The sequence below is a fragment of the Aplidium turbinatum genome, chromosome 10 (assembly GCF_918807975.1).
Source record: "Aplidium turbinatum chromosome 10, kaAplTurb1.1, whole genome shotgun sequence".
Lineage (NCBI taxonomy): Eukaryota > Metazoa > Chordata > Ascidiacea > Aplousobranchia > Polyclinidae > Aplidium > Aplidium turbinatum.
The window spans coordinates 12,684,153-12,828,331 of NC_137481.1; the positions used below are offsets into that span (position 1 = coordinate 12,684,153).

The 144,179-nt window shown below is 37.2% G+C and overlaps 6 protein-coding genes across 10 annotated transcripts in view; 4 read left to right on the plus strand and 2 right to left on the minus strand.

Moving 5' to 3' along the window:
- Nucleotides 1-6,498, minus strand: part of LOC145778970 (uncharacterized) — a 9,339-nt gene extending 2,841 nt beyond the window's left edge. Inside the window, exons 1-5 of the mRNA XM_082590554.1 lie at nt 6,217-6,498; nt 3,206-3,286; nt 2,281-2,450; nt 771-953; nt 307-443 (exon numbers count right to left, since the gene is read on the minus strand). Coding sequence (XP_082446680.1) covers nt 307-443; nt 771-953; nt 2,281-2,450; nt 3,206-3,286; nt 6,217-6,498 — 853 coding nt within the window. The remainder of the gene's footprint in view (nt 1-306; nt 444-770; nt 954-2,280; nt 2,451-3,205; nt 3,287-6,216) is intronic.
- A 22,418-nt stretch (nt 6,499-28,916) lies between these two features.
- Nucleotides 28,917-36,934, plus strand: LOC145778008 (ornithine aminotransferase, mitochondrial-like). Its single transcript, XM_082589390.1, has 9 exons — nt 28,917-29,135; nt 29,753-29,923; nt 30,418-30,535; nt 31,879-32,102; nt 32,373-32,516; nt 33,241-33,319; nt 33,639-33,781; nt 34,850-34,994; nt 35,789-36,934. The coding sequence occupies exons 1-9, from the start codon at nt 29,013-29,015 to the stop codon at nt 35,950-35,952; spliced, it is 1,311 nt and encodes a 436-aa protein (XP_082445516.1). The 5' UTR covers nt 28,917-29,012; the 3' UTR covers nt 35,953-36,934.
- A 4,976-nt stretch (nt 36,935-41,910) lies between these two features.
- LOC145778972 (protein lin-9 homolog) lies at nt 41,911-45,698 on the plus strand. The gene has a single exon (XM_082590555.1). It carries the CDS (start codon nt 41,911-41,913, stop codon nt 43,594-43,596), a length of 1,686 nt encoding a protein of 561 aa, XP_082446681.1. The 3' UTR covers nt 43,597-45,698.
- LOC145778973 (uncharacterized) lies at nt 45,698-57,883 on the plus strand. The gene is made up of 20 exons (XM_082590556.1): nt 45,698-45,834; nt 46,591-46,827; nt 47,093-47,192; nt 47,567-47,739; nt 47,927-48,644; nt 48,779-48,914; nt 49,011-49,118; nt 49,330-49,455; nt 50,074-50,231; nt 50,481-50,616; nt 53,165-53,257; nt 53,399-53,780; nt 54,104-54,245; nt 54,379-54,487; nt 54,560-54,634; nt 55,098-55,202; nt 55,288-55,403; nt 55,669-55,807; nt 56,835-56,955; nt 57,091-57,883. Exons 1-20 carry the CDS (start codon nt 45,726-45,728, stop codon nt 57,180-57,182), a joined length of 3,375 nt encoding a protein of 1,124 aa, XP_082446682.1. The 5' UTR covers nt 45,698-45,725; the 3' UTR covers nt 57,183-57,883.
- Nucleotides 57,884-74,741: 16,858 nt separating this feature from the next.
- On the plus strand, nt 74,742-91,221 carry LOC145777910 (ras-related protein Rab-3-like). 3 transcript variants are annotated; one of them, XM_082589267.1, is made up of 6 exons: nt 74,742-74,825; nt 87,319-87,549; nt 87,643-87,761; nt 88,369-88,493; nt 89,222-89,282; nt 89,543-91,221. In XM_082589267.1, the coding sequence occupies exons 2-6, from the start codon at nt 87,319-87,321 to the stop codon at nt 89,670-89,672; spliced, it is 666 nt and encodes a 221-aa protein (XP_082445393.1). In that variant the 5' UTR covers nt 74,742-74,825; the 3' UTR covers nt 89,673-91,221. The 3 variants fall into 3 exon arrangements, with proteins under 3 accessions (XP_082445393.1, XP_082445392.1, XP_082445394.1); XM_082589266.1 differs by lacking the exon at nt 74,742-74,825 and adding an exon at nt 84,099-84,122; XM_082589268.1 differs by lacking the exon at nt 74,742-74,825 and adding an exon at nt 86,393-86,561.
- Nucleotides 91,222-97,169: 5,948 nt separating this feature from the next.
- Nucleotides 97,170-116,806, minus strand: LOC145778759 (transportin-2-like). Of its 3 annotated transcripts, XM_082590333.1 has the most exons (26): nt 116,676-116,806; nt 116,226-116,301; nt 110,530-110,627; nt 110,226-110,384; nt 109,865-109,998; nt 109,631-109,712; nt 109,069-109,191; nt 108,828-108,949; nt 108,088-108,148; nt 107,841-107,945; nt 107,057-107,173; nt 106,057-106,132; nt 105,710-105,862; nt 105,521-105,632; nt 105,002-105,127; nt 104,627-104,757; nt 104,001-104,128; nt 103,802-103,909; nt 103,541-103,699; nt 103,130-103,316; nt 102,856-102,951; nt 102,707-102,782; nt 102,517-102,616; nt 102,019-102,093; nt 101,714-101,862; nt 97,170-101,388 (listed from the first exon to the last, which is right to left on the minus strand). In XM_082590333.1, the coding sequence occupies exons 1-25, from the start codon at nt 116,772-116,774 to the stop codon at nt 101,755-101,757; spliced, it is 2,811 nt and encodes a 936-aa protein (XP_082446459.1). In that variant the 5' UTR covers nt 116,775-116,806; the 3' UTR covers nt 97,170-101,388; nt 101,714-101,754. The 3 variants fall into 3 exon arrangements, with proteins under 3 accessions (XP_082446459.1, XP_082446461.1, XP_082446462.1); XM_082590335.1 differs by lacking the exon at nt 107,057-107,173; XM_082590336.1 differs by lacking the exons at nt 116,226-116,301; nt 116,676-116,806 and adding an exon at nt 113,225-113,285.
- Between the last annotated feature and the right edge of the window lie 27,373 nt (nt 116,807-144,179).

Sequence of the window (144,179 nt, forward strand, 5' to 3'; positions counted from 1 at the left end):
GACAGTTGATGCTGTATAGTCTTCACAAGCTAAGCTTTTCAACATAAACAAAAATTGAATTATGCAGAATACTGCCCAACTAAGACCAGTTCAAAACTTTATACGCAACAACTTCTTGCATGCACGGGCGCTACGCATCAACGTCTAAAAAGCTTTCTATTGCCCTTTTAGTTTTAGCAAAACAAGTCGCTCATTGCACCTAATCAGCCTCTTTTTTTCAAAATGAAGTTCTAGTTACCGTTACGATAACTTTGGTGGTTGCAGCAAGTTACACCTAAGTAGTCTACCTACAGCAGTGACCAATACCTGCATTGAAAAGTATTTCTTCATCACCCACGGACATTGAGCTGCCATCATGAAACTGGTTAATGTGCGCTTGGAGCTCTCGCACAGAATAAAATGACGCGTTGCACTCAATACATAGCTGCTTACCGTCAGCTCTCCTGAGATACAAGACAGAACTCATCAAAATTAAAGCTGATAATTACGATTAAAATGATAAACAAACGGTGATGCCAGTTTCTGAGAAATTATTTAAAACTTTGATAAGTACTTAGTTAGCTTGTTACAATTTTTATAAAATGAAAAAAAATTCTTTTTTAGAAAATTGAGCACGGTAATTTGCTTTATAGCTGAAATATATACAAAATCATAAATTTTGCTAATCATGCTTCAACTTAATTTATAACTAAAATGCGACGTCAACAACAAAACTCGATTGGTTTATACTCCAGGAACAATGAACATGAACAAGTTTATATGTGGCTTACTTGTGAGCTTTCTTTGTGTGCCTTCTGAGAGCTTTTTCAGAGGAAACAGTTTTGTTGCACATTACGCATGAAAAGATTCTACTACTTTTATTAATTTCTCTTATGTACTCCATATCTTGCTTTTTGTGCGCTGCAGCGGCATGCTTTTCTAAGTCCAAAACATCGTCAAATTGAAGCCCACACCTAAAAGAACAAAACCAGAACAAACATTAGCATATTTTTCGTATTATGCATTTATCATGATATTTGTAAGGGAAGGGGCGATTTCATGCACCTAAAAAGGAAAGGAATAACGGTTATTAAGTTAATTTATTACGTTTGAACGATGCGATTGATATGTGATAGTGACATTAGTGTCACCGCCGGAGGCAACATTTTGGCCGGAAGCTAGATGTTCCGGCTAGAGAATTGCAACTCTGACGGGCAAAGTGACAACTATGACGATTTATTTCTTACAACCAATATTTCAACAAGCAGTTTTCGGCACACCACTCTCACCACGCAGTGACGCGGTAACCAAGTGCTGTTAAAAAAAGTACTGTAAAAGTAAAAAAAGTAAGCGGTATTTTGAAAACCGCAATTTTTTCTATACACCCGGTGTAATATTATTTTTATGATAGGCTACTAAAGATTTTTGATCACTTCCGTAATCTCATTTTCAATTTTACAATTACATGTATATACATTTAAGACCAGTGTTACAGGCAACATTTATTATGTGTATTCTTGTAGTTGTGTCAATAGGCTACTGCACAATACCAAATTGATAAAAAAGATTAGATTTACTCAAGGTCATGAACTTGACCATAGCTACACAAATACCACATACGTTGAAAAAAATAGGTGGAGTTTGGCCGGAGCCCGAAGTTGTTCCATCACTAGTTGTTATGCTTGAGCCTTGTGTTGTTATTACTTCAATTGTGTTGTAAAACACTAAATTATGAAGGTGCGAAATGCGACACTTCCCACCTAATTGAAACTAGGTTTGTACTAATTATTAGAATGCAGAACACGCTCCTGAATAATCCCAATAATTCTCTGAATAAACCGATTCTGCTGTGCGATTTTCGTCAATTTTTGTCTTCATAAAAACAATTGTATTATAATCATGAAATCTTGTTTCACAGCCATATAACGGAACTAGGTTTCAACTTAATGGGTCACTCTCTTGAATGATCTCTATTATGGGCCTAATTTCATTAAATAAACAGATGACACTGTGGGATTTTAGAGAACTTCCATCTCTAGAGCATAATCTTTATTCCGATTAATTTATATATCCTGCAGCAGGCTGTACTAGTGCTTATAAGCAATAATATAATTGTTTAACAATACAAACGGTTTTTGTTACTATAGCCTGTCACAAAACCACCTAAACTTAACTTATATTAATGTAAGCAATATTCACTGTGATTGTAGTTGCTTAAACCTAACATTAATAGTACAATATATGAGTAAATTATACTAATATAACAAATACATAAGTGATAAAATACAGTAACTCACTGACCAAGTACAAACACATGGTTTAACAGTGGTTCCATTGTGAGCAGTGTGGGTGTGCTTGATAAGGCAATCAACTGTGATAAACCCCTTTTGACACTCTCCACAATGGTATGGATTGTCATGATCATGAACAGAAAGAAGATGTCGCTTCAAATGATCCCCTCGTTTGAAAACCTGAAAGTTTTAATAGACACACGATGAGTATTTTAGACAGTGCACACTCAACCCAATAAGCTGTATCAAAACAGTGTCTCAAACACAACAGGGATGATGGCAATTTTTTCTTTGCAAAACGAAAAGCACAGCTCAAACTTTTTATTACAATTACTTTAGTATTTTATACTATTTTAATTTTAAAGTGTTTTTTTTATGAGTGGCAACTAAAATTATACTAGTCCCACTGTTAAATCAGAAAGTTTTTTGTTAAACATGATGTAAGCCATGCAATATAGATCGTCCAATAGCTTCATATGTCCTGAGATTCTGTTTGTTTTCAGTTTACAACAAAACAAACGTATTTAGATTTTGAGGTCAAAACGGAGAAAATCTAGAGAAACATACCACACCTTTCTGGGAATGTGCAAAACATGTAAGTAACACTTTGATGACAAAAATAACAGGTAGTTCTTAAAACCAGGTTTAAAGTGTCTGTCATTCCCAAACCAATGCACACCTTTCTATTACAAATAAACAAATAATTGTTACCAGCATTTGAGTGCACTTGAATAATAAGCGTGTATTCACACAAATTAGTAAACAAAATATTTGCTATTTGGTGAATAACTTCTAGTCTATTACAGTAGTAGAAGTATCAATAAAAAAATAGCTAGCCTAGTAGCCTATTGGTAATTTAAGCTAGAAGACAAATTTGCATCATCAAGTAAATAAAACTTCATCAACTTATAAAACATTGATTTAACTGTTCTTACTTTATTGCATTTGTGACAAGAAAAATTACGATCATCAGATGTTGTGATTGCACTTTGCAAACTTGAAGAATTTATGGGGGACTGCAAAGCATAAATAATTATGTTTTAAATTTCTAATGCATACATATACAATACAACTGCAGTCAAACATGCAATCTGAAAGTACAACTAAAGTTGGTAAAGGTCACCATGACTTGTGTGTGACAAAGCAGTTTGCATATTTGTGTTACTAAAAATTTAAACATGCTGACAAAGTTAAAAAGATAACTTTCACACCTGGTGTACAGAGCATATTTCAGGACAATCAAAGTAACTATAATTGTACTATAAAGAAAACACCTACCATATATTTAAAGTCACACAAACTTATCATGCAAAACTCAAATTCATCAGTATGTATAATTTTAGGAATGCATTATTTGATTTGTAGACAAAATATCTGTATACAGCCAGAGATGGGCAAGATCACCAGTATTGGTGATCTTGAAGATCAAGATCACAAAACTATGTGATCTTGAAGATCAAGATCGTGATCTTGAAGATCAAGATCACTTTTTGTGTAGCCTACTTGAAAAAAAAAATGAAGTTTTTGATCAGTGATGTTGCAAAAAATAATTACTATAAGCAACCTGGGTAAAGGTATATAGTTGGTATTGCTAATTTTTACTTTTAACTACTCGATCGCTGGCCTAAGAATTGTGATAAGTTAGTGACTGTTGCTATTAGGTCTATCAATTAGTTTGCGTAGAATCGCAACGTCACACCCAAGGCCGAGGTTAATTACAGTAGTCCTGAAAAAGTCGCAAAATTTGCAATTAGTTTTATACGTTTTATTTATACTGTAATAATACCACAGGGTTGAGCATTACAACAGTAAGTTATATATTTTTTACATATTTACAAAATAGTTTAACATTCAAACGTTTTCGGCTTAACCTAAGCCCTCATCAGAAATCTGAAAATATTGATAAAATGCAATAAATTTCAACTTCTTGAATGTCCATTCCGTTTGTGGGAAAAGATTCTAAAACGTTTGCTCGCAAAATCAGACAGTTTATGAAAAGTAAACTTGATGTGGACGTTTTTCCTGTTTATAAAACATTCAAAATCAGTTCGTATTTTCAACTAAAGTCCCAGACGCCTTCGCCTCTCTGTTCAAATGTTGTATACAGTTTTACATGTCCGTGTGATTCGGCATTGACATACATCGGTATGTCCACCAGACATTTGACCACGAGAGTACGGGAGCATTTGAACTTTAGAGACTTAAAGAAAAGTGCCATCAAAGACCATATTATGGAGTGTTCCATTTGCTCAAATCGAAAATTCTCTGCTGACTCATTTAAAATTTTACGCAAAGGCAAATCCCAATTTGACACAAAAATTCAGGAAGCGCTATTAATCAAACGCTACAACCCAAATTTAAACAAACAATTATTTGCTGGCGGCGCGTCCATTCTACTAAACATTTACTAAGTTAGATGGATCACGTTCCCTGTGGTGCTAATTCGTTTGTAGTCATGTGTGCCTTTTTCTAATGTAATTTTGTTTTCCGTCCGTCTGTTTGTTTTCCACACTATTGCTTTTAACCGCTGCGTATTTCTTGATGCTTACAATTAGTTAGCTAGTTACCTTCAAGAAGTTGAAATTTATTGCATTTTATCAATATTTTCAGATTCCTGATGAGGGCTTAGGTTAAGCCGAAAACGTTTGAATGTTAAACTATTTTGTAAATATGTAAAAAATATATATATACTGTTGTAATGCTCAACCCTGTGGTATTGTTGTGTCTTGCCTGTCTTTGGTATAAAAAAGCAAACTCTCTCCCGAAACTATATTATTTATAATAAATAAATAAAAATAACTTTGAACTGCATCATTTTTTACCAAATTTTTGTCTGGTTCATGTGGGAGTTTTTATTCGTGTTTCTAAGCAGTTTTAACTTTCACTGTATTATGTCAATGTTTATTGCACCATTTACCTATCTGGCAACCTTGATGCTGTTGTCTGCTATCAAAAAAGTTTAGAGGCCTGCAGTCAGACAAACCGCTCTATACTCAGACCCTAAACTGGCTAAACAAGTCTTGGTCTGGTTGATTTGCTGCAATAAACCACTTTACATGACCAAAGTCGGCGTCCTAGAGTCCAGATTTTTTAACGCCGCCATTCTAGAGTTTTGAAACATCTGAAATTGGGTCAAAGAAAGAAAACATTTTTTTTAAATTCACACATGGAAATTGTGAACAAAGTTAAATCATTTTTTATTATACGTCAACATAAAGTACACGGTAGTTGACTTCTTTATTACAATCAACACAGAAAACTTTTTCAATTTTGAAATGGCAACACTGACCAGATTAGACAGAGACTTTTAAATCGTCTTTTGTTGGACACATATCATATTAACAGTGGCTTAATGTTAGTAGTTGCCACTAACTGCTTTGTACAGTACGAGTTCTAAAAAAATGCCTCTATTTAGGAAGTAAAATTCAATTTTAAAGTGATCTTGATCTTATTGTTCTTCAAGATCAAGATCACACAAAAAAAAGTGATCTTAGATCAAGATCACCAAAAAAAAAGTGATCTTCAAGATCAAGATCTTGATCTTCAAGATCACTTGTGATCTTCAAGATCAAGATCACGCCCATCTCTGTATACAGCTAGTACACTAACAACAGCAGTAACACAGGCCAACAATGTGAAACCAACATTCTGGTGCATGAACAAAAAGATTGTCTTTACAGTAAATTTAGATCGCTAAATTTGAAAATGAGGTCCGTTTTGCCGTATCAAATCTGTTTTTTCACAGCAGCCATCACAGAAATGTGTAAAAAAAAGAATTGATACAGAAAAACGGACTTTATTTTCGGATTCCTCAACCTTGAAAACCCTTCTTATCTTCGTTGCACCAAAAATTGTGTAATTAGTAACAGTCTGCCAACAAAAGATACAACATAAATATTTCTGAAAATAGGGCATTCCACTAATAAAATTGAAAAAAACAACTCACAGAACAACTAGAAGCAATGTCAAAAGAACTGTTTTTTTGCAAATCTTCATGCATTTCATGTTTTGAGTTACTGATGTAACTTTTTGGACTAGCCACAAACTCAGCATGAGAAATTGAATGCTTTGAATAATCCAAATTGCCAGGTGAAAATTTCTTTGCTGACTCTGGTGCTGTTGAAAAGTGTTGCAAATCAGAAGGCTTGCCGTTGTTCCCCTGACTGGCAGTAACAGCATTCAGAAAACCTTGCTGTTGAAACTGGTTGACAAAAGGGCCATTCAGCATCTTCAACTAACTGATTTACACAACTAAGCCAGGCTTTAACTTAAATCACGCCTTAGCCGTGCCCCTACAATTCAAAACAAAGCATTATAAGCTGGTGTGCAGTGTAACAAATGAAATCATTTAATTGATGTATCCTATTAGCCAGACGTTGATGCGATTACCAACACAGGATATGCCTGCCTCATGGCTTTGCTTCTTTCACTTGATTTTGGAATCAAAGGACATTCTCCTTTAGCTTACTGGTAAATGTTTGCAATGTGACTCATTTCCTTGGTGTCAAACATTTTAAATGAATGAAATATGCAAGTGAGAATTAAATCCTGATACAAATGTCTGATTTATTCCTTTAAGAGATATATGATTAACCAAATGCTTTATTCATAAAACTAATGGCAGAAGCATTAGTTACCACATATTATAATTATAGATCCTGAGGTTATCAGGCCTCGAAACAACTTTTTTTTTCCGGCGGCCAAACGTGTCCGACTGAAGCAAGCTGTTCGGCGGCCAATCACAAGCACATGACGGCCATCGGAACTTCGACACGCATCAACATACAGTCTTCGAAATTAGCACATTTTCACTTCGGCAGAAGCGAAAAATATACTAGAGTAGTCTATCACGACCGCACTGTTTGATTTGTTGTGATGTAATAATGCCAAAAGTAGCGATAAAGCGAGCAACAAGATACGCACGTCGCACGCTGTTATAGTAATTCACGTTAAATAACTCACGGGGGGAAAGTAAGTTAATTTTGGGTTGATTCAACGTTCGAGTCAGCACAAATCGATTTAATTTTCCCGGCGGGTTATATTGCGTAACAACAATGCCCAATAAGAAAGTTACGTTTGTTTTGCATTAATTCGACATCTAGCAACGTTGAATTATCATAAAATAATGTCAATTGCTCAACCAGGTACCGGTAACAAATTAATAGCTCCCTGCGAGAAGTTTGCATCGATTTACGTATACACTAACATAATTTCGGCACAATTGGGATACTGCGAACAACACAAAGTCTGTTTGATAAAGAACTAGTTGTCAGAATCGGAATCATCAGATGCTGTATCGGAGCACGAGGTTGTCGCGTCATCACGCCTTTGCCGTTCGCAATGAAGCGTCCACGTTTTGCGGCTTTCGGGCTTTGATACCAATCCACACGCCTCTTTCTTTTTCATAGAGATTCATCAGGGTGTTGACTAAGGAACAAATCTATGGCTGTGCCATAACGACTGGGAGGAATGTCTAACCCTAACCTTACAAGCGCTCGTGTAGCCTCGGCATTTTTATTGCCGACGCTAATGCGCCATTTGCCGACGCTAATTTCGAAGACTGAATATATCGCATCAATGAAATGTATTGTGATGTCACTTGCATCCTGCGGAGGTCAGACATCAGCTGCTTGGTCACTCAATAATGTTAACAATTCAAGCATAGACAGGGTGTATTGTGATTTATCGGATACTTTGACTGCTTTCTAATCCTTTGTGATTATAAGTGGCAAAGTACTTTATTCACAAGGCCGCTTGCGTAAATTTTCTCGGAACTTCATGGCGGACAAATGCGGCCGACGGAAGGGCGAGACCCGGCGGACAAAATGTCGGTTTTTGTAGGTTAATCGCGGCCATGGCCGCGATGGCCGCCTTCAGTTTCGAGGCCTGGTTATGGTTACTGTATTTCACTGTTTGCCAGATGTTTCGTCCCTACACGACATCGCCTACTTTTGTGGACAGTGCAAGATTAAAAGTAGCAAAACACAGCAACTGAAACAAAGTTTTATTCGAAGTCAGGAAGGGCCGAAACATCTTGGGCAGTAATTCGCAATGGTTTTGTTTCTGCTTTGTGTGAAAGCTGTTGACAGGAAAAGTTCAAACGTAATCTACCTTATGAACAAACGAATGCAACCTAGTTCGTACCCTGAACAGTTCGTACCCTGAAAAGAACTAGAGAAAAAATTTAAAAAAGCCAAAGTTGCTGATCGCAGTTTCCACAAACATTTTAAAATTTTCCCTCTGAAAAGATCAAGAGAAAAAATAGCACAAAGCCGAAGTCGCTGATTGCAGTTTCAGCAAACAAACAAAAACTCTCAGGATCATTACCAGAAATTTTAAAATATTTGCAGAAATTCCGGTCTCAACCCTAACCCTTTTAAAATATTTGTGGAAACTGGATCAGCGACTTCGGCAAACTCTTAGGATTATTACTGGAAATTTTAAATGTTTGCAATGTTTGCAGAAAAACGGGAACTGCGATCAGCGACTTCAGCTTTGTTCTATCTTTTTCTCTCGATCTTTTCAGTTTGTTTATTGGCAGTGGCTATTTGACCGGCGCCGGTCTTTGAATCTGAAACACTATTTGACTAGTCATGACGTCACTATACAGTTACTTTTTTTCTTTTTCTCTTTTAAAGCAAAAGACGAGAAGCGCGTACATAAATTCTAAATACAACAAATTTATTCAACTCGATCCGTGGTGCGTGCGATACTTCGCTGGCTTCTATTCTAGAGGGAATGAGTTCGATACTACCCGGCAGTGTTCCTTTATCTTTTTTTTAAATTAAATTTTGACCCGAAGTGCATTTTTGTAGTCAATTTTTAATTTGAGTTGCCTACAGCCCAATTTTTTATGTCTTTTCAAATGTGAGTAATAAAGTTAGAGTTTTTTTAATTTGCTGGAATTTGAGAATTTCTCTGGGTAATTTTCTGTTTGTGGCCGTGCTAACTACTGATATATAGCCTACTACATAATTTTTCATTCAGGCATGTTTTAAACCTTTCAAGGTTTTGCCACCTTTTCCCGTTCATTAACGTGCTGGTACTGGTAGGTCTATATTGATTTTTGTAGTTAGTTAAATATTAAAAAATAAAGAACGCTTCCGCATAGCTTCGAACTCATTCCCTCTGGAATACCAGCCCGAGACGTATCCTACGCGCCACCGAATCAGTTGAATATAATTGTCGAATTTAGAACTTATATAGGCACTCTTCTCGTCTTTTGCTTTGAAAAAGACAAAAGAAAAAAGAGCATATATAGTGACGTCATGACCGGCCAAATAGTGTTTCAGATTCAAAGACCGGAGCTGGTCAAATAGCCACTGCCTAAACATAAAATATGATACTTTCTTTCAGTCATAATGTTCAGTAAAATAAAATGTTTTCAAGTGAGTTTTGAATTCAACTAATTTTTCAGAAAGATGTAGTATACAATTCTTTAAAAAAGATAACATATTGAAACTAAATAACGATTGAAAAAAGTCAAAGTCGAAACTTAATATCCAAAGTAATTAAGAAGTCAGTAAAAACCACAAAGAAAAACAAAGCACCAAGACAATGCGTATTGCGTTCACCATTCGCCCATGTAACAGTGTTGCCAAATACGAAAAAGTCTTTCATCATTTCTCAAAATCCTAACAGAAAAGTCTAGTCACTCTACTTTTTTGGATTGACTAGTTGCATTCAAAAATTGCATTTAATGTTAGGCTGATCCAGAAACTGTGCTGATATTAAAAAAAAACACCATTGAAGAATTTTGAGATAAAAAAAAAAAGAAGTTGTTTCGTTGACTCCGCTGCCTCTTCAATCCAGCATCAACAAGATCAAGCATCGCTAGTTCAACTTTCAAGGTGTGCTTTAAAAAACACTGTTTTAGGACGGCTCTTCTTTCAGCAGCAGATAGTAGATGAAATAGTTCACAGACAGTGGCGCCGCCAGACCTTCAACAATGGGGGGGCAAAATATTGACAGTGCAAGATAGTAGCGTAGTCAAAATTTTTGAAAGGGGGGGGGGTGTTGACAGCTGGCGGGCGAAGCCCGATGGCGTGTTTGCCGAAGGCGAAACTTAGCGGCGGGGAGTCTGGGGGGCCTCCCCCAGAAAATTTTGAAAAATTACTTTCAGTTTGGTGCATTCTGAGAGCATTTTCAGCAAAATTGTGGGTATGAATATTTCTGTAAAATGGTGCTGTCCGGTGGCATAGCAAAAGGATAAGATCATGTTTTCTTCGGCATTTTTCGGAAATAATGCTAAGTCTCTATGTTTTCTTGTTGCTAATTCCAGACTGAGATATTTGAATGCTTGGTATTGGAAAAACTCGCTCTTTTAATGCAGTTTCGTTTAAAATTAGGCAAACTTTGTTTTAGACAGATAGGTTGATTGCTTTTTTTGCGAGATTATTACAGTTTTATTATTTATCAAATTTCTCCTTGGTTGATTCAAAAAGCGATCTTATTCCTGTAAGTCACTAACTTTTATGCTCTAAAGTCAACCCAAAGTTTAGAAAATGTAACGTCATAGAGGTCATACATCTTGATGAGTGTCAAACAAAAAGCTTTGAGACAATGAAGTTACTTTAGGCTATTTCTGATATATTCAAGGTTTGTATAACGAATAGCTGTTTAGATGTTAATCTAGGTTCTAGATCGAACAAGCGATCTCAGCAGTTGCAGATGGCTTGCATCCTTGCACAGTTTGACGAGAAATTACATCATAGGCTAAAGCTTTTCTTGTAAACAATGTAATAACATCCGAAAATTCAATTTGAAGGTTGAAACCCCCGAACCCCCCTCCCTTGGCTACGCCACTGGTGCAAGATATGCAAGACAGTGGTATATTATTTAATTTCTCTTGTTTTCTACCAGGGCTGGAAAATATGTTTAGCTTCCCGGGAATCTGTTTTTTAGAGAAAAAATTTCCCGCGGCTTACAATCACGAGAATGAGAACCTTTTTACTGATCTCCGGAGCTGACGTAGGCTAAACCTTAAAAGTCATGTCGACATATTCTTGATGCCCCCCTTATCGAAAATTGTTCTTTGTAATACCGCTTTGAAGGAGGATTACGACTATGAACAAAAGAATAAATTTTAAACTTCATTTTGAAATGAAAAGACATGACGTAATGTCTTCCAACCTTAGTTATATATTTTTTCATTACGTAACGTCTTGTAGGAATAAATTGAAAATCAGTATGATCACTCAAAATGAAAGCAATGGGACTACGAATCCTCACTAAACCAATCAATCAATGGTCTTGTTGCACCGAAGATGACAACCTTATATTTTACTGATCTCCGGAGCTGACGTAAACCTTAAGGCATTGATCTGTTGACTCAATGTAAACCCTTTGAAGGTTGGGGGGGGAGGGGCTGTCAATTCAACTTTTTTGTATCAACACTTGTATCTCTAAAACAACTGAGGCTGCGACTACGAGATTTCTTGACTTTTCCTAACTTTTATTCACCTCTATTGAGCTGAAATTTTGAGTGAATAAAGGTTATAAATTGAAAGATATAAGGCATTTCTCAGCACATCCGCTGAAATATTTCATATTCTATTGTGAAACATTTTCCCACCAGCTGGATGAAAGTAATTAATTTGGCCCATGTCTCGTTAATCCTAACTGTTTCACAGCGTGAAGGGCATTGGCTGTATGTAAAATAATGTACACAAAAATTAATCACAACATTACAATGCACGTTCTTCATTACTCTACCAAAAAATAATGTGTAAACTCACGCTACAAATTACACTCATAAGTGACCTCAACGTTTCAACGTATATGAGCAGTTCTAAAATTCACATAGTTTTAATTTTCGAATATGCTCAGCGTGAATAATTTTACAAAGTGAATCCCAAATTTTGAAACCGTGTCAAAATAACAGAGATATCACTCCTAAAGCATAAGAAGAATCGACAGCCCCCCCCCCAAACTGAGCAAGACTCCAGGAGCCCAACCTTCTAAGGGTTAAGTCATGTCGACTTATTCTTGATGCCCCCCTTTGCCTATCGAAAATTGTTCTTTGTAGTACCGCTTTGAAGGTGGATTACGACTATGAACAAAAGAATAAATTTTAAACTTCAATTTGTATTGAAAAAACATGACGTAATGTCTTCCAACCTTATCACATTTTTTTCATTACGTAATATTTACCACCACCAAACCATTTTTGACGATCGAATTTGTTAATTTATTATTCGGTAAAATGTTTAGATGATGTCACGTCATTACGCCGATTTGAGATATAATTTCATTCATGACGTCGTATGGATGAAAAACTTTTACAAGTTTTATATTCTGCTGAGATTAAAGAAGAAACATAAATAATAAATATTGGAGAAATTGAGTCTCCTTTACAACTTAAGAATCGAACAACTCAAAACTGCTGAAACAAAACGTTTTGTTTAAGTGAAAGAATCACTGCAGGCAACCTATGCCAAAATGCGCGCGGAAGTAGTCATGGGAGTGTGAGGTATCAAAAATTTAACAGCTTCTTTTTTTTCTACATCAATGTGACGTTAGTTAAAACTTTAAAAAGTCTATATCTTTGCTTCTGTAGAAAATCTTTTTATCTACTGTACAATTTAGTCATCAAAGTTTTCCATACTTCTTTTAAAGAGAGAGCTTTTAAAGAGGGCAGCTGCCCCGCCTGCCCCCCCTGCCGACGCCACTGTTCACAGACAACACTTCAATAATCATTTCGTGCTGCCCATTCGTGCTAGCCGCTCACCTTCTTATCAACGAAGCTGATGTACAAGACATCTCTGCGGCTACTTGGACGGACCATAAATGGAGTTCTGAATGGAAGTCAAACGCCACCAGACTCTATTCGTCCATTTCCGACGTCGACACACGCCCCATCGGTCTAACACTACCAAGACAGGCATGGGTGCGCCTCAACCGTCTCCGTACGGGCGTCGGGCTTTTCCGCTCAACCATGCACCAATGGGAAATGGCCTCTTCCCCCTCCTGTGAATGTGGTGCCGAGGAACAGACCGCAGACCATATTATCAATGACTGTTCCATCTTCAAGCCACCTAACGGAGTGGAAGGTCTGCGCGTCATGGATGTTGAAACCAAAGACTGGCTGCTCTTTAGTAGCCTTCCAGTGTAGTCCGGGAACATCGTGAATCTGGGGTGGTAAAAGGATAGACCCTCGGCTCCAGAGGCTCACACGACGACGACGACGACTTTAATAATCGCAAATAAATGCAAACAATGTAAAATCTCATTTTGCTAAATGCTCACCCGATGTAAAAAAAACATTGTAGGGGAAGGTGGGGCAAGAAGTCACAAGATTTACTAATTAAACCATCTAGGCCTACACACCCTGGGTGGGAATTTCATAAACATTTACGAACTAATGTGTACTGTCATACTTCGAGTACTTGAAGTAGGCTACATATAATATTCCACATAACTATATTCTTTATTAAAATTTTTAAACATTTCGAATGAGCACTGAGGTGAGACAAACCTTGGAGTAAATTGTCACATGCAGTTTGTAACGCATAAAGTTTATTTAAGATACTGTACAATAGAATGAATAAGATGATACAGATAGGCTACATTAAAAAGCCAATTGTACATAGTATTCACTTTACAAGTACGGTATGGAATTTGTTGTTATTTAATTGGCTTTTGTGTGGAGTCCAAAACCACTGCACATTGTACTCGGATAATTGAGAGCAGTGAAAGCTAAACAAGTTTTCTCCTCGTTTTGTTTGTCCACAAACTGGAGTTGGCAGCTTGAAGACAACATCCTCTAGTGGTGAAGGTAAGTATCAGGATTTCTAGAAAAATGAAACTGCATGTTTTCAAATTTATCAAGTCTTTTTTTTTTCGCATGAAGTTTGATCTAATCTGATCTTTGATGACTTCTAAAACTCTCCCAACGTAATATTGTGAAGCTCGAGCACTTTCGAATTTCACAAGAATGTGGTCGTCAATATCTAGGCTATGTTATCAAGACTAAGTGGCGTCTGGACGCAACTTTCCTCATCTGAGTCTTCATCAGTGGTATCATTGCACAAGGCTGTTTCATCTAAGCTTTTATTGTCCTCACTTGATGATTCTGGTGCTGAAGTCTTGGTCTTCTTTTGAAACTATATCACTCTTTTAGCGGCTGTTTTCTTCCCTTTTCTTTCGCTGTTCTTTTCTTCTGCCATTCTTTTCATAACAGGTGAGTCTGTGTATATCTCAGATTTTCCCTTCTTCTATTTCCTGGACTCTGCTAAACTATCCTCCATATAGTTGTGGTCAGCATTTGGCGGTGAAAAGTACGTATAACCAAGCTGGACGTCCTTCAAGCTGTTGTTGTTAGCCTTATAGATTGGGATATAATGACTTAAGGTTTTGCAGTTAACATCATTGTTGCTAACAAATTTTCTGATGCTCAGGCCACCATTCACAACCGCTTCTGCAGCAGCCTCCATCGCGTCTTTCGAATACAGTTCACGTTCAATTTTCTTTTGGTGGTTACGCATATGCAAAGATATAAGCTACTGGTTTTATATGTTAACCGTATTAAGACTGGGCTCTCAAGGTATTCCTGGAGTTGGGGGGGTCATAAAGTGCCCGCGGTTTTTGAACGATTGTTACGCCTTTGATACGCATGCTGTCACTTAGATATTTTACAAAGTGAAAGAAAATTTATCTGACTATCAAACAAATTCAAACTTGTCTTCGAATCATGTGTATATCTATAGCTGTAATGGATTTATTGGACAGCAGTCAAATCGGCAAAGTTAGATGCAAATTATAATAAAGAAACAAGGCTTGCTCTGCTTGAGATAATCACGTCACTGTAATCTCGCGTCACACTTTGCGTTCTGTCTCTCACACTAACAACTGTAACGGCTCATCAACTGCCGAGAATCTATTTACTCTGTAATTATCCAGCCGGCAAAAGTGCGACATTATTATATCGACTCAACGTTTGACCACAATGCTTAGACGTGAAAATTGTTTATTTGACTTCAGTTTGTTTGGAAAGATGCGAAGATCGGAAACAACTGTTGCTTGAGATTTAGGCAGATTTCTGTCGATATTTGCTTCATTTCCCCAATTTCACATTAGAGGTACATCTAAAGACGAAAAACTGATATAGACAAAGCAACCAAACTTTGAAGTAGGTTATTCCAGGAAGAATATGTCCGCCGACAAAATTGGTTACATTTACGTAAATTCGGCAACTGAGGACGTTGAAATCTGGCAATGTTGAGCATTACCAGCCACCTAGAATCAAGTCCCATTGAACTTGAATAATAAATTGTATTTGCTTACAGCTTGACAATGCGCAATGCTTAGTTACTGATGATATCCGTCAGCCGATCTTCATGTTTTTGCACCTAATAGCTGTCGCTAATCGTTAAATCGACGAAATAACAGCGCAGTTTTGTCGGCTAGAAAATTACTGAATAAAAATGGCTGCCGAATTTTTTCCACAATTTATACAGCATCGGCAGTGCCGTATAACTTGTGTATTAATGTATAAATTGTGGAAAAAAACATCAAAAATCGACTTATACGATATCATCAATGTCGTTTATACGATACACATGTCGTGTATATACAATACACGAAATAGCGAAATTTGATCTCTCGAAAAGTCTCTAATATTCTTTCCGCATGCGTGGCAGCAAGCTGGAAATAATTCACATTTACATCGATTGGGCGTAAAATGGGCTAGCTGGAAAGCACCGGTGAATGTAAATAACCGTCAACAAACGTGGATTCAATGCAGTTAATTACATTATAAAGTATCGTCATGTGACTAAGTGTTTCTCCTTGCAATACGCGTATTGTACAGTAAATAGCGTTTCTGCTTCAATAATATTTTAGTGAGGACTCACATGTAAAAGTTATTTTGTTTGTATTTACTGGACTGTAAACAAGTATTAGCACGTTTGTTTATGCGTGATGATGGCTGAAATAGTAGGCTGTGCGTGTAGCCTACATCTTATATACAAGGCTAAAGTTATGGCGTAGTGTGCTTTATTTACTATTTTGTTGATTTGTAACGTTGAATGGGCACCTAAGTTTCGAAACTTGAAGTAATTTCATAGCAAGCATTTCTATCTTTGGTCTTTTACAACTACAAATATCATTCGTATAACTGAATGATGGGTTAATAAATTATGCCATCATTGTTAACTTCTTGCCTGATTATAACGTAAACAACAAGATGTAAGAACAAATAGGAAGAAGAGCTGTCGAAATACGTCAACCAACCTAGAGAGAAAAATTGACCATTTGTACGTCGACTCAACGTCTTTAGTCGTTGAATCGACGTAAAAATGGCCGATTTGCCAATGGAAAACAAGCACATGAAAACGATTTTATTTCTGTTTGTTTCAATCGCAGCAACGTTTTTACGTCGATTTTACGTCGTTTGACGTTGGATCTGCGTAACAATAGCGGGTTTTGAAAACTTGAAAACACGATCAAATGCAAATGAAAGCAGAAGACGGTGATTCTATTCAATACCGTATTACAGCGAGCGAGTTATATCGATTGAACATCTGCGTTACATCAAAATCATTGAACAAAAACCGTGGTTTGTTTTGTATGTTTTCTAGTGGCATGACACAAGCTAATAGAGTCGGTTTACAATGATGCGTAGCGGCCACCCGTGCTGTAAAATCTTTTATTTGGCATCACAACACCCGACTAAATTAATTTTGCTGGTTGTTCTCGCGCGCCAGTGTAAACCAGCTTATCCTTATGCGTGGTTTGTGCACCGTAACCGTTGCGGCTGAGGGTGAACTTCTTTGAGGCTTCAGAAAAAAAATGCGCCACTGTTACATTATTACAACGTTGCTTCAAATAAAAAGGCTCCATTAGCTATATACTGTATATGCGTTTCAGAGTGAAAAACAAAACAAATCACGCTGTTACTCAATCTACCCGCTGATACACAGCTCGTATAATCTGTATATTTGTGTTGATTCAACGTCTGGCAACGTAGAACAAATGCCAAACTTACCGAGTTTTCAAGCTGGGTATAAATTGCACCGGTTTGCCGATGTTTAGAAGAATCCAATTAACGAAATCAGGAATTGTTTATTTACCACGTTTATGCAGAAACAGATGCAAAACAAAAACGTAGTGCGAAAATATAAAGTTACAAACTTTTCGCAGTCTATACCGACGAGTTACGTCATTTTACATTGGTTCAACCATGATGATGATAAGTCAAAGCTAAAACAGCAATGTACTGTTCTAACAGTAGGCCTACTCATGTTTTGAAACATAACAATAAGCGATGTCTACTTGTGCAATCATTGGATGTAGCCAATTTTACAATAAATCAAACTCGTCTAACGTTGATTCGATGTAAGAATCTTACAGGCTATCGTGTCCTACAAGCATTCTCTCAACGCAGACTTGTCGATTATTAAATCGATTCAACAGCTGATGACATTGAATCGATGAAAGCATGGCACTTGCTGCCATCAGGCTTGTACGAGGATAGAGATATACTATATTACTATTGCCCAATTTGTAAAGTGATGCATTTGACCATGATTTGACTTGTATTAGACAACTTATCTAGTTCGAAATTCTTTCATATAGATATGCGAATTCATTTTCAAAATACATTCCATCAACATATTGTTGTTTTTTTTGTCGATATCTGCTTCATTTCGCCAATTTCACATTAGAGGGACATCTAAAGACGAAAAACTGATAGACAAAGCAACCAAACTTTGAAGTAGGTTATTCCAAGAAGAATATGTCCGTTGCGTAATATAAATGGTTTTGTTTCAGTCACAGACAGAAGTAACTGTATGCAATTTACGCCAGACGCAATCTGTAATTGTTATCATGCAGTGTTTTTACAATTAATCCAAATACACGCGCGATAAGGTCATTAGGCGACTCCGCTTGGCGGCTTGGTGCCTTTGAATAAACGATCGATGATCTGTCACTCTTTTTATAAAAGAAACCAACCAAGCGCAATCTGCTCTCACTCCAGGAGCAAATCAATGAAATATTTCAAGGTGCATGATAAAAACAGTAGAATATCTCCAAAACCGAATCAGGTACAGCCACGAAACGTTAAATACGTTCAGCCATGTAATATTTAGGAAAAGTCAAGACATTTCAGCTTATTAGCACGTATGTCCATTAAAATACAATCGTTTGAAATTGGCGCGGGCACATTATGCCAGCCCCAATCTTAATACGGTTAAAGAATAAAATAAGAATTATTGGTAATACCGTAGGTTTACCCTAATTATAACAGAATTTATCTGATTGAAACAAGATGATTAATGAAGTATTAGTATTGATCCTCGGGGTAAGTTGTCACAGCATGTGACAACTTACCTCAAGGCATCTTTAGTTTTAAAATTCCAAATTCTGGTCAACATGCTTCAGCATTTTAAACAATAAGTTCATCCATATATTACTGACATTTGTCACTACTAATAGAAACAAAAAGATTCCGTATATATTCAGAAACGTTTATGTTATATCAAAATACCTACCTTGGGCAATTCGTCTTCGCAAGAAGCAGAAAATCACTACAGGTTATTGTCTAGATTCTGTTCACTTCTGTTGCTTAAAACAACATGGCCGATCTCAACGTGTAACCAAGGAAGTAGTACTCGCTTTTTATGACGCCAGAAAGTAGTTTCCTACATTGGGTGCGCTAAAATCAGGATTGTGACAACTTACCCTTGTGACTTTTAGCCCCTCTCTCCCCTATTTCGCTCTTATTGTGTGTCGTTTTACGCATCCCAGTTGTGGAACAAATTTAGATTTTCCAGTGTAAAACGATTACGGGTTACTTACAATGGTTCTTTCAGAATATTGCACAATTAGCCTCGTTATGTCAGTTGCCGTGAATATCAAGTAATGAATAATTTTATTTATTTACAATCAGACCAGGGGCAGATTTACCGGGTAGGCCTGATTGGTACAGGCCCACCCAGATTGACAGTGGGCCCACCCAAAATCAGATTCATGAAAAAAAACATATTAATGTTTAACCATGGACTTCTAAATAGTATCAGGACTGGAAACTCAGTTGACAACAGTAGGCCAAACAGTTGGTACAACAGTTGGCCAACAGTGGACCAACAGGGTTAGTTACTTGGCTGTTGGCCCACTGTTGGCCAACTGTTGTACCAACTGTTTGGCCTACTGTTGTCAACTGAGTTTCCAGTCCTGATACTATTTAGAAGTCCATGGTTTAACACTAGAACAACTAAGTTGCACTGAATTGTCTGTGGCATCACTATTTCACAGCATTTATAAGCACAGTTAGTGAGAGTTGTGATGTCTATGTATGAGGATGCAAGAACAAAAGTGAGAGTTGGATCAAATTATTCAAACGAGTTTTTTGTAAAGGTTGGTGTACACCAAGGATCAGTTTTGTCACCTCTGATATTTGCTATTGTGGTTGACGTTGTAACTGAAGGAGTGAGAGAGGGCTTATTGAGTGAAATTTTGTATGCAGACGACCTGGTCTTGACAAGTAATACTATGGAGGGACTGGAGAGAAAGTTTGAGAAATGGAAAGAAGCATTTGAAACCAAGGGTATGAAGGTGAATCTTGAAAAAACAAAAGTGATGGTGAGTGGAGCAGAAGGAACAGTTGTTGAGAGCAAAGTAGATCCCTGTGGAATATGTGGCAAGAGAGTGATGAGAAATTCAATGCAATGCAAGGAAAGTGGGTACATGCAAGATGCGCTAATGTCAAGAGAGCCGCAACAAGATTGGCGAAGTGTTTTGTTTGTGGGAAATGCAGTAAAGGAAGGAATGAAGTGGAAGGCCATGATGATGAGTTCTGCCATGGCATCGAAACAGTGACAGACTTCTGTTATCTGGGTGATTGGATAGATGGAAGTGGTGGATGTGAAGCAGCGGTGACAACAAGGGCAAGATTGGGCTGGGCAAAGTTCAGGGAATGTGGGGAAATGTTGTATGGCAGAAAATTTTCACTAAGGATGAAAGGAAAAGTATATCGGAGCTGTGTGCGGCCTGCAATGCTATATGGTAGCGAGACATGGGTATTGAGAGAGAGTGAACTGGCAATCCTGAGAAGAACGGAAAGGTCAATGGTGAGAGCAATGTGTGGGGTGAAAACGAGAAAGGAAAAAAGGACTGAAGAATTGTTGGATATGCTAGAGATGAGAGAGACCATAGACCAAATGGCAAGGGCAAATGGAGTAAGATAGTATGGACATGTGATAAGGAGGGAGGAAGGAAGTTTTCTTAGAAAGGCACTAGATCTAAAGGTGGACGGGAAGAGGAAACGCGGTCGTCCAAGAAGAACGTGGAAACAACAAGTGAAGGATGAATTTAAAAAAGTCGGACTGAAGGAGGAAGATGCAAGGGACAGGGTGAAATGGAGAAAAGGGATAAAAACAATTGCTGCGCGGAAACAATCGGCCACCCCCACTAGTGGGGAACAAACCGACGATGGATTATGATGATGATGATTATAAGAGATATTTGGTACAACTAAGTTTTTGTATGCTGGCCGCCGTGGCAATATTGGTGAAGGCCCACCAAGATATTTCCTATTAATATAAATTACGTTCTGAATCCGCCACTGAATCAGACTCAAAGTCCATAAAATTCACATTTTTAACAGTCATCACTCAAAATATCAGACTAACACAACACCAAGCAGGCTACCGTACATCAAACAACGTACAAAATACTGTTGTAGTGAATATAAAATGTAGAATTAAAATAGTAATCAAAAGACATAACATTGCGCAAAAGTGGATTAACTGATCTTTTATAACAACGTTTGATGCTTTATTGAAGAAAAACATGTCTTCGTTTATCAATCGTTGCATACACTCCTCAAATCGCTTTATACATCAGACCTGATGTCATCTGATTGTTTTTATCGTTCTGAATACTTTCAACTTTTCCAACGCTCATTGTATGTAAATTTGTAAAAGTAGATATTTAGTGAACTCTTAAACAGACGACATCCAAAGTGGCTTTCTGTGACCTTTGTGCATTTGCAGTGTGTGTATTATTTCGTTCTTTTGTTTTGGATATGGACAGCTTTGTCTGACGCAAATAAATAATAAATCGGAAACTTTACTCTGTTAAACTCGATGACCGGGCCTGCGTCAGCGGTTCAAAGCCACAAAACTGCCGGGGTTAAGCTCTCAAAAAAACTCTTTTTATACGAAGAAAAAAACTCCCCCAATTAAATCAAGCAAAATGTATATTTCGTTCGTCTCAATGTCAAATTGTGGAAAAAAATGTTTTGTTAGTCAGGCAACACTGTTTCACAATGTGGTGTTGCCAAATGCCATCTGAAGCTAAATTTTCAGTCTGTGAACTCGTGTGATCAGTGTCCAAAAATTTGAAGTGTCGAAAAAATGACAAAAAGGATGACATCAGGGCCGTAGCAACAAACAACGTGGCCCGTTCGGGGCCCCTTCCAACGCAGAAACTGGAATGTGGTATTTGTTTTATACAACATACAGGGTTCATATTATGTACCGTATACACAGTTGGTCACAGCGGTAAACCATAATCTCTTCGTGGGAAAATTGTAACATAAGATTCTCGGATCCGTTTGTCTGTATGTAATGACCGAAAAAGAAACACTCTTCTGAAACGTCTATTCAAAAAGTGTATTTCTGTGAAATTAGCCCGCGGCTATCGAAATTGGGTGCAACGCGATACACCACTAAACTTGTCACTACAATGCAAATTACTTGGATAAAAGACGGAAATTTTGTCCAGCTGGCAGCACTAAGCAAAACAGTTAAATATGCAACTAACTTTCAAACAACAATTTTACGAATGACGAGAATAATTTGCAATATCTCAAACGCACGTAAGCAGCTATGTGACGTAATAATGATAGGCAATGATAAGTTATTCAACACCTGTTCCAGCCTGGCCCACATCTGCTCAAGTCTAGCTCACACCTGCTCAAGTTTTGGCTTACACTTGTTCAAGTAATTACAGATTTAACGATGATGTAATGTCATGCTGCAGCTGCAAATGTTTTACAGGTCTTACAAACGATTCTGCAATCTGCTCAATTTTAGCAATAGTCCATTACGTCAGACGCCAAGATTCAGTAGACCTGAACGGTTTTATATGACGTTTGATATGAAAATTGTCCGCAACAACAGTAGAGGGCACAGTTCCGTTAACCGCTAATTAACGAAGCTAACGCTTTGGTTAGCAAATTAGCGTTTTCGCTAGCAGGGGGTCTGGTGGTCCTCCCCCAGAAAAATTTGAGAAATTGTATTAAATTTGGAGCGTTCTGAGCATATTTTTAGCCCAAATTTTGAAAAAATGCATTCAAACTTTGTTGAAAAGTTGATGTATTTCTAAGCTATAATTTAAAAAAACTAGCAGATTGCTATGGAGACAAAGTTTTTTTAGTATTGAGCTTAGTCTTGACTAGCCTAGCCGTTACTTAGGCTACAAGGTTCAAGTGATGTTGAGATGCCCTATCCTGGACTAGCACTTCCTAGGCCTATACCCAGCTAGAAAGCTACGTATATTACACGTTGATTTTTGGTTGATTTTAGGTAGTATGGTATCTTAGGTAGAATTCAGGTGTTATTAAGGAGTTTGTGTACACCAACAAAAATTCACTTGTTTAAAAAACATTTTTTTAGAGACATATTTTAGCTATTATTTAGTATGACTAGTGTGTAAATATGATTCTAGAAGTTTTATCAGGGATTATTTTGTGAATATAACTCTTGCAAAAATAACACGTGTTTTCCACGTATATTACACGTGTTCAAAATCCTATGATTATTTGACTAATTTTTAAGGTATATAAGGTAAAATCACACCCAGAAGAGGGCATACAAAAGAGAAAAAATGTTTACCCGAGCAGAAGGATGTTTTACCGGAATTTTTTGTATGTTGATTATATGTTGTTTCCACGTGTATTGCACGTTTCCATCTGTTGAAAAGTAACACGTGTTTTCCACGTATATTAAACGTGTTGAAGTTCTTTCGTTCATTTGGGCAATTTTTAATCTGTGTTAGGTAAAACTACCTCCCAAGGACGGTATAAACAGAAAGAATTCTCCACTCAAGTGGATTGGTGTCAACCACGCTCCTCCGCATTTTTTAGGATATAAGTTAGATTATGTGTTTTTGTAGGTGTCTTTGCACGTTTTTATTACGTTATGTAAAAAGGAAACTTCATGACATTTTTTAGTCGCAAATTAATGTGATCTTTTAACGATAGTTCTTAGTGTAAATTTAAGTGGTCTCGCTTACTGATATTAAACAATTACTTACTAAGGTTTGGTACGGTAGCCACTTTAACAAGTCGAAATTCTGCCACTAAAAATGACTAGAATGAAACCGCCAACCAATCATAAGCTCCGGTTTAAGTGACGTAAAAATGGCGAAAAGAAGATGATAAAAAGCAAATTATGTGATGGATTTTTTGTCAGCTGGTTGGCTTAGGGGTTAAGGTTAGGGCTAGAAAGTAGTCATTTCATTGACGCGGGTTCGATTCCCACCACTGCTATTGCTCTTTTTCTTCTCTAATTCCAAATAAAGTTCAAAACAAGCATTAACTCTCCGAATGAGTGCTAGAAGGGTCACAATTGGACAGTAGCCTCTTATAACAATATGAGTTATACAAATGTGTTAAATAAATACAAATGTGTTAAATTGTTGATTTCAGATACCGTACGCGGAAATTAGGTAGAATGTGGGTGTAAAAACACGTAAAATCCACCACCAAATATACGTGTAATACACGTGAAATAGTGTCGACACTTATACGTGTATTATACGTGAAAATTAACCTATAATACACGACCCAAGGAACGTAGAATATACGTGTCAGATACGAGGAAATTAGGTGTAATGCGGGTGTAAAACACGTAAAATCCACCACCAAATATACGTGTAATACACGTGAAATAGTGTCGACACATATGCGTGTATTATACGTGAAAGTTAACGTATAATACACGACCCAAGGAACGTAGAATCTACATGTCAGATACGAGGAAATTAGGTGTAATGCGGGTGTAAAACAAGTAAAATCCACCACCAAATATACGTGTAATACACGTGAAATAGTGTCGACACATATGCGTGTATTATACGGGAAAATTAACGTATAATACACAACGCAAGGTACATAGAATCTACGCGTCAGATACGAGGAAATTAGGTGTAATGCGGGTGTAAAACACGTAAAATCCACCACCAAATATACGTGTAATACACGTGAAATAGTGTCGACACATATGCGTGTATTATACCTGAAAATTAACGTATAATACACGACCCAAGGAACGTAGAGTCTACGTGTCAGATACGAGGAAATTAGGTGTAATGCGGGTGTAAAACACGTAATATCCACCACCAAATATACGTGTAATATACGTGAAATAGTGTCGACACATATGCGTGTATTATACGTGAAAATTAACGTGTAATACACGACCCAAGGAACGTAGAATCTACGTGTCAGATACGAGGAAATTAGGTGTAATGCGGGTGTAAAACACGTAAAATCCACCACCAAATATACGTGTAATACACGTGAAATAGTGTCGACACATATGCGTGTATTATACGTGAAAATTAACGTATAATACACGACGCAAGGTACATAGAATCTACGTGTCAGATACGAGGAAATTAGGTGTAATGCGGGTGTAAAACACGTAAAATCCACCACCAAATATACGTGGAAAACACGTGTATTAGTGTTGTCAGATACGAGGAAATTAGGTGTAATGCGGGCGTAAAACACGTAAAATCCACCACCAAATATACGTGTAATACACGTGAAATAGTGTCGACACATATGCGTGTATTATACGTGAAAATTAACGTATAATATACGACCCAAGGTACGTAGAATCTACGTGTAATACACGTGAAATTTCCAGCTGGGTAACCTGTTGAATACCCTAACTCTACAGCTAACACTTCTACATTCATGGCTCATCGCTACTCTGCGAAATAAAAACTAACTTTAAAAAGTCTGTAAAGTTATTCGGTTAGGTGGGACTGTTTTCCATGCAGCCCCTGTTCCCGACAATTATTCACCAAATCAAACGTCATATAAAACCGTTATGGTCTACTTAACCTAGCTGGCATCTTACGTCATGGAAATTGCTAGAAAATGTCCAAATATTGCACCATCGGTCGTAAGACCTGATGAAATATTGCATTAGCCGCTTGAACACCTGTTTGAATGACTTCATAATTGTCTTTCATTATTGCGTCACAGTTACTGTGTACGTGCATTTGAGATATCGCAAATTATTCTAGTCATTCGTAAAATTCAGTTCAGTTCAGTTCAGTTGTTTTTATTTCTGACCATCATATCAAAACAATACACGTCAACATAGCAAAGGTCGAGAAAAAGGTAGAAGCGACAAAACGCGAACGTTAAAAACGTGCTTGTGACCGAAGTAAGTTATTGAGTTGAAAAAAAAATTTGGCACGGTCGCAACACCTTCAGAAAAATTTAAGATATAAGAAAATAAAAAAAAGAAAATGTTAATAAACAAAAAACACAAATAAATTTAGGCTATAGCTTTATTTATTTGTTTTTTTGTTTGTTGGAAGTCAGTCGCAAGTTTAACTGTTTGCTTGGTGCTTGCTAGCTGGACAAATTTTCCGTCTTTTATCCAAGTAATCTGTTCTGTAGTGACAGTTTTAGAGGCGTACGGTGTTGCGTCCCATTTTCGATAGCCGCGGGCTAATTTTACAGGAATACACTTTTTGAATAGACGTTTCGAGGAGTGTTTCTTTTTCGGTCATCACATGCAGACGAACGGATCCGGGAACTTTATGTTACAATTTTCCCACGAAGAGATTATGGTTTACCGCTGTGACCAGCCCCAACAGATTCAAAAATTGCTGTAAAATACCAAAAGAGGTGGAGCTTCAAGGATAATTTTTAGCCAATCAGAGCGCTTGAAACAGTTAAAGTAGCGTCAAAGTGTCAAAGTAGTAGCGTAATGAAGCGTCAAAGTAGATGCGTTTCTTGGCAATAATAAAGGTCTAGAACAGTTTTGCAACTCTAAATTCAAAACGGCTTTTTCAGCTGTTTGGTGTAGATGAAGCGGAAGCAATACTTTCGAAGGATCCTTTGCTGTAATCTAGGATTTTAACAAACTCAAACTAAAGATGAGGTCCAACTTCAGTTTCTTTTGCAAGCTGTTACTGAATACAGGAAACTGTTTTCCAAATTGCAACAAGAACAATATTGTCAATAATATCGCTTCTCGCAGTACAGACCAGAATTGCATTTTGAAATGAATATTGTCACCAGTGTTCCCTAAGGTTCCAATATTGAGAAAATGAACGAAATTCTGTAGACTGTTTCGTGGTCACAAAAAAGATTGTGAAATCAAGATTTGGACAGATTTCACGAGTCCTAATTTCTTAGAGGGAACACTGATCGTCACATATTTTTTATAGAGCTAATGCTATCATACCTTTAGTGTTAAAATGTGTTTTTTCTAAATATATATATAACTGCTTTTCTACTTAAGATATATGCATTTAGGCATAATGTTCAGAAAGCAGATAGGAAACTATGTTTTCTGCATCTTTTGACACAAAGCCGTAGCCTACAGTATCTCTAGCTCAAGTGGTTTTTGAGATACGCAGATTTGGTATTTTGAGGGAGAGCACAGTAGCCTACTTTAGGGGGGAAGGCCACCGCCACCCCTAAATCAACTTCAAATTTAAAAAAAGTTTGCAGAAGTTATTTTTTCTGACAATCTCACCATTTGAAAGGGTGTCCTAAGTAAAATTCCATTTTAAGAGCCACCTTAATGTACACGAAAAGTGAAATCGTGCAAGACTCAACTGATGACTTGTAATTTTTTTCAAATATGATTCAAGATTTCATGCCAGCACCTAATGTTTCCGCTTATATTTTTGGGTGCACCTTGCAAGGTGAAGAGTGTAATTGCCCCTCACGTCCTAAATTGTAAGTTTATTTTGAATGTGCAACAGTTTTCTAAAACAGGTTTCTAGGTCTTCAATCAATATTTCACACTCTTTTTAAGAGTGCAAGATTTCTTGCTGTTTAATTGAAGAATATTTTGAAGAGACTTTTCTTAGGCAAACATACTTTTGTTCTGGCTATGCTCTCTGCAGTGCACCCTATGAGGTAAAAAGTGCTTTGTACTGTTTATTTGTCCATTAGCACCAAGTATGTGATGATAACTTGTTTTTAGTACTTGATAGTCATGCTTTGTTTGGCTTTTTTTTGGCTCATTTCAAAAGATATTTGGCTTTTTTATTTTCATTTTGGCTGGAGTTTTAGTCAAGTTTGGCTTTTTTTTGCAATTTTGATCTGGCAACCCTTCTGTCATCTTCCTCGCTTAAGCGCAGTAGCAGGATATTCTTGAACAGTTTCATTCTATTGATGGTCCTTTCAGCACTGGCAACAGTAACTGGTGTGGTCGGTCAGAAGAATTCTGGTGCAAATGCAAAGATTTGGATATATCTCCTGAATGCTGTTCTTGTACGTTAAAAAAATGCTTGCTGTGACAAGTCCTCTCTCTTTCTCGGTGACATAAATAAAATGATTCAATTGCATTATTAGTTCGTTGACATCAATGTCTCCCATTTTTCTTTTAATTTTTTTGCAGTGATTGTCCAGTTCCATTGTTTGCCCCATTAGCTCAGTGGTTACGTGCCCGCTCTAAACCACGCATGTAAGTTCGACTTTCGGGGTGTGCGCTTGCTGTATTTCAGGACTGCTCTCCATAAAGCGGCACTTAATGAATGGAATAATTTCATGGCTACAACACTTCAATAATCGCAAAACTTCACTCTGCCAATCTCGGTAACCGGCCCAGCGTCAAGAGCCTCTTCAAGTATGCGAAACTACCAGGAATAACCAATCAAGGCTCTGTCAGTGCGAGGATAAAGATTCAAAACCAACCAACGCAACCATTTTCTCTGAGACACTTCTTCAGACTGCTAGCGTGGTAGGCCTACAGAAATTCAAACAACTTGTACCACTCCACGAGTTGGTCAAAGCGCAAAGAAACAGAAGACATGGCAGTGAGAACAAAAAAAATTGCGATTTGAATTTTTCTTTAGCAGAAAGACGACTCAAATCATCAGCACATTCGTAACCAAACATTCTCTTCCTACGTCGTACCATGTTTTTTGAAACACTTGCTCAATACCAATAAGCTCTGCTATTTCGCGTACGTTTGTGGCTACATGGTTAGTCTATATCCTGTATTTCGATAGTCTTTCAAAAGCTTTGGCGGGGGGGCCCTCATTCCTTGCGGGGCCCCCTTTGATCGGAGGGCGGTTGCTACGCCTCTGGATGACATATTTATTTGTAAAAAGTATAGCTAACAAGACCAGAAACCAAATGATTTGGCATGTTTATCTGCCATTGTAGCCTTTTTGACCGCTCATTTTCTTTTGACTTGAATGCTACAATGTTTGGTATATGATTTTTATTTTCATATTCTTTTTTATATTCAACTGTATTCATTCTTCCCAACCTCTTCAGTCTTCTTTCATTCCTATAACTTGCATATCCTTCCTAATAACTCTTTGTATGTTGTTTTTGCTATGATGGTCACAAATCAAATGCATTTTCAAAAATACGTTTTTTACCTGCCAAAAAAATTGATATTAGCAACTTCAACACATTTTTAGGTTGAAATGTCATACATATGAACTAGAATTAGTCTAGTTAGATGTGAGTATTTTTCTGTCATCAGAAATATTCGTATGGATTGAAGTTAGTTTTTCATCATTATGTTGACCATTTTTCGGCAATTTAAGTCTTTGAGAATTTGTCATCAATGGAAAAATTATTCATCAACAGCCAACTCTCATTCATTTCAAGAAAATGCTTCAAAATCACAGGCTGTTTTCAATGTGAGTGTATGTATTGTATAAAGATTGTGTATTGTATAAAGATTAATTTTTACTATCTTTTCAATAAAGATTCTGCAAATACAGTAGGCTACTTACAAATACTGTCAAAATAATAGAAGCAGCTGAGCTGATAACTATATGTCCTTGTGCTGCTTCTCGCTGTATTGTGTTTTTAATCACAGTTTACAAAATGTTGCTGATATACGTTAATCATAGATACTGGTACTGGACCGGTATGGTGTAAAAAAAAAAAAATTTTATGGTTAGTTTAATTGTTCACTGGATAATATCAAATAATCTGTTTTATTGAATATAAATCGTAACTTCTAAATGATAACTTATTGGTTGTTTAGAAATCTTTAGTTGATTGCTTGTTACTTTATTTTATAACATTTTTAAAAGGATAAAAACGAGATTTGATAAGCGAGCATTGAAAACCCTAATTTTGATTTTTTATAAATTTGTGAAGACATTGCAAATTGTGCAGTTGTGCACACATGTATATACAAGTTTTATATTTTTAAAATCTTGCTTTTATTGCAGTTTGCATTGAAACTGAAATATAATACATTGTTGTGTTTTGCTTATGTGATAACTTTTTTCTTACTTTTGTTCAGAAAGAAGAAAAATTTGGAGCTCATAACTACAGTCCTTTGCCAGTGGCAATCAGCCGTGGTAAAGGTATTTATGTATGGGATGTGAATGAACGTCGTTATTTTGACTATTTGAGTGCTTATAGCTCATTAAATCAAGGACATTGCCATCCAAAGATTTTACAAACATTGATAGTAAGAATTTCAATGTTGTACTGTTTGCAAATTTTGTAATATAGCAGGTATCTAGGCTGGGTCACTAATAATGTTTTTGTAAATTTGATTGGTTATAAGTTTTGATTGACACCCTAGTATTATATGCTTAATTTGTGTCATTTCTTTATTTTTATTGTTCTGGGACTGTTGCGTTTTAATCATAGCAACAGGAGTTATTTGTTTTTGACAAAATTATTATAACTTTTGCACCATGCTGGTTCAGATATTTAAAAGCATTGAAATGCTGGCCAAGTTGACAATGCAATTCACTGATTTTATCTGTTTTTTTTTTTTCGGAAATTGTTTATGTTTGGAAAATTGCAAGAAACAGAAACATTTGTGGTAAATTGCAGAAAAGCTCATTTTTCGAAACTGTGCAGGTTAACAGGTTAGATTATCATTCAAAACAGGTTAGATTAAATCAGTTATTAGAACGTCAGTAAGAAATGCTAATCATTTTGTCGCCTTCTCAGGATCAAGCCTCGCAGCTTTCGCTAACCTCTCGTGCATTTTATTCTGATGTGCTTGGTGAATATGAAGAATATGTAACTGGCCTTTTTGGTTATGACAAAGTCTTACCGATGAACACTGGTAGGCTTCATTCGTTATTACTATACGGTCACTTTTATTTGACTTTATTTTTAGCAAATTTTGACTTTATTTTGACCTAATGAAATTGCTTATTTGTAGAGGCCACAGTTCTTCCTTGAATTGATACCAGTTTCCCAAACATAATATTTTGTCGATTTCAGACCCAAACGTGTTCAATAAAAGGCGCTTGTTCAATAAAAGTTTGCCTTGATTGCGATGCTTGTTGTTGCTGAAATTCAGCTTGATGGCGTTTACTTTTCCTGTGGCTTTCAACAAAATACTTTTTATGGAACTTCACTATTAACTTGCAAAAAATGCACCTTAAATCACTCCCAGGAGTTGCATTAAATTCATCAGGAAAATCTCGATAAATCTGTCAAACTTTTGCTGAAGACGTTTTAGCTTGTTTAGGCATTTTTGTATTACAGAATATCAGTAGGTTATTCCTAAAATCCGAACTGTTGATCTTCGAAAAGACCACATTTGTGAAGAGGAAGTGTTTTATAAGAATAATTAAATTCGTAACAATGAATACATAAACAATGGACAATTTGCGATAAAAGTTACTGCTGATCCAAGTGGGCGTTATGACATATTTCCTGCTTGTATGGGTTAATATGGTTTAATTGTGCCGCAGTTCCTGATTTACAATGCTTTGTGAGGATTTTGACAAAATTACTCTCAAGAAACACAAAAAGTTTGTCAAAAGCCATAATTTGACAAATTTTGACATATAAACTTCTTAGAAACAGTCCCCTAGGTGCTGAAAACAACTTTATTCTTTGATTCGTGGATAAATGAGGTCCTCAAAGTTTTTTTAACTTTATTGACTTTTGCGGGCCCTAGTTATTACTTATACATTGTCTCCAGGAACATTGCATTTTTTTAGCCGGATTGTATGTCATATAATACGTTAAAATGTATTAGTACAATACTAGTATGCACAATGTTCTAGTTAGAAACAATAAAAACTATTAATACTACAAAAGTGCTCAATGCTAAGCAAAAAAGCAAATCAGAGCGAATTAAATCAAATATAGTTATTACTATCTGAATCCTTAACAGCCTGTTTCACCTTTAACGGATCATCAGAAGGGTCTTGTTCAAATAGAATCCATTTAAATAAGACTATTTGAATTTTCTATTTTTTTGAATATAAGAATATTCTATTTGAATAAGACCCTTCTGATGATCCGTTAAAGGTGAAACAGGCTGTTAAGGATTCAGATAGTAATAACTATATTTGATCTAGTTAGATATATATGTTTAAAAAACGCTTTTAGTCTTTTTTTCAACATTTATTTTATTTTTTTACTATTACTGTACATTTTTATAATTGCAAGGTGTGGAAGCTTGTGAAAGTGCATGTAAATTTGCTCGAAGATGGGGATATGATGTGAAAGGTATTCCTAAAAACGAAGCTCGCATTGTTTTTGCTGCTGGTAATTTTTGGGGAAGAAGTTTGGCAGCTATTTCATCTTCCACTGACCCTGAGAGTCATGGTGGTTTTGGTCCATTTATGCCTGGATTTGTAGTGATCCCTTACAATGATACTGCTGCACTGGAAGTAAGTGAATGTATAGCTTACGGTGTTGTGGTTTTGTTGGCATTGTTTATTTTTGTGCTGCGCAATCATGATGTACAAATAGTCAAATATGCTGACGTATTAAATGATCAACTTAAAGGATAAGGTTTCTCTGCTGAGATTAGTTTATGTTTTTGCAGAACAGTAGCCTAGTGTTTTTATGCAATAGAGGTGATACTTTGCTGTATCTTGAAGTGTCTTGCTGATTGTATCATTGTATTGAATATGATGTTGCACTTTTAATGCTTTTAGGCAGAGCTGCAAAATCCAAACACGGCAGCATTTATGGTGGAACCCATCCAAGGAGAAGCTGGTGTCGTTGTTCCAGATGACGGCTATTTAACGAAAGTTCGGGCTTTGTGCAGTAAATACAATGCCTTGTGGATTGCCGATGAAGTATGGGTTTATTGACACATGAATAAACAATGTCAAGCTTCTACTGAAATTAAAAGCATTTATCATGCATCGCATCAAAGTTGTGTTATTCGTTTAGTGGAAAAACCTTAAGTCTATTTTGTTGCCATCCCAGCTCGTCATTGTTTGCACATAATACCCTGAGAGCTACTAGAGATGGGCCAGCCTTTAGTTTCATAATGTGGTATTGAGCAAAATGAGTTTCCATCCACCTACGTTTACGTGTAAATCTTAATATGAAATCTTTATGGTAAGACAATCTACGCTTTATTGAAATTAATCCACTGTTTGCAAAACATTTAAGCTTAGACCGAAATTCATTGTTTGAAAGTTCAATTCTTCCATACAGTTCAATTCTGTAATGAGCCGCTTAAACAGGCCTGATCAAAGAAGTTGACAACTTGAAATGTTTACAGATTAATGTTATTGCCGATAACTATTCATTATTCAATCATCATTTCAACTTCACTAGTAAACTTATCTGACATATAAACCAAACTGGTAGAACCGAACTTCTTCAAGCTTACATTTTGGTTCCTTAGTATTTCGTTATCTGATACGAGTTTTCACTACTGTTTAAGGGTGGTGAAAGGCGGAACCTCTCGACCCATGTTGAAGAAAATGATTATCCAGTAAACAGGTCCACATTGTAGGCCTATTTGTTTTCCTGGAAAATTCTGTACTATGTTTTGATTTTTTTTTTCAGGTTCAAACGGGAATTGGGCGGACTGGAAAGATGCTCGCTTGTGATCATGAAAACGTTAAACCGGATTTGTTAGTTCTAGGTGAGTAGTCATGACTGACATGCAATGCGACATCCATTGAGGCGTACCCAGGCACAATACGGCTGCACATTGAAAACATGTGGCTAATGACACCATACACTAGGTCACCACTAGGTTCATCGGAATACCTTTTTGTTGTGAAAAGAAATGTCTAAAACGTATAAACAAATGGATTCAATAACACATTTTCCGAAATTGCTTGTAACCTGCATCTACTGAGTGTACATACAGCGCTACATAAGCGTACATTATTTGAAGCTACAAATTGTCATAAACTTGACTGTTGCCTCGTTATTGATCTTTGATGTACACTGTGCAGGTAAAGCGCTGTCAGGCGGGTTTTACCCGGTCTCTGCTGTACTCGGCAACGATGAAGTTATTTTAACCATCGGGCCTGGTCAGCACGGGTCCACTTACGGAGGCAATCCACTTGGCTGCAAAGTGGCAATGACTGCTTTGAAGGTTGGTTAGCCTAGTTCTTAAACAAACATAATCGTTTAATAGTAGTGACTTTTGAGTACATAAAGTTGAAGTACATAAAGTTGAAAATAGTAGTGACTTTTGAGTACATATAAGTCGGCTGCATAGCCGAGTGGTGAGAACACTGGAACGGCAATCGAAAGGGCGCCGGCTCGACACCGCTCAAGAGCATGCGGCTGTGTCTGTGGCAGGACACTTAAAGGCATGCCTGAAGGTGGACACGAAGATTGGCTTCCTTGCATTCCCGTCCACTTAATCTAAATCTTCAACCACCGGGTGTAAGTCTGGATACGACAAACAAAACAGTACATAAACACATACATATCAAATGTAGTTACTATTCTCTAGAACCTTTACACCCTGTTTCACCCTAAAAGGGTGATCACCAGAAGGTCCTTATTCAATAATAAATAATATACTATTTAATATCTAAATAGAATAATAGGACATTCTGATTTTAGGCTGAAACAGGCTGTAGAGGTTTTAGAGAATTAGTAAGTATAATATATTTGATGTAATTCGCTCTGCTTGGCTTTTTGCTCAGCATTGAGCACTTTTTGTAGTATTAGTGATATTTATTGTTAAATATAGAAATACTCTTTACATACATATACAATACATACATAAATATAGAAACTTCTTTCTCCATGTGGAAGCCAACATTGGCTTACAGGATATACTTGCATCAAGTTGAAGGTACTCTTTTTTGCGTACTTTGTGCGTCTAATGAGATGTTTTTTTGCCGTGATAACTAACAGGTTACCCCAGTAGTGTAGGGCTGTTGAAAATAAGTAAATGATTGCAAATAATTCTGCGCGTCTCTGGCACTATAGCAAATTTCCTGATACAACTATGTATGCACACGAAAGTTTTAGATGCGGTTGTAATCATGCACATGCGGCGATCATCTTTATCAGGTCATGCAGAAATCTGTTAGGTTGTGAAAATGTTCTTGCCATCAGATCGATTTAGACGTTTTTAGAGTGTGTAGTCTTCTTTATACCACGTTTTCGGTATGTTGATTTCTTTTTGTAATTATTGCTTGATTAGGTATTGCTTGAAGAAAACATGATTGAAAATTCTGCAAAGATGGGGATGAAAACCATTGAGGCGTTGAGGAAGCTTCCGAGCAGCGTTGTTACGACCGTCCGTGGACGAGGCTTGTTCAACGCTGTAGTCATTCGAAACACTGCTGGTAAGGGTTTTGTCGTAATATTGTTTTAAGAGATTAATGGTAAAGTTGAGTCCCATACTTGATCCAAGCATCGGAGGATGAGAAGATAAGGTTCTCATTATACTAAGCCTTCGGCACTAACGAGAGTAAGGTGGCCAGTTCCCTTCTCTCGTCCGCCTTTCCTTCTGCAACTACGCCCACCCAATTTATTACACCCTGGGTAGAGGTGAGCGGTGTTTTTCAACAACCAGCTTAAGCCGGGAGTCGAACCAAGATTACATGATTGGAAGCGAGCGCCTTACCCGCTGCGCCAGTAGTTATCTTTAATTCAGCGATTGGTAATTGAGCCAGCGACAACAAACTTGATTAGTAAAAGATGGTCTTCTAGCTAACAGGATAAAGGCTGGCGTAGCGAGGATTTTGCTTTGTGCGAGTAATACGGTATTGTTGACGTCAGTAAAATGGCTGACGTACTGGTGTCGATCCCTGTTATGACTTAGCTACCAAACACAAAGTTGGTTGCACCATTATCAGTAACAAGGAAGCTTAGATGACTCGAGCTGATTTGATATTTTCCGGTTTCCTGACTGGTAATTATGTTTGCGCTTAATGACTCGATACTAGTTTAACTTTACGGCTTTCCGAGATGGTTTTTTGATAAATAGAAGGTACCCAGTTCAGTTCTCTTGTTTGTTCGTTTAAACAGTGACAGATTAGACCTGAAAAAAGTCTTTAAGTTACACTTTAAACAGTTTAATGCCAAATCCGTGTAGTAGGCTATAATATGTTTTTATTTTTAACGTTTATGCTTGCAGAGTTTAATGCTGGGGATGTGTGTCTTCGCTTGAGAGATAACGGCCTTCTTGCAAAACCAACCCATGATGACATAATCCGTCTTGCTCCACCGCTTTGTATTACTGAAGATCAACTTGATGAAAGTCTTTCTATTATAACGAATGTGATATCATCTTATGCTTGAAGTTGGCTGAAAGTGAAATGGAATATTTGCTTTTTGTCTGTTTTGCTTCTGCCATTGTACATAACGGCGCCGTAGTGTTTTTTTGTTTTTAGATTATGTCCACACGGTGGTAGCATTGCCAACTTAGTATGCAATGAAAATAACTTTTAAAGGTTTTCTGTATGAACAGTTTTCAAGTAGTTTTACCGTCATTCGCATCCCACCAGATTTAAGTTTTCATATTTCGAAGATGTTTTTCATGCTTAATGGTTGTAGTTGGAGTATTTTGTTTAAGGTGTGGATATTTCACTTTCAAAAACATCATGTTAATGTCCTATTTAGTATTGTGTAAACCCAACCTCGCCTATGTAATTTTACTAGATGAACTTATAAATGTCTATTATCGCCTTTCTCAGTTTACGCAACATTTGTTTAGGCTACACACACAGCACACCACCAAAATAAAGAAGTGTTGTTACAGGTTTTCCTAGTAGTAAAAATATTAATCTGTGTTTCGATGTATGAGATGAGATCATAGTGTCGATTGCAACTTGGCTAAACGTGCTTTTAAAGTAGATAAAAATAGTGAACCTATTTATTAGGACTAGGTTAGGAGCCTACCTGAACTCAGAATCTCGCTCCTCGTGTTTGCAGCGATCTGTTTTATTTTTATGTTTGACGCTTCACCTTGACAATACCTTTGTGCATTCTTATGAAAGTGGCTTGTCGCTTAGTTTCGTTTTAGCAACATAATGTACCGTACACAAGTTTTATCTATTTGAATAAGGATCTTTTGATGATCCCCCTTTTAAGGTGGAACAGACTGTAGTGTAGAGGTTTTGGAGAGTAATAACTCGATTTGATGTAATGTAGCCTACACAGTAGGCCTAGTAAGTTACACAAGGTGTTTTCCTGTGGTTGCTTTTTTACACCCTGTACTGTCTGAACCGTGTTTCATCTCTTTTTTACGTGACGCTTGTGGATTAAAAGGTGATGCCAACAACTGTTGGTTAGTGCGTACTAGAAAGACAATATCTTATCGTGATGAGCCAAACTACACGTATCAAGAGTTGTGCTCCCTCATCGACCATTAACCATCTTGACAACCAGTAGCTTTGACAGGGGTCCTACTTTTGGATCCGGAATGATTTTAGTGGGCCGGAGACTTGAAAAAACCACGCATATTCTGATACAATGCGTTTTTCGTAGATGTGTTTTGATTTAGGGCACGAAGATCTCATTGGTACAGGGCCCGAATTATCCTCCCAACGGCCCTGTTGACAACGCACACGGCGGACCAACATAGCAATTCTCTCTCGTTTGGTAGCCAAATGTTTTTTATGTTGGCTTTTGAAAATGTTTGTTTATTTATTTAAACTTTTTACTTGCATGATCTTTTCTAAAATCTCAGTGTAGCTTTTTAGTCTTTTTGACACGTTTCATCGCTTTTACCTTTTATACACTAAATTAGCCTAGCCCTACCCCTATGGCTAGCGTAGCCTACTATTGTTGCTTTAATGGTTAGAAAAAAACTCAAATGGAATGTTGGCATTGCAAGTTGGCCATTTGGGTTTCTGTATGCTGAAGAAATTAAAAAAGGCATTAGGCTACTTTTAAAAAAGAAATCAAAATACCCTCGTTTTTGTAGTCTATTCACTCTATTGGATATATCACAAGAAAGAAAGCAGTTTTAGGCTAACGCAAGTTTTCACGGTAGCCACTTTAACAAGTCGAAATTCTGCCACTGAAATTGACTAGAATGAAACCGCCAACCAATCATAAGTTAAGGTTTAAGTGACGTAAATAATGGCGAAAAGAAGATCATAGAAAGCAAATTAAATGATTGTTTTTTTGTCAGCTGGTTGGCTTAGGGGTTAGGGCTAGAAAGTATTAGTCATTTCATTGACGCGTGTTCGATTCCCACCTCTGCTATTGCTCTTTTTCTTCTGTAATTACCAAATAATGCTCAAAACAAGCATAACTCTCTGGCTGAGTGCTAGAAAGGTCACAATTGGACGGTAGCCTCTCATAACACGTTCTGATTGGTTGGCGGTTGCATTGTAGTCAATTTCAGTGGCAGAATTTCGACTTGTTAAAGTGGCTACCAGTTTTCACCTTGCAAAGCAGTGGTTCTTAACTTTTTATCTTGTTGGCACGACCATGACATCACAAACCAGTTCTTGCACCCCCTCCTAAATTGGCTGAAAAGTAATAGTCGCATACAATTTAGAATGTTTGTTGAAGCTCGGTATACAAATATAACTTCTTTCATCACCTTATTGAATCAGCATCTCTGTGTCCTCCCAAGTGGGTCGTGCATTTTTGTTCTAAAAGCTTTTGTATTTCAGTCGTAAAACAAAATTCTGAAGTAGGCTAAACAGTAAACACGTTGCTTTTTCAACTCGCTAACAATTACCTGTTAATAGAATATGCCTTGTGTCAGCTACATTAAGGAAGTTGAGACACCTCGGACGGATTTTCTACAAACCTTCAACAAGTAGGCTATATTAGGTATGTCTTTGGTAAGCCTAACACGTTAGTTATGCGACAGCGATGTATTTTCGCCACTTTGGGAAGTTCTTCTAGTTTAGCACAAATAATATATTGTTGCTGCATCGATGAGAGCCGCGGTTGAGAATTATTGCTGTAGGCCTACTACCTGTAGACATTGAAATTTAATAATTTGGAAATAAGATAGGCAGTGAAAGTTCTCATGTTGAATTTCACGAATTATTGGAAGCAACATTTTCTGTAGCCTAATAGCCCTTGCTGTTTGATGTCAATTTGCATTGTGACATAATCTTGACACATTTAGGGAACGTTCAAATATTACGTAACGCTTTTTTTCCGAATTTTTGACCCCCCTCCCCCATGTAACGCTTTTTTCAATCCCCCCCTCCCCCATGTAACGCTTTTTCACTACGAATTCAGCACAAAAAACTTCCATTCCGTACTCGAAAGCGTTACGTAACGTTTTGCTTGAACCCCCTCCCCCCCCGATGTGACGCTAACGTAACGCTTTGCATAAACCCCCCCTCCCCCTCGAAGGCGTTACGTAATATTTGAACGTTCCCTTACTTTGCAACACACAATCTGGTCAATACTATTCTACATGAAGTTGTACTTGAATGCTTGAGACCTTTGAATTCCTGCAATGATTTTGAAGTGAATTTGCGTTTTGTCGCTTCTACAATTTTCTCGATCTTTGCTATGTTGACGTGTAGGCGTAGCCTATTGTTTTTGCTGTGATGGTCAGAAATAAAAAGGCAGTGGCTATAAAAGGGCAGTGGCCAAATAAAAACAACAACTGAATTAAGTGTTTTGTTGTTGTTCGAATATGTTAGCTTCAAAATATATGTGTAGGGACCCGTGATGAATATGTATATCCATTGTTTTCAACCTTGTGCAAAATGTTTTTCTTATATCATATTTGCGTTCCTTAAAAAACTCCCGTGTTGTGAAGAAAAATAATTGATAAATCGTTTTCCACCCAATAACGCAACCGCAGCTTTCACCAGAGATTCTGCTCAATAACGATTGATGGCTTTCAATTTTCTCCGTTTTAGCAAAACGTTACATTATGACGTCAAATCGGTGATTTCATCAACAATAACTTCTAAGAAATAAGCTAAAACCTCAATTGCTAAGGTAACAGGGATCAGTTGTCAGTAGATGTTACAGAAAATATATTTCGCACTTATTCAGTGCATCGTCAGTTCTCAAATGCACTGAATAAGTGCGAAATATATTTTCTGTAACATCTACTGACAACTGACCCCTGTTACCTTAGCAATTGAGGTTTTAGCTTTCTAGATATGGAACAGGGATCGTTTCAGAATAAGACTAGGTCAGAAAGCGAGGCAGACTCCGACGCAGCTCAGCATCAGCCAAGAGCAGTTAGCTTCTAAGAAATAACGTTTCAAGCTGCAGTGAAGTAACAAACATTCAATATACAATCGTAATTCGTAAGCATAGGGTTGGAATTTGCCAATTTTATATTACGTTACAATTTTATATTACGTATTCTTGCCTTTTCTTTTAATCTGAAAGTGCTTTATATACTTCCACACAAACAAATTTTGATATAGCGCATTATTATATTTTCAAATTCAAAATCGCAAACCATTTCAAAACAAAAAACAGAACCTCTACCTTGTATGCGAGTTGTTAATTACGGAAATTAGCATAAATTTCATGTTTAAAAAGTAAAGCTATATATTTCAAAACTAAAGTCATATTTTTTGATTTTTTTAAGACATAAAAGACTTGCCTTTGTTATCAATCAAATTCCTTTTCCTGATGTCCATTCCGGTATTTCGATTTTCAATATCCCGGTTTTCTTTTGAAGAGGTGTTGCCAGATTTATAAAATATTTTTTTCAGAGATTGATTTAATTGATCACAATAAAATTGGCAAAAAATACTTTCAAAATAGGTATTTTTGTGAAAAGCCTAATTTTTGATAAAGCGCACGTTTATCTTGATAGAAAAGTTGATGCTTGATGAAAAAGTGTTGGTTAAATTAAATTGCATTTAGAGAATTTGAGGCAGAGCTGTGTATAATTTTTTCCTGCGGCGTCTGGCAAGTGGCAACGCTAGATTGGAAGGCCTTGTTGCTAAAGTTGGCCAGTGTCCACTACTCCACTACAGTATCTTATTCCTATTTCAGAAAAGTTACTAAACTAAAATAGTGTGATATGTCTCCCTTTAATGTTTCAAACTTAGTATTGTTGTCATAATTTACATTGAATACCAGTACCATTGTACATAAAATTGATGACTAAATGAAAGTTTTAAAATCGAGAATTGTTGCGAAGTTTCAATTTTCAAAACATTACAAGAGAGAGATAAAACTTTTGTTTTGTCTGTTGCGAGATTAGTATGGTTGGTACAAATATGAATAAAATAGCACCATAATCTAGATTCCACAACAAGACTATATCAGTCTTCGAGTCATCTGCTTCCAGCTGCAAAACTACCTAGAAAATGAAAGCCGATAGTACAATAGGCTATAGGCCTACAACTTCATTGCTTGTAACAAGGGCGATTAAACTTTACTATACACAAGAGAATATTAAAAATGACGAGTTTTCAGAATTTTTTATATGGAGAGTCTTAAAAGGCAGTGATAAAATAAGTTGTGATGTCATAGAAGACTCAGCAAGGTGAAAAAATTACGGTGAAGAAGCTTGCTCAGGGTGACCATACGAATCCAGCAAAAAAAAGATATATAATTAAGTATAATAAAATATACACGTAGCCTACTACTTTTTTTTAGTTAAACTTTGACTAATTAGTTTTAGTTGAAACGTACAAAACTATCATCTTTTGACACCAAAGGTTTCAATGGGAATATTTCATGAATGTTAAGGCCAAGTCAGCACAGTGGAAGCCTAACTGCAGTTGAGGTTTCATCAGTATTTTGTTGAGGTTATTTTTTGATTGAAAAGTCTTCAACTTGTTTAAAAAGCTGCCATGTCGCTACTTCCAGTGGCCCACAAAGATTGACAGAATAAAAGCAGTATGAAACTTACATTCAAGATAATTTTTTAAAGTGGAGCAATGATACACCTTCATTGAAAAGTTTTTATAGTCACTTGTTGCCCAATACTTCGATTTTGTATGTTTGTACATTTTGTCTACCTATGGTACATTGAATAGGCTAGAGTATGATATTAGTTTCATAAAAACAGTTTTTATCACAGTGATATATGAATTCAGGTTTCATGTGTATGACAAATAACAGAAGCAAGTAAAGTACGGTAACTCACAGGTTGGCAATGTAGCAAAAGAAGCTTAATAAAGCTTTGGAAAATGATTACTTGTATTTACAAGCATGGATTACATATTGTAGAATAGGTTTTCAGTGAATGGTAACTGTACTTGATATATTTTTCAGATATATTTTTACCGTATGGTGTTGTATGTTTAATTGATATTTAAATATATTCTCCATAATTTAGCAAGCATTATTGCAAAAATGGAAAGCAATCTAGAAAATTCTTCTGCAGAAGCCCTTATGACTATGAAAATGTCTAATCGACCATTCAATTCATCTTCGCCATCTCGACCACAAAGGAAGCGGAAGAAAAATCGCTTAATATATAATGATAATGAAATTGTTTTAAATGATGGAAGTGGGTGGAATAAAAGAGTTCACAAAAGCCCCCAGAAGATTAGTGGAAATACTAGCACTCTTAAAGCAGAAGCCTTTGTTACTCCTAAAAAGTCGGCATCAAACACAGAAGAAACTTTTGCATCATCTTTGTGGTCTCCTCAACTTAATTCAGAAAAAGCCACCGCAAAACGTGTTGGTGCAAGATTAAGAAATTTACTTAAACTGCCTAAAGCTCACAAAATGTGCATGTTTGAGTGGTTTTATTCTCATTTAGACAAGCCTCTTTTCAATGGAGAAAATGATTTTTGCATGTGTTTGAAAGAATCATTTCCTGGTTTGTCAACAACGATGCTGACTCGAGCTCACTGGTCAAAAATAAGAAGATTGATGGGGAAGCCCAGAAGATGTTCTGAAGCTTTCTTCAAAGAAGAACGGGCTGCTCTGCAGCACAAAAGAAGTCGGATTAGACTTTTGCAGCAAAGAAAGATTGCATGTGACGATCCTGATGTTTGGGGTGATTTGCCTCAAGAGGTGCCAATGCCTCTTGTTGTAGGGACCAGTGTTACAGCTCGTGTAAGAGGTTTGCATGATGGATTATTTACTGGTCAAATTGATGCTGTTAATATTTCTAATGCTGCTTACAGAGTTACATTTGATCGTCACAATCTCGGTACTCACGTAGTTGCTGATTTTGAAGTTGCCAGCTGTCAGCCACAAGAGACCATCAACCTCCTATCACTGATGGAAAGAAAACCTCATGCATCCAGTAGAATTTTTCCAAGTTATTTGGAGCCACGCCATTCAGATCTCAATGCAAGTCTTCAAAGTCCTACGAATGAGCATGACCCAGTTTTGGGAAGATCACCACTGCGAAGTAAATTCATGATTTCTGACGATGAACATGGTGGAACACTTGGTGGATTTCCTGTGCAATTACTCAAACGAATTTCAAGATTATCAAGAATACTTTCTATTAAGCGTGACAAAATACAGAAACTTAGTGAAATGAACACACAAGCAGAAAAAGCTAATTCTTATGGAGAGACATTAACTTTGGAATTTCAAAGAAAATATGCTACTATTGTACTTGACTTAGAACGATTAAACAAAGACCTCAATCAACTTCTGGTTGGAGTTCAACGATTCTGTCTTGAATTATATCCAGAACAGACTCTTCCTAGCAATCAGTCTTGTCGGCGAAAGCAACAATGCTTGGCCGCTTCAGAAACACTTGTAGCTGACAAGAACGTTGGAGAAGAAAGTGAAACAGGACCAAAGCCAGCTGTAAAAAATGTTGCACTCACAAACCTTGTGACTCAGTTAACTGCCTTAATGATGCAAGTTAAATGTTTAAAAGAAAGCGGAGGAAGCTCGATTGAATTTAAATCACTGACTGATGCAATGAAAGATATTAAAAATAATTTAAGTACTGAAAATGCGGGATGTTTTCAAAACAATGTAGAAATTCATATTGCACACATTAGAAGTGGCATGGAACATAATGGATTGATTGCATCTGAACACTCAACTAATTTATTAGACATATAAATAGCAAATTGGTGGAGTTGTGACACTGTATTTTCAAAAAAGGTTTTGTTTGATCATTGCTAAACAGCAGTGGCACCAAGGCCTTCACTAGATAGATAATACTTTTTATGGTTGAAGGGATATTAGGCATTGTTTGTTGGAGATATTGGAGCTTTATATCTATTGCATACTTTATTGTTTGCATTAAAGTTTTTCGAAAATGAAACGGGTAATAATTTGGTTTATTGTATTATTTTTGGGTGTTGATTGTTGATGTGCTACCGTGGCAACTATTCAGCACAAATCAATCATTGCGTATCTTTATATTCAACGCTTTTTGCTCTGGTTTTTCTTGCATTACTTGTTACATAGTCATTCCTTTGTAAAGCTTTTAATAACTTTTACTGTTCACAACTTCACAAGTACTAATAATATTCACTTCTCATTTTCTGTGCTTCGGAATGTTTACTAAGTTGATTACCAATATGGAAAAAGCGCAAAACTCTGGTGGGCTAGTGGCCTAAGATACAACAATATATAACATTGTAGTCTAGTAGTTAGTTGATAGCTTTGTTCTCATGTTGTACAATAATTTTCAAGAAATTTCTTCAAGTTTTCACTTTGTAAATTGAAATTTGTTACCAAAAAATTCTGTTAATCTTGGTTTGAATTATCTATTTTTAGTACAAACATACTTTGGCAGCAAGTTTAAAGCTTACTTTATTTTGTTTAAGTAATGAAATATAGTTCGATATTAATGTTTTGGAAGACACTATTTTTAAATAATTGAGGACATGGCATAGCCTATTACATGTGGTTTATTGCAGCACAAACTTGTTGCATAACATGTAAGCTTTATATATTTGAGCATTTAGACTTTAATGTTCTGAAATGTATGTTTGTTATAAAAAAAATTAATAAAGATTTTCTGAAAAAATTTTTTGAAGTGTCCTACAGCATATCACTAACATGCATTTTGAATATGTAAACATTTGGAGTCTGCTACTATTCGGCGAGTGACCTATTCGGCGAGAGCCCTTTTCGGCGAGTTCCCTATTCGGCAATTTTTTGAAAGTTTTTAAAAAAATTATCGGGTACCGTAGCCTAATTATCATTGCCACTTTTACATCGTTTTAACGTCGCTAAACGTTGAAATAAGACTCTAACTCCTAATCCCAACCCTTAACCCCTAACCCTAAAACGACAATAATAATTAGGCTACGGTACCCAATAATTTAAAAAAAAAATCAAAAAGTTGCTGAATAGGGAACTCCCCGAATCAGACTAGCCGAATTGGACTCGCCAAATCGGGCCATTCTGAAACATTTGGATAGGTAAAATTTAATAGGTATATACATCATTTGTATTTGGTAAGCTTCAAATTCTCATATTTAACTTCTCTATGAAACTTTGTTTATAAAAGTTGTGGTGAAGCAGAAATTCTTTATTATATCACTGCTTTTTAATTGTGTGAATATGTTGAAGTTAACTTGGGCTGTCACCCAAGTTGTGAAAACCAATTACTGTAGCTCTTTTAACAAATACCAACATTTAAGCATACAGTGAAAATTTCTTCATAGAAAAATTTGATTGCAAATATTTGAGGCTAAAAAAAGTGGAAAAGTTTCCCTTACCTGTAATGCTGGTTATTTTTAACTTGCTGACATTGACAAAAATAGTATATATATATTCATTTGTTTTGTCAAGTATTCAACATTTGTAAGGGTATTCCAGAGATGTAATATCTTTTCCATAATATGCTGTGATTAAATTGCGCAACACCTGTACAATATTGGTTCACCCATAAACTGTTTGCTGTGTTTAAAGTGTTGTTTACTTAAAAAGGGTTTTGTGTCAGTTTTTCAAACTTCTGCTATATTAAAGCCACAGCATCAAATTTCACTCATTTAGCAAACCGTACCTTAGAAATAACTTCACACTTTAGTTTCTATTTTTCTGTTATAAATATTTTAAACCATGGAAGTAATTGTGAACTTTCGTTTATTGATTTGTAACATAAAAACGTCATTATATTTTTATTCAACTTTGTAAGCATGGCATTGTGTATGATATTTAACATGCTGAACTAAAACAAAATATGTTTTGTGGTTTGTTCATGGAAGTACTGGTATTTCAACTGAGTTTCCATCATGCTGCCAAAATTAGGGTATTTTCGTACTGTCAATTGCCCTGGACTATCTTTGGATGGAGATTGCACGAGGCCTTATTGTCATTTTCGACATTCCCATGCTGTTTTAAGTAAGTCCTTGAAGATTGCTGCACAGCACATAGTATATCAGTAGAAAAAAGGTTTACAATGCAAAAAGGTTTAAACAAACTTAAAGTGGTGCCCTATTCATTACCAATGGTTTTATTTATCATTATTCAATTATTGTTTTGTAATGAGCCTTTTTTAATCTACGATATTTCAAACGAAAAAATTACTTGTGCAAAATTATTGATTGGCAAAGCGTATTCTGCAACTAAATATACATAGTGAACTAAGTATGTCAATCTTCCACTCTCGTGATAGAAATGTGCTATCATCAAATCACACCCATTGGTGTTTCAATAAGTCTATTGCACTAAAAAAATGCCATCTTTTAATTTTTTTTATCAAGATTTAGGCAACCTCTTTATTGAATACCGGTTAACCTTTGAGCACATAATTTAGAGAAATCTACAGCTGTTCAAAGGTAAGCCGAGTAAGGTAGTTAACCCCAGTTTGAAGTGCATGTTTTGAGTTGACACTCTTCACAAAACAGTTGACTTTTTGTGATTTTGGAATAGATGGGAAGTCTATATTGTTTATCGGAGCAAGAGTTTTAGGTAACAGTGTCTTTAGACTGAAGATGCGTATAAGAGAATTGAGCTGATGTTTGATATGCGATAATAGGTTTGTATTGCACTGGGATTTACATCACATACCTGTAATTTTAAAGTAGATTCCACACGTTTTTTGGCATACAAATTAGATAACACTTCATTTATCATGATATTTTTAATTGCTCCTAGATTCCAGTACCCTGGAAATCGCAACCACTTCAGAGATACAAGAGATTAATCAAAAAATTGACAAGCTTAGATCACAAATCGACGAGGTGCCCAAAAACAAGAGAGTCGATGAGACTTACGACAACACCACTGGTCAGCCGAGCTACTCAGATGATGTATCTGATACTGCCAATGATGGCTGCTTGCCCTACACTCCATATCAGGGCTCAGCACTTCTCTACAAACCATTTAAACATGGTAGGTGAACCGTGTTTTAGCATTTCCTCTTTTGTTTGTAAGTTTCAATTTTAGTTACAGTATATTCTCATGTTTGGGCCGGACCCACTGTATAGTGTGTTGAGGGTAAAAGTCCTAGATTTTTTTTTCTGAAATGAATTAAAGGTTGCTGTTTTTATCAGGACATGATTGTCGACTATCTTTGTCAAAAGCTATATATAGCCTATGGTTGTTGTTATTCTTCGTTCTAAATTAGTATAATAATTTTACAAACTGTTGGTTTTAGACTCAGGAAATTTTCAAACTGTTGACCATAGTAAGCTTGCCAGTACAAAACCGACATCTGTTCTACATGCTGCAAGAGGTCCATCGTCATTACAATCTAGGTAAATTAAATATCATATTTTATGATCTGTTTTTGGTTTGTATATATCATGGACTTCTAAATAGTAGAATCTACTATTTACTATTTAGAAGTCCATGATTCTACTACTGTATTTAGAAGTCCATGGTAATATGTAGGCTACATTTTTCCATTAACACGTTCAGGATGAAACAAAGCACCAGCTACATTATGCTATATTCCTGCATTTTATATTATACTTTCAAGCCAATTTTTCAATTATTTCAAAAGGCTTTTGTCGACCACACGACACACAAGGCTATATATTTTTGCTTACTTTGGAATTAATGTTGACAAATACAGCAGCAATTTGGGTCAAAAATTAACGCAAATGTGCTACTTACTGTGTCTAAGCAGAAAACACATGAAAAAAAGGAAAATGAATTACAGTCTTTCTTCTGCTTCCAAACCTATGAACAATCTTGAATATGATCCCATGTGCAATTTCAATCTAAAAACAAAAGGCAAACGTGACTTAACCAATTCTTCAGAGGAGGAAGCTTTAGACGACAACGAAGTAAAATATGAAGGTACATTCATATTTTTATGCAATTCGAGCCAAAAGATATTTTTTTCACTGTAAAAATGATTAATTTGTTGGTTAAGAAAAGGTGTGTTTATCTCAATATTTCCAACAAGGTGTGATAAAGCGAAAGCGAATGACACGTGTATGAACAAAAACTGAGCGTCTCTTGACAAAAATTCTTGTGTGTGCAGTTCCAGAAGATATTCCTTCTACCGATCTCGTAATTGATGATGATGAAATTTTGGAGTCCACTGAGTTAAACTCTGAGGTGAACGTTTCTGTCAATGAATACCATTCCCATGAAAAAGATCACAAATCTTCCCCAGTCACAGTCACTAATGTGGAAACAATTATCATCGTGGATGACAACTTAGCTGCAAATGATGGAGAAGGTCCAATCGTGATCTCTGATTCGGAATCAGAAAAGGACACTGAAAATATTTCTTTAAGTCTTTTCAAAACGCCACCTGCTTCAAGTGAAAATGTTTCTGTCAGCTCAGAGAACCAAGTTTTAAAGAACGATACATTGCTTCCTAAGAAAAGTAATAAAATGTCAGTGTTTTTGTTTGGAAGCGACAGCGACAATGATAACTTGCCAAAATTCTCGGCCAGGAAAACTACGTCGGGTAAATTACGAAGTTTGAAATTGAAACGAAAATCCTCTGGATCTACACCAGAGGAGAAGTCTGATATCGCACAACATCCGCAAAACAAAAAATTGAAAGACGTTAATAAGAAACACAGGATTAAATCTGAGAAAGCGATCAATCGCAAACATAAGTCTTCTGCAAAGAGAAAAGATTCCAGTGCAAAGGCGGCCATCAAAACGAAACAGCGAAAACTCGACACCAAAGTTGTTGAATCAAATGTAGACGTCGCAAAATATGTTGATGAAAAAGAAATCGAAAGGTCAGTGTGCTTTTTGCTGTTAAACTTGAAGATTTTTATTTCTACCTATTTGCACTGAAATACTTGACAAGTTAATTACTTATCTAGATGTACTATTTATCTATCTATCTATTAGCATATTAATTATTTCTCAGACTTGACAAAGATTTAAACCACGAAGGAATATTTGAAGAGTGTTATCGAATCTACCAGGAGGGCTTGGACGAAACGACGTCTTCAAATAAACTGAAACGAACAAACGTGACCAAAACTGTTTCTACATTCAGCCAGGTTGGTTGGATGAAAGTGAAGTTAAATAGGATGCTGATAATCTGTACGATGTTGATTTTGTATTGCATAACCTACTTTTCAATCATTTTTACGCAGGTTGCCACAACTAGAAGCAACGAAGCGACAGAACCCGCTCCCAACACTTTGCGTCGTTCTCGAGTTGCTCATTCTGCTGCGTCCAATTCAGCCTCATCATTGAACAGAGTAAGTTGTGGGTCCTATATTCGTTAAACATAAGTTAATTTTTGTTGACATAATTAAAAAAATTCTGTGTTATTTAATTCTACAATTCTATCCTGTTTGTTTTCATGTGTGAAGGAACCTACATGGTAAAGACGTGGATAAGATGCGCAAAGTAGCTCTTTTTTGCATTGGTTCAACGCTTGCCGACCAATATTGATCAATTTATTGACAGACTGTGAAACAAGCTCGACGGACGTTAACTCCGGCTCAAAAAATGATGCAAAGGATGGAGACGATCCAACTTGAACAAGAAGAAAAATTGTTAAGCGCTGCGTTGAAACGTGCTTCCTCTGCCCAGGTTTGTGCGTGTCAAGAATATCTTTGTATTTATACGAGAAGCTTGTAGAGAGTAGATTAATACAAAAGGCACTGTCACGTCTACCAACGTGTCATTTTCATGCAAGTTGTGAAGAAACTTCAAGGAAAAATCAATAGTTTAATTGTAGAAGTAGGGGAATGATTTTTTTATCATGTCGTTTTTATCACAAGCCTATCTTAGCCACCAGGTCACCAAGTTCGAACTTAACCGACAAATTAAAAATTCCTAAAGTTGAAAACCTTCAAGCTTCTGAACCGGAAAGCTTAACATTTTGCGGAACAAAAACTTTAAATCGATGAAAAGTCGCTGAACTCGAATCTGAAAAGTTGAAATCAATTAACCGAACTTGCAACTTGGTTTGTGAGCTTGCACTCGAACAATAACCCAGACAGCAAATCAGTCGTTTTTTTTTTTACTTTGATTCAACGTCTGCAGACGTTGAATCAATGTAAAAAACGACTGATTTGTTGTCTGGGAAATCGGTTTATCACTAAAATCCATGATCGTTGTTATTATTTCTTCTCAGCTCGCAAACTAAAAATGACAAACACAAGAATTTATCCACTGGCTAACTTTAATAGGAATTTCTGTTAGCAGAAACTATCAGATGCTGGTAGAGTAGCACATCGCCCGTCGACAAGTTTAAGTACGAGTTCCTTGTCGCTGTCACGAAAGCACGTGCTAGCCTCCAGATCACTTTCGTCTGCTCAAAGCACTGCATTGACGAACAAACGTCCTTTTCAAGATTTACGGAGGTACGTTAATAGCAAAAAAAATTCCTAAAGTTTATGGAAACAAAGTCTAGGCTGCGTTGTGTGAGACTTGTATTCCGTGCCACTGCCCTGCAGTAGTTCGATCGTTTATGAGACTGAGAAAGTAATTGCTTAAATTAAGGTGAACTGTGTTCATGAAACGTCAAAATCGAATCAAGGCATAGCAGACTGGTCACCAGCGATGCTTCCTATGTTGAATACAAAATCTAAAAATACTGGTTACATTCATAGACCGCCATCATCTACTTCCACCACGCAAGGTACAATAGTTAAAGGATCTCAACGAGTTGCGCATGCGTCAACGAGCAATTCAAAAGATACTGACGTTCCGGAACGACCAAGAATCCTTCCTGACAGACACTCGAAGGTAATCTGCGACCTTTTCGTGTCGTGGAGCTATTTACTCTCTACACATTGCCTGCATATGGTATGGTTCATTAGTAAAAGCAGCCAATGACCTCTTCAAGGCAATTATTTTGCGCATTTTTAATGACAGAAAATTATATTTTAATTTCTACCTAAAGCTTTCTAGTAGGGTGGTTTGAAAAATATTTTTTTTGCAATTTCAACATGGGGGGGTTTGAAAACCTGGCAAACCTTTAAAAAATAATATTTACATAACCTTTTTTTGGTAGGCCCCAAAACCCAGCCACCTACCCCCCAATAAAGGTCACAAAAGGTCAAATTTAGTAAAAAATTCCCTAACTTGCTCACCACTCGTAGTAGAAAGTCAGTTTTGGTGTCAAAAGATGCAGAATACCTATGTTTCTATGTATCATAAAAGGAACTTTTTCTCTAAATGCATTAGTTTTTGCAATAATTGAAACAAATGCATTTTTTAGGGTATTTGGGTTATTCCATGCCAAACGTCCTGAAAATCAGAAAGTTCCCAGTTTGACCCACTTCGATTTTGCTCAAACTAGGTCAATATGTTATTTGGCATGATATAGCCATGCATTGCAAATTTTAGCTCAATATCTATTGTAGTTTTGGAAATATGATGCTTTAAAGTTTTAGGTACCCCCTAAACTTTTCCGCATTTGTTTTTTTGGACCATTTTCAATTAACCGTATCTTTTGCTCCAAAGGTTATATAAAGTTTATGTTTGGTAAAATGGTTCACTCTTAGCTATATTACATGATTGCATTGTCAAAATGCAATTAATTTGCAGTATAGTGGAATAATCAAGCCTCAAAGTAGGCCTTTTCTTCACCAAAGACAAATTTTGTGCCATATTTGGAAGTATGTAACTTTTATATGAAAAGCAGGATGGTTATTATATTTATCATGAATGTTCTTTCTCTACCAGATAACAACTTCACCAAGTTTGATAAGTAACACTACATTTATTGGAAAGTTACAATGCATCGAAATATGCACCCAAAGCAAAAAAGCCAAAATAACGCCATCTTGTGGTGTAAAAACACCCCCGTAAAAAAGTGTTGACAAAACAATCTTTTTTACCTGTTGAAGAACATTACCTAAGGATGAAGAATCAAGGAATATGAGTACACTGCAAGGATGTGTCAAATATTATTCAGTTCTTCATCACAAATATGTTTAATTGCAGGGGGTTCTTCCATTTCAGCCAAGTTCATGTTTACCATTTTATAGTAAACTTTTGCCTTGTGGTTGAGTTTTGGTCTATGAAAATGACGTATCCTTGCAGTGTACTCATATTCCCTGATTCTTCATCCTTAGGTAATGTTCTTCAACAGGTAAAAAAGATTGTTTTGTCAACACTTTTTTACGGAGGTGTTTTTATACCACAAGATGGCGTTATTTTGGCTTCTTTGCTTTGGGTGCATATTTTCATGCATTGTAACTTTGTTACTTATCAAACTTGGTAAAGTTGTTATCTGGTAGAGAAAGAATATTCATGATAAATATAATAACCATCCTGCTTTTCATATAAAAGTTACAGAATTCCAAATATGTCATAAAATTTGTTTTTGGTGAAGAAAAGACCTACTTTGAGGCTTGATTACTCCACCATACTGCAAATTAATTGCATTTTGACAATGCAATCATGTAATATAGTTAAAAGTGAACCATTTTACCAAACATAAACTTTATATAACCTTTGGAGCAAAAGATACGGTTAATCAAAAATGGTCCAAAAAAACAAATGCGGAAAAGTTTAGGGGGTACCTAAAACTTTAAAGCATCATATTTTCAAAACTATAATAGATATTGAGCTAAAATTTGGAATGCATGGCTATATCATGCCAAATAACATATTGACCTAGTTTGAGCAAAATCGAAGTGGATCAAAATGGGAACTTTCTGATTTTGAGGATGTTTGGCATGAAATGACCCAAATACCCTAAAAAATGCATTTTATTAAATTATCGCAAAAACTATTGCATTTAGAAAAAAAGTTCCTGTTATGACACATAGAAACATAGATATTCTGCATCTTTTGACACCAAAACTGACTTTCTACTATGAGTAGTTAGCAAGTTAGAGGATTTTTTACTAAATTTGACCTTTCGTGACCTTTATTGGGGGGTAGGTGGCTAGGTTTTGGGGCCTACCAAAAAAAAGTTGTGTAAATATTATTTTTTAAAGGTTTGCCAGGTTTTCAGAACCCCCCCCACATTGAAATTGCAAAAAAAATATTTTTCAAACCACCCTACTTTCTAAGTGTTGACTGAGGTAGCAATGCAAAAGGGGTAATTTTATTTCAGTCAGACAGAAGGTTAGAACATGCTGACGCTTTAGGAAAACCTTGATTGACAATTTGAAAGTAATTTTGTACACTTGGAACAAGACGTGTGATGAGTAGCTGGTATTTATTTCTTGCATCATTGTTACCATTTACTAATAGAAAACGATTTAAGACGTCCAGTCGTTTTCAATGCAAGCTGCACTGGAAGCTATGCTGACAACACATTAAAATTTCGTGTTTTCAGGTTCCAACAAATTTGCGACAACGCTACCTCACTGTGTTCATAGATGAATGTCTTAGAATATTTAACAATAACCATAGGAAAGCGTACGACATGGTAAGACGTGTTTTAAGAGGTCTTGTCAGTGAACAGTGGTCACTTTTTTTACTCAATCTTGTATATACCTGTAGTCGCTGTATAAGCTTTATTCGTATCCCAAATATTCGTGGCATCAGCTTATATGTTGTAAAATTTCAGGCAGAAATGGAAGAAACTCAATGTAGTAGTCGCAGTAAAACAAAAACCATCTACCTAAGTCTAGCAGCAAGCACAGTGAAGAAGTTACGCGAAATGCCAAAAGGTACATCACAATCTAATGGAAAACGTGAAGCGAAAAATAAACCCGGTTTACCAAACAACCAAACCAGTTCATCGTCTTCGGCCAAAGTAGTTTTCAAGTCAAATACGAGAAGGATCTCTCATGGTGCTTCTGCTTCTGAAGCAGTTCGACTGAAGGAAGCGAAGGTTAAGACTTCGGTTCAAAAATCGATGTCTCATAAAACTCTTCTCGACAAAAGTACTCGTCTGTGCAAAGGTGGATATTCGTTTACCACAAAGGTCGAAGAAAAAACGTTCTCAGGTTAGTTGTCTGCTTTAAGCTCTATCATCTTTGCATACACAGAATGTATGCGTTATTTTGATACATGCTTACGTTCCTAAGCGTTTTGTTGTTTTCTGTAGCGTGAAAAGAGTTATGGGGTTGTATATTGTGAATAATAAAGCAATGGTTGAAGCACCAAAGACAGTGCATGTGAGATGTGCAAATCAAACGACTCTACAATAATGGGAATTTCCATTTTCAAAATGGAGTGAAACCACTTTGAAACTTCATTTTTTTGTCTATGTTTTTGTTTTCATAACCCCATCTCACCATGATAAGCGTTACGTTTAAATCTGCCGCAGGTGAAGAGTTGTATGAAAGCATTTGTCGCTACATTATGACAGAAGACGAATTGGCAAGTAATGGTTTTCCCAGAGCTGACATTGTTCCAGGCAAATGCAAATTCATGACTGAGCAACCAAAGCTCAATAAAGATAAAACAAAGTAAGTTACCAATAATTGGGTAACATTGCCAATTATTGGCAGTGTTTGGTTATTTGTGCATTTCTGCCTGATTTTTTTACGGAAGTTTTGTTTATACGAAAAGTGAAAAATTACGATTACTGTTTCTCCACAGAAAGACTTGCGCAAGATGTGGAAAAGAATTTGTGTTGTATAAAAGTGGCCAGTTTGCACGCCGTGATGATGAATGTCTGCACCATTGGGGAAGGGCATACTCTACGAAGGTAACCAATCACAAACGGACATTACAAATCTTATTTCATAAATAATTGGTGAACAGTTGGCATTGTTTTTAGGTCGGTTCAAGCTGGGAGAAACGATATTCTTGCTGTCAGACTCCTATTGGTGCTGAAGGCTGCTCTGTCGGGGAGGTAACTTTTACTGTTATTATGTGGTCAAAAGTGTAATTGCATGCCCCGAACTAAGCAGTTGTGCGAAACAACATCTCACGTTTTTCTTGTGACTTGATTCCATACCAAGAGACAAACATTTTGGAGGTCCGAACAAAATTTGCTTTTTGCAAATATATCTTGAAAAACGCCGCAGTGTACAATTTTTTACAATTTTCCCAAAAAGCCGGACATTTTTACCCAAACTTGCGATATTTTTTGTAGCGAGGAAGCGAAAGCCCCCTTTCACCCCCATCTTCTGTGGTTATGCTTGCTTCTACGTATAAGGAAAAGGATGGTAGTGTTTATCACAATTGCATTTTTAAATTACACCTTATTGCTTGAATTTCTTTCCTTTCATGGTTTTAGATTTAGATTCACTAACTGAACAATGAACCTATTATTTCCACGTATTTTACTGGCACTGTATATCATTCAATTGCAGACTCACGTCCATAAAGACAACACATATGACTGTGGTAGTTATGTGAAAACACTTTGGAAGGCAGATACTGGGAATCCTGGAATCTTTGCCTTGGATTGTGAAATGGTAAAACTAATAGAAAATGTAAAGAAATGACTAAATTACTCGATATCATATCATGTAAAGTCTAATGGTTTTGTGTTTCATGAAGGCATTCACTGTTGGTGGCTTGGAACTGATCCGCGTGAGTGTTGTTGATTTTGATTGCAATCTTGTCTACGACGCATTGGTTAAACCAAGTGGAAAGATATTGGATTACAACACAAGGTTTCTAAACTATTGTAGTTGCGGTTATGTTGCCCAAAACGCTAATATCACTTTCAATGTCAATATTACACGGCATTAAGTATAATAATCATTTTACAGCAATAAGGAGTTAGGCCCTATAGCTCAAAGTTCTGATTTTCGCATACCGCACGCTTTTGTCCTTGTAAGCGCACTCATAACAACTTGCTTGATTTTGTAAGTTTTGACCAGCTGCTAGGATAAAAGTACACTTACCTTAAAGCTTTTGTTTTCTATTTAACTTTAGATGGAGTGGTTTGTCTGAAAATGATCTGGAAGGAGTAACCACCACCTTGAGAGATGTGCAGGCTGTTCTGTTGAGCAAATTTTCATCGGACACAATATTATTGGGACATAGTTTGGAAAGTGATTTAAAAGCCTTGCGGGTACGTAAGCTAAAAAAAATTAAAGCGATAAGTAAACAATAAAAACTATTAATACTACAAAAAGTGCTCAATGCCAAGCAAAAAGCTAAGCAGAGCGAATTAAATCAAATATAGTTATTATTCTCTAAATCCTTGACAGCCTGTTTTACCTAAAAGGAGGATCATCAGAAGGTCCTTATTCAAATCGATAAGTACATTCATATTTTATACTTTCCTTAACCGAATTTTTGTTTCTCGCCGGGCTGCTAATCAGCCTCAGATCTTTGACGAATCTGTCTCATACAAAAGAAGCCTCAGTTACAATGCACTATGTTGTCACGTGCAAACCATAGCGCTGCGATGCACAGACTGTTTCTGGAGAAAGTGTACGGGTCTGATTCAGCTATTGTTATTGTGCATTGTGTTACGTTATCAAAGTTTTGTATTTGTGGCGTTATATCAATGTAAACTTATGGCAGTGGACTGTAAACTAAGTTGCGTTTTTCTTTGTATTCGTCTTGTTGAACGGTTGTAATTTACTTGTTGGATGATAATGTTCATGTATTTCTTGAATTTTGTGCCAGTATATTGTTGGAAATCGTGGCAGTACACCAGTGTACACCAGTTTAAGATTTAGGCTTGCAGCTTTTGATTTTAATTTATGTAATCATCTATTCAAAATAGAATTTTTATACGTGTTGATAATATCGGAGTTTGTTTTATTTGTTCGTTTAACGTATTTTTGAAATTTTCTTTTTTACATGTGCTAGCTGAAGATGCTATTGCTGTAGCGAAATCAATTCTTAATAAATTACACACTAAGATGTTAGATTGTTGTGCAAATGCCAGCATTTGATGAATGCAAAATAGTAGTACCATTGTTACATAGTCCTTATCAAGTCTTCTATACTGTATATGTGTTTTTGCGTTTCATTTCTCACTATATTTCTCTTGCTTCATCCGGTTTGTTTGTAATAGGCTATCACACATACTGTATTGTTGTTTTGTGACAAACAATCTGTATCTGGTTTTTGAATTTTATTTGCAGATCATACACAGCTCGGTCGTTGATACATCGATTGTATTCCCACACAGACTAGGTCCTCCCTATAAACGTGCTCTCAGAAATTTAATGTCAGAACATTTAGGAATAATCATACAAAACAGTGGTAAGTTTCTGGTATAGCATTTTTCAAGCGTAAAACTTTATTTCCTGAAATGTAATATGATGTTGTCGATGGAATATGGGATTGATGTGAATGCAGTTGCTTTCTTTATAATGCTACAATGTTATTGTGTCACAGTTGATGAAGGACATGACAGCACAGAAGATGCCAGCGCGTGCGTGAAGCTCATGAAGTGGAAACTCAGTGAAGACGCAAAACTATCTCGATGATTTTTCTGTGTTGACTTGCTTTTTTGTTAGCTCAGCCTGAAACTCGGTGTAGACTCCACTAGGCTGCTGCCTTACTGCTCGAGTAAGTCAGAAACGTATAAGTTTGCGATCAATCTCACTTTATTAATCTAACATCATATAAATTTCGTAATCATCGTCATTGTAAAATATTTACGTTTTTTTTGTTTTGCGCTTTTGTGTTTGTGAATTTTGTTAACGTTGTTCTAAGTTGCCTTACTAAATTTTTTATATTTTTCTGCAATATGTGTTATGCGAAATTGTGTAGTGTTCAACGCAGTCTTTGCATTTTTTTTTTAGCTTACCGTTTAAATTCTGGGCCTCTACAGTCTTCTGTAGTGCATTTTGTCCGCCCATTAAATGATGTTAGGCCATTAGATTGAGCGGCTTTGTCGCTATGTTCTTTATGTAGCTTGCCGCAATGAAACAGCCAGCTTTTCTTTTAGAAATGTTTTGCTTTTGATACTCAGTAAGCTATGCTTCACTAAGTATACTTTATTTTCATTGTCGTTTGTCGCGTAATTACAAAAATATTATGTGCAAGTGACAGTGTGCCAACCGTCTGGGCAAATTTTCATGCATTGTAAGTTTGCGATTTGCGAGTATTTCAGACACTGTGTGAAATGCAAGTGCTTGGTATTTATGTGAAACAAAAATAATGCTTCATTATCCAGACAGTAAAATTCGTCGTTTTAACATTGATTCAACGTCTACAGACGTCTGTAGACGTAAAATTCGTCGTCTGACAGTAAAATCATCGTTTTAACATTGATTCAACGTCTACAGACGTCTGTAGACGTTGAATCAATGTTAAAACGACGAATTTTACTGTCTGGGTACAAATATAAAAGACCAATTTAGTGAAAATTGTTCCTAGTCTTTTTTGTATTTTCGTGGTTTAGTTCCAGTTCAGTTTAGCTCCACTTCAGTATATTCTACTTTGTTGACTCCACTCACAAAACTGTTGTTTCTTCGTTGTGATTTCATATCAACTACACAACATTTTTGCTTTCAGAATAAACCTGAAAAACGGTGGTTACTTTTTTGTATGGTAGCCTATATCCCGCGTGGCCATTTTATCGAAATTCAATTGAATTTGTGCGACCTTTTTAGAATATCTCTTCATTTTTATTCGGTATTTTGTTGTACGTAATCACAGTCATGGCTAAACTGTTAGTGCTATTAGGCCGTTGACTAACGTATGCATTTCTAAATATTAAGCATTGATCAACAATTTGCTGTCTCAAAAGAATTAAGTTTATCATGCATGGCCTACATAAATAGATTTAGCTGGTTTATATAAAAATTTTGTAGCAAGGAAATTTTGTGCGACGCCCTTGGAAATTGCAAACGAAACACCAGGGCGTCGCGACGCACAGTTTGTGAATCACTATTAAAACAGTAGAACTCGGTTAATGCGGATTCGATTTGACCGGCGATTCCATCCGGATTAGGCGAAGATCCGGATTAACCGATGACGGTTCTATCAAGACTTGTTCATTTGTACTTCCAGTTTTATCCGGATTAGGCAAAGATCCGGATTAACCGAATCCGGATTAACCGAGTTCTACTGTTATTAACAAACAAAACACAACCAATTTTTAAATGTTGAGAAGGTAAAAAATGATCTTGGCATGAGCGGCTACCTGGCTACTTATGATAGAACAGCGAGCATTGTGTTTTGCTAACCATACCAGTGTAGCCTCTACAGAGTCCACACTAGCCATTAAGATTTTTCCAAAAACATGTGTTTCTCTGCAGTCGAGTCATCCCTGAGTCGAGTGTAGAGAATTGACAGCGATAGGCACGTGTTGACACATGTTTTTGGAAATGTCTTGATGGCAAGTGTGGAGGCCACACCGGCATGGTTAGCGAAACACAAGGCTCGTTGTTCTATAGTTAAGGAGTCAGGTAGTGCTGACGCCAGGAAGATCGCTCCTTTTCAACAGTACATATCCTTGGCGACAGTTAGTTTAGTTGTTTTCTTTCCGCAAAGGTAAGGATTCAAGACGGACTATATAGTCCGTCTTGCAAGGATTCAATTGACAGACAAAAGTAGCGGTTGAGAACTATGTGGCATGAATTAGTGGTGCGATACTGATGAGCCTAGCCTCATTGACGAAACACGTGTCAATCGCTGTCAATTTTTGCTACACTCGACTGTCGAGAAACACAATTTTTAAATGCCTTTTTTTTCAATCAAGCTGCAATTTCGGAAATTTTCACTGACCCCTGGTTGAAAACTGTTGCTTTAAAACTTGACCCACTCAGTGTCACACTTGATAGAAGCGAGCTAATAGGCTAAAGGCCGTAAGCTACAATGATAGGCGACTTTGATATAGGTATTAGGTAATGAAAAATTCAAGTATTTATCTAGTTTATGAAGAAGAGCGTTTGAATGAATGATAAGGGTCCAGAAAATTTTACGCCCAAGTCAGAGATTCATAGAATCACGGGATGACCAACTTGGTAGGCAGTAGGCTGCTCTACTCTCCACTTGTCAAATAACGTAGCCCAGTTAGTCGTTCCTTAATTCTGTGAATCCCAAGCTCAGGAAATTTATCACTTTTTGACATTTTTCTGCGTGCGCATTGGGCTGTTGGAAACCTTCAGTTGTTACTGACAATTTTGTTGTTATTTGGCTTATGGAATCAGGCTCACAAAAGTACATCGTAATCGAAGGACCGTGAAGATTGATTTTTCTAGGCGGTCTGAGCAGCGGGTTGCCAACTCTTGGTATAAAGTATGACTAGCCAAATAAACTCAGGGGTAAGCAACTCTGATTGAACCATATTAGAATGTAGACTAGGCCACGGTGCTTTACATGATAGTTTTGAAATTTAAACAAAATTTTGAGAATATTTTTAAGCCAAAGTGATCACTACAAAACTCCGCTTCACTTAAGACAATGGCAATTTTTTCTTATCAATCTTGTTAGACGCTCTTCTAATTTCCAGCACAAACGTGGTCAAGTATTTGTTGGAAAAACATGTACGTATGAAACTCATAAGCCACAAGCTTCGCAAATCGGCTTCAAGTTAAATTTGAACATGTTGGCATAGCCTGTAGGTGTACGGAGTCAGGTTTTTTACTCTTGCTCCACCCCGTCTCCGAAGTCTGTGATTCGAAATATTTTTGGAATACTCTATTCACTTCAAATTCCAATTCGACTTCAAACGCAAATTATAAACCACAATCTTTGATTTTTTATAACACTTAGGCTATAGCCTATCCTCCCCCATTTTAATGCAAAGAAAAGAAAAGATTTTTTTAACCCTAGCCTACCTGTTACTGGCGTAGACCCTATGGTCTCGCCCTCTGATAATTCAGCAATTTCACATAGAAGCAGTGACGCTAGAAACCTGAGATTTCTTGACTTTTACTTTTTTTCTTGCCCCAACCTTTAATCCCGATTATGTTGGTATCGGATAATTGTGAAGTTCACAATAAAACTTTTGTCACAGCCAGTTATGAAATGCAAGAAATTTACTGATATTAAATAGCTTGATTGACAGTTTACTATTAGCGTGCGGTTTCATTTTGTGTTTGTCAGTCATAACGCAACCGCGCTAAAATTCTATTCTGTACCCAGGCAGCAAAATCCGTCATTTTTACATTGATTCAACGTCGATTTTGCTGTCTTGATACTGAGTCGGTCTCTGATATGAGTCATTCTTTGCTGGCAGATAATAATAGTAAGGTAATTTGTTATTTGCGCAAATTGCTTTGTAGTGCAAAAAGTGCACGGAATACTGTTTGCACAGAAACGGAAAAACAAAATTGATGAAATTCTGTCTTCAATGCAAGAAGACTTTCAAAATAAAATGTGAACTGAGAAATTTGACCAAGAAATGGCGAAAATAGGTCAAAAACCGAGGCTTTATCACCTTTTCTACCTAAAATACACAATCACAAATATGTTTTGCAAAATAAATTGATTGAAGCGATAAGTATTTCAGTTCAGATTTTGTTTAATTTCGACCATCACAACGAAAGACAATATACAGTAATAATAATAACATTATTTATAGGCCTATAGCGCCACTTCCACAGTCAAACTATGCTCCTGGGCGCTGTACATGACAATGGTGATAATTAATACGGTAGCCTACTTTCAGTCATAATGTTTGTTAATTTTATAATCGACTTGAATAACATGTCAAGTAGCAGCCACTCTATTCTTTGTTGTTTTAAGAAAACCTCTGAAACGTCAATCGCGTCTTCGTGCTGATAGAATTATTACGTTACTTTTACAGACATAAAGCTTGTGTTTACTTAAATCCATATATCTTTCTCCAAGGAATTAGTAGTCTATCGAATTGTACGAAAACAATTTACATTTTTAGCAATTCCTTATTCTTCCCGAAACACAAGCTTAAATAATTGCTGTCAGTTTCTAGACAAGAGACTGGGCTTGCAAGGGATTGTAACTCATGAAACGGCACCAGAATGTCTGTAGTGTGTTGTTTTAAAATGCTATTTTTAACTTCTATTGCTCTAAAAAACAATTTATGTCATCTTGTGGGCTGAAAATTAATCGTTGTTTTTCATCATCCATTTAAACGTTGGCATAGCACGGCCAATGGTAATTCAACGTCTAAATGCTGTGTGTCTGTATGTGACTATAAATACTGGCTAAGCGCGTTATTTCTTCGAAGCCTTTCGCCGCATCTTGAAAGATGTTTTATCAACGTTGGCGAACGATTGTTATCTGCTTGCTTGCTTCAACCAAGGCATATTACTGAAGCTATTTTTTCTTATCGTTGTCTTTATATAGCGCATCTTTTTTGTGTTTTGCAATATCAGCATAAAAGGCTTAGCAAAGCGAACGTTTGAGAGCATAGACCAGAAATTCCGTTGAGTTTTGTATTAGCTGCATTTGGTAAAACGAGATGTTTAAATCTTAACTCTTAAGCATAAATTGAGAAACTTTATGTGAAATATTGCTTGACCATTTACTAATTGTACATTTTGTATTCTATTTGAATACAAGATGGACTAGTAGAATCAATTGCTGTATGACTGTTACGACTATTATTATTTGGATTATTATTTCTACGGATTATCACTTCAAGCCCTGATTGCTGTCTCGGTGAGTCTGAACTATAATCACCAGCTCTATCTAGAATTGAAGTAGCCTATATCTGCCCACTAAGTTTGTTAAACGACCTTGTGGCTGGACCTTGCGACCTGCAACCTTGTGGTTGACCTTGCGACCTGCAACCTTGTGGCTGACCTTGCGACCTGCAACCTTGTGGCTGAACTTGCGACCTGTAACCCCGTGAACTTGAGATCTGCAACTTGTGATCCTGTGACTTTGTGACCTTCTGACTTTGTGATCTTGCAACCTTTCTGCCATAATAAAATAACAGAACTCAAGACCCTGTTCAGATTCAATCTACTTGGCTTGTTTTTCTGTCTGTTGTAGGCGCATAACCGTATTAACTGAGCGACGCATATAATAATCCAATCCACTGTTTGGCGCCAGTGAGAAAGATATTCTTTAACGTAGAATTCGCGTCAAAATTCTACAATGTTTATTGAAATAGAACGTTTTCAAGCGAGCTTTGAATTCATTTAAATTTTCAGCTTCTTTTACACAAATAGGCAAACAATTGCAACAACTGGGAAAGTGCGATTTCCATATTACCGTATGTCTTACTCTTACATCATTGGATGAAGAGTTGCACAGGAGCAATTGATGTTGAGAACGCAAAGTTCTGGCAGGTTTATAATGAACAAGCAAAGTGTCCAGATAGTTCGGAGCAAAACCATGAAAGACTTTATAAATTAATAGACATATTTTGAAGCGAATAAGATACAATACTGGAAGCCAATGCAGGGATTTTAGTAAAGGAGTGATATGCTCACGTTTACGTGTTAAAGTAATTAGCCGAGCGGCAGCATTCTGAACTCTTTGAAGACGCAAAATAGTACAATGTGGAATGTTATTTAACAATGAATTTGAATAATCAAGCCTGGATGTTACAAGTGCATGAATTAAAGTTTTACAAGCATCAACATTTATAAAGTGTCTGATGGAACCAATATTTCTAAGGTGAAAAAAGCAAGATTTAGCCTAGGCTACCAGTGGAAATAGTAGGCTACGGTAGACTATAACTTATGCCAAATATAGCAGAGGTCTAAAAAATGGTAGAAGTGTCATAATAAACTTCAAAGGTATCAATCAGCAAAAATTCAAACTCCATTTTTAATCCTGCCCCTGTTTTGCCAAGAATTTCAGATTCCCATTCTATCCAAAAAGCGAGACTCCGGCTCTTAATTATTCCGAAATTCCCGCTCATATAGGCTACGTCTCTGATATATGATCGTGTTCAAAACCAGTATTTCGGAAGATGATTCACTAAGGGGCAAGATATCGTTGTGTCTTTTCGGTCTCTATGTCCCATCGGTCCCGCACTTCTACTATTCACACAACAGACATAAAAGTTTTCTCTCTTAGCACAAAATATTTCGTTTTGACCCAAATAATTTTGCTGTCTGTATTTTTTTTTCTCTAATTAAAGTCCTTCTGAGCCCAACAGCCCAAGTTTTCCCTAAGCTCGAGTGCTTGAGCATGAAATGTTGTACATGGTTGTACAGTAGCCTACTGTAATTTGTGAAGAAAGTGTTTTCGTTACTGTAGTTTTTTGGCTTGGCAACGCTGAATCAATTTGTTTGCAAAAAAAAGTTTCACGTAGCGTTTTGCAGCCGCCAGCAACAAGGGCTGTCTTTAAATGTAGCAAACCTAGCAAACCTCGCAAACCTAGCAAACGTAGCAAACCTCGCAAACCTAGCAAACGTCGCAAACGTAGCAAACCTCGCAAATCACAAGGTTGCCAGATGGTTTTTTTTTAATTTTTTTTTTTTTAATTTCTTGGCGTTTTATTTATCGAGTGCATTTTTTTTAAAACCCTTTTGATTATGTTATTTGTTTAGTGTTGATGTCTTATTTTTATCAGTAAAAAGATATCAAAATCTCTGCTTTGTTGGTTATGGTTAGTTTTGATATAAATACGTTTAAAGCAATGCCTTTGCGATCAACATTTGTGAGATGTTGAAACTTGAAAGGTAATATTAACGCAATATTTGGTAGTCAGACATTCGAGAATCAGTACTTAATCCCTTAGACCATGGTTGGGTGAGTTCACTAATCATTGGTTCTCTAAAAACCGGGCTGCAGACGATAAATAAAACTTAACTTTTGCAGGTGACCGTAGTTCCTGGGCTACGCCGTGTGACACAAAAGGAAGAAGTTCCTAATGACAAGTTTTTGTGTGTGTTTAGAATGTAAGGAATATTTTGTAAACGAAACCGGTTTTTCCAAAAGTTTTGATCATTTGAAGTGTGTTTAAAATGCCTATATGCTTTGGCTCCTTTTTGGGCTACGGTACTTGCAAAAAAAATTGGTTTGAAATGTGTTTTTAGCTGGGTAATTTTGTGGAATCTGGCAACTTTACAAAGTTTGCTTCTTTAAATATAGCAAACCTAGCAAACCCGCAAATCTTGAGAAAGGTTTCTACAATTGATGGCCGATGAGGTTTTCAACTGTTCATAGTTTGCACCAAATAGATAGGCGTAGACTACAGACAACCTTATCATTACTTGCTGCTAGTCTAAATCTATCTTCTTTAGGGAGACTATGAAAACCTATTGCGGTAGGCTTTCAAATGCAGAAACCTTCTCAAGCCTTGCGAGGAATTCGGAGTTCGCGACATTTAAAGACGCCCGCTGAGAAAACCTCATAACACAAACAATATTTTCCCGTAATTGTACAAATGTACAAACCTTGTGAGGTTTGCTAGGTTTGCTACATTTAAAGAAGCAAACCTTGCAGAGTTGCCAGATTCCACAAAATTACCCAACCAAAACACGTTTTAAACCAATCCCAAAAACAAACCATTTTTTTGCAAGTAGCCAAAAAAAGAGCCAAAGCATATAGGTATTTTAAACACACTTCAAATGACCAAACCTTGGAAAAACCGGTTTCGTTCACAAAATATCCTTTACTTTCTAAACACACACAAAAACTTGTCATTAGACACTTATTCGTTTTGTGTCACACTGCGTAGCCCAGGAACTACGGTCACCTGCAAAAGTTAAGTTTTATTTATCGTCTGCAGCCCGGTTTTTAGAAAACCAGTAATTAGTGAACTCACCCAACCATGGTCTAACTAAGGGATGGAGTACTGATTCCCGAATGTCTGACTACCAAATATTGCGTTAATATTAACTTGCAATAGGCTATCTCACAAATGTTGATCGCAAAGGCATTGCTTTAAATGTATTTATATCAAAACTAACCATAACCAACAAAGCAGACATTTTGATATCTTTTTATAGATGAGAATAGAACTTCTGCAACATCAACACTAAACAAGTAACTTGTTCAAAAGGGTTTTAAAAAACATGCACCCGATAAATAAAAAGCCAAGAAATTTAAAAGAATACAATAAAAAATACCATCTGGCAACCTTGTGGTTTGCGAGGTTTGCTACGTTTGCTAGGTTTGCGACGTTTGTGAGGTTTGCTAGGTTTGCTACGTTTGCTAGGTTTGCGAGGTTTGCTAGGTTTGCTACATTTAAAGACAGCCGCAACAAGCAAGGATGCCAGAGCTTGGTTTTTCCACCTAGATCTGGGTTTTTTTGACTACATCTGAGTTTTAAGTTTTTTTATTTTCAATTTAGGTAAATCTAGGTTTTTTTGGTTTTTTAACTTTGTACAGAGCTTGCACGGTATTAAGGCACTGGGATCTTTGATAAATGGTCCACACTGCAACACAAAAATGATAAGGTACTGGTATAATGTTTTTTGGGAGCTGGTATACAATTCAATTTATTTTTTAAGTCCCCCCCCCCCCCCCTTGGTAACTCATGACAAAGACAGGACTCGACCAAACATATTGGGTGAAACTACTTTACCTTTGCTTTACGGTTCACACACTTCAATTCACATGTTTTGGTCAATTCCTCTTTGTCATGAGTTACCAAGGGGAGGGGGGACTTGTGTACCAGCTCCGTTTTTTGCATCAGCTACTGCAGTCAGTGAGGTACAGGATGCTGAAGAAGTGATCCAACTTTATGAAAATGTGGATGACTAAAAATTGGAGTAGTACAACTATTTGTGTTACTGAACATTTATTTATTGTGAATTTGAGTTATTCTTTTCAACATTACCGTATGTTCAAATGAAAAAGGCTAAAAAGTTTATTGCTAAGAACCAAGTTATCGTAGTTGTACACCAAACTGTAAGCAGGAAGCAGGCATCGTGATTCTCCTCAGCCGCAGTCTTCAACTCACACAGTAAAAAGTTTAGTTCAAAAGTCAAAACTAACCTTAATGGCTAGCTTATACACTCATACATCTAGTCAGTTTTAGAAATTTTGGTTAAACACACACTGAACCTTGCTAGCTAGACGCTTTACCATAAAGGTAATTTTGAATCAAAATCTTTGCTGTGAGCCCATATAGGCCTACCAAGCTCTTGTTTTTGTATATATATATAGTTAAATTACACACCGTATATATTAACTACCATACCAACATAAGCATGTATACTGTATAATTATATATATATACGTGTTACTATTTGTAGCTTTCTGAGGCTTCTGTGTAATGATTTAAAATGGTGCTGAAAGCACACGCAGGTTTTTTTAATCGCTTTACTACATATTTTCTGGACCTGGGTTTTTTTTGCCTCATCTGGGTTTTTTTTAGCACACAATCTAAGTTTATTGGAAATTTGTCGCTGGCATCCCTGGCAACAAGTGCTCTCACTTTTAGGAAATTTGTCTCTAGATTGGGAATTTTATACCTATTTAGGGAAATGAGCAATTTAGGGAATTTTTATGCCTTTGCTTACTTTCTGCACTGCTTGAATATAGCTTTTGCTAAAATCTGTTTAACTGCACTTGATTTTGCAATTCTTTCTGAACTGATTCATTCACATCAATCCTTACCCAACAATTAGACTGGCTAGGCTATACTGGAGTAACAGTTGACTAGAACTGGAGCCATTAAGTATTTAAAATCATGACTTCTTAAAAAAGCACTAACTTTGAATTTGAATAAAGTTTCTAAAAAAAACTCTTCCCAGCTGTATCCAACTGATACTGCAACTTTCAGTATCTCAATCAAGGACACAACCCCCAGGCCATGGGTTCCATCAAAAAAAACATATGAGTTTAGAGATATAATATTCACGCAATTTTTTTCATTTCTTTATTCTTTGTTTGAACTGTTTGACTTCTGATGAGGATGTGTAAAACATAAAAGGTAGGCTAGGGTGGCGACAATGTCGTTCCCTGCCGATGTCGTCCCCTCATACATGGGGACGCGCAATCATTTACGCCGCCAGAAAAAGCTTCATATGTGGCAGGGCTGTTGAAATTTAGGTCAAGCGTCAATGCTCATATCATCCCCGGTGAGTGATTATAAATAAAGTTGCCGAATAGACTTCATATGCGACAGGCTGTTGCATTTCAGCTCAAGCGTCAATGCGCGTGTCGTTCTCAATGAGTGATTGTAAGTAATGCTGCCGAAAAGACTTAATATTTCCGGGGAGTACGCTTTTTTGCTAAAGCGTAGGCTACGGTACAAAAGCAGAATTGCGAAAGTAGGCTATTACATTTTCTATATTTATTGTGGTATTTGTTACGTTATTCTTTCAACTTGTGGAATTAGTTCATGAACAAACAAAAAAACAATCAATTCGGTAGCCTACCTAGGCCTTGAAACTGAAGGCGGCCATCACTGGGATTAGCTTACAAAAACCGACATTTTGTCCGACGCCGGTTTAAGCAGCTTTAAAAGCATTGTCGGTTTAAGCAGCTTCACTCACGGAAGCCATGACATGTTTTTCTATTCAATATAACATTTTATGTGAAAAGCATTGCCGGATAAAGCAGCTTCACTCACAGAAGCCATCACTAATAACAAGAAAATACATGCGCATTAACAAAACAACATATTTTTCTGTTCTATATAACATTTTGTGTGAAAAGCATTGCCGGTTTCAGCGGATGCAACCTAGTTCGTACCCTGAAAAGATCGAGAAAAAAAATTAAAAATAGTCGAAGTCGCTGATTGCAGTTTCTGCAAACAAACAAAAATTCTTAGGATCATTACCGGAAATTTTAATATGTTTGCGGAAACTCCTATCAACCTAACCCTTTTAAAATGTTAACGGAAACTGTGATCAGCGACTTCGGCAAACTCTTAGGATCATTACTGGGAATTTTAAAATGTTTGCGAAAACTGTGGTAAAACAGTTCTATTTTTTTTTCTCGATCTTTTCAGTTTGTTTGTTGCGGAAACTCCGATCAGCGACTTCGGCTTTTTTTAGTGCCAGCTAAAAACTGGAGGCGAGTGTTTTAAAATCACATTTAACGTTTAATTGGTACAGACCAATCATTTTATCGTTTTGCAACCATTTTTACATTTCTGACTGTCAAACCTACTACTTCTACACAGAATAAATGTTGCTAGATATTGAAATAACATAAAATAACTGATTTTGCTATAGGTTGTGTAATGCTCAGAAAGCATGCAAAATTGCGATTTAACCAAATGTCAACAAAAGATTAAACTTAAAGTTTCAACTTGAAAATGTATGCATTACACTCAATTCAACAATATTCATAAACAAATATGCAGTTATGTGCTGTGAGCTTTGAATTTTCAATTGAGTTTTACATTGCCAATTAATAAATTGTAACTTCTGGCAATATACAAAAGCCACATGCTAGCACAGTGATTCTCAACCTTTTTTCTTTTGTAGCCTATTTTAACCAAGCAGAAATTTCTGTGACCCACTATTCTGTTCACACTGTTGTAGTAGCTTAAAATCAAGGTTCGTATATGGTGCAATATAAGGCATTGATTGCAACACGCCACCGAATCTATAATTAGAACAAAAATTGCCACTCTGTAGTAAAAAACAGCAGCATCATTCATCGTTACTACTATCAAAACTACTAAACTAACGCACAAGTTTAAAATTAACTACAGTGAATCTAGCATTTTTTAAATAGGTCTGCGGCCCATCTCAAAATGTTTTCCATGGCTCAAAATGTTTCCATGGACCGCTGAGATTGCAATATTAATTCTTCCTTAGTTTCTAGCAAAATTAACTTTTTTGCACAATCAATTCTATTTATTTTTCTTTGTCAGAATGCAAAAGAAATGATATTGTAAAAAAGAAATACAGTAACAAAACCAACAAAAGGAAAAGGTGGCAAAACCTTAATGGTTTAAGACGTGCATGAAAGGATCTAATATTGCGGTATATTCATCAATAAATATAGTTAAGCACGGCCACCAAACCTGATTAAGCAAGGCCACCAAACCTGATCACCAATCAAAAGTTTTAATGCAATGGCACAAGTTATCAAAGCTTTTACTGTTTTGTGCCTCTGCATACATGGCACACTAGTCTGGCTGGACATTTTGTGCCACATTTGATGCTTTGACAGTGCTTCTAGGCTTAAGTATAGAATTTCTTGTTGGAAGCAAACTTGGTTTGATATCACTAAACACAGATGGTGGCTCAGCTGGTCTATCCTTGCCATAGCTTTCGGTGAGAGCTTTCGGTATCCTTGCCATAATTTTCGGTGAGAGCCCTCGGTGAGTCTGATTCAGTGAGAGCCCTATTCGGTGATTTTTTTGAAAATTATTGGGTACCCTAGCCTAATTATCATTGCCGTTATAGGGTTAGGGGTTAGGGTCTTATTTACGTTAAAACGATGCAAAAATGGCAATGATAATTAGGCTAGGGTACCCAATAATTTTCAAAAAAATCACAGAATAGGGCTCTCACCGAAAAAGGCTCTCACCGAAAAGGCTCTCACCGAATCGGACTCACCGAGGGCTCTCACCGAAAATTATTCCAATCGAAAGATGACTACAACCATATGGCCACTCCATACCCTTGTGCAGGTTAAACTATGCCAACTTTGACAGAAATAATTTCCAATACTAAACTGCCTTAAGGCCAGGCTTCTTGGATCACAATCAAACTAGTTCACTCGTCAGTAGTCTGATTAAAACATCTCTCGGCTTTGATTTTTCAACTACTTATTCTTTCACGCATTGCTGGACAACATTGTACTTACTGTTCAAAGATGGCCAGTGCAGTATTACTCAATATCTCAGGTTAGCACTCACTGCCATGCAAGAATACTGTATGTGGATACTTCTCAAAAATTCACACCACATCCATACATTTTGCATCATTCTGACTTTGCAAAATGTGAGAACTGTTCTACTATAAAATGTATCATGCACCTTTTTTCAAGCTAAAGTAGCCGTCTGAGTGAAATCATTTCATTTGAATTCTTCAATAAAATACAAAACTTCTATACTAGACTTTTATCTATAAAGCTACACAGGCTGCAAGATCTGAACTAGCAAAACTAAGAATGGCTAGTGCTAGTGTAGGACAGGTGTACTGCATAACTAGTAGGCTACTGGTGTACTGTACTACTACAGCATACCCTAGTTGGAGTTACTGTTCTAGTAGTATTAATAGTTAATATGAAAGCACCAACAAATGTTTGTGCAAATACAGAAAAGAAATAAGCTTCCTCAAAAACAATATAAAAATATCCTAGGTTATAGCAATAACATGAGCTCTCTGCCTCTTACAACAAGATTGTAGCACTTTCAAACAGGCACAAATGTTTGGACCTAACATTCAGGGTTGCCATTCTCTATACATAAAAGAGAAGCTCGCCTCCAGTTTTTAGCTGGCACTGCGCGTCTGGAAGGCCTGTAATATAGTAAGCCATGTTCCTAACCCTAACCCCTTTTAAAATGTTTGCGGAAACTGCAATCAGCGACTTCGACAAACTCTTAGGATCATTACCGGAAATTTTAAAATGTTTGCGGAAACTGCAATCAGCGACTTCGGCTTTGTTCTATTTTTTTCTCTCAATCTTTTCAGGGGGAAAATTTTTAAATGTTTGCGGAAACTCCGATCAGCGACTTCAACTTTTTTAATTTTTTCTTCTTGATCTTTTCCTAACCCTAAACCCTAACCCTTTTAAAATGTTTGCTGAAACTGCAATCAGCAACTTTGGCAAACTCTTATGATCATTACTGGAAGTTTTAAAATGGGCAGTGGCTATTTGACCGGCGGCGGTCTTTGAATCTGAAACACTATTTGACCGGTCATGACGTCACTTTATGGGCATTTTTTTCTTTTTCTCTTTTAAAGCAAAAGACGAGAAGAGTGTCTATATAAGTTCTAAATTCGGCAGTTATGTTCAACTAATTCTGTGGCGCGTAGGATACGTATCGGGCTGGTGCTCCAGAGGGAATGAGTTCGATACTACGCGGAAGCGTTCTTTTATTTTTAACTAAATTTTGACCCGAATTGACTCAATCATTAAGCTGCTGCATTTTTGTGGTTAATTTTTAATTTGAGTAGCCTACAGCCCAATTTTTTATGTCTTTTCAACTATGAGTAATAAGTTTTTTAAAAAAAGGGGCGAATACTAAATGAGTAATAAAGTTAGAGTTTTTAATTTTCTGGAATTTGAGAATTTCTCTGGGTAATTTTCCGTTTGTCATAAGAGGATGTGACCGTGTTTGCCGATCAACGCATTACATTTTTGCGTCGTTTGAGCAGTGTTCCCTTTATACAAGTTTTTGTTGGCAAAACAGGTCGGTATGCAAACTCAATTTATCAAAAATTGTCAAAATATTATATTTTTAAAAAATTTAAAGACTTTTTGGTTGTAATACGAAAATATTTAGCTTAGTACTGTACTGCAAAATGTTGTTAATCAACAATTCTTGCCATGCTGATAAGCACCGCAAGTGACAGTTGTCTAATAATCAAAGAAAGACGTTTATAGAGATTCTCACAAAAAGGATAAAAAATCATTTCATTGCTTTTTTAGAAGGAGCGCTGTTCATAAGTTACGATAGAAACGTTTTTTTCGGTGATTTCCACAAGAGTTTGTTTCATGGTGCCTGGTTTCTTTGGGTCTGCTACTATTCGGTGAGTCCGATTCGGTGAGAGCCTTTTTCGGTGAGAGCCCTATTCGGTGATTTTTTTGAATTTTTTTTTGGCAGTGGCTATTTGACCGGCTCCGGTCTTTGAATCTGAAACACTATTTGACCGGTCATGACGTCATTACATAAGTACTTTTTTTTTTCTCTTTCAAAGCAAAAGACGTGAAGCGCCGATATAAAGTTCTAAATTCAACACGTCTTTTTCAACTCAGTCCGTGGCGCATACGTTGTGTCTCGGGTTGCCATTCTAGAGGGGATGAGTTCGATACTATCCGGAAGCATTGACTTTTTTTTCATTTTTTTTTATCTAAACTTTGAACCGAAGCGCATTTTTGTGGTCAATTTTTAATTTGAGTAGCCTACAGCCCATTTTTTTTATGTCTTTTCAAATGTGAGAAATAAAGTTAGAGTTTTTTTAATTTGCTGGAATTTGAGAATTTCTCTGGGTAATTTTCCGATCGTCATAAGTGACCGTGTTTGCTGAACGACCCTACATTTTTGCTCTCAAGTTAGTTATATTTTTTAAAGAAGTATTGTATAGGCTATAACTAACTTGAGAGCAAAAATGTAATTTTCTTTAAAAAAAAATGGACGATTGGAAAATTGGACCACTTATCACGATCGGAAAATTACCAAGAGAAATTCTCAAATTCCAGCAAATTAAAAAAAACTCTAACTTTATTTCTCACATTTGAAAAGACATAAAAAAATGGGCTGTAGGCTACTCAAATTAAAAATTGATCACAAAAATGCGCTTCGGTTCAAAGTTTAAATAAAAAAAAAAAAACGAAAAAAAAGTCAATGCTTCCGGATAGTATCGAACTCATCCCCTCTAGAATGGCAACCCGAGACGCAACGTATGCGCCAAAGAAAAAAGTACTTATGTAATGACGTCATGACCGGTCAAATAGTGTTTCAGATTCAAAGACCGGAGCCGGTCAAATAGCCACTGCCTTTTTTTTTTAAATTATCGGGTACCCTAGCCTAATTAAAACCCCTAACCCCAAAACCCCCTAACCCCAAAGCCAAAAACCCAAACCCCAAAAACCCAAACCCCCCAAAAAAACCCAAAACCCCCCAAAAACCCAAACCCCCCAAACCCTATAACGGCAATGATAATTAGGCTACGGCGCGCAATAATTTAAAAAACAAACTCACCGAATAGGGCTCTCACCGAAAAAGGTTCTCACCGAATAGGGAACTCACCGAATCGGGCCATTCCGGGTTTCTTTCTCCCTGTTATTGGAGCCTATTTTCACTGATATGTTTGCAGCAGGTCACTATTGTTGCCTGTAATGCGATGTGTCAAACATTTCCTTGTTTACTGAAACTGTTAATTGCAAGATGTCTGTTGTGAAGCAAAGTGACGAATATTCTGATGAAACCGCTCGCCTCGTTATAAGTGCGCAAAACAAGTGGCCTCGTTTATTAGGCATTGTTAAAGAAGTCAAAAGTGTTGTTAAAGGAGCTTGGCCTGGCAGTAGCTTTTTTCAACTAATTTTGTTGCTGCGGTATTCTAAGATAAATATTAACATGTAACGCTGGATACTGGGTACGAAATGCGTTCTTTTCTAGCATAAGAGTCAACCAACTTAAAATTTTATTAGTGCGGCCCGCCACAACTCTCCTTAGTGCTAAAGTGGTCCGCATGCAAAAAATGTTGGTGACCCCTGATATATACTAATTAATGCGCCTATGTGTAAACTGTAATGTGTATGTACACTCGACCAGACAAAATATAATGCAATGAGAATTAAGGTGCTGGAAGCACATGTTGACTACTAAGGGAACAAGGTCAGCAGAGCAGCAAGGCCACCAGGGCAGAAAGCGGAGAACAAGTGAATTGCAAGAAATATGCCGGGTTACATCAGGCTAACGAGGTGAAAAGACAATTAAGCGACAAGGCCAATAGGGCAGAAAGCGTTGGACAAGTGTAAGGAGCCCTGTTTCACCCATTGAAAGATTTTCCAGGTAAAGCAGGATGACTGTCTTGAGTAGCCACAAGTACTAAATATAATAGGTCTTGCAATGGATACAACTTATTTTGTCACCTGAACTCTTTGTACCCTGATTTTGGCCCCCGAAATTGGGGGACAAACTGTTCTGGGGACGAAATAGGTTAAATCCTTAAACATTTCTAACCCTGACGTCATTGCATAGCACCAACAATTATTGCAAGAATATAATTTTCCGTGCATTCTAGCGCGCATCTAGAAATTGTTAATACTGTAGCCTATTCCTAGTGAAAGGTTGCGCAGCAGAAGACAGTAACATTAGTGCAGAAGTTTTCCCACTCCTGCCAGAAATTTTGAAATGTTTGTGGCAACTCCAATCAGCGACTTCGGTTCTGTTGTATTTTTTTCTTGATCTTTTCAGGAAACAAAATCGAGGGACGAAGTGTTCAGGGGACAAAATAGGTTGCACCCTTGTCAATTTTCAATTTGGGGTTTAATTCGTAATGATTCACATTGAGGTTTATGCTGACTCCAATCATAAAAAACTTTAACTTTTTAACATTTGTTATAGTACATTATTAATTAGCCTATTACGTATCGATTGTAAATTGATTGTGAAGATTTGAGGAACGTTACCACATTGGATATCATAAGTAAGTGCTGGTGGGCTATTTTTTTTCTAGGTTACATAATATTATGTGTAGTTTAGACCTAACATTAATTTTGAATCTTCAGAAAATTGTTTCATAAATGCACTCTGCAGTTATGCAATTTTTATTAAATGGTGTTACTGTTTAGTTTTAATGTGCCAATCGCTGTAGACCATTCATCGTGACCTATATCTATATAGTTTTAAATTTAAATCATACTTAAATCATAAATTGTATACACATCAATAAATCGTTTTATTCAAATAGCTGTTACAACCGTACATTTAGATTTTTATTTTACCAGATAATAAATGGTAATTATCAGACAACTGCTCTTTCTAAATTTTCCGTAAATAGTGACTTATAAAATCATCTCAACATTTATTGTATTTGCAACCCATATCTTATGAAGTGCAATACATCAGTTGTTAAATTGTGTTAACCGAAGAAATGTTTTGTTGTCATAGAATTTGTATTTTCACATTTTTCCATTTCTTGATGACAGAAATTAGTCCCAAGATAGGCCTACAGGGTTTTCACTTATAAAATATTTGAATTCCGTTTCAATATCTCTAAACTTCAGTCAACTCAAAATGTACACTCGAGTTAACACTTATTGACTGAATTCCTTTACAGTCCTCATCTTCCAACACATGCATCAACAAAAATAAGGCTTTCAGTCGTTTTGTGAGTCACAAAAACTTACAATTGTCACAATCGCAGATAAGGATATCCAAATTTGTTAATGAGATTCCAAAACATATTCCAGAGCAACTTTACTTTTATGCTATCCGGATAACAAATAGCAAAAATTTTGCCAGTTAAATGCGGTTAACCTAATAAACCTATATCAGGATAGTTCCACCCCAGTTATACCTTGTTGAACAATTAAAGCTTCAATGTTAGCAAAGATATCGGATGATATGTAAACAGCAAACAGTGTGAAAAACACAAAAAGTGTGATTGTGTAAAACGTTTATGACAGTTTCGCTTTGTAAATGTAATGCTGTTTTGATTTCTAACGATGTATAACTACCTACTGAATTGAGACATGACGTTTGTCCAGATCTAACGAATATTGGAGGGCTTAGAATCGCCTTTTTATAAAATTAGAAATGTGGATATAAGTGGTTTTGGAAATAAACTGGAGAATAAAAATTGCCAGAATGAAAGAAACCAATTTTTGAAACCATTTTTCCAAGCTGACCACCACTAATTCATCATCACAATCCAAATCTATTTTAAACAAAGCAAAAAACACAGCTATAAAGCTCAAGTAGGCTACTAAGCACCGTTGGTAACTGCAACAGTAGGCTGCAAGCCTACAATACTGCTTATCAGTGTTGCCAGATGGTAGATGCTTCAAACTACCAAACACATTTCAAATTTTGCCAAACTGACCAGAGACTGATTGCCCACTCACCAAAAATGTTTGCCAAAATTCTGCCAACTCAAAATTTTACTGCCAAACAGCGTAAAATTCTGCCAAATTTCTCGAATTTGGTAGTGAAATTTGCCAAATGGTAACACTGCTGCTTATCACGAAACAATGACAAAAACGGTTTAACAATCAGCGATATGTCACGTGATACAATGGCTTAATATGATTGGTTAATTGTGGATACAAATGGTTTTGGAAAAAAGGTGTGATGTCGCATAAGTGGTTTTGTAAACAAACGCAATTTTTAGTGTCGAATTTGAAGCATATAGAAAAGATTTTGGAAGGAAAGAATTTGATAGTAGGTACCTATGGTAATACTCTACCTAATGACACTCTAAACTCAATTTTGGTAAAAGTGGCGCCTATGTGGTTTTGGAATTGGACTCTTCATATACAGACCCCAGAATAGATATGTGGACCTATCCGACCTAACAATGCTCGATGAACGCTTAATCCATTGGTTGCTCCCAAGAGATCCATGAGGAAAATGGATGTGAATGAAAAGACGATCAGAAAGATCGTTAAAACCGATCTGAAGTTGTCCCCCATCAAAACGCAAACTTGCCAACAGGGCTGCGATTTTTGCCTTTTTCGGTGACGAGGTCACTCGACACGCGCCATCACTATTCGACAAACGCCGTGCGTTACGGAAAAAAATAATAAAAAAAAAACGAAAAAAAAGGAACATAAAAAGGAAAAAAAACTGAAAGATGACTAAACGTCGTCAGGTCGAGGAACAATCGGGGGGCATCACGTGATGCAATCATAAGAGTGCTAAATTACGTAAACTTTCTTGCGCCAGGTAGCCTACTTCAAAGCAAGGTCTAAAAGCGACGCTTCACACGAGAAACTCCCAAGGCGTCAGCGCCGCCATTTTGAACACTGCGGGAGAATGCTTTGATCGAAGTTTCAACGCCTGGCATCAAACATTTCGCCACACACGTTTCGTGCTATTCGACACAACGGGTTTCTTTTATAGATGAAATAACCTAGGCTACGTTGAGTTGTGAACGTCTATGCCAGTTTGTATGTCGCCGTTTGAGCCAATTAACAATATTGCTCTGGTAAAATGACTGTTGGATACTTGCTATGAAAGTTTTTCACATGTAGAAAACAGCCTAGTTTCCGACCAGATCTTCAGAAATACAGATGAAAAAAGCCACTATTTTTATGGAAAGGAGTTCTCTTCCAGAACATTTTGAACACTGCGGGAAAATGCTTTGATCGAAGTTCTAACGTCTGTCATCAAACATTTCGCCACACACGTTTCGTGCTATTCGACACAACGGTTTTTATTTATAGATAAAATAACCGAAGTAGGCTACTTTTAGTTGTCAACGTGTTAGCAAGTTTGTATTTATGTCTGACTTATGCACTTGTTCCAAGATTGCAGAAATGTTTTGCAATGTGAATAAAGAATAGTAGACAGATAGACAGTAAACACGATTGCAACTCGACTTCCACCCACTAAAAGGGTTTCTGTGGTAACGTAATGGGCGATTTTGCACTTGCATTCATAAAACCACACAACCCAGCTAGCAAAACCCGTCGTTTTTACATTGATTCAACGTCTGCAGACGTTGAATCGAAAAAACGAGATGCAAAAAATATACTAGAGTAGTCTATCACGACCACACTGTTTGATTTATTGTGATGTAATAATACCAAAAATAGCGATACGCACGCTGTTACGTTAAATAACTCAGGGGGAAAAGTAAGTTAATTTAGGGTTGATTCAACGTTCGAGTCAGCACAAATCTATTTAATTTTCTTGGCGGGTTACATTGCTTACCCAGACAGCAAAAATCATCATTTTTACATTGATTCAACGTCTACAGACGTGAAGTCAATGCAAAAATAACGAATTTTGCTGCCTGCGTAACAATGCCCAAGAAGAAATTTACGTTTGTTTTACATTAATTCAACATCTAGCGACGTTGAATTATCATAAAATAACGTTAATTGTTCAACCAGGTACCGGTAACAAATTAATATCTCACTGCGAGATGATTGCCTCGATTTACGTTTACACTAACATAATTTCGGCACAATTGAAATACTGCGAGCAAACACGAGTCTGTTTGATAAAGAACTAGCTGTCAGAATCGGAATCATCAGATGCTGTATCGGAGGATGAGGTTGTCGCGTCGTCACTGGAATACTTGAAGACGCAAAACTGCCGTTCATGAACGCGCGATGAACATATGATCGGAAGCATTACTTTACTGCCAAAGAACCATTTATGATATAGAATTTCGTACTACTTTCATAACTGGACCCCGTAGCTTTTCTAATTCCGATTTGTTTCCGTCATAAAATTCTTTACAAATTCTGCAAAATACCACACTAACTTTTCCTTCTGTTTGCTAATAGCAGGTAAATTCCACTTTTTAACTGTATCTTCTTTCACCATGATTTCTATTCGCAACGACACCGGTAAACAATAAGCATTCGATGAAAGAATAACTTTTGCGTAACAATAAGCCGATATTTATAAGGTTGCAAACTTTTTACAGTTCACAAGAGCATTGTCAGCGCATAAAATAGCTTGCGTGATGCTCTGGGCTACCACTGTGTGACACGCGATGAAGAAGCGCATAAAATTTTGTTTGATTAAACATTAAAGCATACGGCAATTGTCGCCGCAACCAAGGTATGTTGATTATGTATGTATATAGGTATGGTATGTTGATTTGGCGACGGTAATGTTTTTGCCGTCGTAGATGGAAGCTAATTTCGAGGGCTGTCCTGTATACATGTCCGGTAGGTACATAACTTAGCGCTTGATACTCCTTTGCAATCACTCAACCAGCGTGCGATTAAAAACTTAAAGTAAGTGACTTTGATACCACACAACCTGTGTGGTACGGTAACTCGCGGCCAAACGCTTATAATATGACTCTTGTGACGTCATATTACTATTCGACAAACAAGCGTAAAAATTTTGGTCGTTCGACAAGAAAGAAAAAATCGCAGCCCTGCTTGCCAACACCTCACAGACCTCAAAAAGAAAAGAGACACGATCGAGCTAAAATTCATCTGAACAAAATGAAGTCGGGTACAGACAGTCGGACACAGGAGAGATCATTTTCTCAGATGAAAAATTGTTCAATGTCGAAACAGTGTGTAACCGACAAAATGATCGTATCCTTGCTAAGTCTTCTGCAGACATTCTTGACTCCATGAAAAAAGTTTTCAGGCGCCAGAAACCGTCTTCTGTCATGGTGTGGGCCACTGTCTCCAAAACATGGAGGTCTCCCCTCATTTTTGTTCCACAAGGCGCTAAAGTTAACACCAATTCGTACATTGAGACAAGTTTGACTCCTGCCCTTGCAGAGTCTAAGAAACACTTCAAAAGGAAGCCATTCACATTCCAACAAGACGGTGCGCCATTCCACACGTCCGAAATCCAGGAATGATGCCAGAACCATTTTCCTCATTTCTGGAGCAAGAAAGTTCGGCCGCCCTCATCACCAGACCTGAATGCAATGGACTATTGTGTTTGGGCCATTTTGGAGGCAGATGCCTGTGCTTCATCCTATAACTCAGTTGAGGCGTTGAAGTGCTCTCTCAAAAAAGCAGGGTCCGTGTCTTTTAGGCGCAGACATTTAGGCGCCGGTCAGATAGATGCGCACACTGTGGCGTCTGGATATTTAGGTGCTGAGCACTGTGGTGCCCATTCATTTAGGTGCTATTCCTAGTAAAGTCTGCAGATTGTATCAGCTTGGGCAATGTTTTCGCACAAAATGTTACAGTGAACAGAAAAATATGTCGTTTTTTTTAATGCGTGTGTGGAGATGGGGTGCGAGACAACGCTCTACTACTCTTGATATTAGCACATCTCAACAGGACATTTGCTATGCATCCTGAACACAGGTTGCAACCAGATGGAACCTTACTTAATCTGTTATCTTTCGCAATTACTTCTAGTCGGGATGGATTGGTCGTGTGGCGAGTTCGTATGAGACAACGCTCTACTACATGAATACATTTCTATAGGGCATATGAACCCTGACTACAACTTGCAAGCATAATGACGCGACTTTGCTCGTTATTAAACCTAGTCGGGGTTTTGACGGAAAACTAAGTTAGGCTACTCTTCACTCAAGCCTACCACCCGCTTGAATATAAGCTAAGCTATATTTTTTACTGATGTTTAGTGTAGTTATTATTTGACTCACTAAAAGTGAACTCAGTCATGTTCGGAAATGCCAAACACGCGCATTAAAATACAATTTATTTTTGTGTTCAATATAACATTTTGTGTGAAAAACATTCCCGGTTTAAGCAGCTTCACGCACGGAAGCCATAACATATTTTTCTGTTCAATACAATATTCTGTGTGAAAAGCATTGCCCTACCTGCCAGGCTGATACAATCTGCAGACTTTACTAGGAATAGCACCTAAATGGACGGGTGCCACAGTGCTCCGCACCTAAATATCCAGATGCCACAGTGTGCGCACCTATTTGACTGGCGCCTAACTGTCTGCGCCTAAAAGACTTGCTTCCAAAAAGCATGGGGCAAAATATCTCAAGAAACCCTATGTAAAGCGGTAGGGAGTATCAGAAGTAGACTTGAGCGTGTTATTCAGGCCAGAGGGGGACATATTGAATAAAACTTTGTACGATTGTTAATTACTGTTTTGGCAATACACCGTTAAAATATTTTGCGATTTTATTCACTATTTACAGAAATATTACACTTTAAAGCAGTCCAAGGACTTTGTCCGCACCCTGTAGATGTAATTTTGATATCCTAGCAAAAGCCAACAGCCGAATTTCATGTTACGGTATTTGAGTCTGGTAGCGTGTTCACCTGAATGCCGGCGTTATTACGATTTGATCCGTTTTTGTTAACTTTTGCTAAGTTTAACATGATTGCAGTTGACTGTTATGGTAACTTTTTGTTTGGTGTTGTCTCATCAAAATTTTCATTAAAGTCAATATTATTACAGAAATGCAAGCTATGTCTATTGGATGTGCTTGATGAAGCTAAACAATTAAACATGCAGAATAATAACTTACCCAGGAAATAAGTTTTATGGTATTTTTCTACTATAAATCCACCAGTGAGAGTTTGACTGAATTGAATTATTGCCAGTGGATAGCTATTGGTTTTAATTTACAGTTTGTTTGTAAATATAGTTGTAATGTTGTTACACTATAGCGATCTTTATACACAAGCCATGACAACATGCAGCTTAAAATTTGACTGAAAGCTTTTGGGTGTTAGTTAATAAATATATATAGTTTTTGTGTATATTTTGTGTGATTTTGAGTTATTTAGTGCTTTTGTTATCATTCAAATAACGTACTAGATTTTGGCACTTGCGCTAGAAATCAAAACAACGTCTGGCAACACTGGAAATTGGGAAAGGTTTGTCATTTTTTCAACGTGAAATTAAGAGTTTTGCAGTGATTTGAGATTCAGTGATCACACTTTGGCAATTTGCGTTATCAAAACTACCGTTTCAAATAGATATAAAGTAAATTTAGTTTAGAGTTTAAAATCGAAGTTACATCAGCCTACAGTCAGGCATCCAGTTCGCACATTGTCTAGGCCTGTGTATGTAGATCGCTATGTGTTACACTATACACATACAGTCATACACTATTCAAACAAAAGAAAAAATGCTGAAACTACGGTTAAAAAAGTCCACTCATGTGCATTATACAAAAACTGGTGTGGAAAGTACGATATAAAATTGTTTTACTCGCCAGTCGAGTGTTGCGATAATTGACAGCGATTGAGAAGTCGTGGTGGCTAGTGTGGAGGCTACACCGGTCCGGTATGGTTAGCGAAACACAATGCTCGCTGTTCTGTAGTGAGTAGTCAGGTAGTGCTGACGCGAGGAAGATCGTTCCTTCTCAACAATAACTGTTTTATTTAATAGGCCTACGGTATTTGTTTTTCTGTAATTTTGCTATCGGAGTACGAGTTCAACATCACACGTCATCGGATTGTGTTACGCTTTAGTGGTGCAGTCGTTTATTTCATGACTTATTAGACATCTAGATTTATGATTTGATATAACTGCGACAAAGCTTTATCTGTATTCATATCATTGAATCAACGTTGGATGATGTTTTACGGACGTGCATTGCTTGTCGTTGAAGGGAAGCATAGACACTCACACGATCGATAGAAATAGACGGATCAGTGGAAGTGATGTCCTTGGAGATCCAACGTAAAATTACGTTCGATTAATGTAAAGTGACGATTACAAATGACCTTGCTCAAAAAAAATCGCCTTACTGTAACATCACGCTACAATATGTTATTTTTCTACGCCTTGTAAACACTAAACATTGATTGGTAATTTCTGCTGTTTTTTTTTGTGACGTTTCAGTGAGATAGGATTCTATCCAGTCTTTTTATAGCGATGCGAATGTTTTTTTTTTTGCTTTTCATGTTTTTGCTTTTTTTGTAAAACATCTGCAGAGACCCCATAAAGTGAAATTCAGAAAAATTACCCGTCTTACGATACGCTTTGTTGCTTCGGTGAATTTAGGTAGTTTTCAATTTCGTTTTCTCATTACATCATTGGTTCTGCAGTCAGTTTGAGATGGAAGTTTTACCTTCTAGTAACTAGATCTAGTTGGTGAATAGTGCTTTTTCTATATTGGTTAATTTATTGTGGTAATCAAGCATTGGTACAGATGATACATTTTTAAAGCTCAAAATTGCTTCTAACATCTAGAGGTAAGCTGTGAAAAAGCTTTTTGCACATCTTACTTACTCTTCAGCAAATTTACATGATCTGTAAAGACCATACATAAAAAATGACAACAAACAGATCAGTATTGAAACATGAAGTGAGAACTAAAGTCTTCAATATGTGGCAAAACTCGGAAACCTTCTGGTAGCCATATGGCCAGCAGCATTTTATAGATCGCCCAGATATTCTGTCGCCGTCTTTAACGCACAAAGAGTAAAACGTTTTGTAACATCTTTGTCGTTTCGAAAAGCATAATATACTTGTATTAACTACTAAGTGAGTTTTGCTAACTTTGTGCGTTTCGTTTAAGCGTATCGTTTGCTTAAAATTAAAGGCATCCATTTATTATAAGTTACTTTCAGAAAAATTATAATAAGTGGACGTATTTCATATTAAGTAAACGATGCGCTTAAACGTACAAAGTCAGCAAAGATTACTTTGCAGTCTCTCCAATCATTCTTGGATAGATCGTCTATCGCAACGCACCGGATTTGACGTCATGCAATGAAGGTGATTATTTATTGATGAGAGTTTCTTAACTGCACCCTATACTTTGTACTGACGGAAGCGCTCTGACAATCGATAAGCCGCTACAATCCCGATAAATTATAGCAACCGAAGCGACTGCTTCATTTGTCGTTTAGAAAGGGAAGAATTGCCTCAATAAGCGTCTTAGAAACATGGAATTCATGCACGGCTGAGCATAAGCGTAATTCCGATTGTTCTGTTGTTAATCAATAAATCGATCGCTTTCGGCCGAATGCCTGATGTTGAGTTTGATTCAAACCTAACAGAAGAGTTTGCAACTGAGAAGATTATGGATCAAGTCCACAACATCTCTTAGGTTTCAATAGGGTAGGAGGCGATTATTATCGTTCTGAATGAGAAATTTGTGACAATATAAACGTAATTACGTTGCTTTGCTGCATGATATAGCTTCAAACTGCAAACGGTAAATTAATTTTTTTTGTCACAGAGTTTAGGTAAATACTTTACCTAGTTAAAGGTAGCATCGAAGGCTACGTTCAGATTCTTTATAGCAATATTGTCACAAACATTTACTGTTTTTTTTTTACTGTGTGTAAGATTCCACAGAACAAAGTAACATTGCAACATGCGGCAGGATGCGGGGATTGAGGTAGGTTTAAGTTTTATGAAACATAACGTACGGATCCGTAAAGAGTAAAACCTTATAAATGGAAGCACTTTGTTTTTGTTAATTTCCAGAATGTTAAATGCAGAAAGTGCAATGCAACTTAAAGTTTTGTAGTTAAAATCGTCCTGAAACAAAATTGAAACTTTTGCGTTACCTATGTCAGAGGTTGTATAATGTCAATGATTTGCCGTTTGTTTTTTCAAGCAAAAAATTTGGGTCGTTTGCGAGGTAATATGTGTTGCCCTTTTTCTAATTTTGACCTTGGTAAACTCGAAATACTATTGCTGAAGACGTTGTATAGCTGAATCGTTGTGTAGCCTTGTCAGCATGAAGGCAGATTCAGACAGTTTGTTCAGTGCAACATCTGTGTTTTGTATGAAATCTCAGCTTAAAGATTCAAACAGTTCAAGAAAGCACGAATAAGGAAACATGTTGGAAACCACAGAATGGCATTATTCAGAGTACCAGCAGTTTATGACAAAATTGAAAAAACGTCATTGATTGTACAAATAAAAGCAAGCCAACAATCTACCGCACAATTAAAAAGTTAAAAAAACACACAGTTTTGATGTGGTGCTGTGCACACTTCGTCCTGATTCCCTTTGGTCTAAACAAGTTCCAAGTTTTGCAACAATACTATTTTATGTCGTTGATGGCAAATTCGAAAAACTATGTCCCACAATCTCCATTTTTAAGTCTTTTCTTCAGACCAGTAGATGTATAAGTTTTGTAAGCTGTTGTGGAGTGATTGAAGGGACTGCCTTATGCTCGTAAAACATCGTTTTAATTTCCATACCGAGTTTTAAGATTAATTTTTGTGGTTTGTAAAAAGTCAGTTAGATCAGTGCTCTTCAACCTTTTTTCTCGTGGTATACCTTTGAAATGTTCAATTGCACTTAGAAGAAAGATCACTAAAATGAAAACTAGGGTTTCATGCAACCACTTAGGTTGACGAAATATGATTGAGAAAGCGAAAAAATAAATAAATAAAAACGACAAAAATTTACTTTGTTTCTTAGTTTTAGGGAATTAGGGATGCACATGACCAAGTGCTCCCCTGGATCCGCTACTGTATACGAATATATCGTACTTTAATAAGTTTTCATATGTATGAAAAAATATTATTAGAAGCCCTGCAGTAATCCGTATACCCTTTCTCAGTTGTATATATACCTCATTTGGTAATCTGGTATATACTAGTAAGGTATACAGTATACTCGGTTGAAGAGCACTGAGTTAATGTTGAGAAAATTCGTTCTGACTGAGGAGCAACAACTTCAATGAAAGTCTAGCTTTTTGTTTCGGTTCGATGTGAGTGGATTTCATCAATAATTTAGGTGAATAAATATGACTTGGTCGCTGCTATGCTTGTTGTATAAACACTCGGGTAATACTTCCGTCAAAGATGGACTACATGTGCGCCCTGGTACTAAGAAAATATTGTTTGTTTATTTACTTAAAACTGCATGGGGTCGGGTAAGTTGAAACAAAGGGTTCTTCATTCAACAAAAATATTTATTTTTTCGATTTCATCATAAAAAAAACTTATTATTTGTCATAATTTTCGTTTATAATCGAAACGTCTTCTATGCTTGTAACAATTTTGTTTTTACCAGTTCAAGCGCTTTTTCAGGTTACTATCAACAAGAACCTTCACTAAGTTTATTAAATGTGTAACCTTTTTCGTTACTCAGCTTGTGATGAAATGCCACGGGTGAAGCGGCATATCTCAAGCACATTTATACACTTTTTGAATAGCGTAGAAAAAAACGGCTGTAACGAAACAGACGCGTTGTGGTCGTCAAACGTCGATAGACGCTTTTTACACGTAAAGATTTTGCCCAGCTTGGGTAAGCCCTGTGCGTCTGATTGTATTATTAGCGAAAGGCGTTCCTTTAAACCGGCATTTTGTTTGGTTAGTAACTTTGTAATGTTCTGAAACACATCGTATATCTCTGGCTGGCGGAATCTTTACTATTCGTAGCTTTGATAAGGTTGTGTTTTCAAAGTGAAGAGTTCCATTTCACTTATTTTTTGGCAGTTTTTGGCCTTTTAGTCATATGGCTTTGTAAGCTTAGTTTGTGCAGTGACATTCCCGTACGGCAAACCTTCGACAAAACTTTTAGTTACTCATCAGTTTTGACTTCTGAGCTAACAAGAGTATTATATATGCATTTTCATGAAAGGCAATTGAGAAAGAGAGTCTTGTGCACTCACCCTCGGTTTCCTTAAAAACAGAAACAGAACTCCATGTTGGTTTTCATAAGTACAGAACTATAGAACAGCGTTTGGTTTTGTTGGCTTTTTTTTCAGATAACTTTTTACCATGAAAATAGTGTTGTGACGTAGGTCTTCGTGTCTTCTGCTGCGACACCTAAAAATATTTGTTTGTTTGAGTGCTTCAATCGCTTGCTACTAGGGGTAATTCACTTTCTTTTTAAAATTTTGCTTTTGTTACTTATGGGAATTTATTTTATGATCATTTGAGTAGAATTGTTGGTAGAGTAAACATTATCACTGGCTTTGACAACAACAGTGCCTTGTAAACTATTTTTACTGAAATTTACGCCATTCACATAATATCAATCACTCTTCCAATAGCAACTTCAGTTTTGTATTTCAAGCAGTTTAAAATATTTATGTGTCTGACTTTTACCGGTTTGGTTTGAGTTACTTGAATGTTGGTGCCATACTTGCACGACATTACTTGTTCAGCACTCACGGCAGCGGCACCGTGATAGTACGAATTAAAACGTCTATAAATTGGAAAGCTAATTTTCTGGGTTGCAGTTGTATTTGTCCTATACTGGAATGCTTCAGAATGAAATCACCTTGTTTACAGTTCCCCGTCAGCAAATCAACCGTTTTTTTTTGCGTTGCTTCAATGTCTGCAAACATGCTTCAATGTAAAAAACGGTTAATTTGCTGTCTGGGTTAATGTATGTGTGCGATAACAGCAAAGAATTTAAGAATGAAGACCTTTGAAGAAACAGAAACATTACTGCTTCCAAAAAGATCAAGAATAGTTATGTTTATTTTAGATGGAATTTATCAAAATCACAATAATTACCGTGCCCAAGAAGTTGCATACGCTTCTGTGGAAAACCTCAACAGCACAAAAAATGAACCCAATGGTGCCGCGTTAATGTTCAACTTAACATGTTTGTTTATTTTTCAGATGGCAAATTCAAACTCAGTACAACCGCAACCACCTAAGGATGCAGTTGACCAAACGTTCGACTACATGTTCAAAATATTGATCATTGGCAACAGCAGTGTTGGAAAAACATCTTTTTTATTTCGTTACGCTGACGACTCCTTCACCAGCGCGTTTGTATCAACTGTGGGAATCGATTTTAAAGTAAAAACGGTCGTGAGGAATGATTACCGATGCAAGCTTCAAATTTGGGTAAGGGAGTTTTTGAATATAAACAGTTTGAATGAAGATAACACCAGACGCTTAACTATTTTCTTTTTTTATGATTTAATTTGTTAATCTCAGGACACTGCCGGCCAAGAGAGATACAGAACTATCACCACCGCTTACTACAGAGGAGCCATGGGCTTTATATTAATGTACGATATTACCAGTGAAGAATCATTTAACAGTGTGCATGATTGGTAAGTCCATCGCTCTACCCATAGTTTTGTTTGTTACATATTCATTGTCCACCAATAATTCCAAGTTTTTCCATCGTCATGCTTGAAGTAATCCTTGCTTTTGTTTTTTTTCTGGTTATTTCCAGCTTTGGGACGGATATCGTGCGTAGTGTTACGGTAATAAAAGTCTATCCATTTAGGATGCAATAAAGATACCGCGGCAAATAAAAGCGTTTAGCGTTTTTTTTTATGATCGATGTCGCAAGACGTCTCTAAAACGTTTGACACGACCAATGTCACTTGCCTGTTTAACCGCGTGCTTCGTTTGTCATTTGCGCAATCTAGACAATAATCTTCTTTCCTCTTGCGTTAGAATACAACGCTTCCTGCTCATTTAGCAGGTCAACGCGCTGCGGTGATGGTGAACAAGATTTAATTGTTTGTTTGAGACAGTAGCAACTGAAGCACGTATCAATGTAACTTTTTCAAGATTTGTATTCAAAATACGAAATTTATTGGAAACAAAAACAAACCAATTGAAATCTGCATTCTTGCAAAATTCCTTTAAACTACTATATCTAATGTACTATAATTTCCAAAATATGAATGCATGGAAACCCTGTCACAGGTCCACACAGATTAAGACCTACTCTTGGGACAACGCCCAGGTAACTCTGGTTGGGAACAAATGCGACATGGAGGAAGATCGATGTGTCTCGACTGAGCGAGGAAAAGAACTGGCGAAACAACTAGGTAGAAAAATGCGTTTTTGAAATCTCACAAATTGTATTCAACATCGATCTCTAGCGCAGAATGGAGATTGAATGCAACCAAGATTCGCTCTTTATGTTTCATGCTTGTAATGCAGATACAAGTTGCACTTCAGTTGCAAACGTTTTTTACTTATCCCTATATCTTCCAATATATCAGATACCTCCTCTCTTCCGCATGCTTTCAGGTGTTTCACAAATGTTCTCACGTGGGGGCCTATCACAATTCGTTTACTCTGAGATGGTAAAAGCCGCCAACTCTTGCCTCCAGTGTAGAGCACGAGTCAAAACCGACTTGGGTATTGTTGCCTATAAAAATTTTCCAGCAGATGTGTCTTAAAATACACTGAGAATTGACTAGTCGCATCTTGTTTTGTCATTCGCCCACATAGCAAGCACTAAGTTGTCCACACATTGCGACCACATGCAACGCACTACGAATCGCATATATGCAACCTAGCAGGTAGCTAGAAGCAGCGACGGGACATGTACGGTAGTCATCTAGTCAGCTGCATGCTATAGCCTGTACTTGCTTGCAAGCTTGCAACGATCCCTGGACTTACTAGCTTGCAACGATCCCTGGACGAATTGTGTCAATACGTCATTAAGTATGTTTGTATGATTATCAAAAGAAGGCTGTGATCCATACTGTTATTTTAAGCTAACCGTATTTTTCCAATATTATTCTTGCTACTACTCTGTGTATCTTAGGGTGCGAATTTTTTGAGACGAGCGCCAAAGACAACATTAATGTGAAGCAGACGTTCGACAGGTGAGGATTGTGCTTTTTTTGTCAGGCTGAGAATCTCACAAAAGAATTCAAAGTATTTTGCCATTTCATGCAAAGCTGAATGAGATTGCGACGTGGAAGCTGATTCCAGGCAATCGCTTGAATAGTTACAGCAATGGTATATAGTCTTTTTTGAAAGTTTGCTTTCGGGTTTCATGTAAATTTGTTCCTGACACGACTCTGTGCCCACTCTGGTAAGATTATAGAAAGATTAAAACACATTACCCTCGCTTTCCATGCAGGCTGGTTGATACCATATGTGAAAAAATGGCGGAGAACAGCAATGCTGACCCATCACTGGGCAATGCCAACAAAGGAACCAGATTAACAGAAGGCTCTGCTAATGCAGGTTCCAGCAACTGTGGATGTTGATAAAACCTAAATGTAACGTTGCAGATTTATTTCGTGCGTTTCAATTGAGAAGAGCTCGTCGTTTTAACGTTGTTTTTTTTAAAAGTAGCATTCACAAATGGTGAATGCCTCTATCGTGATGGTACACCTAGCTAGCAAGAGTCATTTTTACATTGACGTTGAAACGACGTAAACACGACTTTTGCTCTCTGGGTTAATGTTTTATTTTTCGAACTTCTTCAATGCAATGTTAGATTGCTTATTTTCCTCCAGAGTTTTTATTTTATTCTGCTGCGTTGCGAGTTTCACAATAACCGTGCAATCGTGACTTGTTGCAAACATCTATATCTCAACATTGAACTCCCCGGTACGTCGTATTGTCAGAGTATTTATTTGTGTTTTACATTTCTACGTTAAAAATAGATCAAGTTTATTTCGATGATTCATGTAAATGGCTTTTTGATACGAAAATGAAATCAAGAGGACTCGGGCAAATAATAAATATGAATTAGCGTGCGTCCGAAAAATCCTTATCAGTAACTATTCCTCATTGCTAGGGACACACGACGTGCAATAGACCTAGACAGCCTATAATGACGTATATTTTGCATATTGTAACATAGATATTATAGCCTACATAATGTATGACTTGTGTGTCACGTCTTCTGAAATGACATGATTACATACTTTGTACATAACCATTAACCAACGTCTTGGCGCTCAATCAATCTCAATGTACGGTACGTAACATGAAAAGGAGATCGGTAGCTGCATTTCTAGTTTGTGATGGTTTAATTTTTGGATTATGTCACTCAACTATCCGCCTACAACACTCCGTATCTTCGAATTGTTTCCACTTTTTGACATCAACAAACATTATGGGAGCGCAGAACACCGCTTCGAAAGCTGCTTTTTCTTTATTGCATAATGTGGTGCTTTGCAACTGCGGTATTTTGACAAAAATATCTCATTATCATTTTAGCTGCATATAGGCGACAATATACAAACTATACATACCATTGATGTTATCCTCAATGATTTGGCACACACCGACCAGATCGCATGCAATCATAATTGTTAAAGGTTTATTCTCTACTCCAAGTTACGAAACTAAACCAAAGTAAGAGGTACAAAGCATTTTATTCCAACGTGAACATAATAACACTTCACCCTTAGAGCAGGCTAACCTCTCACCAGCAATTAAACAAAGATTGCTAACCTATGAGGATATAGGCTACTGAACATAACTAACTAGTTATTGCTTTTGTTTTGGATGGCGCTCTGAACGTCGTTCCAACGTCCCTCGATGTTTATTATGCGGTTTTAGGTAGTTGCCTACCAAATCTGCTTGTAGTTGTAGCATTTCGGAATGTGTCGGAGAATAGAATCGTTTGTGTTTAGTAGATGCTTACACTCGTAGTTTCAAACTAAATTTCATGAATGTTGTTTGTGTGAAGTTATTGCCGTAATTCATTGATGTCTTACTGCCATGCTTTGACCATTACATACATTATGGCATCCCAAGCACAACGTACCGTAGATTTAATGTGAACATGACATGAAATACAAGTTTTTGTCGTTTTGCATCATTATGCGTTGTTGGTTACAACAAAAATGGATCAACCGTTTGCTTGAGGATTACATTGCAACTTCAGTGCGGCAATTGAAAGCGTACGAATCACAAGTCCGCCCCGTTAGTCCAGTGGTTACGCGCCCAGCTCAAAATCACGCGACGCTGGTTCGACTCTCGGGGTGTGCGCTTGAGCAACGCATTCTAAGGACTGGTCTCCATTCAGCGGCACCTAGTGAATGGAATAATTCCCCGGCAACAACACTTCAACAATCGAAAGACTTCACTCTGTCAATCTCGGTAACCGGCCCTGCGTCAAGAGCCTCTACAAGTATGCAAAACTACCAGGAATAACCAATTTAGGCTTTGTCAGTCCGAGGATAAAGATTTAAAAACCAACCACGATCTACACAAAATCGTGCAGATCATGAACGTGCCATGTGTGTTAGTTGGTGATGAGTCGAGTGTGGTTGTCGACCAAAAGCATTCATGAAGAGACCTGCATGTGATCACAACACAAATGAAATCGTAGTTCATTATCGCGTCTCCTGCGATAAAATTTCAAGATGAGTAATTGACAATACCGGTATATATTTCAACCTTTTATAGTGATCAACTGATCATACGAAATTGGCTATGGCTATATATTAAAAACCTTACAAAGAAATTAACACCTAAACTAAGAACTATGCAGAGAGCACATGAACGAATCATGATGGGTTTAACATGGCGATACAAAAAGACTGCCGAATGGATCAGAAATCAAACGAAATTACGAGATATATTGAGCACAATCAAGAAACTAAAATGGTCCTGTAGTGTATTGAAATCTGATTATTATGTTATGCTTATGACCGGTTACCAGATTATCTTTTGGCAACCCTGGCAAGTATCCCGGAAGGACATTCTGTTGTCAGTAATTAATCAAAGTAGAAGTGCATGTTATTTCTGTATATAATACACCAGTAAACAGACAGAATATGACATTTGGCGACGAGGAAAATATTTAAATCTGTAGACTATTCGTTCAAGAGGTCCAAGCAGACAGTGAATTGTTCTTATCGTGTTGTCCAAACTACTAGTGAGCATCATGAATGGAGCTGCAGTTACCTGCGAGGTGTCAGCTGTATTACCCTTTGATGTCAATGGTGATGCACAAAACCAGGGACAACGTTGGAAGCGATGGAAACGGGCGTTTTCATTGTATATCACTGGAAAAGGTGTCACCAGTGATGAACAAAAACAGGCTCTGCTGCTGCACACTGCTGGTGTGGATGTGCAAGAAATTTATTTTTCTTTGGTTCCAGACAATGAAGGTAAAACTCTTCAAGAGACTTTAACATTGTTGGATGATCATTTTCTTCCTAAGGCTAATGTACCTTTTGAACGCCATGTTTTTAGGCAATTGATGCAAAAACATGATGAGCCGGTGAACAAATTTGTTTGCAGACTGCGACAACAGGCAGCTATGTGTGAATTTGGTGATTCATTGGATACCCAACTTCGTGATCAAGTAATTGATAAATGTCATTCCAATCATTTACGACGAAAGTTTTTGGAAAAAGGAGATGTGCAGTTAAATGATATATTAGCTATTGCTAGAGCACATGAAGCAGTTAATTCACAGGTTAAGATGATGGAAAGAAAATCATTAGAACCAAGCATGCAGCATGAAGTAAATTCAGTTCCTATACAAAGAAAGAGTAACATTAAGTCAAAACAGGGAAAAGACACACAAGAGTGTTTTGCATGTGGATTATTTGGTCATTTCAAATTTGACAGGCAGTGCCCTGCAAGAGGGAAGAAGTGCAACAAATGTGGAAATCTGGGACATTTTCAAAAGAAATGCAGATCAAAAGTAAGGAATACAACACAGTTTTATCAACAAAGAAATGCAAAATCTGGTAACCGGTCATAAGCATAACATAATAATCAGATTTCAATACACTACAGGTCCTGGGCAGGTCATATAGCAAGATATCAGGACAATAGATGGACTAAAAAATTAACAACATGGACACCACGAGAAACCAAAAGAAAGAAAGGAAAACCAAAAGTAAGATGGAGGGACGACATTGACAAACAATGCAATACAACCAATTGGTACCAACTAGCACATAATCATGTAAATTGGCATGAAAAGGGGAAGGCTTACGCTCTGCAGTGGGCTCTTACAGGCTGAAAATGATGATGATATATTAAGCCACTCATTAACAGAAGCTTTCACGTTGGCGAGAAAACCCTCAAGTTACTACAAATCAATTAAGTGTCATCACAGTGAAATTTTAAGTAGCCTGTATGGGCTAATAATGCTGTATTATGTCGAATGAAACAGACCGTCAACCATAGCCGTAAGAGAGTAAAACATTTTTGGGGGGGGGGACAAAAGTTGCCCAAATTTTGTCCTTGCAAAAACGTTTTCAGGCATGCAGCATCTCTCACATTTCTGAGGTAGTGTAGTGTAATAACTCCACAGGCATTAACTTGGCCCTGTACGAAAACACAGGCAACAAAACGTACAAAAAAACAACAACGAGGAATTCCGCATTCATAGATCTGTCTGTGTCCTAATTAAATAAACCATCAAATTAAAACTTTTTTGTTGCACAAAAAATATATATATTAGGCCTATCAAGATTCAACAATTTGAACCGAGATTTCAGCAATAACTTGGCAACAGTGGCTGAATAACCATGTCGCCAGATTAATTGAAAACCTCCAGCCCAATTAAATTAAAAGGCCTGACAAAAAGTAGCTCAATTTTTTTATTATAAGAATAGTCCGAAGAATCAATATTTTAAATTTGCATTGAAAAAAACTAAAATGACAGCCAAAAAACCTAAAATGAGTATAAACAAATACCGTATACAAAGTTACTCAACTGGTAGAATGTTGAAATAAATTCATGGTAAGAAATTGATTTTTTCAAATACCGAGACATTTTTGCCCAAATGGTTTTTACAAATAACTAGGATTAGTAGAATATTAAGAAAAAAGCCCTCATTAAATTACCAGCAGGCTTTTAAATCTTTCCCGTGAAGAAATGCAGCCTGTTAATAAATATCAGTAATAAGCTCTGTTGGTCAACTGTGCTCTTTTATACCTATTTTTTGTAGCTCTGGAATCGAAAGTTATCATTCTGCCCAAATTGCAATAAGCCTACCACATGCAATAGTTTCCAAAATCGATAATACATTTTACATTCATTGGAAAATATTAATTTACCTCACAGGAACAATTATGTAAAGTTTCTAAACTAGTAAGATGTCGAAACATTGTGGGAAGATTGATATTTCCAAAAAATGGACGTTTTTGTTGGCCACGTTTTTTAGTGGGGGAGCGACTGCCCCCGCCTCTCCTATGCCGTCAACAATCAAACGCTACTTGCAGCATGATTTAAAAATACACTTGTCAAACCTAAAATTATTACTTTGAGTCAGGTAAAAAAATTACTTGCTGCACACAAAAGACTATACTCAAATCGTTGCTATTGCTAATACACCAAAACACTGCCGTAAACAAGAAGCATAGTGGACAGATTGCTATTTGATGGTTAATAAAATTATTTTGTCTAATTTTATTAAATTGAAGTTCTTCTTCTTCGTCGTATGAGCTGTCTTCTTCCGGACTATATGTTTGGGCATGAGGTCATCAGCCACTCGACAGTCTCGTCATCCAGGGTCTTCAGTCCAAGCGTTTCATGTGGTGGATTGGGCAGTCATGGACGACATGGTCCACTGTCTGGTCTGTGGCACCACACTCGCATCCCGGTGAAGGAGCCAGGCCCCATCTGTACATGTCTGAGCGAAAGCGACCGACGCCGGTTCGTAGGTAGTTAAGCCGGACCCACGCAAGTTTTGCGAGGGACATTCCCGGAGGGTAGGGATCGACGTCGGGTAGGAAATCACGCAGTCGGAAAGTGTTGTTTTGCCACTCCGTGTTCCATGTGTAGTTCGTCCAGTGTGCCGCACTTACTCCAAGATCTTCAACGTTGTTCAGAAGCTGTCGTGCGGCGGGCACAAATGGGCGTCTTGATTTCAGTCGCTGCTGCTCTCCATGTAGGCGCTGGAATGTACTGTGGAGGGGTTGGTCGGGGTCCAGTGCACGACGAGCAAGAGAAATCATAGCTCCTTTACGGCGAAGCTCGGCAGCTTGGATGCCTGCAAGGATGGGAAGGCAGTCCATTGGAGTGGGACGCAGGCATCCAGTCACAGTGCGTCATTGATGGCGGTGTCAATGTGGCGGGTGTGAGAGCTGCAGCATTACACTGGTGCGCAGTACTCGGCGGTAGAATGGACGAGAGCCAAGGTAGCTGTGCGAAGGGTTTTCGCGTCAGCTCCCCAGCCGGAACCCGCCAGCCGTCTCAAAAGTGCAACACGCGCAGACAGTTTTTGCGCAGTGACTCCAGGTGTCGTCGGTACGTGAGTGATCTGTCCAGGGTTACGTCGAAGTAGTGGGTCTCCTGGAGGAGGATGATGAGGGCTTGGTGGCCAGGTGCTCGGTGGTGCTGAGCTTGCTGGCCGTGGTGCCCTCGGTGTTCAGCTGCAGTAGGGTGGGTCGTCGATACTTTTCGACAGTGCGAGCACTGTCGTGCCCTAAAAAGGGCATTCTCCTACCCACCCTGCGCTGAACAGTCTCGTTAGCTCTTGTTTGACAATTATCAGTCAGTTGGTTACTTGAAAAGGGATAACATGAGTACAGGGTTGATCTCTAAGTGGTCAAAACTGGGTTTTGACCACTAAGCGGTTTAAACCTGGTTTTAACCGGTCAAAACCCTGACCTGACTGGTCAAAACCCTGTAATGAGTTGCTTGATCATGTTCGCCAGAAAATCACTGAAAATGTGAGGGAGATGGTAGAAGGTGAGGGAGAAAGAAAAGATGAAATTTACTGGTGAATGAAGCATTTGAATATACTGGAGAGACTTGTTAATTCCAATTGTTCAATTGAGGTGTTCTACATAAAGTAGATAGGCATAAGGCATCACAACTTGTTCCTTTTCCGATAATCCTTTCTTGGCTTGACGTGTACTTTGCTTCAAAGAACGAATCATAAACTATCCTGTCTTTAATTTTTAAAGCATCTTAGAATATGCATTCGCATTGTTTTATTTTAACTGGATAAAATTTGATGGCAAATGTTTTTCATAAAAAAAAATTGTTGGAATAAATTCTTGTACTTCAGTTGGCTGTGCAAATTGTTTATCGTTCTACCAAGCATTTTTTGGTTCACCAGAAACTTATTTTTAGAATTTGAATTTTCTCAGTAATTGAAATAACCAACTGATTGAAATATCAAAAACAAACAGAAAAGTTGAATATTTTTTGTTCCAAATCCAGCATTTAAGTTATGTTGATCAAAACAAAATATAGTTGAACATCATTACTAATAACATGGAGGGTAATATTTTTAATTCAATTGAAAAGCAACTTGATTCATACACTAAAGGGGTTTTGACCAGTTTTGACCAGCAATAGGTGGTCAAAACTGCCCGGTTTAAAGCAGGTTTTAACCGGTTTTTACCGGGCGGTTTAAACCGCCCGGTTTAAACCGATCAACCCTACATGAGTATGGTCGAAAAGTTTATCTTCATGCTAATATGTTAAATGCCGTCTGGTTTCATTTGTCAAACAAAGAAGTAATACGTTCGGGATTCGAATTTCCGGAATTAAGTCATTTTTTTCGGTTTTGCAAAACCTATTGTTGCTAATTTCGTATCAATGCAGACAAAACGACAAACAAGTTTGAAGGAAGTAATGAGTTATAAACAAAAATCTAAAACCCAATTTACGCTAGTTCGTATTGAAGTTCCTGACGCTAAAAAAGCTGGCAGCAGTCAATTAAGCTTACAACAATGTAATTAGTAAAACATTGTCACAAGCCAGTGATTTCAGAATGTATGAAAAAGTTTGGCATGTCTTTCAGTAAAATGAACACAAAAGGCCACATCAAAATTTTATTTCTTTGTTTGCACAAATTTGCTGTATTTCGTAAAACATTGTTTGAAGTCATTTCACATCTAAAAGTAAGAAACAAGATTTCCAGAAAATTACGTTGCGTTGCAAATATTGTTTAAAATTACCGTAATTAAAAATACAAAACATACGTTCTTTAAAAATTGAAATCAAATTAACGTTTGAGAAAAGCTATTTTTTTTAAATATTCTGAATTCCTCATTAAGGAGCTGTTCAAATAAAGTATGACCCTTTTGGAGATGAAGAGGCTCACTGACGTTGTTTTCAAACCGCTCCGCGTGGAATGCCAGGGAAACTCTTTCTCAGAATTACGCCTAAACTGACAAGTAGTGTCGCCAAAGGATCGTGTTAGGGGACAAAATAGTTGAAACGTACCCACTGACCGCGTGTCTAATGCACATTGAGACACTAGACTTAAAATGCAAATATTGAACAGAAATACTGTTCAAACAAAACTCTTCATCAATTAAAACAATTCTATTACTAATTGACAATCTATGAATAAAATAGGCAAATAGGAGTAAAGCTTGTTAGAACGTGTCGTAAGCTCAAACGAAGCATCATAAAGAAACTTGAGGTTTTGTAACAGAAGACGGCTTCAGACTTGATACCTTTGCAAAAGAAAAGTAGCCTACGGTGCATTAGCCTACCAAGCACCCAGAAATTGCGGTGAAAGAAGAAAGATTTCTACGAAAAAAAAAACAGAAGCTTGATGAAACCAAAAAGCCATACGAATATTTTGACTTTATTGAGCCTCGGTGGTCATTTGTTTGTGTTTCATTGAACTAAAACTGCGGTATGTTTTAGACCTTGCTGGTCAAGTCTGGAGGCCAAACGCCAAAAACACTTTTACAGAAGATGATACACTTTTCTCCACTTCAACATCACTTGATACGTGACATTCACCTCTTTTTCGTCACTCATGTTAACTGTCACAAAAACCGTAGCCGGTCGTTTGGTCGACAGGACGTTTGGTCGACAGGACATTTGGGTTAGGGTTAGTTAACTAACCCTAACCCTAAAATGAATCGTTCTGTCGATCTAACGTCCTGTCGACCAAATGTCTTGTCGACCAAACGTCCTGTCGACCAAATGTCTGTCGACCAAATGACTGTCGACCAAATGACCGGGTACCCACAAAAACAGCACGATCAAAAGTAAATCTACAAAGAAGCATTTGAGCTTCAAACCGGTGCTTTTTAATGCAATCGTCTTTAATGAATTGGACTAAATGAGTGGTGGGTTTTATTAAACTAATTTTACTGTTCTGAAAAACAGACTGGTCCATTGTGTGGACTTCGAAAGATATTTCAGTTGAAATAAAAAAAATATAGATATAAACGCGTCACATGTGCAGTTGCAAAAATGAAAGAAAATGATGTTATATGATCCTTGAACAGCCCCGAAATGTACAAGGTGAACATAAAGTCCTTACTTTTTTCAGTTTATGATTAAACATATTAAATGTCACTTATATGCCTTTTATTATGCTAAATATCTTGTTAAAAGTTGCCAAATCCACCGTTTACCATGTTGTGAATAGATTGGAACTTGGTACATCTCAAGATTGTCCTAGGAGCGGAAGACCTCACACTGCTCAAACAAAAAAAGTGGTTACGGCTGTCTGAGAAGAGGAGAAAACCAAACAAATCCATCCGTCAAATGGCCAAAGACATGAATGTGAGAAACACTTCAATGAGAACCATTGTGAAAAAGGATCTTCAGTTGTCTCCTTCTAAGATGAGAAAACGGCAGTTCCTTGCACCTCTCCAAAAGCAAAAGAGACTTGAAAGAGCACAGATTCTTCTCAGAGAACTGAAAGCAGGCATGGCAAGAGATCATTTTTTCAGACGAAAAACTCTTCACATATTGAAGCTCAGTTCAATAATCAGAAAGACAGAATTTACGCAGTCTTTAGCACATATTAAAGATTCTGTGAGAACAGTTGATCGCCGTCAAAAACGGTCTTCTGTCATGGTGTGGGCCGCCATCTCCAAAACTCAAGGTCTCTTTGATTTTTGTGAAACAAGGGGTTAAAATCAATTCAGATCGCTACATCAACAATATTTTGGTTCCAGCCCTTGAAGAGATGAAGAAACACTGCAAAGATCAGCCCTTCGCATTTCAACAAGATGGTGCACAATCCCACACTTCAAGAAAGGCTCAGAACTTCATCGCCTGATTTAAATCCCATAGACTTTTGTGTGTGGTCGTTATTGGAGGCAAAGGCCTGTTCCGTTGCTCACCCAAGTGTTGATGCTCTGAAGCAATCACTCCTGCGGCAATGGGTCAAAATATCCCAGAATGAGCTACGGGCCTCGGTCGAAAACTTTCGACAAAGAATTGAGAGAGTAATCCAAGCGAAAAGCGGCCATGTTGAAAATAAATAAAGAAATTTATTCCTAGTATTGTAAGCTCTCATTGTGATACCTTATTGATAAAATTTTATTTATTTTCTATTAATAAATCGTGTATAAGTTGGCCCAAGGACTTTCTGTTCACCCTATAAATATTGAAAGTAGACTATGATTTTTAGAAGTGTAATTTGTTGAACAACAGTCCACACACATTTTAAACGTGACAAAAAACATTTTTTTGAACCTGGCAGTTGCAGTGTTGCAAGCATTCCAAGCTACACAACAAGTCGACCTACGATATGTAAGAGTGTAATGGCTTCATTTTTCATTCAATGCGCGATTGTCCCAGACATCAAATCAGTCATTTTTTAAAGTGACTGATTTGCTGTCTGGGATGTTATAGACAAATTAAGGTTTTTTTCGTGCAATTTCAGCTTAGCATCATGTTACAAACACTCAAGTAAATTACTAGAAAACATGTTGTCAATTAATTTATCTTTAGTTTGACCCACTAGAAGATGAACACAAAGTGTGCTAGTAATAAAATTGCAATCTATTTATATGATACCATCTTGTGCAACGAGTAAGAACGATGAAAGAAAACAACATGCGACTCGAAATAGTTTCATTCTTAAACCAATTTTCGAACACGTTGTCTTCAAATACAGTATTTGATCACACACTTCGATCGCTCTTCTCAATAACATAGGTTTGTATAACACACTGTCCTACCACAAAACGAACAAATCAAACTGCACAGAGTTAGGAAAATAAAATATCACGAGCAGCAGACTATGCTGCAGCAAAACGTCCTTTCAAGTCGTTGCAGAAAATTCAAGACTAAACATCTGTCATGTTAAGCATTGAGACTATTGCCTACGTATAGTTAGAGTCCAGTCCATAACATTTAAAAATTTATGCATGTAAAGACTAAGAACAGGATATACCACGTTCATTTCACATAAATCAGAATTCACCTGATGACAAAATGCTACTAGTAATAAACATAAAAACGACACAAACTTAGAGCTGTGACTTATCTTAGATCACCTTTTCGTGTTCAATTAACACATTAAAAGCTACAAAAAAGTGTGAAGCACCCAGCCGGCAAATCAGTCCTTTATTACATTAATTCACGTCAACGTGTAAAAAAGAACTGATTTGCTGGCGTGGCTAGGCAATAATGGGATGGTTTGCGTCATCCAAGGGGTAATCCAGCCAACAAATCCATTTTTTAGGTTGATTCAACGTCTACACACTTATACTAATTTAATCAATGTGAAAAAGGGTGGATTTGTTGGCTGGAAAAACTTTCTTCATAAGTTGACGAGGAATTTTTATTTACAGGTCGAGTAGAAACAATCTTGTTCAATAAACAGCGTCACCTCGTATTTTTCTTTCATTGTTTAAGTATAAACGGAGCAGACGACGCAAAAGACGAATGTAATGTGAATACAGTTCTGTTCTAGAAATAAGTTGAATGTCACAGAGCAAAAGGTACACAGATACATGCCAACAACTGGCACAGATGTTCGAGCAGTTTACAAAAATCAATTAGTCCTAAGCGTTCGAGTAGAAAAAAATATATACACAGAGAGTGATAAAAGATTATCGAAAAAAACCTATCTAAACACGATCTCAACTTTAATAACCAAACTAGTAAGCACGCGCATGCGCACTGCCCTAACCCTCCATAGAATAAAATAGTGACGCTCGTCACGTGTTGGTCTTGGTCCCTACCTAGAGTCCCTATCCTAACCTCCCTAGAATCTGTGCATCTGTCGACGGGGCTGGAGCACTGGCTGGTTCACCTTTAATCCTCCCCAAAGTTTTGGCCTAAACAATAAACATAGTTGCATTGATTTCTTAATTCAAGCAGACTGGACCACATTAAAGTCACAAGGTTAATAATTATGATAAATAGATGCACAAATTAAACGACAGTTAAAAAGCTATAGCAAGAATCTAAAAAAAGCTGTGCCGATCGATAAAACTGGGTATCCCAAGCCTCGGTAGCATAGCTTCTGCTGGTAAAAGCAAACATCAACGGTGGCTGTTGAAATAATCTCCAGACAACGTCTGTTAAGTGTCGACATGTGCTTAAAAGTCCAGATGCAAGCAAAAACTTATCTTAAAAAGGATGAAAGTCATGGTAACTTACCCAATTTGACCCTTAAAACCCCCAAGTTAGACGATGTGCTTTTACACCCCATAATTTGTACTCAGGCGTTCCTTCAAAAGAGGCGGAAACTGGTCAGAAAACCTCGCCCAAGTTTCATCACCAACTTGATCTTTGAAACCATGCAGGATCTAAACAAAAGATAACAATCCAATCCTACTTATTTTATTGCTGTTAAGTACTTGAGTGTGAAACGTCGGACGCTAGCATCAAGTAAATCCAATTTCTTTCAGTCATCATTTTTTTTACAAAATTGATACAGCAGCTAACTAGACAAGAAAGCTTACCTTATAGAACATCTCTTTCAAATCTGGTTTCGGTTGAACCCAAGAAGCAACGGCATCGCAAAAGAATATGAAATCCTGAAAAAAAATCTTTTCAGCTAAAACAAAGATTACCATCCAGAAAAGAGCGAGTAATGACTCAAAAGCCAGTCTTGCTTTTTGAGTCGTTTTCAGCGAACAAGTGACGGCCGATGGATGGACAAAGATTAAAGAAGCGAGTGGTTTAAACAGAGACGTGTGACAAGCTCAAAAAAGTATGCACAACATGCGTGGGTAATAAGACCACGTGGGACTAAAAAGCATGCCGAAATTACTAATAAAAACAAGACAGAACGAGATGGAAAAAGTGCATGAGGGAGGTCACAGCTGATCAACCTGTAAAGGAAGATGTGGTAAGCGACACTTAAACTGCAAAGACAATGGGATTCGAGAGAAGAAATAATACAATGGATGAAGGCATATCACAGAGAGAAGATGTCAATTAAAAGTCAAGAGATTTACCTGCACAATTCCACCTGGGTTGACTCCTATCATGGCGCAGATGCCTCGGAATGCGGAATCCTTTTCCTCGTTGTCGCGGATATTGCGAAGAGAAGTGCACCTGAAAGGCGAATAACGATTGTTGCAAAGGCAAGAACAACAGCAGAACACACATATCTCAGTGAATATAAACTGAAAAAGAACTACTCACCAAGGCCTGGTGAACTGCTGCATTAGAGGAGCGACTTCAGCAGGGCACACATAACCCAGACGGCCAATAGTGATGGCTGGAATCAAACAGAGAATAAAAGTTATACGAAGGCATGGGTGTGCTCAAAAAACGTCACACCAGTGGCTCACCTGTATTTTCCAATAACGTTTTTGGGGTTCCCTGTTGATTTATAATCGCAACCAGTGGCCCCACCATGGCAGCAACAAAGGGTTGCATCTCTGAACCTAAAGCATCAGGTAGGAAATAGTTGATTAGTTACTCCGTCAAAACCAAAGCTGAAGGTAGTTTAAACCAATGCAATTTTAAACGCTGAATGAATGAAAACATTTTTTGGCAATAAATAGAATGCACGCAATTACAACAACTGCAACATATTAACGAAACTAAACTTGTCCGACGTGCCTAACTGAACAGAAATTTCTCCAATGGCCCACGTGGCGTTGTTGCAAACGGATATTAGCTCAGGGTTAAGGTTCCTTGCTAAGACAGGCATAAACTCAGCAATGTGGGGCTTGACGTGTTGAAAACAAGCTTTTGTCAGGTCACCAAGCAGAGCGAACGAGCTCTGACGAACCTCCGGCATTTGGTCCTGCAACAATAAAAATCAACTTAACGTCAATTATCCGGCGTTGGCCTATACCCTATAGAGTAGACCCTATAGAGTCAGTTGTGACATGGTACTGTATCAATGGTGATGTACACCGCTGTAAACCAAATACCGTATCGTCGACAACCAAAAACTATTCACCTATCACAAACTAAGACATAGCAGAATCGTAAACAAAGTCAAAAATTTATAATTCAGATACCTACCTGCATGCATTGGTACATCAAAGCTAAAATGCTGCTTTTCTGTACAAGATCTTCAATGCCGGATCCTAAACCTTCGGCCAATCCACTGAGCAAGTCGAGAGCGACGATCATGAAATCCTTGTCCGGGGGTTCGAACTGGTCCTGGTTTTGCAAATAATTCTGAAAATATACGATTTAAAATTATAAGCATCAACAATGGCAATGCCCGTCACAGGTGTGTGTGATTCGCATGTTTAAGCTGAGTGAAAACGAAAGTGTTACCAGATTTTGAGTAAGTGTATTTTGAACAAGGTTGACACATCGATGGAAGACTGGCTCACAGTAAGGCAAGAACCCGGATTGTAAGGCGGTGGCAACGGACGATAAGCACTGAAACAAACGAACAAGGTCAGACAGAGAGATGAATGAGACAATTAGAACAGCATGATGAATGTCTTTGTGATTCTTATAGTGAACTCACTTCCAAGAGAGGAAACAAGTCTTTATCTTCATCTCTTAGACTGTTCCACTTCTCAATCAAGGGCGGCATCAGCATGTGGATGTACTCGGGCTTGTTCATATGGTTACCAACTGAGTCAGCCAACGTGCCTATCAAACGAAGGAAATTAACGCGTCAATTACCCACGCAGTAAAATGCGCATACACTGGATAAGTGGACAATGCTGATGAAAATTGTGACTAAACGTATATTTGACAAGTGTAGAGGCAACATGTGCCATTGTGCACCATAATTTTTACTTTTCAGACTTTGAACGATGGATACACAACATTGAAACTTAGTTTTGACCAGGCATCAACAATACTAGGACAACATTCGTTTAGAAGATATGGTTGAATAAGTTTCTAAACAAAAAGATTTTTAAGTCTGAAACCTTGTAAAATTGTTCTTCGGTTTGCCAGATAAATTTCAAAATACTTGAAATTTAACAGTTAAGGACACACATATTCAAATGTTGTGATTAATACTGTATTCAAATAGTCTATTTGTTTTATTGCAACGAAGTAAATTGTAACCGCATTTTCGTCTGCATGTATTACAGACTTAAAAAATTAAAATAACTTTGTGAAGTTACATAACTTCCAAACCTATAGCATCATATAGAATGAGCAGATTCTTGTGCTGGTACTTATTGAAAGCGTAGACTAAGGTTTGAAGAATGAAGTTGAGGTAAGGCACCAGCTCAGTGCAGGCTTCCTCCTCCAAAGTTGCGAAAGCGCTGATGAAACATGAATAAAGGAGTTATGAAAAACCAAAACCAGTACCTTGAGCTATGAACGAACATCATTTAGAAAACATTAAATTTCTAAGGAACTATTCTACAGTGAGTGAGGTTGGGAAGTTATAAAGGTTCCATTTTTGAGGGTGGAAAAGGTGATGTTTGAACAGAAGAAAACTTACAGATAGATTCAACAGAGGATATTTCTGTGTATTAATACAATGAAAAACTCTTTGTAACGAACCTGCACGCCGCCTCTTGGACTCTTTTATTTGAGTCAAGTATCCGCTTCAGCAATTCGTTCATAAGCGGCTTCAGGTACAAGTCATGACCATTCTGTTGGGACTGCGTGACAATCCAGTGAGCATACCTGAAGTAAATGCAATTAGGTATAGGACTAGGTATAGGAATATATTGCAAATCAAATGAAAAATCCCGGACACAACATCATTACGGCAAGGCTACAGCCAAGACATTTTGAACCGAAGCAAGCGGCCATGACGTTAAAGTAATCTCACCATCACCTCAGTTATCAGAAGATGATCAGACTTTACACATATTATTTCTATTCTTCTTGATCTTACACCTAGTGTAAGGGTGGTCGATGCAAGGTGGTGACCACCTTGCATCGACTCTAAGGAAAAGTCAGTTTAGTTTAATTTACAAACACGACAACACAGTTTATAAGGACACCTTTTCACAACTGTTTTTGTCATACACTCGATTATATTGCAAAAATGACAAAACTGAAGAAATTACCCACCTGGACAACGTCCAACAAGTTATAGAACGGACGAGAGCCTTCTTGTCATTGAGAGTTTCTGTTAGAAAGGGAACCAATTTGGGAAGGTGAGGTAACATCCCGTTCATGCAGCCTGAAATTATAAAAGATCAACAGCATAACAACCAACAACTGGAATTGCAACCGCCATATAACAAACTGCTAGCTCACCTTCAGCAATGGCTCCGAGAACCAGGATGCCGGATTCCCTCAAAACCCACTCTTGATGGAAAAGTAATTCATTGAGCTTTTCAAGCACAAATGGAAGTAACTCTTCGTGGAAAACATTAGCAAGAACATCCAAACCTGCAGCTGAGCATTTCCCTGATGAAAAGCAGAGTGTTAGACATAAGTTTTTTATCTGTCACTTGCAGAATGGTGAAGCAAAGTGATATTGAATCAAATTCCGGATTCTTGATTTTTCACAAGTCGTCGAATAATCACGTGATGTTACTAGATCCATAGCCATCATTCTAAGCACTAAAAGAACAATAGTATAAAGTTCGCAGAGTACTGACGTAAATTCCAGTCTGACAACGCATCTTCGTCATCGAACCCTCCATCATCGCCGTTATCTTCGCCATCATGTCCATCCTGCGATGCAGTGCAAAATTGTCATGTTGCTACTAACAATGTTCTAACATTATGACGTCGTATGACGTGTGTAGTAAATAATCTACATTCTACAGTGCCCGTCTGTCTTGCATAAACATCCTGATACAATGACTTCGCTTCAACTGAAAGCATTCACGAAAATGACTGTTTGACACTCGTTTGAAATTTCTCAATCTCGCAATAGTCGTTTGTTGCTGTAGCTCCGTTTACAATCGACTTTAGTATCTATTCTAACCCTTTCACTTTAGCATCTATTCTTAACTTTAACCCTCCACAACATTCCTATCCCATACTATTAAGATTTGTATACTTAGACAGGCACAATACTAAGCGAAAAATAGATTTGCATCAGACTAATACATGCTCACACCAAAACATGGCGCTTTACTTATATATAACACTGCACCATGAAACGGTAAAACCAGGGCTGTAGAGTCGAGCGAAAAATATACGACTCCGACTTTAGTGTTGCCAAATATTTTAATTTTTTTTAAATTTAATTTCACTTAAGTAGTGATTGAAATTGAAACAGCGAATTTCATAAAACTAACAAGAACAAACACTTTTATTTTCTGGTAAAGTTGTAAAGCTTAACACGGAGAATAAGAAACAATATATTGAAAACACTTGCAAACAAAAATCTTATTGTTCTTCGTTTTGTATCAAGCCGGAGTCGACTTTTTTTTAACGACTCCGGACACGCCAAAATTCTTCCGACTCCACAGCCCCGGATAAAACGAATCAATCATTTCAATAGTACCTTCTACACAAACATGCAGCATCAATATCTTAAAACTTTGATAACATTGGTCGCTGGATGTCTAAACGTTGCACTTGTGCCAAGTAATTACTGCATCACGTTATAATGCTGTCATAGAAAACCTGCCAGTGAAGAGGACTCACTCCAGCTCCCATGATCTCGCTGGGATCCTTGATTCTGACTGAACTGTTCAGAAGCTTCCTGTTCTCGTCGCCATAACTTCGATCAAAACCGTTTCTTTTCGGGCCATTAATCAGCATCTGTTGATTCACTTTCTTATGACTACAATCTACATGCCAGAAAACCGAAATCTTTTTTGAACATGCAAGCAACTTATGCTTCATTTTAGATTAATGTAACAACGGATCATTATTTTTACACAAACTGATTAAACAACAATATATAGATAATTATATTTTTACAAAGTTGTAAAGTTTTTTTTTTTCAAATAGAAGAAAATATACCATGCCTATTGCCTATTGCCCAAGCAATGCTTTAAGTCACTTCTCTTTCACAAAATCTTGGTGCATTATGAAATCGCTTTGGACTGTTATCCTGTCACGGTAGTCAAACTATCTAAATCCCAACTGTAATACTTTGATATCTTACGTTTTGCTATGTCAACTAAGAACCCAAATATTCTGATGATCTTTTTCACTGACTCACAATTCGTTTGTACTTTGCCTCTACTATTGAGATTTTTTTACACAATCACAAGTTAAACAACCTAACTTTTATTTTTTCCGTGTTATTGATGGTAATAACTCTTTATCCAGATATTACTAACAAAGTATTTTCGCTGCAACATTGATCTCTAAATAGCTATCAGTCGTTTTTACATTGATTCAACGTTTGCAGACGTCGAATCAATGTAAAAAACGACTGATTAGCTGACTGGGATCACACCAGTGAAGGCAAATAAATCACCTGTCCCTGTGATTCATTGTGCATGCCATGAACCTTTGACTTGTGGAAGCGTGGTTTGATATCTTCGTCTTTGTCTGGAATCATATCATCCTCTTCTATGTCTCCCTGAAACAAAGATGATGAGTGAATATCTTTGGATGACACCTATTTCTACTACAGTATATTGAACAATCTAGCAGTTCAACAAAAAAAGAAATCATGCACAGCATCATTGATAGAAATCATAAATTTTAAACTCATAGCATACCTTGAGCAATATCACATCAATTTCAGAGTACTTCATTCCATTTATTAACACTGGAACCAATCTAAAGAAACAAGAGGAATATTAAGTGTACAGAATAAACTTGTTCTTCCAGTGAACTGTAAAAGTTCAAACGAAAAGTTATTGCAAGACAAATAATCTCAAATTTTGGGCTTTGTGACGCTAACACAAATCGAAACTAAACATTTACGCTACCGGTGGCATTAATAAATGTTCAAAACGAAATTAGCGATTGCTGCAGTGCCCAACACCGATCCACGACATTATGACGCAATCTGTATGACACCATACCAGTAATGCCTTCTTACCTGAATACCGTGATGACTTTATCCGAAATGTCTTGCTAATTTCTATTATACTAGTATAGTTAAACCTCTGAATGACGCGAGTCCTGTTGGATACAATTTACCATTGTTCACGGTGATGAGCACTTCTTACAGCATTCTTATCTTTTAGTTTAGTCGTTTTTTTGTAATATTGGATGGCTCAATCTCCCTTGATAATTTTTCTTTTCTGGCGATATCTCAAACCCATCTCAACAACATACACAAGAAGTAACTTCGTCTATCGTGATTGAAATGACGTCACAACGCCACCAGATCATTCGGATAACGTCATCACGGTCTCGCAACATTCAGATTGAAGTCATTCGGACAGCGTTATGAAGACTTACTCCGACCTAATATCGGCTCAGTTACAACTCGTCAGACCTATTCTAATACCTCGCTAAAAACGGAGGAAGAAACTCCGCGCAATCGGACTGTTGTTCGGCAAGGGTGAGCCAGAACTCGCAAGCCTCCAAAGCCACAGTCTCATCCTCATCTTGGGTTCGCATCAACATGTACTAGAAATAACAAGGCACAAGATTTGCATTTAGGATCATAAACAGAGAGTAAAAAAAAATACAAGCCTGCGTTTTAATTAAACACATTGCAGGTGCAATAGTTGACACAATCCACTCACCTCAATTATATTAGCCATATGCGGTCGTAGTTTATCCATACGCACTTCCTGTAGCATCACTAGAGCTCGGCAAATATTCTTTCTCACTTCCACGTTGTCATCATTAGCAAGCGAAAATAGTCCCTGTTTCCAAGTTTAAAAATATCTTTTATATATCTGTCATGGAAGCTAACGTCAAATGGTTGTTAAAGACAATTCTTCATTCTTTGCCCACGACGCAGGCAGGCTGCAACTCTTTCTCCTACTTTTTCCGTTGTGCTCTGATAATAGAGATTGTGTTGGCGTGTTTGCTATGGAACACATGCTTCATAACAAGCATTTTAAAAATCATGCTACTATCGTCCACTTTATATTAAATGTGGCACGCCGTACTTCCCTCTCTTTAACATTAAATTGATGTGAAAAAGTGTATTAATCTGCTATAACAATAAACAAAATTGGTCTGTCTGCACTGTCTGTCCGCAGATCTCCTCCATCAGTTTACTACTAGAGAACTTCAAGAACAATAAACAAACTGCTAAAATTAAGAAGCAGAGACACGACAACAAAAAAGTCACATTACCTGTATGAAATCATCGATATTGTTCATTAATGCTTGGGCCCTGCTGATGATGAATTGATTCACACAAGAAATGGCATGTGATCTAAGAGAACAGTGGAAAATGAAGGAAAAAAATCAATTGAGAAACACTACACAAAACAGTATTTAAACCAGGGTTGTAAACCACTCCCCTTGTATATACATAAGCAATTGCAACATAAAACCTCAAAACATCACATTGCTGCATTCACGAACCTTATTTTTGGACTGGAGTGCTTGAAAAACTGCAAAAATTTTGGAATCATAATACCCAATGACTGTTGTAACTGTGGGGAATCAAGTTGTTCAGCACAATCTTCGCAAACTTTTTGCAAAGCACCAAAAGCACCCTTGAAAAATTCAAAATACTGTATAATCAAAATGAAAAATATAAAATTCATAACAAAAATGAGGGGTACGGATATGTTTGTTTTAAACGTTTTGTCAAAATTGTTGCTTTCTATTAATACTTTCAAATATTATTTTATTGCACAGGCCCAGAAAGCACTAACAGTATTATACAGGCATTTATGAAACTTTCAAAAAACATCCAAATAAAAAAAAAGATTTGACTTACTTCACATGTGTTGTAATCTTCAGAATCCAGCAACTGACAAAGAGCTGGAAGCAAATCTTGCCAGTTGATGAGCTCACCCTTTGCAGCAATTGTTGTAATCAAGATTCCAACAGTAGCACGAATAAGGGCAGATGGGTCACCCAGTGCTTTCAGACATTCCTGACAAAGAAAGTAGTTCAAAAAGTAATTACAAACTAATAAATAATGTTCTATGGCCATTGGCCATTTCCAATTAAAAATCAAACTTTCCAAAGGCTGGGCGTAGTTTTGACACAAATAATTTGCATCAATACTCAGTACTCACATGCTTAATGAATTCCGTAACATTCGGTGGGAAATTCACATAATGAGTCTTGACATTGTTTTTGAGAATAAGGCCAGCCAAAGATCGCGTTGGTTCACCTGTTAAAATGGCATGATTTATATTAACATGACTGATACAGAATGAAATACATCATTGAACTGTCCACGACATGATGCGGTCCAAATGATTTCTACCCAATCGACGTAATCTGCATGTCGCTATATCTGAATGACACAAAGCCATGATGACTGCTTATGGCAGTGCTGCACTTGTCGTGGACTCGTGGTGTTTAAGTTGAAACACAAGAAACTTTGCAATTTCTGGTGGGTGCAAAATAAATATAATTTTTTATTTCTTACCTTACTGGACATATGTCTGTGATAAAAGGATAATAATATTCAGAACAATCTAGTATTAATTCTGCAATGGTACCACACTTGTGATTGGTAACACAAGCCTTAAAGCAGCTGGCGGCCATCGCGGCCATGGCCGCTGTAGTGCTTGAATGACCGCCTGTGCTACCTCCTCCGTCGGCCAAGTTTGGCCGCCGGTTTCTTCTAGCCAATTATTTAATTTCGCAATAGAATGATCGTGGATTAAATGTCGAAAATATGTAGTATCAAAGAGTGACGTAGAATTAGATCAGCGCATCATACTCACTACTGTTGTATTGAATATATCCAGCTGCGATCACCAGCGCTGTAAGTCTTGTTTGCAATTCCCGATGTATATTTTAACGAAGTGTTAATCCGAAGTGCTAATTTACATCCGCTGGCAATATTGCCGTTTTTATATCGATTCAATGTTGTCGGACATTGAATCGTTGTTAAAAAGGAGAACTAGGTTAGTTGACATCCATGGGTAAAACACGTGTCTTCATAGTTGAGAACGCTGTGGGTTCTCAACTTCACACCCTCAATGATGACATCATAACGGAATAAATGGTCAGGTTTTATGAAAGGCGGTATGCAGTTGAAACAATTTACTGAGCTGCGAGCAGTTAAAACAATTTAGGGTCGTTAGATGGTCCCGCAATACCGCATTACAATCCCGATAAAGCATTTAATGCGTGGTACAACGATTCTATTGCAGGACGTCGCCCAGACTTTAACAACGCTAAGTGATCATTTTAACATTGTTGCAAGTTTAATGCTATTTACTTGTGCTATCGTTATTGTATTTTGGCCTCCAAGCACGCAGATTTGGCCGCCGAGAAGGAGTTCTCGGTAGGCCACGATGGCTGCCGAAAAAAAACACGAGTTTTAAGGCCTGGTAACAATAGAAATGTAGTTTTCTTCAAAAAATATGACAAAAAATTGCACAAGCGCATGTTGTGTTTCCATTTGATCAAATTCTGTTTTAAACTGTATGCAACCTATTATAACATTTTAACTGTTCATATATTTTGAGGAGTTTTGTATATATAATTTTGAAATGGAACTTTAGAAGTCAAAGTATCAAAAGTTAACCGTGTGTGCTTCTGCAGTTTTTTGTTTCATGGTGTTTTGTGGAACGCTTAATAAATAGTAGGGCTACCATTAAAAGATGTGAAATGTAACTCACTCAATATTGATTGATTGACATTTATTTTGTTGTGAACATAAATACACACATTCAGCAAAGTCAGATAAAATTAAAACAAACGATAACGTAGAATGTGTAGATAGTAGATACACTACTGCAAAGGTCACGGGTGGGTGCAAAGTGACCTGGAAGATCTTCTAGTCGAGCAGCCCCCCTCAACAAAAGAAAAGGTACGGTAACAAATTAAACATAAAAGAAGCAGTCAAAGAAGCGAGGCAAAAGAATTTAAATCATAAGTTTACGGTATAGTTGCATGAATGAACACAAAACGCATCATCTAATAAGAGATCTACATAGGCCTGAAGCCATCATCATTAGTAATACAATACTAGTAAATTTTTATACAGATTTTCAAATGAGTTAGGTGAGTTTTCTCTCATTTCCAATGGGATTTAATTCCAAATTTCCACACCTGTATACTTGAAACTACGTTGAAGTTTTGAAGATGAATATTGAGGAACATAAAAATTATCCTTGTCAATTGAATTTCTGGTAGATATTGTGAGAATGAATATTTTTTGCTTTTTTAAAAAGTTAGAAAAAGTACATGGTAGTAAATTGTTTTCATATTTATGCATTAATTTTGAAGTTTCAAGTTTGAACAAATCTTTTATTTTAAGAACACTTAGTTGTTTGAAATATGGAGTCATGTGATCCGACCATCTATCTCCCGCAAATATTTTTATTGCTTTGTTTTGGAATGCTTGAAGTTTGTCGACATATGTCTTAAAAGTGGAACCCCATATTGTTATTGCATATTGTATATGGAGATGCACAAGCGAGTGTTATTGAAGTCTGGTTTTCGGAAGAATGAAAGATTTCAATATACACAAGATGCCGACGGACCGAGCAAGTTTCAATTTTAGATCATCGATGTGGCGTTTAAACGAAAGTTGATTGTCAATAGTTACTCCAAGATATTTAGCGTGGTCAACTGTTTCTAATTTATCATCGTTGGTGTCAATACCGGGAGTCAGTTAAGTTTATTTCTTAACATCATTGCGAAAAACAAAACTTGTCATTACATACCACAAGTCAAAAAATGGTGTAAGCAACAAAACACGAACTGCACAGCTTAGTGAACAGTAATGCATGTAATTTAGTACGTTACCGGTAAGTGAAGTTTGATACACCAGCAATGTAACCAATATCTTCATACAGCACAACTTCAACAAAAGAGACAAGAAAAAACCAAGTATTGCCACATTTGGATTGAAGCCGTTATGCCATAGCCTACTGCAGCATTCAGTTAGAAAGTGATTGCGTCCCCACAACATAAAAATACATGTGTTACATACATTTTATTTATACAACATCTGAATATGGTGGCATGCAGATCATCATGCTGTTTGGACTGCATCATAAAGACTTGCTCCGTCAATAAAAGACACAGTTAGGAGTTGGTTAAGAAGCATGACACAACTCTTTATTCACATGTATATCAAAACAACCACATAAAAACCTCGGAATGGCCCGTTTGGGCCGTTTCGGTGAGTCCGATTCGGTGAGTCCGATTCGGTGAGTCCGATTCGGTTAGTCCGATTCGGTGAGTCCGATCCCTTAACGGGGGATTTTTTCATTTTTTTTTTTTAATTATTGGGTGCCGTAGCCTAATTATCATTGCCGTTTTAGGGTTAGGAGTTAGGGTTAGAGGTTAGAAGTTAGGAACTCACCGAATCGGACTCACCGAATCGGACTCACCGAATAGTAGCAGACCCTAAAAACCTATCCTTCTCTAGATTCACAAGCATCACAAAAATTTTTCATGAAATAATATAAAGAAAGTGTATCAAAAATGGGAAAACCAACTGAAAAAGGTGATCTGGTACTATGACACTTCCTCAAATGGGCGATCTACCTAATACAGAAAGCAATATCACCAAGAAAATAAATCGATAGCTTTTTTTCCTTGGTCTGAACCTTAAAACATTTGACCAGGCTAACACACACAATAGTATTTCAATAAGATTTAATTTATGTTATGGAACCGGTTTTCTTCCATTAGGAATCGTCAGCATAACTGAGTCGAAATAAAAATTAGCCTACATCAATAGATGTCAGCACAACTGAGTCGAAATAAGAATTAGCCTACAATATCAATAGATGTCAGCACAACTGGACCAAAAACAAACGAAAAATTACAAATTAATTAAATAAATAAAAATGTTCATGACCTCCAATCCTACATATTCATTTGTTTATTTCTGCCTTTTCTTCTCTTCATAGTTTTAGCAAAACACAACTATCGAATATTATAATTTCAATTTGACCTAGCTTGAGCAAGTATAATGGCAAATAAATAAAAGTACATTTTTATTTATTTATAGTCAAACTGGCAAATGCGCGGTCGGACAGTTTTTACGATAATGCGCCGTCCATCAATTTAGAGTATCAAAACAAGTATAAACCGGCGATTCAATTCGATAATATCAAACCTCCATTTTTACACTCTGACTACAAAAAAAAATTAAGCCTATATCACATCAAAGTTAGGAGTAATCAAGCCTTGATATCAACGACCTAATTTTCACGCAAAATCAACTTTACGACCGGATTTGCTATCTTTGATCTGCCGCCTTGCAAGGCAACGTGATAGAGTTATTTTCCGCTTTAGTCCAAGGTCGAGTGGTTTCACTTTTACCTGAATGAGAAAATTTCTACTTTCTGGCTTTCTTTCCCAATTAAAATCATTAATCAGTGCATTCGAAAAGGTTTTCGAGAATTTAGTTATTACGCGGTGACGCTCATTTTTGTGGTAAACAACTTTATCTTGCTTCCCACTCTTTTCCTCCGCAATTCTCTTTTAAATACCGGCGCGCGTATCTTGCTCCTCGCTCGATAAGTTGGAATTACGTAATTCATTATGACGCAACCAAAGGCTTTGATTTATCACATGGCTCAGTAGCCCATACAGCAAAATCCGTCATTTTTACATTGATTCAACGTCCGCAGACGTTGAATCAATGTAAAGTGACGGATTTTGCTGTCTGAAGTTAAATGATCAAAAATACTAAAAAGAAGTTGTGATTTTCTCTTTGAAAGGTCAGAACAAGCTTAAGAAAATACAGTGAGGTTGTGATTTTTTTTTTAAAAGGTCAGAACGAGCTTAAAAAATATAGTTTAACAATAACTATTAATTAGCCTAGCATGCGCTATATATTCTTATATAAATAACGTATTTTTTGAAAAATGTCGATGTCGATGCTTTAACGTTGATTTAACGTCTAACGACGTTGAATCAACGTTAAAACGACTTTTTGCAAACTGGGCGAGTGTGGCAATAATTGGCAGATTTATTTGCTGTTGTTCAAAGACGTAATTCACTAGTTAATCATGGACCGCGTATTAGCAAATGCACGAGCGCGTTAGGCCAACACGCGACGCGCATTCATCTTTATTGCGTGAATGCGCGAGTAATAGCGTTAATTACCGTGACGCGAAACCACAAGTCGTAAGTTTGTGATTTTTTGCACGATCATAGAGCAGTACTAGACTAACATAACTGAACAAAAATAAGACGAATTTTCCGCTTATTAAATGGTGTAAAATAAAGTTTTTAAAAAACCTCCGCGCATTTGCCTGTTTGGCTATAATTAATTTGTAATTTTTCGTTTGTTTTTGGTCCAGTTGTGCTGACATCTATTGATATTGTAGGCTAATTCTTATTTCGACTCAATTGTGCTGACATCTATTGATGTAGGCTAATTTTTATTTCGACTCAGTTATGCTGACGATTCCTAATGGAAGAAAACCGGTTCCATAACATAAATTAAATCTTATTGAAATACTATTGTGTGTGTTAGCCTGGTCAAATGTTTTAAGGTTCAGACCAGGAAAAAAAGCTATTGATTTATTTTCTTAAAGAAAGTTTACATGGAAATTGGAAAAAAGCAAACAAAAGGCAACATAGGACTTCATGTGAGAATTGTGGCTGACTTGAGAAATAAATTTTAGCATTATTGTCTTAGTAATAACGCACCTTCTTGAGTAGGCTACCTTCCAATATTAGGCCTACTTGTTATTTAAAAAAATAAAAACAAGAACGTCATTTTAAATAGATGGTTTTACATTGCCATGAATTAGAAACAAGAGAATATATCTACGACACTTACTTTCACTGGTGAGTTTAGTCAGCACATATATCAAATAATTGTTGAAGTCTGGGTAGCCATTTAATGTCTCCAATTTCTGCAAAAGATAATATAAAACAATAAAGCATTAATGCAAATTAATTAAAGGCAAAATATTTATTTGGAAAAAAGTACTCATTTCATGTTAAGTATGTATATTATATATCCGAAACAGATGAGAGAAACAAGTGAGCATAACTTAAAGCAGAAGGAAAATCAGTGGTGACCAAGCGATCCATATCAAGATAAGCATGGTACATTGGTACAATAAAAAGCACCAGATTCAAGCATGTTGATTAGCAACACCAACTGCCTTAGAAAAACTTAAATCTGAAGATTGTGAGGTCGCCAACATAGTGCCGGTGTTCTTTATCAAATGAAATCAGACAAATTAGATTTTGAATTATTAAACTCTAAAAATATAACACAGACCTGTTGAACTTGTCTTTGAGTTTCTGTATCTGGAGACTGAGACTCCTTTAACAATTGAATAATTTGTTCCAAGCCTGAAGCAACCGGTTCCCAGGCCATGGCAAAATGTAAACAGAAAGCTTAGATAACCTATGCATATAAATACTCAGTGATTCAGTTTTCTGTGATCCCAGTGAAAAACGAACGGCAAACGCAGTAATAAAGGATTTGTGACAAAGACAACATTATTTAAGAACTTAGTGCTGTGCCTTATATGCAACATCAAAACAATAGGGTAAACCGGGGTAAAATGGGACACAAATGACTATTTCCGTTGCTGGACTAAATAGCCTTACAGCTGGCATGAATATATTTTGCAAACAATCAAAGGGTTGCACAAGCCCATAAAAATTTCAAGGCTGCCGCCTCGGGAAGGTCAACTTTTTTTTAAAAAGAAAAAGTGTCCCATTTTTCCCGGGTGTGGGAAAAATGGGACACTTAAAGAAATTCCTTTTGCCTCGTTTTTTTATTCATTGCTTGTAGTGAAACAACTTTTAACAATAACAGTTTATTGACAGAATAAGCATTTTGCTAATTTAACACAACTAACAAAATGAAATGTTCATGTACAAATGAACACTATTTCGAGATAAGTAGCATGAATAAAAAACAAAATGAACAAAAACAGTGGGTGATGCAGTAGTAAAGTTAATGGGTTTGTATTTAAAATTTAAAAAGATAAACTACAGAATGATTTACTGCTGGAATAGACATTGCCACTCAACGCTGTGATATTGTATGATTCATTGCCGCTATTTTTTTCGAAAAAAAGCAGAAAAAGCACTGCTTTGTGATTTTAGTGTGCGCTTTGGCAATGGTCATTGCGCCTGTAAAAGTGTAAATCTAAAAGTTACAGATAAAATACTGTATTAAAGCAAAAGTAAACATCATGGAAAACAAATACACCACAATTGAGCACTTTTTGTAAACAGTCCCATTTTACCCAGAAGTATCCCATTTTTCCCTCGTCCCATTTTACCCCGGTTTACCCTACCATTTGATAGATTTTGGAATCACTTCTTCATGCAGTTTCTGAGTGCTTACAAAATCAAACTTTTATTATATATATAATATGCTGAACAACGATTTATAAAGGTTTTCGACAACGTTCCATAAATGCTTAGGTTAGTAATACCCTAAATAACATTACATATGAATTACGGTACGGTACATAAAAATAGGAAGCAGGAAAAGAGCAAACATAGGCCTCTCAGCTCCCAACGGCCTTAGACGCAGAGAAGTCGTTGGCCTCCAAAAGGATCGTGCAGGTAGGCTGTGTTTGGTTGCCAGCTTCCACAAGCCAACACTTTTCCATTGTGTTCCTATGTGAAAACTTTTGTACACTTTGCAAATTTTTTTTTCTGATTTGTTTGAGAAACTTTTTTCTTATTACATTTGCAAACTTTTTCTAAACAAGGCAAAGTCTTTCACACACCTATAATACGATACCTACCCACCAAAAATATTCCTGATAAAAGGGTTGCAAAAAGACTAAGCATTGACTACATAAGGTTGCATTGACTACAGAATAAAACCTTGAAGGTTAGCTCTACACATACTTGAGAAGCAGTACACTTAAATATAATAACTGCAAATATGTTTCAAGGCCTTATTTGCATTGTTACCGTACTTAAATGAACACGCAAAAGCACAATATTAATCAACAGATTTTTAAAACACAAACTCTAACTTGTTTTTTATTTTGGTTCCGAGCGCGAGAATTTGGCCGCCGAGTAGGAGCTCTGGTAGGCCATTTTAATCAGCTAGCACAGTGGTTCCCAACCGGGCGGGAATTCCCCACTAGGGGGGAATTTGGTTTTAGGATTGTAAACCTTTTTAAGCCTAGTAAGTTAGCCTACACTAGAGCGTTAAAGAGGAAATTATTATTAGATTAACCCCCGATTATTTAAGCAACTGTGCACTGACATGGATAGTTGGATACAGTCGATCACATAGGCCTACTTCTTTTTCATTCAAATGCTCGATGACTTTCAAAAGCAAACGTAACCAAGCGAGTGCTTGAGCTCAGAGACAAGCTTAACTTATTTTTTGACCTTTAAATAAACTTGGAATTTGTTGCTTGGATTAGATTCCTTGCTTATTTGTTTAGTCCATTAAATAAACTAAATCTGAAAATGCAAGCAAAAACAACCAATATACGGTAGGCTATATGTCCAATTGCCATCTCCGTTCAAAGCAGATTGCGCATCAACATGGGTTGTCTGTACCTATGAGTCATTGAGATATTGATACCATGTGAATTTACAAGCTGTAGCCTATTGCTTCCATGCTGGCTCAAGGCAGGTTGGAAGAGAGTGATTGATTAATGTCACTGTTATTAGGAGATTGTCTTAAGGTACTAGAAAGCTCTGCTGTCCTGGTCGAGGGGGACAATCAACAATGTGAATGAATTTACAGTTATCCTCCTGTTTGCTTTCATTTATCCACGCGAATCAGGTTTTTCAACTCTTGGAAATGAAAACAAAACAAAGAAACAGATTAGACATGGAAAATGATATTCGTTGTGCTCTTTCCAATACTCTTCCACCACATTCATGAGTTGTCGAAACAACAAATCACAAGCTTCACACAGACGGTTAAATGCATTGACTCTTATATTTTGATTGAGTGTATTCTTTGAATAAAATATGTTTCAGCACCGTTCTTCATTAATGAAATTATTTTAGTATGAAAAGGAATATTAGGCGTACAGCCTAAAAAGCTTATTACTATCTAAAGTTTAATATATTTTCCAAGACTTAGATTAAAATATTAATGTAAACGAGTTTTTAACAAACTAAATTTATAAGGGGGGAATTTAGATTTGAATAATGACTAAAAAGGTCCACTGTATAAAAAAGGTTGGGAACCACTGAGCTAGCAGCTATATCATCTTCAGTCAAGCTTATTTAAATAGAGTTAATTCTATTTTAATTCTATTCTATTTGAATAAGCTTAACTGAAGATGAAATAGCTGCTAGCTGATTGAAATCAATTTTTAGCTGTTTATAATTGAACTGACTCATGTGAAAATAAATTTGTTTGCATTAGGTGAAAAGTACGGTATTATACAGTAGATGGAATAATATCACCAGGAGCATCACAATTCCCCTATCAAGTATCAATTAGCTTTAAATTCAAAACATATTAAAACCATTCTTTGTTGCTACACTGTCCCTAACTGAAACTTCAACTTTAGCAAATATTTAAAAAGCAAATAGTTTTCATAAATTCAAGCACAGAAGTAGGGTTATTATGCCATATCAGGCCTCAAAATTCACGGCGGACACTAGGGTGGCCAAAAAAAAAATCAAAATTTTTTATTTTTGTTTGCACACCCTCTCATTTGAGGAGAATTCATGAAAAAATGACATTGTGAAAATTTGAAGTCAATCTGACAAGAGGAAGTGCTCTCCCACCGACCTCTAAATTTGCTTTCTTTGGCATAATTCGTCAAAATTCCTTGAATATGTGACGTAATTTTTTTTTGACTTATCTACATTGCAGTTGCAGCATTTTTGTGTTAACCATTGTTTTACTCTGAATTTATGATACGATAAGTGTTTCCACATGCAAAAAAACATAAATAATACACAAAATATACCACATTAACAAGCATTTGATATGAAATTAAATGCACTAAACTTTAGATAAAACCGCATAAAAGTATGTTCACCAGTCACGATCGCAACGCTTCAGGTGACAACACATTGCCCAGAAAATGCAAAAGAAATGTTTGTAAAGAGGCAAGCCGTTGACTTTATTTAGTGGTGCTGTTGGCTTTTACTTGCACTTGTTGGAAGCAGCTTTCTGTGGTGCTCGACCACCTGATAGAGGAGCTGGCGCTGTTGTTCATTTTCCATAAGGACTTCATTGAAGTCAGTTGCTAGTTTGACTGCCCACTCTGCACAATCATTGGCGACTTTGAGATCATGATGCACAACTTTGCATGCTTCTTTGTAATCTTTACGATCACGCCATGTGTCGACAGAAGCAGTGACTTGAAAAGGTTAAGTGAACGCTGTGTTACAAATTGTGCCAAAGAGAGACATTGAAACTTGACAATTTTGTTTGGGGCAACACGACGAACGTCGAACATCATCAGGAAATGGGTATTAAGAGCATTAATGATTGCCTTGTTTTCATCATCTGTGATATTATCACTCAATAAAAGCAGTGCAGCAAGATTCTCACTGATGTACCACAAGTGCAACCGCAACTTTTTGTCTGCCACTTGAGAAATTGCATTGTCAACCTATTTATATTCCTCTGTGAGCTGTAGCATTGCTAGGTCATTTGTAGGGGCAGATATTGATGAAGGTGCTGCAAACCAAAAAGTGGCATAATATTAGAAAAGCTTCGTCGATCTAGTAGTTAACATCACTTCATATGCAATTGTACTGCAAGCAAGTGGCAGTGTAACCTTATTCATCTTCATCTCGTAGTAGAAACGGCAAAGAACCACACCCCATATAGGCAGCTGACATGGCCCCTCAAGAGAGTCAACAAATGGACACCCACTCTCTATTGTTGACTCTCTTGAGGACTTGAGAAGCCATGTCAGCTGCCTGTACGGGGTGTAGTTCTTCGCCGTTTCTACTACGAGATGAAGATGAATACGGTTACACTGCCACTTGCTTGCAGTACAGTTCTTGTAGGTGAAAGCTCATATCGCTACCACTGCAAAGACTCACGTTGTTGCCAAATTGAAATGCATCCATCAAGAGCATATTCGAGTATCAAAGGTAGGCAAAATTTAGCTTCCCAGTTGACCTCAGAAGCTAACTTCACCCAGAGCTTAAGTGCATTATTTGATATTGCACATGCTGACTGGGAACGCCGCACAACAATACCAGAAGACTGCCAGTTTTTGATAGACCAACGTGGTGCAACTGGTGCATGACAGATGGTGATGACAACAGAGAACCCAATGCATCGGCAAGCTGCTAAGTATTAAAAGTGTAAAGATGATGAACAGAGACGCAACAGAAATCGCATTGATCCAGTACCATAAGTGCTGCTGCTCTCATCTGAAAATTCCTCAGCAGATGAAGATTCTTCCAGTGACCCACTGTTTGCACCACAAATCCAAATAACACCAAAACGAAAGAAAACCCAGCAGGAGCAGCCATTACCAAAACGCTGCATTATCAATAATCCACTAAGGTATAATGCAGCACTGGACAGAACTCTAACATCAAGTCGTCAAGCAATCATGATATCACTCCTGCTCTTGCTGCAGCTGGAATTGACATAAATGAATTGACAATGTCACGTTCCTGAGTTATGAATGCTCGAAACACCTCACGTGAAAGCCTTACAGCTGCAGTGCGGCAAAAATTTAAACCAACAGTTACACTTGTTGCTCATTTTCATGGTGAACTTTTGACTAATGCCACTGGCACAAAGTGCGACTCTTTGGCCATTGTAGTTTTTAGCATGCATGTTGAGATACTGCTTGGCATTCGGAAGAGCTCTGCCTGTTGGAACGGGATCACTAATGGGCCAGTGGAATTCATACACAAGTGGGAAGGTGTAGCAACGCATTTAGCTGCACTTTGTTTTGACACAATATCAAGCAATACGGGAATCCACAATGGAGCTATCACTGTCGTGCAGCAGGCATTTAATCGAAGGCTGCTATTTCTTGCATGCTGAAATCATGTGTTGGAAATATGTGCTTCTGCAGTGTTTGATAACTTTTTTCCTTGAAGATGGTCAGAAATATACCTGTTCAGCCGTTTCAAGGCTCAATGGGACTTCATAGATATGTCAAAGTGTGACTGCATTAATAGCGATGGCAATGGTGCAGATCTGCAGGATGTTGAGCAAACCGGAGAAAGCTTGGCTTCAGTTTCATCGTACAATTGTTATCGATGATATTCACCAACACTTGGTGAACCGTGAAGACTATAGAGAGTTTGCACAACTTGTTCTTCAACTGTTAGGAGCAAAAGTGGGTTTTGAAAATACATTTTATTCTCCTGGTATCTATCACCGGGCGAGGTGGATGGCAAAAGGCATATATACTGCCTTAAAATCTTAGGACTTCACCATCAATTCAACATGAGCAAACGAGAGATTGAATCACTGTGGAGAATTTACATGTTTATAACTAACATCTACGCCACTTCTTGGTTTGCAGCACCTTCATCAATATCTGCCCCTACAAATGACCTAGCAATGCTACAGCTCACAGAGGAATATACATAGGTTGACAATGCAATTTCTCAAGTGGCAGACAAAAAGTTGCGGTTGCACTTCTGGTACATCAGTGAGGATCTTGCTGCACTGCCTTTATTGAGTGATAATATCACAGATGATGAAAAGAAGGCAATCGTTAATGCTCTTAAGACCCATTTCCCGAAGATGTTCGACGTTCGTCGTGTTGCCCCAAACGAAATTGTCAAGTTTCAATGTCTCTCTTTGGCACAATTTGTAACACAGCGTTCACTTAACCTTTTCGAGTCAGTGCCTCTATCGACACATGGCGTCGTGATTGGTGAACGTACTTTTATGCGGATTTTGCTAAATTTTAGTGCATTTAATTTCATATCAAATGCTTGTTAATGTGATCTATTTTGTGTATTATTTATAGTCAAGTGGGATAAAAAAAATAGTGGGGTTATTGGGGTAAAAAAAACACTTACCATCTCACATCTAAAATGAGTACATATTCACTCAACTTTTTTAGTGTCTGTTTAAGTGGTCTTTGGAGATTACTTTGAGGGGTAGAGGAAAAAGATTGGATTTGACAAAGAAGAGCTATGTTAAATAGAGTAAATATGGCCTGCGAAGGGTGCAAAAAAGGTTCGGAGGAGTTTATTAAAGGTTTTTGCTAAATTTTAGTGATAGGTAGTATGAATGTTTTAATGTTATATTGTGAGTACTATGTTGTGAGGCTACTAGATGCAACAAAGACTGGGGCCTCCAAATGTTTGTGTAAATTATTATTGAGGTGTTTTTTTTTACCCCAATAAAATTCGTTGATTTGGGGTAAAAAAAAACAGTGCATTTTATGGAATGTTTTGGCTTTGTATTGGTGTTATGTCAACTGCCAAGCAGTATATCACCAAAAAATACAAAAACAAACTTCTGGATGCATCAGTGCCAATGTATGCATGTGTTATGCACAATCAATTGATGTTTTCTGGAGTTGGGGGTCCGAGCTTAAGGTTAGTGTTGCGGGTTAGTCGATCAATAGCGCAGATTGAGAGTACAGAGTGATCCATTGATTGATAGAGCACAACACATACAATCATACATACACAAACTGTTGTTTTATTTCCTGTCTGTTGTTTTTTAGTTGTATGTTCATTCACAAACTGCTGGTTGATTTTTTAGGATTCACGATCCGCGAAATTTAATCGCCCACTTGCATGTTCAAACCAGAGCTGCAGATAAAATTCAGGATGGCGTGCATAAGTATACTAGACACAATTTTTTGTCTTGCTGCTGTTTTTATTACAGTAATGAGACTTTGCGATTTCAGAATGTGTATTTTAATAAAAAGTGCATACAAAAATTGTGGGCAAAATCGTTTACATCATCATCATGACCCATCTGGTCAGTTTCGAGTATGGGTTCAGCATCTCTCACAGTCCTTGATATATGAGTTACACAAAGCTTCTTTCCTCTGGTGGAGAATCATTTACATTACATATGAAATCAATAGCAAAACATATGAAATCAATATTATAATAATAAAGAAGAAGAAGCTGCTATACTAACAGGTGTTTTTTTTACCCCATGAAAATTTTTTTTTACCCCAAAGCTGGGGTAAAAAAAAATTCAGGTATTTTGGGAATAATTTCCAAACCAGTTAATGGATTTAAAAAATTTCATTGGGGGATGATAGACATACATGGTCTGCATATTGTGACCAACTTTAGTGGTCATACTTGATAAGCTAAAAAATCTAGGACAACCTTTCTGAAAAAAATTTTTTTTTACCCCACTTGACTTATATGTTTTTTGCATGTGGAAACACTTATTGTATCATAAATTCAGAGTAAAACAATGGTTAACACAAAAATGCTGCAACTGCAATGCAGATAAGTCAAAAAAAATTACCTCACATATTCAAGGAATTTTGACAAATTATGCCAAAGAAAGCAAATTTAGAGGTCGGTGGGAGAGCACTTCCTCTTGTCGGATTGACTTCAAATTTTCACAGTGTCATTTTTTCATGAATCCTCCTCAAATGAGAGGGTGTGCAAACAAAAATAAAAAATTTTGATTTTTTTTTTGGCCACCTTAGCGGACACAGCGGTCATGTCCACCGTCACAGCATGTGATGTCCGCGGGAAGTACCATCTAGATCGGTCATATTTGTTCGCCGAGAAATAACACAGGAACTACCGATACAAATCGTCATTGCATAGCACGAACAATTGTTGCAAAAATATTATTTTCCGCGCATTCCAGCGCGCATCTACAAAATATGAATACTGTATTATATTCCTTCTAAAGCTTCGATTTAAGCAGGAAAACTTTCGATTTTACATTGCTTTAACGATTGATGACATTGAATCAGCGTAACAAAGGTGAATTATTTGCCAAGAATCGATGGGAGTACTGGTACATCTACACTAATCACGCGGAATTTAGTTCAAGTCTTACGTCACAATGTCTAGCTTTGATCTCTGAGTAATATTGACAAGGCAAGGTTGGTTACTAAATTAGATTATACGAGTACGCTATTACAGCAGGATGCAACAAAATTTGTTAAGTTTTGGTATTACAGTAAAAAAAAGGCCCAGGGAAAGTCACTTTCGCTGACATGATACGCAAAAATAAACCTAGAAAAATCCTAGTGAAACTTTGCACAGCAGAAAATAGTAGTGATAGTGTAGAAGTTTTCCAACTCGTGCCCAGAGCATTGTGACGCAAGAAGCCACACGACCTCGTTAGGTGGAAGTTAATCAGTTATGCGGCGTATTAAGCTGCTACACGGCGCTTTGACTCAAACGCACGTCGTTGGTCTGATGAAAGCTTTTCAGAGTGACTTTGCTGAAATTTTAAAAAGCCTTCTACACCGTAGCTATAGTTCTCAAATGGCGAAGAATCATCAAGATAAAGTGATTAAGCATGACAATCGACGTTAAAACTCGTGCGTCCGCCAAGATAGGTGCTCAGACCGGACATGTTTGTCCGTCGTCAACGAAAACGAATTTCGAGGTCTGCCATAGCATTCCTACTGTACCCTACAGGCATCAAGTAACAACTCACATTCTAGCACGTTTTCACAAAACATATGAATCATATACCATACCGCTAACCTTGTTTTAAAGCTACATCGCAGTTCAATTTTATCTACCAGAATGATCAACAAAAATTTCACAAATTCTTAACAATAAGTCAAGCCTTGATTGATTGATCTATTGAAAATTGAAATTTTCATGAAATGGAACATGCCGAAAATAAGCGGATTTTTGATTTCCGTCTCCTTAGTTTCCAAATACTGAAAACTTTTGAAGTTCATATCCCCAGACGTTCATCAGGATTATTATTTTTTTAGTTACAACGTTCATCTGAATCTGATGATAGTGATAGTTGCAACGTTCATCTGATGAATGCGCAAATTAAAACAGAAAAATGTGAGCTGTATTGTTGTTTCACTGACGTTTTGCGCAGGGGTGCCGGAAGGGGGGGCATCACTTTTTCTGTGGATGGAGAAGCAGGGGGGCAATGGTGCCCTTTTAAAGTCATGTAAGCTACTGCACATTTTGCAATATAACAATTTCTGGTTTTTGATTTTAGCCTAATTATAATCTTTCATTTTTGCCTTAAAATAATCTTCACAGCACAAAATTCTGCAACACAGTAGGTTACATCATTATAACATTGCATGATGCCCTTCTTTGTATACCGGACATTTGTATCATTACTCGATAATGAGCTGATAGATGAGCATTATCGCTATATCTTATCTTAAAACTTTAAAAAAATTGGCATTTCAGCAACAAAAGTGCTTCCTTTTCATAATCCTGCCCCCCAGTCAAAAATCGTTCCGCCGCCCCTAGTTTTGTGCACCAGAACGATACACATTTTTAGGACGAATCACATACAAAGTATTTTTTCAAATACTGCAGATTCTGCAGTGCGGTTGAAGACAAAAGAAAAAGTAAAGCATATATCTTTTCAACAAGTGACCATTGACCAATAGAGATTAGAGCTGGAGCAAGAGTTTGCCCGATTGTTAGAAAATGGATGCAACCTAGTTCGTACCCTGAACAGTTCGTACCCTCAGTTTAAAACTTTGAATCTACTCTATTTTCTAAGGGTGCAACCTAGTTCGTACCCTCAGTTCGTACCCTGAAAAGATCGAGAGAAAAAATTAAAAAACACCGAAGTCGCTGATTACAGTTTAATAGCACAAAGCCGAAGTCGCTGATCAGAGTTTCCACAAACAACTTGAGGGTTAGCGGAAACTGCGGAAAAATATTTGCGGAAACTGCAATCAGCGAGGGTTAGGGTTAGAGAGCATAGATTACTCGATGGTTAGAGCATTAGAGTTAGGGTAAGCGGAAACTGCGGTTAGCGGAAAAATGTTTGCGGAAACTGCGATCAGCGAGGGTTAGAGCATAGATTATTCTATGGTTAGGATAAAGGTTAGCAAAAACTGCGGAAAAATGTTTGCGGAAACTGCGATCAGCGAGGGTTAGAGCATAGATTACTCTAAGGTTAGGGTAAAGGTTAGCGGAAACTGCGGTTAGCGGGAACTACAGAAAATTTTTTGCGGAAACTGCGATCAGCGAGGGTTGGGGTTAGAGCATAGATTAGTCTATGGTTAGGGTTAGCGGAAAGTGCAGAAAAATGTTTGCGGAAACTGCGATCAGCGAGGGTTACGGTTAGCAGAAACTGCGATCAGCGACTTCGGCTTTGTGCTATCTTTCTCTCGATCTTTTCAGGGGGAAAATTTAAAAATGTTTGCGGAAACTGCGATCAGCGACTTCGGCTTTTTTTAATTTTTTCTCTCGATCTTTTCAGGGTACGAACTGAGGGTACGAACTGTTCAGGGTACGAACTAGGTTGCACCCTTAGAAAATGGAGTAGATTCAAAGTTTTATTTTTGTAAGAGTTTTAGAGTAGAATGGATTCGGAGTTTGGTTTAGCAACTTTGATGTTTAGTTAATTCAAATAAATCTCGTATAGGCCTCTTCTAGTTTTGTTTGTAGAAGAAAAATCATCCCCACGATTTTAAACTTTGTGGTAGCCTAATGCTTATAGGCTAAGTGTGTGCCACTGAAAACATTCACGTGCTACTTCACAAAAGATATTTGTCTCCCTGAGCTATTTCACGTTATAGACTAGTAGCCTATAGGCTAGCAATAGCATTGGCCAGTAGGCTATTACGTTAACTCATAAATAATTTTATATGGGAGTGAAGTGGATTCGGAGAGTAAAATGATGAAATTTGTTGGATTGGAGTGGAGTTTGCTTTGATATTGTATCTTTATCCTCGGATTCAGTGCTTCCACAACTTAATGTTTAATTTCCTCAGAAGCAAGTAAAATTGGCTAAAAATTGCCTTGCACGGAGCTTAAATTTCCTTACAAAATATAGTCGTATAAGCACTAGTACAGTAGCCTACTGTTTGCCAGTATGTGCCGAAAGTCATACTTGGACTTAATTGTCCATGCAGTGCGAGTGCTCTCCATTCTGCATCAACGTTTTCCAATTTTGCCAGTTCACTTAAAAATGGCAACTTTTCATAAACAGCAGACAATGAAGCTACTTCCAGATTAAATGCAACAGCCGAAGATAAGCATGAAAGAAAACGAAACTCGTTTACACTAGCAAATCTTGCTAAAATTTGCTTCACTGCTTCAATAAGAAAATCACAGCAGTGAGTTTTAAAAAAAAAAAACTTCATGCCTTGGTGGTCTTTTCCTATGCCATTTTCAATACTCTGCAATGGTGCATGTTGATTTTGTACCTACAATTCCTACATACTGTACACTTTATCTAATTAAACAAAAGTTTGTGGATTTGTTACATATACAAGCAATGGATCAACGCTTCGCAGGCATGCCAATTCTAGAAAATCTCCACACAAAGACCTGACTAATGATTTTACTTTGTCTTCTAGGTTATGAACTACGGTACCGTATTATAGCAAACTATTATTGAATGTACAGTACCGTATATTTCTTTTCTATAAAATAAATCAAAATAGGCTTTGAGTTTCATTAAACATTCAAAATGCAACATTTCCTGGGGCAAGTATAGAATCCGCCACCCTGGTCAACATAACGTCACAAAACGGACGCAACTACTACATAAGGGGTGAAAAATAGGATCCTGAAAAGCGGCGGAATGAAGATGATAAAGCGGAATGGACATGGATTTTTTGACAATTTTACTGTGTTTTTACAATAAAAACATTAAACCAACGTCGAGTGTTCAATATAACTACCTAGAATGACGTAAAATTTACCAAATTGCATCAATTCAGCTAAAAATTTACCCAATAGTCTTTCGCTGCTTCCTGTCTGTTGTGGTATTTAGATAGCTATGGTACTATTTTATTCGTATTGTTTATAATTGTACCGTACTATTGTCGCAACAGACGAAATAAAAGGTTTCTCTCTCTCTCTCTCAATACGTTTGCAACTAAATGTGTTGTAGCTATCTAATTTGATTGATTGATTGATTGAATATTTATCCTCGGACTGGGAAAGCTTCTTGTAGAGCTTAATCCTGGCAGTTTCGCATACTTGTAGAGGCTTTGAATCACTGACGCAGGCCCGGTCACCGAGATTGACAGAGTGAAGTTTCCGATTGTTGGAGTCTTGTTGCTGGGGAATTATTCCATCCATTAGACGCCGCTGAATGGAGAGCAGTCCTTAACGTGCGTTGCTCAAGCGCACACCCCGAGAGTCGAACCAGCGCCGCTATTGATCTTGAAGTTTCTTCGTTCCAGAAGTGACGCGCTAACCAATTGAGGTTTCTGTTCGCATTTTAATTTTTACAATAAAAGTACCAATCTAACGCAACTGCAAAGAGTATGTCTTGCTTTATGCACCTGAAAAGTTTCAGGTTTATATCTTATCTACAAAACGGGCAATCATCGTTCAAACGTAGCCGCTCGGCGACACTTTTTTCAATGCATTGTAAAGGCGAATCGATCCTTATTCAGTATAAGTCACCCCTGTTTGCAGTGATCGGTAAATAGTGCTTCCACTAAACTTGCTGTAGTTTTCTCGTTTCTGCTCGGATTTTAACAATTTTGCCATCGTTGAAAAGTACGATTATATATCTACTTGAATCAATTAAACAGTAGCACAAAATAAGTACTAGCCTACATTTATCTTGTGATAACTTAAACTTTACCAATTTGTACCGATTCTCAGCAATTTAATTTTTACAATAAAATCATTAATCCTTTATAAATCGAAAGAGTTGTCTTGCTTTATTCACCTGAAAAGTTTCAGGTCTATATCTCATCTACCAAACGAGCAATCGTCGTTCAAACTTAACCGCCCAGCGAAGCTTTTTTTCAATGCATTGTAAAGGCGGATCGATCCTTATTCAGTATACGCCAACCCATGTTTGCTGTTATCGTTAAATAGTGCTTCTACTAAACTTGCTGTAGTTTTCTCGTTTCTACTCAGATTTTAACAATTTTGCCATCGTTGGAAAGCACGATCATACATCTACACGAATCAATTAAACAAAAGCACAAAGTAAGTATTAGCTTTATCTTGTGATAACTTAAACTTCAATAAATTGTACCAATTCTCAGCAACTTACTTTGTACAATAAAATTATTAAACATTTGCAAATTGAAAGGGTATGTCTTGCTTTATACACCTAGAAAGTTTCAGGTTTATATCTTATCCATAAAATGGGCAATCGTCGTTCAAACGTAGCCGCTCGGCGACACTTTTTTCCAATGCATTGTAAAGGCGAATCGATCTTTATTCAGTATAAGCCACCACATGTTTGCTGTGATCGGTAAATAGTGCTTCTACTAAACTTGCTATAGTTTTCTTGTTTCTGCTCGGATTTTAACAATTTTGCCATCGTTGGAAAGTACGATCATACATCTACACGAATCAATTAAACAGTAGCACAAAATAAGTAGGCTACTAGCTTTATCTTATGATAACTTAAACTTCACCAACTTTTAACAATTCTCTGCAACTTAATTTTTGCAATAAAATCATTATATTTTTGCAAACTAAACGAATATGTCTTGCTTTATGCACCTGGAAAGTTTCAGGTTTATATGTTATCTATAAAATGGGCAATCGTCGTTCAAACGTAGCCGCTGGATGACACTTTTTTCCAATGCATTGTAAAGGCGAATTGATCCTTATTCAGTATAAGCCACCCCCTGTTTGCAGTGATCGGTAAATAGTGCTTCCACTAAACTTGCTGTAGTTTTCTCGTTTCTGCTCGGATTTTAACAATTTTGCCATTGTTGGAAAGCACGATCATACATCTACACGAATCAATTAAACAATAGCACAAAATAAGTACTAGCTTTATCTTGTGATACTTTAAACTTTACCAAATTGTACTGAGTCTCAGCAATTTACTTTATACAATAAAATTATTAAACTTTTGCAAATAGAAAGAGCTTATCTTGCTTTATGCACATGAAAAGTTTCAAGTTTATATCTTATCGACAAAACTGGCAATCGTTGTTCAAACGTAGCCGCTCGGCGACACTTTTTTCCAATGCATTGTAAAGGCGAATCGATCCTTATTCAGCATACGCCACCCCATGTTTGCTATGATCGGTAAATCATAGCAAACATGGGGTGGCGTATGCTGAATAGTGCTTCTACTAAATAGTGCTTCTACTAAACTTGCTGTAGTTTTCTCGTTTCTGCTCAGATTTTAACAATTTTGCCAATGTTGGAAAGCACGATCATACATCTACACAAATCAATAAACTAAAAGTCCAAAAAAAGTACCATCTTTTTCTTGATATACTTTAAACTTTACCAAATTGTACCGATTCTCAGCAATTTACTTTATACAATAAAATTATTAAACTTTTGCAAATTGAAAGAGTTTGTCTTGCTTTATGCACATGAAAAGTTTCAAGTTTATATCTTATCGACAAAACTGGCAATCGTCGATCAAACGTAACCACTCGGCGACACTTTTTTCCAATGCATTGTAAAGGCGAATCGATCCTTATTCAGTAGGCTATAAGCCACCCCTGTTTGCTATGATCGGTAAATAGTGCTTCCACTAAACTGGGCGGCTACGTTTGAACGACGATTGCTCGTTTGGTAGATGAGATATAAATCTGAAACTTTTCAGGTAAATAAAGCAAGACATACTCTTTCCATCTGCAAAAATTTGATAATTTTATTGTATAAAGTGAATTGCTGAGAATTGGTACAAGTTGGTAAAGTTTGAGTTATCACAAGTTAAATTAGTACTTGCTTTGTGCTTGTATTTAATGGATTCGGGTAGATATATAATCGTTCTTTCCAACAATGGCAAAATTGTTAAAATCCGAATAGAAACGAGAAAACTACAGCAAGTTTAGTTGAAGCACTATTTACCGATCAATGCAAACAGGGGTGGCGTATACTGAATAAGGATCGATCCGCCTTTACAACGCATTGAAAAACAGTTTCGCTGGGCGGTTAAGTTTGAACGACGATTGCTCGTTTGGTAGATGAGATATAAATCTGAAACTTTTCAGGTGCATAAAGCAAGACATATTCTTTTAGTTTGCAAAAATTTAATGTTTTTGTTGCTAAAATTAAGTTGCTGAGAATTGTTACATTTTGGTGAAGTTTAAGTTATCACAAGATAAAGTTAATACTTACTTTGTGCTACTGTTTAATTGATTCGTGTAGATGTATGATCGTGCTTTCCAACGATGGCAAAATTGTTAAAATCCGAGCAGAAACGAAAAAACTACAGCAAGTTTAGTTGAAGCACTATTTACCGATCACAGGAAACAGGGGGTGGCGTAGGCTATACTGAATAAGGATCGATTCGCCTTTACAATGCATTGAAAAACAGCTTCGCTGGGCGGTTAAGTTTGAACGACGATTGCTCGTTTGGTCGATGAGATATAAATCTGAAACTTTACAGGTGCATAAAGCAAGACATACTCTTTCAATTTGCAAAGGATTAATGATTTTATTGTAAAAATTAAATTGCTGAGAATCGGTACAAATTGGTGAAGTTTAAGTTATTACAAGATAAAGTTAGTACTTAATTTGTGCTACTGTTTAATTGATTCGGATAGATGTATAATTGTACTTTCCAACGATGGCAAAATTGTTAAAATCCGAGCAGAAACGAAAAAGCTACAGCACTTTCAGTGGAAGGACTATTTACCGATCACTGCAAACAGTAGTGTCTTATACTGAATAAGGATCGATTCGCCTTTACAATGCATTGAAAAAATGTGTCGCCGAGCGGCTACGTTTGAACGACGATTGCCAGTTTTGTAGATAAGATATAAACTTGAAAATTTTCATGTCCATAAAGCAAGACATACTCTTTCCATTTGCAAAAGTTTAATAATTTTATTGTATAACGTAAATTGTTGAGAATCGTTACAAGTTGGTGAAGTTTAAGTTATCACAAGATAAATGTAGTATTTGTTCTGGTTTTGTAGCCAATTGATTCGTGTAGATGTATGATCGTGCTTTCTAACGATGGCAAAATTGTTAAAGTCCGAGCAGAAACGAGAAAACTACAGCAAGTTTAGTTGAAGCACTATTTACCGATCACTGCAAACAGGGGGTGGCGTGTATACTGAATAAGGATCGATTCGCCTTTACAATGCATTGAAAAAAAGCTTCGCTGGGCGGTTAAGTTTGAACGACGATTGCTCGTTTGGTAGATGAGACATAAACCTGAAACTTTTCAGGTGAATAAAGTAAGATATACTCTTTCAATTTGTAAAGGATTAATGATTTTATTGTAAAAATTAAATTGCTGAAAATCGGTACAAATTAGTGAAGTTTAAGTTATCACAAGATAAATCAAGTAGGCTATTTACTTTGTGCTACTGTTTAATTGATTCGTGTAGAATGTAGATGTATGATCGTGCTTTCCAACGATGGCAAAATTGTTAAAATCCGAGCAGATACAAGAAAACTACAGCAAGTTTAGTGGAAGCACTATTTACCGATCACTGCAAACAGGGGGTGGCTTATACTGAATAAGGATCGATTCGCCTTTACAATGCATTGGAAAAAAGTGTCGCTGGGCGGTTAAGTTTGAACGACGATTGCCCGTTTTATAGATAAGATATAAACCTGAAACTTTCCAGGTGCATAAAGCAAGACATATTCATTTAGTTTGTTAAAATTTAATGATTTTGTTGTAAAAATTAAGTTGCTGAGAATCGTTACAAGTTGGTGAAGTTTAAGTTATCACAAGATAAATCCAGTACTTATTTTGTGCTTGCATTTAATTGATTCGGGTAGATATATAATCGCACTTTCCAACGATGGCAAAATTGTTAAAATCCGAGCAGAAACAAGAAAACTACAGCAAGTTTAGTCGAAGCACTATTTACCGACCACTGTAAACAGGGGGTGGCTTATACTGAATAAGGATCGATTCGCCTTTACAATGCATTGGAACACAGCTTCGCTGGGCGGTTAAGTTTGAACGACGATTGCTCGTTTGGTAGATGAGACATAAACCTGAAACTTTTCATGTCCATAAAGCAAGACATACTCTTTCCAGTTGTAAAGGATTAATGATTTTATTGTAAAAATTAAATTGCTGAGAATTGGTACAAATTAGTGAAGTTTAAGTTATCACAAGATAAATCAAGTAGGCTATTTACTTTGTGCTACTGTTTGATTCGTGTAGAATGTAGATGTATGATCGTGCTTTCCAACGATGGCAAAATTGTTAAAATCCGAGCAGATACAAGAAAACTACAGCAAGTTTAGTGGAAGCACTATTTACCGATCACTGCAAACAGGGGGTGCCTTATACTGAATAAGGATCGATTCGCCTTTACAACGCATTGGAAAAAAGTGTCATCCAGCGGCAACGTTTGAACGACGATTGCCCGTTTTGTAGATAAGATATAAACCTGAAACTTTTCAGGTGCATAAAGCAAGACATACTCTTTGCAGTTGTGTTACATTGGTACTTTTATTGTAAAAATTAAAATGCGAGCAGAAATTAGATAGCTACAACATATTTAGTTGCAACTTGCAAACGTTTCATATTTTTATTTTTAAAGTTTAATGGGTAAATTTTTAGTTGAATTGATGCAATTTGGTAAATTTTCTGTCATTCTAGTTGGTTATATTCAACACTCGACGTTGGTTTAATGTTTTTATTGTAGAAATACAGTAAAATTGTCAAAAAATCCATGTCCATTCCGCCGCTTTTCAGCATCCTTTGTTTCACCCTTTATGTAGTAGTTGTGTCCGTTTTGTGACGTCATGTTGACCAGGGTGGCGGATTCTATACTTGCACCCATTTCCTTACTTTTCGCATTTCCTCACAAATTTTCTTACAGAACACAAAACCCTCCAAATTTCCTCAAAATAAGGAAATTTCCTCACTTGTGGAAACACTGCTCGGACTGAAAAAGCTTTGATAGGTTATTCTAGGTTATTCCCAGGGTTGCAAATGGATATTGAAAAAAGTAGATTTAGCCTAGAAAAATATCCGATTTCGATAGCCTCCCAAAAAAAGTAGAGAAATATCCGATTTCAATAGCCTCCCAAAAAAAGTAGATAATAAAGAATAGGCTATTCGATATTAAACGCAATTTAAAAAAATACAAATCAAGTATCTGATTTTATGCAGCCTACCAGTGTTCCCTTTCTGCTCAATCATGCATAACTTCAAACAAAATGCTTATCCTTTCAAATCCGCTTGATCGGTTGGCCTACTGTTGATATTGTTCAATTATCGTTTCTCTCGCATGAGCGTCAAAATTCGCTATATATTTGTTCGTCATATGTTATTAAGTAGAATTAAAGGATTGAAAAAGTCGCAAAACAATCGAATAAAGAATATCGATTCAGTCAAAAAAAGTTAAAAAAAAAATAACATAAACGATATTAGCTGAAAAAAGAAAAGACTTGGGCGTAATCGATATTGAAAAAGTAGAGAATAGCGCTATCGAATAGCGATTTGGAACCGATACTTGCAACCCTGGTTATTCCTAATGGCTTTGCATAAGGAGGTATATAGCACACATAGTAGGCTATTACCAGCGGTCCTTTCAAGCGCCATAGATTTTACGCAATTAAGTTACAAGAGCTCATTAATAGGTGGCTTATCATTGTATTACTTGGCTTGTTTTTCTTATAAAGCTATACTTGAACAAACTATAACAGTCAGCTCCTAATTGTGTTTTAACCTTGGTTGGCGTATGAGTAGGTCTTTTCAGACTAGATTGAAGGACATGAATTGTCATCAGCTACTCAGCAGTCTAGTCGTCCAGGACCTTCAATCCATGCGCACCGTATGGAGGCCAGTGGGTTAGGCAGTGATGAATGACATGGTCTGCGGTCTGTTCAGTGGCGCCACACTCGCATTCTGATGAAGGAGCCAAGCCCCACTTGCATGTCCGAGCGAAAGCGGACGACGCCAGTTCGCAGGCGGTTAAGCCTGACCCACGCCAGCCTTGCGAGGAACATCTCCGGTGGACGCAGATCGGCGTCGGTTATGAAGCCACGGAGCGTGGAGCATAGGCGTAGCCAGGGGGGAAAAAAGGGGCCATGGCCCCCCCAAATTTTCCAAGTTTGGATTCCGAAGTTGAGCCCTTTGTTGAAAATTTAATAAAATTTGTAGAAATTTATAACGTTTTCCAAGACATCTGGCTATTAACCTATTAACACCCCCCAGGACTTGTTTCAGACACACAGAAAGACACCAATAAATTTTGCAAATCGTGCAAAGTTTACGCGATTTACGTTTCTTTGAACTAATTTGTGGAAGCAATTTCAGAATGGCTTACTGTGTTGGGTTTTTGTGTAGTTATTGAGTTTTTGTGTACGGTAGCTGAGTTGTTGGTGTTCTCTAATTTTAGCCGCAGTTTTTGCCCGTTTGTGTGTTAGAACTACCTTTAATAAGTTAATAGGCGTTTATCTGCTAATAAACTTCATACAAATATTACCCTAAAAGTGTTTCCAGAAAGCGCTATAATCCATTATTTGAGTGTAATTTTTCAAAAAATTTTCGGGGGGCATGTCCCCGGACCCCCTAAAATACGCCCCCCCCCCAAAATTTTTTGGCTACGCCATTGGCGTGGAGGTGTGGTTTTTCCACTCCGTGTTCCACGTGGTTCGTCCAGTGTTCCGCACTTAACCCAAGTTCTTCTGCTTTCTTAATTAGTAGTTGTTGTGCGGCCGGCACAAAGGGTTAGGTCGTAGCCTACCAGTGACGATCGGTGAGGGAAAGCAAGGAAAGCAGTGCCTACCTTAGCAAAAACGAGATACCGGGATGCGTAACTACATCCACTTTTTCGTTCATCCGCAACATTAGAAGGGTACTTTTTTTTTTATTTACAAAATAATGTATTTTTTATGGGTTATATAAAAAGAGTGAAGTTGGTTTTGAAGTAATTTAAACTACGGTATTTAGTTGAAAGCAAGCCAGCAGCAAAGCGTGAAAAAAATGTCATATAGGCAATTTACCCTTCTAATGTTGGCGGAACAACGGAGTTGCGCGTCCCGGTATCTATACTGTCCCTAGCAAAAACTATGCAAAATATAATGACTGAATTCTAGGTTTAACTTCTTATTATTTTTATGACGTCTATTTTAACTTGAAAAGTACTGTATTCGTGACTAGAATTACTCGTAACGCTTGTGAGTAGTCTAAGTCCTCACCAAACCGCATGTCTTGCCTATAAATGCCAATTGACGCAAACGCTTCTGTCAGAAACAATCACTGCGGCTCCATGTAAGCAACTATCAAACTTGCTTTCCCAGATTCAAAAAGTGTCAAAAAACGCCTTCGTTTTATCCAATCCTTACTCGTTTTGCAAAACGTCACCAGCTGCTTAGCCAATCAGATGTGTTATGGTTATGGTAGGTTAGTTGTGCTTTCCCAGTGACGTCAATGCGTACATTCGCTAGAGCGACTAGACTAACTCGTCAGAATGGTCTCTCGTCACGGTACACGCACAGCATCATAATGCCAAAAAGCTTGTTGCTGTTTTTTGATGTCTCCTCGCCATGTACTTTAGCCTACTGTACTAGCTTTCATAGTCATGCCTTTGCCCTTTTTACAGCGTTGATATAACGTTACTTCGCCAATGAACGTTCAGGTGCGGGTGCAATATTTAGTTTGTTAAGCTTCTATACGCAGGAGGCAAACTTATCCAGCTTTTTGTACAAATTGCTTGCGGTTGTAATTAGGCCTAAGTGTTAGTTTTTGTAGTGTAGGCTTAACTGAATATCTGAGAATGAACATTCATGACGAATTAAACATTTAGACAACTATTATTCCATGTCTAACACAGGATTTTGGTCCTGCAACGTTAAAATTAAGATTGTTCATGACTTCTAAACATTAAATGGATGTATGATCACGACATAGGCGAAGCACAATTTGACAGATTTTTATTTTTGATTTGTTTTGGAAATGCTCTCAGAGTGCACAAAATTGGAAGTGTTTTTCAAAAACTTCTAGGGGAGGCCCCCCAGACCCCCCGTTGGAAGTGTTGCCTTCGGCAACACGCCTTCGGGCTTCGCCCGACGGTTACGCCCTTTCGTGCCTACTACCTTGCTGCAGCATATTTCCAAGTTGCTTTCCCAATGGTTTAAGCCACCGAACGTCACTGTAGCCTACGTGTATATGTTGAACAGGGGAGGAGCCAGGACTGTTCCCTTAGGCTGTGCGATGTCGTTTTTAAGTCGACTTCGACGTCCGCTACTGGTTGTGAGGGCAAAACTGCGGTTTTACGCAAGTTTCATCATCATATGAACCATGTCTGTCAGGGAGCAGAGTCCAGGGGCGCCGGAACGATTTTTGACTGGGGGAGCAAGATTACGAAAAAAGGGCACTTTTGTTTACTAAAAGGCCATTTTTTTTTCAAGTTTTAAGACAAAATATAGCGATAATGATAATCCGGTATACAAAGAAGGGCGCCATGCTATGTTATAATGATGTAACCTACTGTCAAGCCTTAAAGCAGCCTGCGGCCATGGCCGCTAAGTAGTGCTTGAATAAACCGCCGGTGCTACCTCCTCAATCGGCCAAGCTTGGCCGCCGGTCTCTTCTAGCCAATTATTTAATTTCGCAATAGAATGATCGTGGATTAACTGAAGAGTGATGCAAAATTAGGTCAGCGCGTCATAATCGCCACTGTTGCATTGTGCGGGGAATACTTGTTATTGATGGAATATATCCAGCTGCGATCGCCAGCGCTGTAAGTCTTGTTTGTAATTCCCGACGTTTATTTTAACAAAGTCTTAATCCGAAGTGCTAATTTACATCGGCTGGCAATAGTGTCGTTTTTATGTCGATTCGATGTTGTCGGACATTGAACTGTTGTTAAAAAGGAGAACTAAGTTAGTTGACATCAATGAGGAAAACATTTTTTGATCATATTTTGCAAAAATTATGCTTCTTTTAGTAATGTACATCATTGAAATAGCTAAAACCTCAATTGCTAAGGCAACAGGGATCAGATGTCAGTAGATGTAACATAAAAAATATTTCGCACTTGCTAGTGCATCGTCAGTTCTGATAAAGGGCAGTTTAAGCCTACAAGTAATGTTTTAATCATTGAAATACTTATTTTATTACCTTGCAGTCATCGTCAACACAATCATGTCGAACGTTGTTTTTCGTTGCTAAAAAGAATTCTAAGGGAGTGGCGAACTTCTATAAAATCAGCCACATTGGAGACACTCGTGCGAGTGTCGTTTGAATAGTACTGGATTACAATCCCGATAAAGCAGTTATTGCGTGGTGCAACGATTCTATTGTAGGACGTCGCCCAGGCCCAGACTTCAACAACGCTAAGTGATCATTTTAGCATTGTTGCAAGTTTAATTCTATGTACTTGTGCTATCGTTATTTTTATTTTGGCCTCCAAGCACGCAGATTTGGCCGCCGAGAAGGAGCTCCCGGTAGGCCACGATGGCTGCCGAAAAAAAAACGAGTTTTAAGGCCTGTAGGCTACTGTGTTGCAAAATTTTGTGCCGTAAATATTATTTTGAGGCAAAAATGAAAGATTTTAATTAAGCTAAAAGCGAATAACAGAAATTGTTATATTGCAAAATGTGCAGTAGCTTACATAACTTTAAAAGGGCACCATTGCCCCCCCTGCCCCCCCGCTTCCGGCGCCCCTGGAGCAGACGGAGTAACTTACAGGTAAGGCCGCTATGCCAAGCCTACGGTGTCATAGGCAGTCGTGAGATCAACAAACACCACACCATCATTCTTCTTAGGAAAAGAAAGTGTGACCTGGTCTACGGTTGCTCGTCCGTGTCGTAATTAAGCCAGCTACGCTCATGGGGGAACTGAGGATCTATTAATTATTGGTTCGACACGGCGTGGATGAGGCCCTCTATGATCATGAAGGGGATGCAGAGCAGTGAGATTGGGCGTTTGTTCTTCAATCTTCAGGTCCCCTGGGGGCTTCTTCGGCTTAGGAACTGCAACCACAAGGGCTCTTCAAGATTCTTGGAATTCTCAGGTGGGGCATGGTGTTTTAATGTTGATTCCACGTTTTCACTAGTTTTTACTAACTGCCAAACTAGTTATCAAGCATTCATAAGCAATTTGGTAAGTCACGGTTCTCAACAAATCAAAGCCCAGAGGTGCAGGCTAGCCTACAGGAACCCAGAAGTTTGAAGTATTTAGGAGCAGAAATCTTGGTTTTTGACCGTAGCCTACGGTATTCGAAATGGAGCCGGAATTTGAGATTCTTGGCAAAAACAGGAGCCGGATTGGAGTCGGAATTTCAATTTTTTGCCAGTAGCCTACCGTAAATACTTTTAACATGCAAATATTTTTGCTGTAGACTACTTAGCGCAGTTGTTATTTTTGTGTCGTTGTCGTGTGAGCATCTGAAGCTGAGAGTCTATTCTTTCACCAACGCCAGATTCACGATGTTCCCGGACTACACTGGAAGGCTACTAATTTCTTTCATTGACGTATCGGAAGCAGTGGCCGAGTGGTTAGCGCGTTGGGCTCGCAGTCGAGAGCCTGCATGTTCGACTCCAGCCACCCGACTTGTTTCTCTGGGCAAAAAACTACGATAATTGCCTTTACCCAGTGATCGATTTCGATTAATGGGTAGTACCAAATTTAAGTCATAAGTAGAGTAGGCCTAGACAACGGAAACAGACATTGCCATCGGCTGCAGCGTGGGTCAGGTGTACGTCGGAAGGCATAGGCTACACCCAGGCCCGGATTAAGGTCAAATGGGGCCCCTGTGCTAATGAATTTTATGGGGGCCCTTACCAGCTTACGTGGAGCGTAATGGAAGTAGGCTGGTTTCGCTTGCAGAGGAAACCGAGCCTTGCTTAGGTAAGTTAGATAACTTTGAAATAGCACGTTATCGATGATTAAATAAGCATGTGCAAATTAAGTCAACAATGTTTAGGCTACGTTATAATGGATGCAAAATCACACACATTAAATCAACGAAACCGTGCCAGGGATATCTATAACTACGGGATTGGAAACTCTGTGGAACTGAAAACCATTTTGTACACCAGTAGGGTCACTTTTCTTTGTGCGCTGAGCACCTTTTTGCTTAAGTCGCTTTTACAAAAGAACGGTTTGTTTTGGAAAATTTTAATAAAGTAAACTTAAAGCACTAGTGAATCAGCTACATTTTAGATTGAGTTTTATCACCTTGCGATTTTTATTTTTTTTTATATTGATACTTATTCGCGTGTTGCTCAACTTACCCCGGCATAAATTGTATGGGGTAAATTGAGCAATGACCTGGGGTAAGTTGAGCAATTCGATTAAGTTGAAGCATTCCCCTGTCAGTTAGTTTGTATAATTGCGAGGCATTATGCTTCACAACACAACACTGTTTTTTTTATCCAATACGAACCTAAAAAGACACAAATTCAACAGTTCAAACATTAAATAAGCTAAGGCTATTTATTTTGGGGTAAGTTGAGCAATTGCTCCAAGATACAGTACTTCAACTAGCATTGCACACTTTACCCCATCCTGATTTTTGTGACAAAATTACAAATATTTAAAAAACTACAAGACTAACCAACCTGAACGTTTTATTGAATATTCTCACACTTTATACTTACCAATACAAAAAAACAGATTTGATTTACATAGTGTAACAATAAAGTTATTCAGTTTTTGGCAAAAAAATAAAAATTTCGAATTTTCGACATATGCCATATAATCTGATATAATTGCGTGCCATTGTAAAATGCAATTGTCAGTGGACATAACAAATACATTGAGTGAAGTGGCATTATGAGTGATACATCCAGAATAAAAATAAAAAAATTCCGCCGACTCGTTTTTCCAAAAACAGGGGTTGCTCATCTTACCCCATTGCACACTTTACCCCAGTCTCCCCTAAATTGATCTCAAAGGGCAGCAAGTATTAGGGTAAACGAACAACCAAAAGTGTAACAATCAATTCACCTGCTGTAAATTGTAAGGTCTACGCTTGCCTGGTTTGTTTATTTGTTTGTATTCAGTTAGTGCAGTCATGTTGTATTTTGTTTGCTGCTTAAAAAATTTCCAGAATGACTATTGGTTTTAGTTCTGATGACATCGTAAACGGATTAGTTTCGTACTAGATTGGTCTGTGAACAAGTTGATGATACAACAGCATATTTCACTGATTGCTGAACACTCCTCGTTTACTTCTGATCCGATTTGCAGCACGCAAAATGCTAAAGAACAACAGTAGGCGGGTTTTTGGACTCGTTGCATTCATTCATTTTTTGGATTTATCGTTTTTTTTCTAGCAGCGTAAATGTACTTTTATAATCATTTAAGTTTTAATGTGAGTGTACATTTTGTATTATTATTGTAAAATCGAATTTTGTGTATCTTTTAGTCGGTAGTTTGTTTTGTTAATCTCTCTGTAATCGTAGTAATGTGATGACCCTACTGATGTATAGCACTGGATAGAGTTTCCAATCCCGTAGTTATAGATATCCCTGAACCGTGCAAGGGAAAACATTGTAGCAAGGGACCACTGTTAGTACTGCACACTATTCTAAACTGCTCTTTCATTCACTACTAACTACCAATAGGATTTAGAAAACTAACATGAAATTCAGTCGAACGACTTTTTTTCTGAATTGAGAAGTCGCAGTTTACCACACTCTATGCTGAGAAGGCTCAGATTAGCCAACCGCTCTTGTGTCATTGTAGACCGAAGTACGTTTTTGATTCTTTTCAGCTTGGAGAATGATCTTTCTCCAGAACAGTTAGCGACCATCATACAAAGAAACAATCTAAGAATTGTTTCTACATTAGGGAAAGCAGCTTCAACTTTGTCATTCTTTATTATCTGGTACATGTTTTCATGACTAAAACTTGCTTTATTTCCATAAGCCTTTTTAAGATACAGATAGAAATTCAAAAGTTCATCAATAAGACAGAGATCAACATCAGTAGGAAACTCTTTCGCTAAATTCATGACACTTTGTAAAATCTATTCCTTTAATGCATGAAGATCAATTAAAAACGAGAAATTCTTAGCAACTCTTTTGTAGGCTACACAGTAGCTCTTCTGCTTAAATGAGAGCGAAGAGCACCAATCACTGGAATAAATGGTTTTATCCTAAATTTATCTTTTACAGCAGAAGTTTCTAGCAAGTCTGCAGTTGCATTGAAGGGGGAGATACATTGATAAATGTGTTACTTTTATTAGACAGAGGGGTCCCACTTTTCTTAATTTTTTTTCTTGAAAATTTTTTTCAAGAAAAGTTTGTTATTTTATTTTATTCATTTCATTTTTAGGAAAAGTGGGGCCCTCTGTCTGCAGGGCCAGGGCCCCTATGCTTTAGCACACCCTAGCACAATGGTTAATCCAGGCCTGGCTACACCGATGCATAGCATTCAAGTCCGCTTTCCCGCAATGCAGGATAAAGACATGAAAAACAAAAAAAAAACAAGCAAACGTAGGCCTAGCCTATCCTTTAAATGGTAGCCACTTTAACAAGTCGAAATTCTGCCACTGAAATTGACTACAATGCAACCGCCAACCAATCAGAACGTGTTATAAGAGGCTACCGTCCAATTGTGACTCTTCTAGCACTCATCCAGAGAGTTAATGCTTGTTTTGAACTTTATTTGGTAATTACAGAAGAAAAAGAGCAATAGCAGTGGTGAGAATCAAACACGCGTCAATGAAATGACTATTTCTAGCCCTAACCCTAACCCCGAAGCCAACCAACTGACAAAAAATCCATCACTTAATTTGCTTTCTATCATCTTCTTTTCGCCATTTTTTACGTCACTTAAACCGTAGCTTATGATTGGTTGGCGGTTTCATTCTAGTCAAGTTCAGTGGCAGAATTTCGACTTGTT

What these genes read in the sequence shown, in the direction of transcription:
- LOC145778008 (XM_082589390.1), top strand. Translation starts at nt 29,013, where the DNA reads ATGTTGACCATTTTTCGGCAATTTAAGTCTTTGAGAATTTGTCATCAA. An exon ending in AATCACAGGCTGTTTTCAAT is followed by an intron (nt 29,136 to 29,752) that starts GTGAGTGTATGT and finishes ACTTTTGTTCAG; the next exon opens with AAAGAAGAAAAATTTGGAGC. An exon ending in ACCGGATTTGTTAGTTCTAG is followed by an intron (nt 33,320 to 33,638) that starts GTGAGTAGTCAT and finishes TACACTGTGCAG; the next exon opens with GTAAAGCGCTGTCAGGCGGG.
- LOC145778972 (XM_082590555.1), top strand. Translation starts at nt 41,911, where the DNA reads ATGGAAAGCAATCTAGAAAATTCTTCTGCAGAAGCCCTTATGACTATG.
- LOC145778973 (XM_082590556.1), top strand. Translation starts at nt 45,726, where the DNA reads ATGCTGCCAAAATTAGGGTATTTTCGTACTGTCAATTGCCCTGGACTA. An exon ending in CCATCGTCATTACAATCTAG is followed by an intron (nt 47,193 to 47,566) that starts GTAAATTAAATA and finishes GTGTCTAAGCAG; the next exon opens with AAAACACATGAAAAAAAGGA. An exon ending in CCTTTTCAAGATTTACGGAG is followed by an intron (nt 50,232 to 50,480) that starts GTACGTTAATAG and finishes TTACATTCATAG; the next exon opens with ACCGCCATCATCTACTTCCA.
- LOC145777910 (XM_082589266.1), top strand. Translation starts at nt 84,099, where the DNA reads ATGCGGCAGGATGCGGGGATTGAG. An exon ending in GATGCAAGCTTCAAATTTGG is followed by an intron (nt 87,550 to 87,642) that starts GTAAGGGAGTTT and finishes TGTTAATCTCAG; the next exon opens with GACACTGCCGGCCAAGAGAG. An exon ending in AGAACTGGCGAAACAACTAG is followed by an intron (nt 88,494 to 89,221) that starts GTAGAAAAATGC and finishes TGTGTATCTTAG; the next exon opens with GGTGCGAATTTTTTGAGACG.
- LOC145778759 (XM_082590333.1), bottom strand. Translation starts at nt 116,774, where the DNA reads ATGGCCTGGGAACCGGTTGCTTCAGGCTTGGAACAAATTATTCAATTG. An exon ending in CACTCCAGTCCAAAAATAAG is followed by an intron (nt 109,713 to 109,864) that starts GTTCGTGAATGC and finishes CTGTTCTCTTAG; the next exon opens with ATCACATGCCATTTCTTGTG. An exon ending in TTGATGTGATATTGCTCAAG is followed by an intron (nt 107,946 to 108,087) that starts GTATGCTATGAG and finishes TCTTTGTTTCAG; the next exon opens with GGAGACATAGAAGAGGATGA.